This window comes from Staurois parvus, unplaced genomic scaffold (assembly GCF_062004578.1).
Source record: "Staurois parvus isolate SC_StPar_1 unplaced genomic scaffold, SC_StPar_1.0 ptg000191l, whole genome shotgun sequence".
Classification (NCBI taxonomy): domain Eukaryota; kingdom Metazoa; phylum Chordata; class Amphibia; order Anura; family Ranidae; genus Staurois; species Staurois parvus.
The window spans coordinates 1,813,755-1,935,650 of NW_028317987.1; the positions used below are offsets into that span (position 1 = coordinate 1,813,755).

General features: G+C 45.3%; 4 protein-coding genes across 4 annotated transcripts; 3 read left to right on the plus strand and 1 right to left on the minus strand.

Annotated features, from left to right (window-relative positions):
- Positions 1 to 29,918: 29,918 nt before the first annotated feature.
- LOC149461843 (uncharacterized) lies at positions 29,919 to 121,689 on the minus strand. Its single transcript, XM_089677718.1, has 6 exons — positions 120,728 to 121,689; positions 108,702 to 109,412; positions 90,017 to 90,780; positions 75,515 to 75,524; positions 32,831 to 32,998; positions 29,919 to 32,746 (listed from the first exon to the last, which is right to left on the minus strand). Exons 1-6 carry the CDS (start codon positions 121,687 to 121,689, stop codon positions 31,774 to 31,776), a joined length of 3,588 nt encoding a protein of 1,195 aa, XP_089533844.1. The 3' UTR covers positions 29,919 to 31,773.
- Positions 51,077 to 54,045, plus strand: LOC149461844 (uncharacterized). Its single transcript, XM_089677624.1, has one exon. It carries the CDS (start codon positions 51,390 to 51,392, stop codon positions 53,295 to 53,297), a length of 1,908 nt encoding a protein of 635 aa, XP_089533750.1. The 5' UTR covers positions 51,077 to 51,389; the 3' UTR covers positions 53,298 to 54,045.
- Positions 58,484 to 59,634, plus strand: LOC149461845 (uncharacterized). The gene has a single exon (XM_089677639.1). The coding sequence runs from the start codon at positions 58,569 to 58,571 to the stop codon at positions 59,631 to 59,633; it is 1,065 nt and encodes a 354-aa protein (XP_089533765.1). The 5' UTR covers positions 58,484 to 58,568; the 3' UTR covers position 59,634.
- LOC149461846 (uncharacterized) lies at positions 76,439 to 78,049 on the plus strand. The gene has a single exon (XM_089677696.1). It carries the CDS (start codon positions 76,439 to 76,441, stop codon positions 77,249 to 77,251), a length of 813 nt encoding a protein of 270 aa, XP_089533822.1. The 3' UTR covers positions 77,252 to 78,049.
- Positions 121,690 to 121,896: the final 207 nt, after the last annotated feature.

Genomic DNA, 121,896 nt, shown 5'->3' on the forward strand with positions numbered 1-121,896 from the left:
TAAAGATTATTAGAGGTCAGGGAACGGGACTGACCAGGAATTGTGAATTCAATCAGACTAGTGGTGAGATACAATCAGCAATCATATAATAATGTGAGATCTGAACTGTAGCTGATAGAAAATGAGACACATTCACTTGATCAGTAAATAGATAGTTAAAGAGTGGGGCGGTGATCCATAGATTTGCATATGGGACAGGTGATGATGGGGTGGGGGAGGGGGTCAAGTTGTATAAGGAGACATATTTAAAAGAGAAAAAAGTTACAATGAAATATACACGGCATGAAACTTGCACATTTCCTAATTGGCAGAAGAACAGTACATAGGTAACATTCATCCACTTTCTAGTCATTAGGCAAAATCATAATTGATTGATCAATATTCCTGCCACAACCCAGAAAATTGATCTCCGTTTTTTTGGGATGTTGCCAAGACTGGGATTAGAACCCATGACCCAAGTGCTGTAAGTTCTGAGCTCTAACCACTAAACCACTGTGGGAGACACAGTTTGAGTTATAATGTAGAATAGTTACATTGTTTAAAAATGATAAAGCGAGCGCTGGTCAAATGATATAGACTAGTAAAATGGTCTTACACAAGATAAATATAACCACGAACAGTAGTGCATGAACTCGTGAAAGGTCATCCACCCTTGTGACAGTGTACTACACTATTGAGCACCTTTCTGGCTCCTGTGGCTGAGCTAATTCCTCCCCAGGACCATTTGGGCACCCACCCTGATGGATGGATGGATGGAGCTGGATGACTAACCCATAGCTGCCAGCATACCGCTCCACCCCCAGATGTGTGATGTGTATAACCCATGCACATTAATACTTTTGTTCTGGTGAGTGTAGACCAGTCCCAAGGGTGGTTTACCTTTCACGAGTTCATGCACTACTGTCCGTCACGGAGAGACCACACGTGCCATTCATAGGCACTCTCTGAGTTGGTACTCTCACACCAAGGACATTCCATTATTCAGGAATGATTCTATGAACTTATTTTAGCACCATTTACAATATTACATCATTGTTGCAATTCTTTGCACTTTTTGGTTTTTACATGCATTCATTATTGATCACATGCATTTATAGCGCTGCACTATGACTTTAACATAGAATAGTTACGTGATTAAAGAGAATGAAGATATATAATTATATTAGGAAATTAGAAGTATATAAATTATTTGAGATATAAGTGTGAAAATGTTTAACATTTGAATACAGAATGTATGACATTCATTAGTAAATGCATTAGTTTCCTGATCATTTTGGAGACACAGCAAGAAAAGAAAGAAGAATATAGAAAATTCTAATACAGGTGTACTATTTATTAAATTCTAAGAATTCTCTTGCCATCATAAGAACGCCAATGTTAATAAAGCCCGCGCTTGTGCGCCATCTAGCGAACATATCCGGTATTGCACCTAAAAATGTGCCAGACGGGATACCACATTTAGTGATAGCAAAGTAGTCAGTAGACGCTCGTCAATGAGCTTGCTAGACGCTGGTCAGATGACTGATTGATTGACCAGAGTCTGCCTGAATGGTCAGTCTCTGCTAATACACTCACATCTTAGTGAATCAAGGCCACAGTGCGCTGGTTATGCAGCAAAGTTGAGGCCTTGCATGCTTTTCTGCAACACTGGAAGACAGTAGGGAGCCATTCTGAGCAGATATCATCTGAGGGATCATGTGAATCTGCTAAAGTTAAAGGCATCCTGAAAGACCTGAAACGGATGACGTTTGTGAAACTTTTGTATTTCCTGTTTGGTTTTTCTAGCAAGCTGAACCCTTTGTCAGAGAGTCTTCAGAACAAGGAACTTATGATCTGTCAGGTAAAAAACAAACTAGAACAAGCAGTTAAAACTCTTCAGGATCTTTCTGATGGGAAAGGAAAAAATGAACTTGAATTTCTTAGTAAGTTTACAGAAGATGGAAAACGACATGGACTGCAGCTGACCAACCTTCAGGCTGGTGACAGAATTTCAGTCTATACGCCAATCTGTATTGGCCAAAGCAGAAAGAGATTTCATTTTGAGGCTTTCCTCGTTCTCCTCAGATATTGTACAATCTGTCCATATATTGAACAGCGTGTCTTGGCCACACAAAGCTCACATCCCCAACTTTGGATGGACTGAGTTGCACAGAATTGCAAAACATGTTTTTGATAATCAGTTTGAAGACAAAATTGAGCTGTTAGAAGCAGAGTGGGCTGACCTCAAACTCTCCATTCAAAATGGACTCTTTTATTGAGACTCTGAAAAGACTGAATCAGCAGAAAGATTCAGCAACATACTCCCTCTGTTCAATTTCTGTGCCGTACTTCCCCAACAACCGCCTCATGTGAACGTGGCTATAGCTACCAAATCAGAATAAAGACGGTCTATCGTTCATCACTGACACGGGAGACTTTGGATGATCTTCTGATGATTGCTGTTAATGGACCACCACTAAAAGATTACAATCCACACACAGCCATTGGAGTGGTATTTTGTATCAGAAAGGGGACGTTACACAAGTCTTGGTCCTGCTGTACAATGAAAACCATAGCAAATCTTGATGTGAAACTGGCTTCCTACTGCTTTTTGGCATCCAAAAAATCATTTTTTGGTGTGTTTTTTCTTCATGAAATAGAATGCAATCCACACACAGCCATTGAAGTGGTATTTTGCATCAGAAAAAGGGTATTACACAAGTCTTGGTCCTGCTGTACAACACAAACCATGGCTGCTCTATGTTACAATGGTTACTATTGTTATGCCATGTTTTTTGGCATCTAAATAAGCTCTTCTTTGTTTATTCTTAATGCACTACTTCTCTAAGCTCTCTTTTAATAAGATGCTGGAGATATAAAATGCAAAATGTTTACTATTGTTATTTATGTTTTTTGGCCATCAAAAGAGGCACTTTTTTCTTTTTTCTTAATGCCGCACTTCTCTAAGGTCTCTGCTGGAGATAACAAATACAACATGTTTACAGTAATTATTATTCCATGTTTTTTGGCATCAAAATAAGCACTTTTTCTTATGCTATACTTCTGTAAACTAAACTTACATCCTTTAAAAGAGACTTTACTGCAGTTACTAAAGATGCAGGAGATAAACAAAAGAAATACAAAATGTTCACTCCAGGTTTAAAGCTGTAAAACTTGATATTTTGATTGCACCCAATTGCTATTAAACTATTGCTGTGATGTTTAAATTGACATAATAAAGTTATAATTGCAGTTTTTTTATATTTTGGACTCTTTATTCTAAAGAAAAATGTAATTTCATAAGCTTTAAGGGGGTGTGATTGGGGGCAGGGCTAGGGACAGGGTTGGGGGATGGGCTGGGGGTGGGGTTGGAGGTGGACCTGGGCAAGGTTGGGTGGGGCAACTGGTGGAGAGTAAGGATTGTGCCTGGCTAGTAGGTCTAGACTCAAAATGGTTTATCCGGATATATACAGTATATATATGACAAGGTAGACTACTTCATGTAACATTACATCTTCATCTCAGATTGTAAGCGGATTGGATTGGCCTGTGTATGGGATTCCAGATCAAGTCATGACAAGGTACACGTTGAGCGTTGAATATCTGGGTGTAGAGAGATCACGGGGGGATTTGTATATCTGTTGTCACATGTTGCTGAGTTACTGATTTCTTACACGACATTTCCAGACAGTTGGATGTAATTCATTAATATTTGGAAGTAATTGCTGGCTTGTATTTCTCCCCATTATTGTGGATTAGATCATTGTACTGTTATCTTGTATTGTTTATTATTTATCATCACCTATTAGATTTCATCCCCATTTTGTACTGATTTATATTATTAATAAATATATATTTTTGCACATTATTGCGTTTTATTTTGTCTTCCAATTATCACAAATACAGAACTGGGATGTCGGTTACTTTGTGAGAATTAGTAGGGAATCTCCTTCATTCCAGATCCCGCCTGTTTCCATGAATTCTATACGGATTATTTCCTCACAGATAAAGTTCTGACAATTTGTACCGTTCTGGTGTTTTTGGTCCTCAGAAATGAGATCTGCCGTCATCAGACATGATGGATTTTCAGACATCTATCCCATAGTTTGTAGACTCTATAACTCTCCTACACACTGAATCATAGACACTGATTGGGGTTATTGTACCCAAGAAATGGCGCAGAATACACCTTTGTCTACATTTATAAGGAAAGATGATTTATTTGTAAAAACAAGAAACAAGCAGAAATGGTAAAAAGTGGTGTTTAAATACCACCAAAATAAATATCTATTTGTGTGAAAAAAAATTACAAAATTATAATTTGGGTACAATGTTGCATGACTGTGTAATTGTCATTCAAAGTGTGAGAGCGCTGATAGTTACCAGTCGGCCTGGGCAGGAAGGGGGGGGGGGGGGGAGTGTCCGGTATACAGGAGGTAGAAATATTTATTTAAACAGACCTCCAAGTGTTTGTAAAATCTCCCACCACAAAATGTACTCAGCCAATCACAGGGCAGGACTCCATTTTTACTCTTCTCCTGCCATCAAAGGCCAACCCAGTCCCACACTTCATCCATGTCTTTGGGGACCTCTGATCTCCTTATCAACTGTTCCTTCCATGATGAAGATCAGCCATGGAGTATATCTGAGGTGTATATCAGGGTGTGCTTCTTCCCCACATGACAGCTGGGATGTCCAGCAACATTCATCTAGAAGACATTTCCCGCACTCAAGGCACTAATACACCTCCAGGGTTGTGTGGGACCCCTGATGTACAGGAAGACAGGACTTCAGTGAGGAACATTTCCCTCACTCAGGACAGGAAAGTGGCTTCTCCCTGTGTGAGATCGCTGATGTCTGGAAAGATGCGAATTCCGTGAAAAACATTTCCCACACTCAGGACATGAATATGGCTTCTCCCCTGTGTGAGTTCTTTGATGTCTGTAAAGTCTGGCCTTCTCTGAAAAACATTTCCCACACTCAGGACAGGAATATGGCTTCTCCCCCGTGTGAGATCTCTGATGTCTGTAAAGGCTGGACTTCTGTGAAAAACATTTCCCGCACTCAGAACAGGTATATGGCTTCTCTCCTTTGTGAGATCTCTGATGTGTGTAAAGATGGAACTTCCGTGAAAAACATTTCCCACACTCAGGACAGGAATATGGCTTCTCTCCTGTGTGAGATCTCTGATGTATGGAAAGATTGGACTTATCAGAAAAAGATTTCCCGCACTCAAGACAGGAATACGGCTTCTCCCCCGTGTGAGATCTCTGATGTATGGAAAGATGAGACTTGCATGAAAAACATTTCTCGCACTCAGGACAGGAAAACAGCTTCTTCCCTGTGTGAGATATTTTATGTACATTAAGATGGGATTTGTAACAGAAACATTTCCCGCACTCAGTACAGGAGAAGCTCTTCCCTATTGGAAGGCCGGCCCGGTCCCGCACAGTCTGAGGTTCTGATGGTCCATCTACACTGGGTGGTGTCGGATGGACATTGGATGGAGCCGGGTTTTCTCCTGGACTATACTGTGTGATGTCCTCATCTTCTACTTTCCAGTCTGGAGACAAAGTGAGACAATCCTCGGAGGTTTTCCTCATCTCCCGGCCATGGACTAAAATACAAAGACAAAGAGGATTACTAGACAGGAGCTGGTTGGTTCCCCCAAACCAGGACTCCGCCCACATCAGGCAGCTTGGTCTCTGAGGAGCTTACAATTCCACCCTCAAGGGAACTAGGAAATGGCTCCTCTGATCTCCTACCAGGTCATTTCTTTATTCATGGACCTTAGTCAGAGAGTGAGGAAACAACCAGAACTGTCTTTTATAGGAGGGACAGTGATGAGGGGATTATAGGACGAGGGTCCCCACCCCCTCTATCACTCATCGCCATCTTCCCAACACAAGAAGTACTGCACTTCCTGATTTAGTCCATGATTTAGTCATGAAGAACAGCGGGGCTGAGCCCCACCAGAGGTCAGAGAGTGAGGATGGGGGGAGAACAACCAAGATGAAGACTGGACTGATCCTGAAGACCACCATCATTGGGGTATTGACTCCTCCCTCATTTTCACTTTCTGTTTAAGGGTCCAAAGTTGGAGGATGTTATCACATTATTATCACCATGTAAAAGTCTGTGCTCCAATCACATCTTTCGATATGTCCAGCTGGGAGGAAATGAGGGGGAACAGAAGTAAGGCCGATGTTATGTACAACTTATATAGGATGCCTAAGGTTTGAACTATATAATATCAGAATGATGCAACATACAAGAGTATATAGTGCAGGGGACAGGAGGATGTAATGTACAACATAGAGTATATAGTGCAGGGGTCAGGACTATGTAATGTACAACATAGAGTATATAGTGCAGGGGTCAGGACTATGTAAAGTACAACATAGAGTATATAGTGCAGGGGTCAGGACTATGTAAAGTACAACATAGAGTATATAGTGCAGGGGTCAGGAGTATGTAATGTACAACATAGAGTATATAGTGCAGGGGTCAGGACTATGTAATGTACAACATAGAGTATATAGTGCAGGGGTCAGGAGTATGTAATGTACAACATAGAGTATATAATGCAGGGGACAGGAGTATGTAATGTACAACATAGAGTATATAGTGCAGGGGTCAGGAGTATGTAATGTACAACATAGAGTATATAGTGCAGGGGTCAGGAGTATGTAATGTACAATATAAATTATATAGTGTAAGAGTCAAAAAGTTAGGAGTGTATTATCCTGTGCCTCTAATTAATGAATAGTGCAGACATATACCATACAATGTGATAAGTTATATACTATTAAAACTAGTTAAAATATGTAAATATTAAACATTATTTGTGGCGTCTATGGAAGTCACAATTAGACACCGCTATATACAGAGACAGACAATCTAACTGGGTGGGGTAAGTGGTACAAAAGGTAATAAGTCTGGGGGATGAGCTGATGGAAGAATTAAAAGTTTAGTTGTTAGTTGGAGGTGTGATAGACTTCCCTGAAGAGATGAGTCTACCTATGATATATTACAGACTAAATCCACCTGGAGACCTGATACAAGGTACATACGTAGTCTTAGGGGTCACTGAGGAAGTCCATGTGTGGACATTTCTACCTATGATACACTATATTGCCCCAAGTATTGGGCGGCCTGCCATTCCACACACATGACCTTTAATGGCCCCCCAGTCTTAGTCCGTAGGGTTCAATATTGAGAGTTGGCCCCGCCCTTTCCACGCACATGACCTTTAATGTCCTCCCAGTCTTAGTCCGTAGGGTTCAATATTGAGAGTTGGCCCCGCCCTTTCCACGCACATGACCTTTAATGTCCTCCCAGTCTTAGTCCGTAGGGTTCAATATTGAGTTGGCCCCGCCCTTTGCAGCTATAACAGCTTCTACTCTTCTGAGAAGGCCGTCCACAAGGTTTAGGAGGGTGTCTATGGGAAGGTTGGACCATTCTTCCAGAAGCACATTTGTCAGGTCAGGCACTGATGTCGGGGGAGGAGGCCTGGCTCACAGTCTCCACTCTAATTCATCCCAAAGATGTTCTATGGGGTTGAGGTCAGGACTCTGTCGAGGCCAGTCAAGTTCCTCCACCCCAAACCGGCTCCTCCATGTCTTTATGGACCTTGCTTCATGCACTGGTGTGCAGTCATGTTTGAACAGGAAGGAGCCATCCCCAAACTCTTCTCACAAAGTTGGGGGCATGAAATTGTCCAAAATGTTGCCTTAAAAGTTCCCTTCACTGGCACTAGGGGGCCAAGCCCAACCCCTAAAAAACAACTCCACACCATAATCCCCCTCCAACAAATTTTACACTTGGCCCAATGCAGTCAGGCAAGTACCCTTCTCGTGGCAACCACCAAACCCAGACACATCCATTGGTTTGCCAGACACAGAAGCGTGGTTGGTCCCTCCAGAGAACACATCTCCACTGCTCTAGAGTCCAGTGGCGGCATGCTTTACACCACGGAATCTGATACTTTCCATTGCACTTGGTGATGGAAGGTTTGGATGCAGCTGCTCAGCCATGGAAACCCATTCCATGAAGCTCTCTACACACTGTTGTTGGGCTCATGTGAAGGCCACACCAAGTTTGGAGGTCTTTAGCTATTGACTCTGCAGACAGTCGGAGACTTCTGCGCACTGTGTGCTTAAGACCATGCTCTGTCATGTGACGTGGCCTACCACTTGGTGGCTGAATTGCTGTTCCCAGTTGCTTCCACTTTGTTATAACAGTTGAGAGTGGAATATTAAGTAGCCAGGCAATGTCACGGATGGACTTATTGCACAGGTGACCACCTATCACGGGACCACGCTTGGAGTCACTGAGCTCCTGAGAGCGACCCATTCTTTCACCAATGTTTGTAGAAGCAGTCTGCATGCCTAGGGGCTTGATTGTATACACCTGTGACCATGGAGGGGATTGGAACACCTGAATCACATGATTGGGAGGGGATTGGAACACCTGAATCACATGATTGGGAGGGCGGGGAAAATACTTTTGGCAATATACTGTAGTATATTTGCATGAAATTTGCACTTTTAGTACTTATTGATAAAGATGTAGGTGCAGCATTTTTTCTTTAGTATATTTATAGTGTAAGGGTCAGGACTCATAATATTGTATTCAGTAATCAGTGGAAGATTAAATGTTTACTGTAGACAAGTTGCAGAGATCCCACACCGCTGCCTCCCATCTCCTGAGACTGCACTCAGTGACTTGGGTCTGAGACACTACAGACATATCCCTCCACCCGGCACAGCCAGGAAATAAAAGAGTAAGAAACCCTGGGAGAATTGCTCTGGCAGAGATCCTGTCAGCCCCAGGATAAGGGGTAGAAGACCCAATACACATGTCTCAGGTCAATCAACACCTATTGTGAACACCAACATTTTGCCTCCAGCTGATCCCCAGAACCTCCATAAATCCAGTCTAGATACATAAATTGTGTCTGCAGCACAGAGAAGGAAGATTATCCGAGAGAAATCCAGGAATACAGGACGGGGAACACAGCTCAGGAAAGTGACCAGGGGATTACAGGCTGATATCACCCAGTCCCCGCCCTACTCTGGACCAATCAGTGAGCAGTATGGGTGGAGGAATGGATTTAGTGTTCATGACCCACCTGTGCTGATCTCTGTAGGAGTGTCCTCCTCTATAAATGTCCCCGTTATTCCATCCTCCTCCATAGACTGCTGATCATCCCTCACATACGCCTCTTCTTCTTCTGCTTTCACCTCAAATTCTATATCGATTGGATCTCCACTCTAAATCAAGGAAATGAGAGAAAATATCATCTGTAAAATATAAGGTCACATATAATATCCACACATGACCTCTATGAGTTGGTAACAATGCAGATAATGTACAAATCCTAATGATACTATCAGTGATTGTTCCTCATCTACCTGATGATGGTGAGGGATGGTGTGACCTTCCTGTGTGGAATCCTGGGAATACAGAGGACAGGGACATCTCTCTGGTGGGTTCCCATGACTGGATCCATCTGTAGGAAACACACACACTGACTGAATCCATTGTTTGTGTATAAAGGTAAAAATATGCGAGTGTACTAGAGAGAAGGGGAGCAGCTATGCACAACGGTAACCAAGATAAAACAGTTCAGTAGTGGTGCAGCGCTAGATAATAAGAAGAATATACTCATAAAAACCAACTAGTCAAAAGGCATCCCCTCTGAAGTTGAAAAGCCTAAGAAGGAGCTAGGTACGCCGTGACGTCATGCCACCGGAGCCTCGTGGCGCTCCGGTGGCCATCTTTGATTGTGAACGGTTAGTCCTGACATCTCATCTCATTTTATGATATTTCTAATGCATCGGTTTTTACTTTCATCCCTTAATGAATAAATTAATCTATACTTACCATACTACACTATCCCAGTACACAGAGAGGGAATCTCCTGCATATCCAGGAAGCAGCACCCACTCAACGCTTAATGGGATCATCACTAAAGCCCCAGGATCTTTTGACACACTACTTACCCTTCAGAGGTTAGTTACCCCCTCACCTGGCCTATCCTGAGGACATCTGGATATATGTTTACATGCACATTTAAATTGCGCATCTGATGAGTGCGCAATTTTTCCACAACTATTTGCACAAGCACCGCCTTACCAGGGAAGCAGGCACTCTAAGAGCGCTGCAGTCACCTTTGAACTTTTTATCATTTATTGTTCATTTATGAACTTTACCTAGTACCCTCTTGACTAGTTGGTTTTTTATGAGTATATTGTTTCTGTGTGTTTATCAGATGATGGGGGATCTAGGTGGATCCTCCGTACTGCTCTCTCCTTTACAATAAAGTCTCCTCTTACCCGGTGATGTGAGGGGCGGCTGATTGTCCATCATGACGTCCTTGTAGAGATCCTTGTGTCCTTCTAAATACTCCCACTCCTCCATGGAGAAATAGACAGTGACACCCTGACACCTTATAGGAACCTGACACACACAATGATACAGTCACCATCCAGACACATCCCTTGTCTGTTACTGGAGAATGTCCCAGAATTCCCGGCACCGCTCACCTCTCCTGTCAGCAGCTCCATCATCTTCTTGGTGACTTCTAGAATCTTCTGCATGTTGTGTCTCTCAGGGTTTAGGGAGTCACATGGAGGCACTGTGATGGTCATATGATCACCTGACTTCAGAAGAGGAAATCTCTGTATTGAGGAACCAATAGGAATATCATGTTAGACTCCCAGAATCCTCCTCACCTCTCCGGTCAGGTCTGTGTTTTATTAATAGAGATAAGAGTGATGTCATGTGACCTCCCAGAATCCTCCTCACCTCTCCGGTCAGGTCTGTGTTTTATTAATAGAGATAAGAGTGATGTCATGTGACCTCCCAGAATCCTCCTCACCTCTCTGGTCAGGTCTGTGTTTTATTAATAGAGATAAGAGTGATGTCATGTGACCTCCCAGAATCCTCCTCACCTCTCCGGTCAGGTCTGTGTTTTATTAATAGAGATAAGAGTGATGTCATGTGACCTCCCAGAATCCTCCTCACCTCTCCGGTCAGCAGGTAGATGATCTCCAGGGTGAGGTTTAGTATCTTCTCAGTCATGTGACTTCGGTCCTCCTCCATCCTCATTGGTGGGGTCATGTGGTTTTCTCTGTAGATGGATAGCGGTGAATTATCTGGACTGTATTGGTTGTATAATATCAGGATGGGGATATAAGGGGGTAATAGACGGGCTGCTCTCAGTGGGAGATGGAACATGTAGATCGGCTTACTTCGTGTTTGTTGTGTTTCCTGCAAGCCTGTAGAAGCCCCCATAATATTTTTTAAACCACTTGCCTACCGGGCACTTTCACCCCCCTTCCTGCCCAGGCCAGTTTTCAGTACTGTCGCACTTTGAATGACAATTGCGCGGTCATGCAACACTGTACCCATATAAAATTTGTCATTTTTTGAGACAGATAGAGCTTTCTTTTGGTGGTATTTAATCACCTCTTTTTTTTTTTTATTTTTTGCTAAACAAATCAAAAACAACTGAAAATGTTGAAAAAATAAGTTTTTTTCTCAGCTTCTGCTATAAAATTTTGTAAATAAGTAATTTTTCTCCTTCACTGATGTGCGCTAATGAGGCTGCAATGATGGGCACTGATAGGTGGCACTGTTGGGCATTGACAGGCATCACTGGTGCGCACTGAAAGGCAGCATTAATATATGTCACTGATAGGCGGCACTGACTTGGACTGTTAGGTGGCATTGATGGGCACTGATAGGTGGCACTGACAGGCGGCACTAATAGTTGGCACTGAAAGGCAGCTCAGATTGGCACTGATATGTGGCATTGATGGGCACTGGTAGGTACTGATATGTGGCAGTGATGGCCACTGACAGGTGGCATTGGTGGGGCTACACTGATCATCAGTGCCCTGATGATCAGTGTAGATGTCCCCTCTGAGGATTGCCGATTACCAACTCTCCTCTCCTCACAAGCAGTCTATGTGACCAGCATTTCCTTATTTACATGCAATCATCTGTGATTGGACACAGCTGATCACATGACAGAGTCATCGGCTCTTTCCACTGATCGATGATTCACTGTGTCCCAGCACTGCGGTTAGAGTGGAAGGACATCATATGACATCCTCCCAGAATGAGAGAACCTCCACCTGTCCGTCATTTCCTGATATGGAGGGCGGGAGGTAGTTAATAGAAGAGAAAAGGCTCATCTCTTGTCATTTGACTGGAGACAGATATGTTTGTATGAAGCTCCAACAGGATAAATACAGAGTCAGAAGCTGCAGACATCACAGGGGTCCCTATACCCGGTGGGGGGTCTGAGAGCAGCCATGATGTCAGCACATTGGAGCTGGTGATAGTGAAAGGTATTGAGGAGCCAAATGTACCCGGTTCAGTCTAGTCTGTAAATAGAGCGATCTGGGATTCTTTTATCCATACTGGACCCTTGTCCAAGGTGAGGAAAAAAAAAAAAACAAGATTGTGTGGGGTCGTCCCTAAAATCCATAGCAGACCCTTATCCTGGATGGGAGTCTGGTATAGATATAAATGGGGAAAGCCCACACAATAAGGAAGGCTGGGGGTCCTCCCCAGATCATGCACCCCCTCCCCTAAACCATTCCAGCCATGTGCCCTCAACATGGGGAGTATATCTTGCAAATGACCTCTTCCCCACAACCCTGACCCAGGGGGGTCTCTTGGTGGTGTACTTATTGGAATCTGGAATCCCCCTTCAAATTAGAGGGCTCTCAGCTACCTCCCCCACATGAACGCGCAAGGGTACGTATACACGTATACCCCGGGTTACTCATTCAGAAAGAAATATTGTAAATAGTAAAAAAAAAAAAAAAAAAAGAAGGACGTTATCCACACCACATGACCTTTATTAATAAAAAAAAAAAAAGATTTCCCCAATGTAAAATGTCACGGATAAGGCATGCCCATGGTGACTAACCAAAGCGTGGTCCATGACTGGGGTAAAGAGGGAGTGAGGGGGACTTACTTTGAGCATATAAGACTGATGGTGATACACTTTCACAGCCCGCACTGCCTCTGGCCACCACTAGAGGGAGTATCCTCTCCAAACTAGCTGGCTGATCACACACAGACAGATATGAATCTTACATACAATCTGGTGCACTCTAAGGGTGGGGGAGCAGTCTAACAATTAGCACACTCCTCTAGGATTCCTCCAGCTATCCTACAAGATAGAACCCCGGTGTTAATCACTGTTCCTACTGTATACACACCCCCACACCAGACAACTGTCAGGGCTCCGGGAATGACCAGAGGTGTGTGGACCAACACAGGGGAACACAGACTTCAGGTATAGCGTGTAAACAAGATAATTTATTAAGGACAACACAAACATAAACGCAGTGCAACAAACCAAACCCAAAACTAACACAAATACATACAACAAGGTGAAACAAACCCAAACCTAAACTGATATATATATGTATATATATATATGAAGAACGTAGTCAGGCGGGCCGGGTCGGTAGCTAACGGGCAAACAGGGTACCAGGAGCGAGCGGAAGAGTGGTCAGGAATAGCCGAGGTCAGGACAGGCGGAGTTCGTTCAGAGTCAGGTTCAGAGTCAGGATCAAAGCAGGATCAGGCAGGAAGCAGACAGGATGCAGGTACAGGGGCTCATGGGAAACATACACCATGGCACTGATCACAGGCCTGGTCCTGCTTAAATACACCTCCTGCAATCAGCCTCAGGTGATGGCCTGATTGCAGGAGTGAGATTCTGGCTGCTGGGAGCACCCGCTGGCCAGCCTTGGTACTGCAGCCCACAAGGCAGGTGAGTCCCATCACCATTGGCGAGTCCATTCCTGACAACAACACACAGTAGCTTGCCATGACCCAACAGTTTGTCCACAGACTGGTCTGCTGGGCCACCACACACACACACACATACACACACACACAGATCTCTGTCTGGCAGATCTGCTACTTTACAATCTGCATTCAATCTGCCAACACACACAGTACAATTGCATACAGATTGGCAATGAACTTAGACCAAGCACATAGACACTACAATACAGATATGAGCCCAAGCTTAGTACACAGAAGTCACTTATTAACTGTATGACTTAATATCCTGAAAATGGGCAGGGCATAAAATATGTACAAAGAAAAAAAGAGTTACCAAGAATACAAAAATACACACAATTGGCTATTCACTATAAACTAAAAGAGAATAAAAACAGAAATAAAACTTTTGCCAAGATTTATCCTGAGACTGGAGCAAGTCAATGAAAGTCCGCGATTCGCCAGCCAAATAGAACCGGCTCCGTACGAATCACACTGTCTGTATCTCAGGGTACTCAATTTATTGAAAAAACGGATGGTGGGTGGGACTTTAACCCTTGCCCAATCAACCCTCAGGAGTGTTCCTGTACCAGCCCACAGGACGTTCTGTGTTTTGAAGTGCCCAATCTTGAATGGACCAGGAACAGTTCGGATCACTGAGTCAGGGATAGAATTTCCAACACCAGCGCATCAGTCCAATTGCGACAGTACCAATCACTGTTCAGCTCAATCAGGCACCATATAACCATTTTTTTGTGTTTCTCTGGGATTCTACAGAGGCTACAAATACAGGTTTACATGTAGATGGAGCCTACAGTGTGTCCAATCAGAAGGAAGTATTTCCATTTCTGTGCGACTAATATTTTAGCTTTTATGAGAGATGAAACAGATTCCTCTTATCTGTGGATGTAAATCAAAGCTGGCAGACATTTCAGAACCGTCTCCTGGTCCACTGCTGTTTCTAGCCAAAATGGCTAGAGCTCTTCTTTTAGAATTCAAGGTGAGAACTGCTTGTCTACTTAGATAGCAAAGCTCCATTGGCATCCAGGTGACACCGCTAGCCTAGAAGCTACTCTGTCCTTCCAGATGCTGATTGGTGAATATATAGTTATGTTCAAAATAATAGCCGTGTGTTGAAAAAAGTGGATAAAGCTGAAAATCCTTCTAATAGCTTTTATTTCCATCCACACAAATGCATTGGGAACACGACACATTCTATTCCAAATCACAACATGAAGAAAAATACATCAAATTTGTGTTGTTCCTCTAAAAAAAATTAAGAAAAGTGAATATTAGACGGTTCAAAAAAAAAAAAAAAAAAAAAAAAAAAAATTGCAGTGTTTGTATTCTTCTTTCCAAACTCCAACATTCACTATATAAACTGAGAAATGTTTGAAGATTTTGCTTTCCTTTGAATGACTTCATGAATATTTGGTTGTAGTCGCACTGTTTCTGAGAACTGCTGTACATCTGTGTTGCATGGAGTCCCCCAACTTCTGGCCCCTGTGATCAGGTATTCCAGCCCAGGATGATTGGACCACATTCCACAGTTCTTCTCTATTTCTTGGTTTTGCCTCAGAAACGGCATTTTTGATGTCACCCCACAAGTTTTCTATTGGATGAAGATCCGGGGATTGGGCTGGCCACTCCATAACGTCCATCTTGTTGGTCTGGAACCAAGATGTTGCACGTTTACTGGTGTGTTTGGGGTCGTTGTCTTGTTGGAACACCCATTTCAAGGGCATTTCCTCTTCAGCATAAGGCAGCATGTTGCTACAATAAAGTGCTATAAGTTTTATGACACATCCCTGGTCTGTTTATGAGGTCTGTGGGAAGTGGCTGGAAAGGCTGAAGGAATACCAAAAAGGTGGAAGGAAATACTTAGACCCTTGATACCACTCTGAGGGTAACTATGAACTTCCTTTGGTGGTATGCAGTGGATTGACTCCTGAGGCTGAGGGATATTTTCTCTTTCACGGTTATGGTGGCACATTTATGTCTATGTGCATGATACACGTGTGGCACGGTTGTTTAGATACCCCTTCTCTTTGAGGATATCACACATGTTGAGCTCTTTTTTCTTGAGGTATATGAAGATCTGGTTTTGAAGTATATCACAAAGAATTTTGGAAGATATGAAGAATTAAGATATCACAGATAAAGATTTTGGAATAATTTGGGACTTTATTTGGACTTTTTTTGTTGTTTGTTTGAGTTTTATTTATAGATTTTTTTGGGATAGGTTTTGTTCTTGTTTTTGTTTTGTATTTCTTTGGGGTTTGGAATTTTATTTACACACTACACTATATCTGATTAGAGGGTAATCAAGTTTACTATATTTTTGTTGTTATTTGTACTTCAGGGGAAGGATTGTGTCAGTAACTTGGTGGGGATTCTATTCTGGGAAAGGATAGTGCTATCTCTTTGAATACATAAGGCAGCATGACCTCTTCCAGTATTCTGATGTATTCAAACTGATCCATGATCCCTGGTATGCGATAAATAGGCCCAACACCGTAGTATGAGAAACATCCCCATATCATGATGCTTGCACCACCATGCTTCACGGTCTTCACAGTGTACTGTGGCTTGAATTCAGTGTTTGGGGTCGTCTGACAAACTGTCTCTGGTCACTAGACCCAAAAAGAACAATCTTACTTTCATCAGTCCACAAAATGTTGCGCCATTTCTCTTTAGGCCAGTCAATGTGCTCTTTGGCAGATTGTAACCTCTTCAGCACACGTCTTTTTCCCAACAGTGGGACTTTGCGGGGACTTCTTGCAGATAGCTTGGCTTCACATTGGCGTCTTCTAATTGTAACAGTCCTCACAGGGAACGTCACACCTTCTTTCATCTTCCTGGAGCTGATTGTTGGCTGAGTCCTCACAGGGAACGTCACACCTTCTTTCATCTTCCTGGAGCTGATTGTTGGCTGAGTCCGCCCCTTTTTGGCTCTTCTTCTATCCATTCCAATGGTAGTTTTTCGCTTTCTTCCACGTCTTTCAGGTTTTGGTTGCCATTTTAAAGCATTTGCGATCATTTTAGCTGAGCAGCTGATCATTTTCTGCACTTCTTTATATGTTTTCCCCTCTCCAATCAACTTTTTAATCAAGGTACGCTGTTCTTCTGAACAATGTCTGGAACCACCCATTTTCCTCAGAATTTCAGAGAGAAATGCACTGTAACCAGCATGTCCAACATTTGCTGCCTTCCTTCCTTAAATAAGGGCAATAATTGCCACCTGTTTATCAAAGAATGAATGACCTCACTAATAGAACTCCACACTGTGATTATTTTGAACACGCCCCTTTCAATGAGTGATTCAATGACACAGAATCAGCAGCATGCATGTCATGACTGTCGGGTCTGTTGGATTTCTATTACTCTACTACACCTGCTAGGAAATTATTTGCCATGTAGAAATATCATTTCCACCAAAAACAGGGATTGATCCGGTTAGTGATGTCTGACTGCTATTATTTTGAACATAACTGTATATCTGTGACTGAATACTGAACACTGATCTGTAATAACATGGAATGAGACAAGATTGACAATTACATATTTCTACTGATCACCTCACCTACTGTTACAATGATTCTGCTCTTACATTTACGTTACAGTAAATCCCTCGTCAATCATCCAACAATGCAGATATACATTATTAACCAGTTGCCTTCCGGCCAATAGCACAAAGGCAGCCTGGTGAGCAGCTCATCCCTCTGGGTGGACGCCATATGGCATCCTTTCAGACATGCGCAGTTTGCCTGGCCACAAAGCCGTGCAGCGTGATCTGTCATCAGCCATGTACCTCAGACATGGCTGATGACAGATCTGTGTACCGGACCCGTTGCCAGTACCATGTGACCTGCTGTGACCAATCACAGCAGGTCACATGACAGTTTTATACAATGGATGGCTTCCTTTCATACCATCCATTGTAAACAAGTGTGTCTAGCTGTGAATGGTCACAGCGATCACATGCACAAACTGGGCCAATCACAGCCCAACTGTGTCATGTGATTAGCTGTGGCCAAATCACAGTTAAGCATAAAAAAAACCTGAATGAATCAATTTTATTGAGGTAAATGCTTGCGTATAGCAAAAGAAGTTCTTTGCTATAAGAAAATTGTGTAAAAAAAAAAAAATATTGACCACTTCCCCAAAGTAGTACAATATTACTATGGTAACATTATACTAGTTTGCTCATAGTGAAATATGAAAAAAACATCTTAAAAATCTTAAAAATAGAGAAAAAAATTTAATAAAAATTTTTTTCATACGGTTACCAGTCAGTATCCCTGATCACCGCCATGCCAGTTATATGATGACACTGTACTGCACTGGTGACAATATGTAAAAAAAATATAGTGAAAATCATTTTTTTATTCCTTCATTTCCGAAAATTATGACAAAAAAATTACAACTTCAAAAAACTTGCCATGCCACTTATGAAATACGTTGGGACTGTCTACTTTGAAAAAAGGGGTAATTTGGGGGATGTCTGTACCGTCCAGACATTTGGGGGGATGTCTGTACCGTCCAGACATTTGGGGGGATGTCTGTACCGTCCAGACATTTGGGGGGATGTCTGTACCGTCCAGACATTTGGGGGGATGTCTGTACCGTCCAGACATTTGGGGGGATATCTGTACCGTCCAGACATTTGGGGGATATCTGTACCGTCCAGACATTTGGGGGATATCTGTACCGTCCTGACATTTGGGGGGATATCTGTACCGTCCTGACATTTGGGGGGATATCTGTACCGTCCTGACATTTGGGGGGATATCTGTACCGTCCTGACATTTGGGGGGATATCTGTACCGTCCTGACATTTGGGGGGATATCTGTCCCGTCCTGACATTTGGGGGGATATCTGTCCCGTCCTGACATTTGGGGGGATATCTGTCCCGTCCTGACATTTGGGGGGATATCTGTCCCGTCCTGACATTTGGGGGGATATCTGTACCGTCCTGACATTTGGGGGGATATCTGTACCGTCCTGACATTTGGGGGGATATCTGTCCCGTCCTGACATTTGGGGGGATATCTGTCCCGTCCTGACATTTGGGGGGATATCTGTCCCGTCCTGACATTTGGGGGGATATCTGTCCCGTCCTGACATTTGGGGGATATCTGTACCGTCCTGACATTTGGGGGATATCTGTACTGTTCTCACATTCTTGGATCTCAAGAAATTAGATTGGCTGTCAGTACTTCATGATTGATCAATATTCATATATATACCATAGTTTGTGAACTCTCTAACTTCATTACAGACTAAATAATACATCCTAATTTGGGTTATTTTCACCAAAGACATGGAGCAGAATACATCTCGGCCTAAATTTATGAAGAACAATTATTTATTTGCAAAACTTTTATAACAGAAACAAAGAAAAACGTGTTTTTTTTCAAAATGTTTGGTCTTTTGTTAATTTAGCAAAAAATAAAAACCCCAGCAGTGATTAAATACCACCAAAAGAAAGCTCTAGCTGTGTGAAGAAAACGATAAAATTTTAGATTGTGTACAATGTTGTATGACCGCGCAATTGTCATTCAAAGTGTGAGAGCGCTGAAACCCAAAAAATTGGCCTGGGCAGGAAGGGGGTAAAAGTGCCCAGTATGGAAGCGGATAATAATGAACAATGCCCAATGAAAAAACACATGCTGACCACCAACATGATCCATTTCCAGTGACTACTCACCATGATTGATAACTCACAGTGACTAAGGATGGACATGACAGGGGTTACTGGGTGTAAATAGAAAATAACATCTTATCACCTCCTCTGCTGCCACTTCCACCAATGCCTTCTCTCTACTTCCTACCACATGGAACTTCCTCTCTATATCTGTCTGTACCTGACATCACTTCCTGTCTTCCATAGAGACTTCCATTTTGGGTATAAGTGAGATCACCACCTTGTGGAGCTCAGAGGAAATGCAATGTGAGCGATCCCTGCTGAACCAGCTGAATTTCCATGGATCTATGGTCACCTTCAATGACTTCCTCCCCTCCCCCTCATCTCCTTCATGATGGAAGTCATGCTGAGATCATCTCCATTGGCTGAGCAATATTCTCATTTGTCTCTCAGCTCCTTCTTGCTATTCCTCGTCCTGCCTGTTGTTTCCTTGGATTGATTTTCTGTGTAGTGACCCCGGCTTGGTCTCTTGGATGCGCTCGTCTGTTGCTTGCCCTGACCTTTCTCCTGATTCCTGGATCTCCTCCTCATCTTTCCTCCATATCCTCGTACACAGCTTTTCTCCACACCTGCAGTGACCCTGGGGGGAGGAGACTTGGCACCAGCATGACGCCAAGTCCTGGTTTGGGGGAACCAATCAGCTCCTGTCTAGTAATCCTCTTTGTCTTTGTATTTTAGTCCATGGCCGGGAGATGAGGAAAACCTCCGAGGATTGTCTCACTTTGTCTCCAGACTGGAAAGTAGAAGTTGAGGACATCACACAGTATAGTCCAGGAGAAAACCCAGCTCACTCTAATGTTCATCCGGCACCACCCAGTGTAGATGGACCATCGGATTCCTCGTATCCTGAGGAACCTCAGACTGTGCGGGACCGGGCTGTCTTTTCAACAGGGAAGAGCTTCTCCTGTACTGAATGCGTAAAATGTTTCCATTCTAAATCCCTTCTTAATAGGCATAAAAGATGTCACATGGGTAGAAGCCATATTCCTGTCCTGAGTGTGGGAAATGTTTTACACAACAATCAGTTCTTGTCACACATCAATGATCTCACACAGGGGAGAAGCCACATTCCTGTCCTGAGTGTGGGAAATGTTTTTCAGTGAAATTCAATTTTTACATACATCAGAGATCTCACACGGGGAGAAGCCGTATTCTTGTTCTGAGTGCGGGAAATGTTTTTTACAGATGTCCAATCTTTACACACATCAGAGATCTCACATGGGAGAGAAGCCATATTCTTGTCCTGAGTGCGGGAAATGTTTTTCAGTGAAGTCCCGTCTTCACTCACATCAGAGATCTCATACAGGGGAGAAGCTGTATTCATGTCCTGAGTGCAAGAAATGTTTTTCAGTGAAGTCCCAACTTAACCCACATCAGAGATTGCACACGGGGGAAAAGCCATATTCCTGTCCTGAGTGAGGGAATTGTTCCTCTCTGAAGTCCTGTCTTCCTGTACATCAGGGGTCCCACACAACCCTGGAGGTGTATTAGTGCCTTGAGTGCGGGAAATGTCTTCTAGATGAATGTTGCTGGACATCCCAGCTCTCATGTGGGGAAGAAGCCCCCCTGATATACACCTCAGATATACTCCATGGCTGATCTTCATCATGGAAGAAACAGTTCATAAGGAGATCAGAGGTCCCCAAAGACATGGATGAAGTGTGGGGCTGGGTCTGCCATTGATAGCAGAAGAATAAAAATGGAGTCCTGCCCTAGATCACTGGGCTGACTTCTCATTGGGGTGCAGCCTATATGTTAGAGATGGTTTGCACCTAAATGGAAAGGGGTCTGCTGTGCTAGGGGAGGGGTTTATGGGAAGGCTGGAGGTGTATATAAACTAGGATGGAGGGGGGAGGGAGAATTCAATTATAATGGGGTAGACAGATCAGACAGGGGTCAGTACTTATTGGGGGGTGGAATGGGGAAAGATTGGGGGAGGGCTATGACAGATGATAAGAAGTTTCCTATGTTAAAAACAACCAGTGAAATTGGTACCATTTGTATGAAAATAAAAAATACACAAAATTTGTGTGAACAAGGTGTCAGTGAATGAACAAGGTGTCAGTGAATGGACATGGTGTCAGTGAATGGACATGGTGTCAGTGAATGAACAAGGTGTCAGTGAATGAAAGTGTTTGTTCCCCAATGCCAGAAGTGTGCCCAGCACAATAGGTGAGTTGGAAGGTTTGGTGCATGAAGAGAACTAGGATTGAATTGGTATTGCTGAATCTTGGCTTCATTCCTCACATGACTGGGCCATTCATATTCCTGGCTAGGTTCTCTTTCAGAGAGACGGGGGAATAGGAAAGGGGGTGGTGTCTGTCTCTATGTGAGAAGTGATCTCAGAGCGAGTGTGAAAGAGGACCTAGATGATGGAGAGTGTGATGAGACTGAAGTATTATGGGTGGAACTGCACATGGGGGGGCGGTACTACAAAGGTAATCATTGGAGTTTGTTATAGGCCTCCCAGTGTTAATGAGGAGGTGGAGACTCAGCTCCTCCCACAGATGGAAAGGGCTGGGACAGTGATAATGGGGATGGTAACTACCTGGAAATTGACTGGAGTAATGGTACTGCAGGGACTATAAAGGGCAAAAATATTTAAATCTACTACAGGACAATTTTATGGTGCAGTTCATAGAGGCCCCAACTAGGAATAATGCTCTGCTGGACCTGGTCATCTCCAACCATGCAGATCTTATTACGAATGTCCATATAAAAGAACATCTGGGTAGCAGTGACCATAACATGATTTCATTTATTGTTAGTTGTAAACAGCGAGCATATACAGGAAAAATAAAATCGCTCAACTTTAAGAGAGTTAATTTTCCAAGGCTGAGAGGTGCTCTCCAAGACTTAGACTGGGAGGGAATATTGGCATCAATGAACACAACACAGAAATGGGAGTTCTTCAAAAAGACTGTATGTGACCACACTGCAAAATATATTCCCATGGGCAACAAATTATAAAAGGCTAAAAATCCAACCTATGTGGCTTACGGCCAAAGTTACAAAAGCGATAGATAACACTGTTCAACAAATTTTTATTTTTTGCCAGTTTTGGAAACAAAAGGATCCATTTCTTAATGAATTTCAAATTCTGAGTTCAAATATAACAATGAAATTTGTCAATTGGCTCTAGTTTTTCTGTAAACGGAAAGTTTTCTACTATAGGCGTAATGACTACATAATGCACAATAATTATATAGATAGATGTCTTTCCACAAATATAAAGCAAGTGATATTGACTACATAACAAAGCCTAAATGGCATAATATATTGCATAGGATTACCAAGAAAAATTATAGCCATAAGCTAAGTTGAATCATTTTAATACTTAGGATTCTCACTAGTTTTGTCTTCAGTTTGTGTCGGTTTTGCTTCTCTTGGCTTTTCTCTTGTATTTGAGGAAAGGGCTATCTCTTACAACTGTCCAGCAATAGTCAGCAAGCATTGATGGGCTCCATTTACCTTGATATCTTCTTTCCATAGCTGCAATGTCTTGATGGAAGCGCTCTCCGTGTTCATCACTCACTGCTCCACAGTTTGGTGGGAAAAAATCCAGATGCGAATGTAGAAAATGAATTTTTAGAGACATGTTGCAACCCAGATTTCTGTAAGTCTGGATGAGTTTTTCTACCACTTTCTTGTAGTCTGGTGTTTTATTGTTTCCAAGAAAATTTGATGTCATGGATACAAATGCTGTCCAGGCAGCCTTTTCCTTTCCACGCAACATAGAAAGAAACTCATCATCATGAATAAGTTTACGAATCTGTGGCCCAACAAAGACTCCTTCATTTATTTTTGCAGCACTAAGTGCTGGAAATTTGCTAATCAGGTACTTGAAACCTGCTTTATTCTTGTCCATTGCCTTAACAAAGTTATTCATTAATCCCAACTTGATGTGTAATGGAGGTAATAAGATCTTATTGCTGTCTACAAGTGCTGGATAGTTAACATTTTTTCTCCAGGCTGCAATGACTGGCGTAATGGCCAGTCTCTTTTGGCATAGTGCATTTCTCTCGCACGACTGTCCCACTCACAGAGGAAGCAGCAGTACTTAGTATATCCACCTTGAAGTCCAAGTAGGATAGCAATCACCTTCAGGTCACCACAAATCGACCATTGATGTTCATTATAGTTGATGCACCTTAAAAGCTCTTTCAAGTTTCACCGCAGATATAGCAGAAATTATCTGCTTTATTCACACAAGTTCGAGGCATTACTGAGTAGCCTATATAAGCATAAAACAAAATGTAAAGACGAACTACAATCAGCTACAGATACTGCAGCTTTTATGCAGTGAAGTGATGCAATTAAAGGCTAATATTGCATCATCTCAGTATACATGACATTTTCTATTGGTCACCAGTATCAATTGCGCAATATGCAGCTGAAGTTGCATCATAATTTTGAATGGCTTACGTCATTAGATGGGTGAATATATCATGGAAACTAGAGCCAATCAACATTTTTTAGGGTCATTTTCGTTTTCAGCACCCCAAAATTATGTAAGATTAGCTAATTTTATGCCCAAAACGTTTTACCTGTTGAACAGTGTAATAAACAATACAAGATAACAGTACAATGATCTAATCCACAATAATGGGGAGAAATACAAGCCAGCAATTACTGCCAAATATTAATGAATTACATCCAACTGTCTGGAAATGTCGTGTAAGAAATCAGTAACTCAGCAACATGTGACAACAGATATACAAATCCCCCCGTGATCTCTCTACACCCAGATATTCAACGCTCAACGTGTACCTTGCCATGACTTGATCTGGAATCCCATACACAGGCCAATCCAATCCGCTTACAATCTGAGATGAAGATGTAATGTTACATGAAGTAGTCTACCTTGTCATATATATACTGTATACATCCGGATAAACCATTGACTAGAAGCCAGAATCAGCCTACAGGGCACTTCTACCCCCTTCCTGCCCAGGCCAATTTCTAGCTTTCAGCGCTGTCACACTTTGACAATTGAGCGGTCATACAACACTGTACCCATATGAAATTTTTTATCATTTTTTCTGATAGATAGAGCTTTATTTTGGTGGTATTTAATCACCTCGGGGTTTTTTATTTTTTCCTAAACAAACCAAAAACCACTGAACATTTTGAAAAAAAAAATTGTTTTCTTAGTTTTTGTTATAAAATTTTGTAAGTAAGTGAATTTTCTCCTTCACTGATGTGTGCTAATGAGGCTGCAGTGATGGGCGCAGATGAGAAGGCACTGGTAGGTGGCACTGATGGGCACTGAAAGGCAGCACTCATATACAGCACTGATAGGCAGCACTGACTGGCATTGATAGGCGGCACTGATTGGATTGATAGGTGGCACTGACTGGCACTGATTGGTGACACTGAAAGGCAGCTCAAATGGGCACTGAAATGTGGCATTGATGTGCACTGGTAGGCAAATATGTGGCATTGATGGGCACTGGAATGTGTCACTGTTCAGCACTGACAGCTGGCACTGATGGACACTGGCAGGTGGCACTTCTGGGGCCACACTGATCATCAGGGGACACTGATCATCAGGGGACACTGATCATCAGTGCCCAGATGATCAGTGTACATGTCCCCTCTGCAGAATGACGATTACTGGCTCTCCTCTGCTCTGTCAGCGTGACAGCTCGTGAGGAGAGAAATGCCAATAACCGGCATTTCCCTGTTTACATGTGATCATCTGTGATTGAACACAGCTGATCACATGACCAAGCCGACATCTTCAGCTCTTTCCAAGGGACACAGCGCACCGCCGATCGCCGTGCTGCACGCTCCCAGAGCCACACATGCGTGGTGAGAATGGGAGGACATCATATGACATCCTCCCAGAATGAGAGAACCACTTTGCGCCCATCATTGGACTATATGGCGGGCGGGAGGTGGTTAAAATAAATCTTCCCCAGAGGAGTAAACCGAAAATAATTTATACTGCAGGTAAAATGACTTCACATTGTAGCAATCGTGCACACCGAGATGGACACGGTCATCCATCTTCTTAAGAATCTTCCAAGCTGTATCATCTCTACTCCCAAATCAGCTTTCCTCATCCCCCCTCCCTCTCTGTTGAGTGACATGTGGTCTGTTTGATGCAGATCACAGGGAGCAAACTCCATGAGAGGGCATCATGGCTATAAATCCCACAACTGAGCTGGGGCCTAGATGTCTGTTAACTTTGCAATCTGGGCTCGTAAAGCCATAAACCAAGTCCTTCACTGAGTTCAAAAGACATTCCAAGGGGTCGTAAAAACAGACTTACATTTAAAAACTCACTTTTCATATAAGTTTATATCTTCAAATAGGACATAATTACCTAAATATGGAGCCCATATTCGGACAGCTTAATTTAAGACCATTCTGGTATATTACACCCCCCTAGCTGGCATATACAGGAGAGCTGAAAATTACATCTTCTTAACCATTCCAGTGGATATTTCATATTTCATATCTATCCGTTCAGCCAAAGATTCTGCGTAATAATCTACTCGTGGATATGTATCCAGAATAAGTTATGAACCATAATATAATTTTTGCAGGCTTTGGTCATAGCCTAAGGTCTCCACCTACAACTCCCTCCCCAAATGAGGCGATTGGTTTACTGCTCCAGTCAGACACCCTGTGGAGTTGCTAGAAAAAGCTAAGCTAGGCTGAGTTGAGGTGGGTGAGCGTTGAAGATTCTCCCTTTAACATTGGAACCAACTTTGGGAAAAACGCCCTTTTGCTCAGAAAAGCTGCTTAACCCAAGGCTTTTGGCAAGTACTTTATCCCTCTAAACTCCTTTCCGTTATCTCTTTGCTGTGTTATTGTTCTCTGTATATTTATATATATATTGGCTACATCTTTTTCTGTAAATATTTTTATTGCACCCTTTTGACCTTTTAGTAATAAATCTTACTTTCTGAAAGTGTTGAACTGTTTCTAAAGCTCTTTAATGCAAACTATGTATTCCTGCCTCTGAAGAGCGCTACTGTGTGTGTTTAACCCTCTGTATAACCTGCCTGCGGTGACAGTGGTGTACAGACAATTATTCAACCATCCTAGTGTTATTGCTGATATTGCCGAGTTTTCTCTTTCTCTGTACAAAAAGGAGGTGGTGGCAGTGTGAAGGGTTAATTGTGTAATTAACCTGACCCAGTAACAATCGCTCAGGCTTCCGGTACATCGATTGTGGTCCAGTGAGCTGGAAAATCATTGTGCAGGGTGCAGCTGTGCATGACATTGTTACGCACATGACAGCGCTGTTTTAGATTGGCTAGTCCTTTGGTCATGAGTTTGGTGAGAAGGTCAGGGGTCTGACGCCGCGCCAGTCACATATTGGATGGCAGCGTATGTGGGATAGTTGCATTAAGAGCTTCGGTGAAGTGTTAGGAATTAGCTCTGCACTGAAGGATTGTAATCTTTGTGGAAACAGTCCTTAGAGACAAGCGGTGCATATGTTTCATATACAGTTGTGTTCAAAATAATAGCAGTGTGTTGAAAAAAGTGAATAAAGCTGAAAATCCTTCTAATCCTTTTATTTCCATCCACACAAATGCATTGGGAACACGACACATTCTATTCCAAATCACAACATGAAGAAAAATACATCAAATTTGTGTTGTTCCTCTAAAAAATTTAAAGAAAAGTGAATATTAGACGGTTCAAAAAAATGGCCGTGTTTGTATTCTTCTTTACAAACTCAAACATTCACTATATAAACTGAGAAATGTTTAAAGATTTTGCTTTCCTTTGAATGACTTCATGAATATTTGGTTGTAGTCGCACTGTTTCTGAGAACTGCTGTACATCTGTGTTGCATGGAGTCCCCCAACTTCTGGCCCCTGTGATCAGGTATTCCAGCCCAGGATGATTGGACCACATTCCACAGTTCTTCTCTATTTCTTGGTTTTGCCTCAGAAACGGCATTTTTGATGTCACCCCACAAGTTTTCTATTGGATGAAGATCCGGGGATTGGGCTGGCCACTCCATAACGTCCATCTTGTTGGTCTGGAACCAAGATGTTGCACGTTTACTGGTGTGTTTGGGGTCGTTGTCTTGTTGGAACACCCATTTCAAGGGCATTTCCTCTTCAGCATAAGGCAGCATGACCTCTTCAAGTATTCTGATGGATTCAAACTGATCCATGATCCCTGGTATGCGATAAATAGGCCCAACACCGTAGTATGAGAAACATCCCCATATCATGATGCTTGCACCACCATGCTTCACAGTCTTCACAGTGTACTGTGGCTTGAATTCAGGGTTTGGGGGTCGTCTGACAAACTGTCTCCGCCCACTAGACCCAAAAAGAACAATCTTACTTTCATCAGTCCACAAAATGTTGCGTCATTTCTCTTTAGGCCAGTCAATGTGCTCTTTGGCAGATTGTAACCTCTTCAGCACACGTCTTTTTCCCAACAGTGGGACTTTGCGGGGACTTCTTGCAGATAGCTTGGCTTCACATAGGCGTCTTCTGATTGTAACAGTCCTCACAGGGAACGTCACACCTTCTTTCATCTTCCTGGAGCTGATTGTTGGCTGAGTCCGCCCCATTTTGGCTATTCTTCTATCCATTCCAATGGTAGTTTTTCGCTTTCTTCCATGTCTTTCAGGTTTTGGTTGCCATTTTAAAGCATTTGCCATCATTTTAGCTGAGCAGCCGATCATTTTCTGCACTTCTTTATATGTTTTCCCCTCTCCAATCAACTTTTTAATCGAGGTACGCTGTTCTTCTGAACAATGTCTGGAACGACCCTTTTTCCTCAGAATTTCAGAGAGAAATGCACTGTAACCAGCATGTCCAACATTTGCTGCCTTCCTTCCTTAAATAAGGGCAATAATTGCCACCTGTTTTTCAAAGAATGAATGACCTCACTAATAGAACTCCACACTGCTATTATTTTGAACACAACTGTATATAGAGAGAAAGACATATAGCAACAGCTCCTTCCTTTTTCTGCTTCCTATTCTATCTTTGCTTGCAATTATGCCCGGTGACGCAGAATGCAAGAAAATGAGCAAAAGTAATTTGAGTGCTGAATGTGCCTCATGAGGAATGGACATCGGTTGCAAAACTCGTAAAGATTTGATTTGGCACCTACAGGAGCATGATAGCCGAGCAGACCAGAACTCGAGGGAACCTGACCATGATGGGGTTCCCGCCTCCTCAGATCCCAGGGGCTCAGAGATAGCCTCGCAGGATGGGCATACAGAGACTGACACTGGAGTATCATCAAATATTATCTTCACACCACCACCTGAGTGGGCCAGCTCCGGAGTGCCTGTAACCAGTAGAGATTCTCCTCAGATGCAGGAAGCCCTGAAATGCATCATGGAGACAGTTCCTGGGGCATACCTAAAGTTCCTTGACTGCCAGGCAGAGAGGAAGGCCTTGGTATATGACATACTCCTGACCACTGCACTCTATACACAGGGCTGTATATGACATACTCCTGACCACTGCACTCTATACACAGGGCTGTATAGGACATATTCCTGACCACTGCACTCTATACACAGGGCTGTATATGATATACTCCTGACCACTGCACTCTATACACAGGGCTGTATAGGACATACTCCTGACGACTGCACTCTGTACACAGGGCTGTATAGGACATACTCCTGACCACTGCATTCTATACACAGGGCTGTATAGGACATACTCCTGACCACTGCACTCTATACACAGGGCTGTATATGATATACTCCTGACCACTGCACTCTATACACAGGGCTGTATATGACATACTCCTGACCACTGCACTCTATACACAGGGCTGTATATGACATACTCCTGACCACTGCATTCTATACACAGGGCTGTATATGACATACTCCTGACCACTGCACTCTATACACAGGGCTGTACATGACATGTTCCTGACCACTGCACTCTATACACAGGGCTGTATATGGCATACTCCTGACCACTGCACTCTATACACAGGGCTGTATATGACATACTCCTGACCACTGCACTCTATACACAGGGCTGTATATGACATGTTCCTGACCACTGCACTCTATACACAGGGCTGTATATGACATACTCCTGACCACTGCACTCTATACACAGGGCTGTATATGACATACTCCTGACCACTGCACTCTATACACAGGGCTGTATATGACATACTCCTGACCACTGCACTCTATACACAGGGCTGTATATGACATACTCCTGACCACTGCACTCTATACACAGGGCTGTATATGACATGTTCCTGACCACTGCACTCTATACACAGGGCTGTATAGGACATATTCCTGACCACTGCACTCTATACACAGGGCTGTATATGACATACTCCTGACCACTGCACTCTAGGCTGATGACCTGGGAAGGCTCTCAATGTGTCATCTATGAACAATTTATGATGAAGACGTTTGTCACTCACAACACAATTTTGTTTTTTCATTCAATAAACTTTTTATTGTAATTATATTTTTAACAAGATTGTAATCATAGAATCGGGAAATAACAAAGGAAGAAATCTGATTGGTCAAGAAGATCCCTTGTCTGGAATGTGGGGGCGGAGTCATTATTATTGGTGTACAATACAATACACAACGTGTTCCATTATTATAACAAAGTATTGTAGAAAAGATCCCAACATAGAAAATGGGGGAAAGGAGGAAATAAAGGCGGATATGAAGGGGAATCTGTGTACGGGGAACACCTTAACAATCACCACCATTTTATTCTCCAGGGCCTCTGATGTCACAGAATAGATGTTTGGGGGTTTATCTCATCTTCAGGACCAAAATCTGCATTTTCCCATGTGTGCAAAATCATGCAGAAACAGCTCTGGCAGTGAGAGGGTTAATGTGGGCTAGATGGGATCCCTCTGCTGGGGTGACATTAGAGCTCCCCCTAGCTGCAGCCTGGTAATAACATTGCTGGGAGGTCTCTTCATTTCTCTGCTCCATACTTCCCGTCTTTATAGAAACGTCTCCTGACATTTGGGGGTCTATTCATAGAATGTTTGTATAGCAATTCCCTCAGTGAGAGTTCATGTCCATTCCTCCTGTGTGAATGGGGGAACCAATGTTATTAGGATCACATCTGAGCTGCTGGAATGTCTTCCATTCATGGAAAATACATTGAAAACTTCTCCTGCCATCAATGGCCGACCCGGTCCCACACTTCATCCATGTCTTTGGGGACCTCTGATCTCCTTATGGACTGTTTCTTCCATGATGAAGATCAGCCATGGAGTATATCTGAGGTGTATATCAGGGTGTGCTTCTTCCCCACATGAGAGCTGGGATGTCCAGCAACATTCATCTAGAAGACATTTCCCACACTTATTATTATTATTATACAGTATTTATAAAGCGCCAATAGTTGGCTCAGCGCTGTACATTACAAAGGGAGACAGAACATGTGACAGAACAATACCAATACAATGCAAAACATGAGGGGATTGAGGGCCCTGCTCTTTCGAGCTTACAATGTAGGAGGGAGGGGATGGTGGCACAGGAGGAGATAGCTGTGGGGGATGGAGTGGTAGGAAGAGTGGAGGAGGTCGGCAAGTTAGCAGGGGGTGGGGTAGGCTTCCCTGAAGAGATGGGTTTTCAGGGTGCGCCTAAAGGAGAGGAGAGTAGGTGATAATCTGATGGGTTGGGGCAGGGAGTTCAGGAGGATGGGTGACACCCTGGAGAAGTCCTGGAGGCAGGCATGGGAGGAGACCAGGGAACTAGAGAGAAGGAGGTCTTGTGAGGAGCGGAGTGTGCGTGTTGGGCGGTACTTGGATATTAGGTCAGTGATGTAGTTCGGGGCAGTATGGTGGACGGCTTTGTACGTCAGTGTTAGGATTTTGAATTTGATCCGTTGCGCAATCGGAAGCCAGTGGAGGGATTGGCAGAGGGGGGTGGCGGAGACGGAGCGGTTGGAAAGGTGGATGAGTCTGGCAGCTGTATTCAGGATGGACTGAAGTGGGGATAGCCTGTGGTGAGGCAGGCCAGTGAGGGGGGAGTTGCAGTGGTCGAGTCGTGATATGATGAGGGAGTGGATGAGCTGTTTAGTGGTTTCTGGAGTTAGGAACGTGCGGATTTTGGCGATGTTGCAGAGGTGGAGTCTGCATGAGAGAAGGTGACCCACACAAATGCATGTTTAGAAACTCTGACCTATTAAAATGGATACATGCTTTATTAATAACATTAAAAAAATGTTGGCCTATAGAACTTAAAGCACTAATACACCTCCAGGGTTGTGTGGGACCCCTGATGTACAGGAAGACAGGACTTCAGAGAGGAACATTTCCCTCACTCAGGACAGCAGAGTGGCTTCTCCCTCGTGTGAGATCTCTGATGTCTGTAAAGATTGGAGTTCTGTGAAAAACATTTCCCACACTCAGAACAAGAATATGGCTTCTCCCCTGTGTGACATCTCTTATGTTTGTAAAGATATCTGTTCTGTGAAAAACATTTTCCGCACACAGGACAGGAATATGGCTTCTCCCCCGTGTGAGATCTCTGATGTGTGTGAAGACGGGACTTCATTGAAAAACATTGCCCGCACTCAGGACAAGAATAGAGCTTCTCCCCCTTGTGAGATCTCTCATGTTTATGAAGAAGGAACTGCCGCACAAAACATTTCCCACACTCAGGACAGGAATATGGCTTCTCCACTGTGTGTGATCTCTGATGTGTGTGAAGATTGGATATCTGTGAAAAACATTTCCTGCACTCAGGACAGGAATACGGCTTCTCCCCCGTGTGAGATCTCTGATGATTATGGAGTTTGTACTTCTCTAAAAAACATTTCCCACACTCAGAACAGAAAAATAACTTCTCCCCCGTGTGAGATCTCTGATGTCTGCAAAGACTGGACTTCACTGAAAAACATTTCCCACACTCAGGACAAGAATACGGCTTCTCCCCCGTGTGAGATCTTTCATGCACCTTAAGCTCTGATTTATGCCAGAAACCCTTCCCACACTCAGAACAGGAATGTGGCTTCTCCCCCGTGTGAGATCGTTGATGTGTGTAAAGATTGGACTTCACTGAAAAACATTTCCCGCACTCAGGACAGGAATAGGGCTTCTCCCCTGTGTGAGATCTTTCATGCACATTAAGCTCTGATTTATGCCAAAAACCCTTCCCACACTCAGGACAGGAATACGGCTTCTCCCCCGTGTGGGATCTTTGATGTGTGTAAAGATTGAACTTCACTGAAAAACATTTCCCACACACAGGACAGGAATACGGCTTCTCCCCCGTATGAGATCTCTGATGACTATGAAGTTTGGACTTCACTGAAAAACATTTCCCGCACTCAGAACAGGAATACGGCTTCTCCCCCCTGTGAGATCTTTCATGCACATTAAGCTCTGATTTATGCCGGAAACCCTTCCCACACTCAGAACAGAAAAATAGCTTCTCCCCCGTGTGAGATCTCTGATGTGTGTAAAGATTGGACTTCAATGAAAAACATTTCCCACACTCAGGACAGGAATACGGCTTCTCCCCTGTGTGAGATCTCTGATGTCTGTAAAGATTGGACTTCAGTGAAAAACATTTCCCGCACTCAGGGCAGGAATATGGCTTCTCCCCTGTGTGAGTTATTTTATGCCTATTAAGACCAGATTTATAAAGGAACCTCTTCCCACACTCAGTACAGGAGAAGCTCTTCCCTGTTGGAAAGCCGGCCTGGTCCCGCACAGTCTGAGGTTCCTCAGGATACGAGGAATCCGATGGTCCATCTACACTGGGTGGTGCCGGATGGACATTGGAGGGAGCCGGGTTTTCTCCTGGACTATACTGTGTGATGTCCTCATCTTCTACTTTCCAGTCTGGAGACAAAGTGAGACAATCCTCGGAGGTTTTCCTCATCTCCCGGCCATGGACTAAAATACAAAGACAAAGAGGATTACTAGACAGGAGCCGATTGGTTCCCCCAAACCAGGACTCCGCCCACATCAGGCAGCTTGGTCTCTGAGGAGCTTACAATTCCACCCTCAAGGGAACTAGGAAATGGCTCCTCTAATCTCCTACCAGGTCATTTCTTTATTCATGGACCTTAGTCAGAGAGTGAGGAATCAACCAGAACTGTCTTTTATAGGAGGGAGTGATAAGGGGATTATAGGACGAGGGTCCCCACCCCCTCTATCACTCATCGCCATCTTCCCAACACCAGAAGTACTGCACTTCCTTATTTAGTCCATGATTTAGTCATGAAGAACAGCGGGGCTGAGCCCCACCAGAGGTCAGAGAGTGAGGATGGGGGGAGAACAACCAAGATGAAGACTGGACTGATCCTGAAGACCACCATCATTGGGGTATTGACTCCTCCCTCATTATCACTTTCTGTTTAAGGGTCCAAAGTTGGAGGATGTTATCACATTATTATCACCATGTAAAAGTCTGTGCTCCAATCACATCATCCGATATAAAATGTCCAGCTGGGAGGAAATGGGGGGAACATTAATATAATACATAAGGGGGGATATGATCTCCATGTATAATACATAAGAGGGATATGATCTCCATGTATAATACATAAGGGGGGGATATGATCTCCATGTATAATACATAAGGGGGGGATATGATCTCCATGTATAATACATAAGGGGGGATATGATCTCCGTGTATAATACATAAGGGGGGATATGATCTCCGTGTATAATACATAAGGGGGGATATGATCTCCATGTATAATACATAAGGGGGATATGATCTCCATGTATAGTATATAAGGGGGGGAATATGATCTCCATGTATACTACATAAGGGGGAATATGATCTCCATGTATAATACATAAGGGGGGGGATATGATCTCCATGTATAATACATAAGGGGGGGATATGATCTCCATGTATAATACATAAAGGGGATATGACCTCCATGTATAATACATAAGGGGGGATATGATCTCCATGTATAATACATAAGGGGGGATATGATCTCCATGTATAATACATAAGAGGGATATGATCTCCATGTATAGTATATAAGGGGGGGGGAATATGATCTCCATGTATACTACATAAGGGGGGATATGATCTCCATGTATAATACATAAGGGGGGATATGATCTCCATGTATAATACATAAGGGGGGGATATGATCTCCATGTATAATACATAAGGGGGGATATGATCTCCATGTATAATACATAAGGGGGGATAAGATCTCCATGTATAATACATAAGGGGGGGATATGATCTCCATGTATAATACATAAGGGGGGATATGATCTCCATGTATAATACATAAGGGGGGATAAGATCTCCATGTATAATACATAAGGGGGGATATGATCTCCATGTATAATACATAAGGGGGATATGATCTCCATGTATAATACATAAGGGGGATATGATCTCCATGTATAATACATAAGGGGGATATGATCTCCATGTATAATACATAAGGGGGGATATGATCACCATGTATAATACATAAGGGGGATATGATCTCCATGTATAATACATAAGGGGGGATATGATCTCCATGTAGAATACATAAGGGGGGATATGATCTCCATGTATAATACATAAGGGGGGGATATGATCTCCATGTATAATACATAAGGGGGGATATGATCTCCATGTATAATACATAAGGGGGGATTGCTGTAGGAAAGTCCTGGATTCTTTCTTGGATACACAGAATATAACTGGATATAACATTTATAGGGAACGTTGATCCAGGGAATATCCGATTGCCTCTCGGGGGGTCAGGAAGGATTGTTTCCCCTGCAGGAGGAGATCGGATCGCGCTTTTCTGGGTTTTTGCTTTCTGGTGGATCAGCTGTGGGTGTCGGATTATAACTTTTATTTTTATTGGTACAACTAGATGGAATGTCTGTTTTCAGCCAGACTAACTATGTAACTATGTAGGTCCCACACCGCTGCCTCCCATCTCCTGAGACTGCACTCAGTGACTTGGGTCTGAGACACTACAGACATATCCCTCCACCCGGCACAGCCAGCAGATAACAGAGAAGGTCCCCTGGAGGAGTCAGGCACAAGGCAGGAGACCCCAGTCACATGTCCTGGGTGCCTACATTATGCAATGCTTATAGGAAAAATCAACATTTTGCTGCCAGCTGAACCCCAGAACCTCCATAAATCCAGTCTAGATACATAAATTGTGTCTGCAGCACAGAGAAGGAAGATTATCCGAGAGAAATCCAGGAATACAGGACGGGGAACACAGCTCAGGAAAGTGACCAGGGGATTACAGGCTGATATCACCCAGTCCCCGCCCTACTCTGGACCAATCAGTGAGCAGTATGGGTGGAGGAATGGATTTAGTGTTCATGACCCACCTGTGCTGATCTCTGTAGGAGTGTCCTCCTCTATAAATGTCCCCGTTATTCCATCCTCCTCCATAGACTGCTGATCATCCCTCACATACGCCTCTTCTTCTTCTGCTTTCACCTCAAATTCTATATCGATTGGATCTCCACTCTAAATCAAGGAAATGAGAGAAAATATCATCTGTAAAATTTAAGGTCACATACACTTCCACATATCATCTCCACAAGTCCATGTTCTAGATGCTCCATCCCACCAACCTTGCAATGGTGAGGGATGGTGTGACCTTCCTGTGTGGAATCCCGGGAATACAGAGGACGGGGACATCTCTCTGGTGGGTTCCCATGACTGGATCCATCTGTAGGAAACACACACACTGACTGAATCCATTGTTTCTATGTGTTTATCAGATGATGGGGGATCTAGGTGGATCCTCCGTACTGCTCTCTCCTTTACAATAAAGTCTCCTCTTACCCGGTGATGTGAGGGGCGGCTGATTGTCCATCATGACGTCCTTGTAGAGATCCTTGTGTCCTTCTAAATACTCCCACTCCTCCATGGAGAAATAGACAGTGACACCCTGACACCTTATAGGAACCTGACACACACAATGATACAGTCACCATCCAGACACATCCCTTGTCTGTTACTGGAGAATGTCCCAGAATTCCCGGCACCGCTCACCTCTCCTGTCAGCTGATGGACCATCATGGTGGTCAGTTCCAGAATCTTCTGCTCTTTCTCCCTCTCAGGTATCAGAGAATGAGATGGAAGCACCATGGTGAGGCTCCGGGTTCTGCTCCATCGTCCTGAGATTGGCTCCCCACTAGACTTCTTCTTTACAACATAATCCTACAGATCAGGAGACAAATAAAACAATATCAACCACCTGACATCATCTAAATGTGTGCAAAAATAAAATGGTCTATTGACCAGAATAGACAAGAGTGATGTCATGTGACCTCCCAGAATCCTCCTCACCTCTCTGGTCAGGTCTGTGTTTTATTAATAGAGATAAGAGTGATGTCATGTGACCTCCCAGAATCCTCCTCACCTCTCCGGTCAGGTCTGTTTTTTTTAATACAGATCAAAGTGATGTCATGTGACCTCCCAGAATCCTCATCTCTCCTGTCAGGTCTGTGTTTTATTAATAGAGATAGAAGTGATATCATTTGACCTCCCAGAATCCTCCTCACCTCTCCGGTCAGGTCTGTGTTTTATTAATAAAGATAAGAGTGATGTCATGTGACCTCCCAGAATCCTCCTCACCTCTCCGGTCAGCAGGTAGATGGTCTCCAGGGTGAGGTTTAGTATCTTCTCAGTCATGTGACTCCGGTCCTCCTCCATCCTCATTGGTGCCATCATGTGATCTATACAGGTCTCCTTGTAGACGGATAACTTTGGGAAATGAAAGTAAGAATGATTTGGATGGTATTGGTCACACAATAATAGGATGTGGATGTGAGGGGGGAATAGGAGGGTTGCTGGACATTGAAGAACTACTCCCCCCATGGGAAGACATTTTGTTTGGACTGTTTAGTGTTTACTACAATTTTGGGGTCCGGGGCCCCTTTTCTCTGTTGGGTTTGTTTGGTCTCTGAACTGGTTTTGATGAGTTTTAGATCTGCAGACAAGGAATGATAAATCTGATCCTTCCTTTGACTAGTTTGCTCTGAGGCAGTGCTGTGAGGTCAATGTCGGCTCATCATGCAGGGATGGTCACTTTACATCACCCGACGCCCGGGACATGTAGTTCTGGGGGCCGGGCAAGTATTGTATTTAATCTTTATCCCTGCTGAGGGCAAGCCGCAGGGCTCTCCTTTCAGGTGCCAGCCTCTGCCACCCCGTGTGTGTGATCCTCTCCTGTACCTACTATGCTTCCCCGGCTCTGCTTGCCCATCTGTGGGCCCGGGTCAGCGGGTGTCGGAGGGTAGAGGGGATGGAGGAGAGCGGACATGTTCACTCCCTTCTTGTCCTGACCCAGAAGTGACTTTATGACAGATTTCCCGACCATCGAGGCCAGCAAAGAATGTAATGCGGTGCGATGTGCACTACATTACATCCAATGGAGTACAGGGGAGACATTGGGGGTCTTTTAGACCTTGGATGTCTCAATAAAGAGAACCTGTCATCAAAAGTCATCTCATAGAGGATTTTGTCCCCTTAAGCAAAAATGCTTTTTTTTAATTGTAAAGAATTAAAGTTACACCCAAGTACATAACTCCTCCCCTTAAAAAATTTTGAGGCCCCCCCCCACCCCCACATATATGCACGCCCAAATGTAAGAGCACACGCTGGAGCGCCTACACGTGATAACATTGATTGTGATACACGTTACATATCGCCGGTCACACCAGAATGAGAGGATAATTCTAGGAGCAGACCTCCTCCGTACTCTATACTGATGACCTAGAAGGGGCTATAAATGTGTCCCCTATAGATAATAACGGGGACTAAAGGTTGTCACCATTTCAGCACACACAACTTAAGGTTTGACATGTTGGATATCTATTTACTCGCTGCAACCTCGGCTTTTATATTTTTACACATAAATGGGTCATTTATTGCTTTTTTGTGCCCTGAAATCAGCTTAAGTGTATTTTTTAATGAAATTTTGCATTTCCTAGACTTTGTGATAATATTTTGTGACATAAAATATTGGAACTGCCGCTATTTTATTCTCTAAAGTCTCTACTTTCAGAAAATCGATATTTTGGGGGTTTTGCGTCATCTTTAGGCCCAAAATTATTTTTTAAACGTGTGCAAAAAAATGCAAAAACGGCTCTGGGAGTGAAAGGATAAGCAGGACACTCCCCTTTCCTGAGGAGCAGCCAATCGGTTCTCATTACACTGCAAGGTCTCTCCCCTCCCTGCTAGTCCCCGGGTGCGGTGCTGGAGACAGGCGGGGGAGGGGAGGAGGAGATAAACAGAACAATGTTACACATATTACACATTTAAGTTGCTATAAAGCCCCTTTCATTTTTTAAAGCCCCAACATTCCTAAAAGAGCCTCAGATTTATATACATTTGTTGTAAATAGGAAATAACATCTTATTACCTCCTCTGCTGCCACTTCCACCAACGTCTCCTCTATACCTCCTCCTGCCTCACCTCTCATCTGAAACTTCCTGTCTGTGCCTGACATCACTTCCTGTTTGTACCTGACATCACTTCCTGTCTGCAACTGACATCACTTCCTGTCTGCATTCCATAGAGACTTCCTGTGTGAGTATAGGTGAGATCAGCACCTTGTGGAGCTCAGAGGAACTGCAGCCCCGAGATCCATCCCATAATCCCCCTTCCTGTATAATATGTACCTTACAGGGATACTACGGGAGATGAAACATTACTGAATAAAGGAAGAAGAAATAAATGTAACTCTTATGTAACCAACTGTTCAACAAACATCTCTTATTACATATAGAAAAGTCTTACAAACACAGAACACAAAATACAAATGTATAGCTAATGAGAGCGATCCCGCCAAACCTGATCCTTCTGGGGGGGACAATGCAAAAATATATATCAATCCACTCATAATGACATCATCTTCTGGGAGTGTCTGCACATCCATCCATTTCATACACATTTCACTGTCTCAGCAGATCCCCTGCAGCCTATTATCACCCATTTCCCTCTCTATGTCTCAGCAGATCTCCTGCAGCCTATTAGCACCCATTTCCCTCTCTATGTCTCAGCAGATCTCCTGCAGCCTATTGGCACCCATTTTCCTTTCTATGTCTCAGCAGATCTCCTGCAGACTATTAGTGCCCATTTCTCTTTCTATGTCTCAGCGGATCTCCTGCAGCCTTTTAGTGCCCATTTCCCTCTCTATGTCTCAGTGGATCTCCTGCAGCCTATTAGCACCCATTTCCCTTTCTACGTCTCAACAAAATGGTGCAATTAAAATATTTACAGAAAAAGATGTAACAAAGATATAAAGAACAATAAAACAGCAGAGAAATAAAAGAAAGGAGTCCTGAAGGCAGAATACTTGCAATATCCTTGGTTTAGCAGAGTCCAATTGTCCGAACAAAAGGATTGCCTTGGCTCTCAAGTCTCTGAGATGGTTCCTGATTGATGTTACACGAGAGCTGTCTTCTCCAGGCTGTCAGTCTTTTTCTATCATATCAAAGGGGTGTCTCCTGAGAACAAATGACCAATCATCCAGTTTGGGGAGGGGTGTTAGGCGGTAACCAAGGTTATGACCAAATCCCTTCCAATTTCATACTAAGGTCAATAACCTCCAATAGGTACAGGCAGCATCCTAGCAACTGGCAGATTAATATTCAGAATTATATTCCAAACACAAAGATACCAAACATAGCGCACCCTTGTCACCCAGGAGGGAAGAGACGGCTTCTTCTCTCTTGTAGGCACTAACATAGTAATGTAAGGTCTTGTGTGACTCACATTAAAGTGATCTATCTGTATATATACTTCATATTAATGTGCCCAGTTCCTGCTGAAGTGTATGAATTGTATGAAAAATTACTGTTGTGGAATGTACGTTTTATGGCACGCTCTGCCCTAATGGCCTAACAGGTCATGACTGACTGAGTTATTGTTTTATGATCCAGCAGAGGAAAGTGATTTTCCAGCAGACCCCCTGGAACCAGACTAATTCGAGGTTTACAGCCCTGGAGATGATCTATCTGTGTTTTATTTAGGATAAGAGATCCTGTTGACCTCCGTTCAGCTTGTAGCAATGCATTCCATGGACAAAGGAGGGGGGAGGACAGAAGGGAACATGGCTGAGACCTAACAAGATGGCTGTCATGTACAGCGTCCATGCCTCTATGGCGCACATTCGTCACAGAAGGAGGTCCTGATTCCTCTATATAGATCTTTATATCACTAGAGGGGTCACCGGCAGGAGGAAGGGGGGTCCCGATTCCTCTATATAGATCTTTATATCACTAGAAGGGTCAGCGGCGGGAGGAAGGAGGTCCCGATTCCTCTATATAGATCTTTCTATCACTAGAGGGGTCACCAGCAACCTCATGTAGAATACTGTGTCCAGTTCTGGAGACCTCACTTACATAAAGGTATTGATAAGATAGAACGAGTCCAGAGACGGGGAATACAAATAGTGATATCAGGAGAGACTTCAGGAACGTAACATGTCCAGTCTGGAGGAGAGAAGGGAAAGGGGAGACATGACTGAAACCTTTACATACAACAAGGGAGTGAAGAAGGTTCAGGAGGGCAGGATTTTCAATATGAAACCAAAATGAAGAACACGAGGACATGACCTCCAACTAACTGGAAGAAAGTTCACAACTAATCTCAGAAAATATTATTTTACTGAAAGAGTAGTTGATGCTTGGAATAAATTTCCAGTAGAGGTAGTGAGCCAGTGACAAATCACACAGACCATCACAATTGTACACAATGGATGGCTATGAATGAAAGCCATTCATTGTGTACAACTGTCATGTGATCACTGTGATTGGTCATAGCAATCACATGGTACTGGGCTGGCCTGGTACAATGATCTGTCATCTGGTGGACACAGCAGGTGACATATCAAGATACAGCAGAGCCACTAGACTTGGAGGACTTCATATGATGTCCACCCAGGATGGGAGAGATCCCGCTCAGCTGTCATTCTGCTATAGGCCTGGTGGGAAGCAGTTCATTACAGGGGACACTGTACAGGTTCTATATGTAGTCTCGGGGTCCCTGTGGAAGTCCATGTGTGGACATGTCTACCTATGATAAATGACAGGCTAAACCCACCTGGAGACTTTCTCCACACCTGGAGTGTGCTGAGTTCTTGGAGAACGTCTACACAGTGTTTCCAGATTAGCTTTATCACCCCAACGAGCTCGCTCCAGTTCATGGATGTCATCATTATGTTTGGAGGATCTCACCAGTCAGGAGCCTTTCCTGTCATCCTACATGTTCCCTTCTGAGGATTGTTCTATCCTTCCAAACAAATGTATGAAATCATGGATGAGTCCTCCTTCTATGTGATCTAGAAGATCTTCAATCACAATGTCTTTATGGATGAAGTGGATGGCCCAGTTTATATATTATTTATTGCTTTACAGCTTTATTCCCTCCAGGATTCATTCTTTATTTATAGAACCATTCAAGGAAGTGTTCTTACTGTGAGAGATCTCCACCACCATTCCTCTGTGACCATTACATCCTTGTCATTTATGTCTGACATCTTCATTATGAGTGGATTGATATTTATTTTTATGCTTTTGGATGTATTTTTGCATATTTTTTTACCCAAAAACATCTGTTTTGGAGGTCTCTGTTTTATTATGTATACCTTTGTTTTTATCTTGTGTTCTGTGTCTTTAAGTCTTTTCTATCTGTAGTAAAATATCTTTTTTAAACAGTTGGTTGCATAAGAGTTAGGTTTATTGTTTCTTACTGTTTTTTAGTTCTTTTTGATCTTCCCTGGTATCTCTGTAAGGTAGATACAATGCAGGAATGGTTAGTAGGGGACATTTCTCGGGCTGCAGTTCCTCTGAACTCCACAAGATGGTGATCTCATTTCTCCCCAGACAGGACTTCTCTATGGAATACAGACAGGAAGTGATGTCAGGTACAGACAGGAAATGATGTCAGGTACAGACAGGCCATTCCGAGAGGTGAGTTGGGAGGAAGCAGAGCAGAGACATTTTGCGGCACTTGGCAGCAGAGGAGGTAACAAGATGTTATTTCCTATTTACACCCACTAACCCCCGTCACATCCGTCCTCTTCCTCCATCATCATGTCCGTCCTCTTTCTCCATAGTCACGTCCGTCCTCTTCCTCCATAGTCACATCCATCCTCTTCCTCCATCATCACGTCCGTCCTCTTCCTCCATAGTCACGTCCGTCCTCTTCCTCCATAGTCATGTCCGTCCTCTTCCTCCATAGTCACGTCCGTCCTCTTCCTCCATAGTCACGTCCGTCCTCTTCCTCCATAGTCATGTCCGTCCTCTTCCTCCATAGTCATGTCTGTCCTCTTCCTCCATAGTCACTGTGACGTCTTTTATCTCCGGCAGATGATGATACACACATATATAGTGTGGGAACCCAGATGAACCCCTTCAGGGGCAGAACATTCCCCCACTTCCGGGGCCGGAACATTCTCCTCATTGTGGAGATAAATTCTAGTAATATGGTCCTCTAAACAAACAGCACTGACAATAAATAGACAAGACAAGGACCATCCTGACCATACATGGCCTACAAAGGGCAATGATGACACTACACAGGCAGCCAATGGGCAATCATTACACTATGCAGCCAACACAATGATGGAGTGCCGGGGTCAGGAGTATGGAGCATAGAGCCCCTTACATTGCTGCTCAGGAGGAAGGAAACATTCCTTTTTAACAGAAAATGTATATAAATCTGAGGCTCTTTTAGGAATATCTGGGGGTTTAAAAAATAAATGGGGCTTTATAGCGACTAAAACATTTAATATGTGTAACATTGCACTGTTTATCTCCTCCTCCCCTCCCCCGCCTGTCTCCAGCACCGCACCCGGGGACTAGCAGGGAGGGGAGAGACCTTGCAGTGTAATGAGAACTGATTGGCTGCTCCTCAGGAAAGGGGAGTGTCCTTCTTACCCTTTCTCCCTTTCACTCCCAGAGCCCTTTTTGCAAACATTTAAAAAATCATTTTAGCCCTAAAGATGACATAAAACCCCCAAAATATTTTGTGAAAATAGAGACTTTAGAGAATAAAATAGCGGCAGTTCTAATTTTTTATGTCACAAAATATTATCACAAAGTCTAGGAAATTCCAAATTTCAGTAAAAAATACACTTAAGCTGATTTCAGGGCACAAAAAAGCAATAAATGACCCATTTATGTGTAAAAATATAAAAGCCGAGGTTGCAGCGAGTAAATAGATATCCAACATGTCAAACCTTAAGTTGTGTGTGCTGAAATGGTGACAACCTTTAGTCCCCGGTATTATCTATAGGGGACACATTTATAGCCCCTTCTAGGTCATCAGTATGGAGTACGGAGGAGGTCTGCTCCTAGAATTTAATGGTGTGAACCTCCTGCACTCCTAACTCAATACTGATGACATAAAACTCCTAATAAGAGGAAGCTGCTGCCATCTATCATATACCTTATGACAGGGAAATAACCAAAAACATAATAAATTGATGCAGCGCTACCTAATATATAAATAATAAGTGAATAGAAATACTGAATATACAAACATATACTAATGAGTGATCATCATAGAATTATATACAGTGAAACCAATACATGTGTATAAGAGTGATGGGATCCTCTAGGGATCCAATGAAAGTGAATACAGATCCACTAGGGGATCTAATGTGATATCAATAGCATGAAGTGTATTCACACATACAGAAATAATAATGATGTGTACGTGAAGTGATCCACTTCATGGATCTAACAGTGATAATCAGATAAGAGATCATTTCAACCAATAGGTGAGAACATAAAACCTGTCCAAATGGGACTCTATAATGAGCACTGTCACTAACAGACTGAGGACTGGAGGAACCACACAGATGTCAAGGAAAAACATCCTTAATTGGATGTGAGCAGTCACTCCCCCACAAATAAAAAAACAAACGCACATAAAAAAACTAGTGACATAAAAAAACAGTGGAAAAAAATATATACCACGTGACAGAAAAAACAAAAAATGTGAGTGAGAATTTGTGAATCGGGATCTGTTTTTTACTCAATTAAAGAGGTATTACTCTATGGGAGATTGTGTTTATGTCTTTTAATGGGTAATTGCCCATACTCACCCTTGTCTCTATTAATGAAACAGACCTGACCGGAGAGGTGAGGAGGATTCTGGGAGGTCACATGACATCACTCTTATCTCTATTAATAAAACGCAGACCTGACCGGAGAGGTGAGGAGGATTCTGGGAGGTCACATGACACCACTCTTGTCTCTATTAATAAAACACAGACCTGACCAGAGAGGTGAGCAGGATTCTGGGAGGTCACATGACACCACTCTTGTCTCTATTAATAAAACACAGACCTGACCAGAGAGGTGAGGAGGATTCTGGGAGTTCACATGACATCACTCGTATCCCTTAATAAAACACAGACCTGACTGGAGAGGTGGGGAGGATTCTGGGAGGTCACATGACATCACTCATCTCTATTAATAAAACACAGACCTGACCGGAGAGGTGAGGAGGATTCTGGGAGGTCACATGACATTACTCTCATCTCTATTAATAAAACACAGACCTGACCGGAGAGGTGAGGAGGATTCTGGGAGGTCACATGACATCACTCTCATCTCTATTAATAAAACACAGACCTGACCGGAGAGGTGAGGAGGATTCTGGGAGGTCACATGACATCACTCTTATCTCTATTAATAAAACACAGACCTGACCGGAGAGGTGAGGAGGATTCTGGGAGTCTAACATGATATTCCTATTAGTTCCGCAATACAGAGATTTCCTCTTCTGAAGTCAGGTGATCATATGACCATCACAGTGCCTCCATGTGACTCCCTAAACCCTGAGAGACACAACATGCAGAAGATTCTAGAAGTCACCAAGAAGATGATGGAGCTGCTGACAGGAGAGGTGAGCGGTGCCGGGAATTCTGGGAAATTCTCCAATCACTGATAGTATCATTAGGATCTGTACATTATCTGCATTGTTACCATTGATGGCATTTTTATTATATATTCAGAGTGGAAACCTGAGAGATCCTAAAGTTGAGGTTAAAGAAGAGATAAAAGAGGAGGAGGATGAGGATGGGGGGATGGAGGAGTCAGAGCTTCTAAAAGAACACAAAGATCTGTACCAGGATACCATGGTGGAGTCATCCAGCTACAGGAACCCACCAGAGAGATGTCCCCGTCCTCTGTATTCCCGGGATTCCACACAGGAAGGTCACACCATCCCTCACTATTACAAGGTTGGTGGGATGGAGCATCTAGAACATGGACTTGTAGAGACAATGTGTGGATTGTTTATGTGACCTTACATTTTACAGATGATATTTTCTCTCATTTCCTTGATTTAGAGTGGAGATCCAATCGATATAGAATTTGAGGTGAAAGCAGAAGAAGAAGAGGCGTATGTGAGGGATGATCAGCAGTCTATGGAGGAGGATGGAATAACGGGGACATTTATAGAGGAGGACACTCCTACAGAGATCAGCACAGGTGGGTCATGAACACTAAATCCATTCCTCCACCCATACTGCTCACTGATTGGTCCAGAGTAGGGCGGGGACTGGGTGATATCAGCCTGTAATCCCCTGGTCACTTTCCTGAGCTGTGTTCCCAATCCTGCACATTAGATATTTTTCTTTCTGAGACTGTATTTATGTACATTATGTAGATTCAAGTTGCTAGCAAAATGTTGATTTTCATCATAAGTGAAATATATCATTTATATTTCATTTTACATTCCCCTGACCCCTGCACTACACACTTTATGCTGTGCATTACATAATTCTGATACTATATAGACCTAACTGTTATTCTCTTTTGTTACCCCCATTTCCTCCCAGCTGGACATTTTATATCGGATGATGTGATTGGAGCACAGACTTTTACATGGTGATAATAATGTGATAACATCCTCCAACTTTGGACCCTTAAACAGAAAGTGATAATGAGGGAGGAGTCAATACCCCAATGATGATGAAAAAAAACTCCTGCGCTCAATGGAACACCTATTAATAAGCAGCACACACTCACCTCAACCACAAGGAAAGAACATAAAAATACAAAAAAATACAAAAAATAGTGCAGCGCTAACAACCTATACTAAAATACAAATGAGATAAATGGAAATATCACATATAGAATGCACAATAAATATTCAGTGTTAGGTGCTCATAAAATGAATACTATGTTCAGCAGTCCATCAATGCCAATAATGGTGAAAAATCACAGCAAAACTCCGTGAGGTGATCACAGTGCCACTCAGTGTGCGGTCAATCCACAGATGGCCAAGATGGCCCCTCACCTCCTTGATGCGACCCACTGGGCCAAACAGCTATGTAGGTGACCTTATACACCCAATAAGGTATCATCAAAGGATGGAACGTATGGACAGATCCCTCCAATATCTTCTCCTATCTCCTAGGTACTCGATTCCAGTAAGTCACTTACTCTGAGGAAGTCACGTGGATCGTGACGTAAACGCGTTAAGGTACGCACTTTCTTAGCATGAGAACCATGGAAACACACCCATGATATGGGAAAAAGCTGATCTTTGTCATTTTACATGTGAGTGGGCATTTTATTTATATTCATGTTATTATTAAAACTGGATTACACTATGGAGAATCTTCTTTGTTTTTAATGGTATCTTAAACGGTTTTGTGGAATCAAGTACCTAGGAGATAGGAGAAGATATTGGAGGGATCTGTCCATACGTTCCATCCTTTGATGATACCTTATTGGGTGTATAAGGTCACCTACATAGTTGTTTGGCCCAGTGGGTCGCATCAAGGAGGTGAGGGGCCATCTTGGCCATCTGTGGATTGACCGCACACTGAGTGGCACTGTGATCACCTCACTGAGTTTTGCTGTGATTTTTCACCATCATTGGCATTGATGGACTGCTGAACATAGTATTCATTTTATGAGCACCTAACACTGAATATTTATTGTGCATTCTATATGTGATATTTCCATTTATCTCATTTGTATTTTAGTATAGGTTGTTAGCGCTGCACTATTTTTTAATAGCCCAATGATGGTGGTCTTCAGGATCAGTCCAGTCTTCATCTTGGTTGTTCTCCCCCCATCCTCACTCTCTGACCTCTGGTGGGGCTCAGCCCCGCTGTTCTTCATGACTAAATCATGGACTAAATAAGGAAGTGCAGTACTTCTTGTGTTGGGAAGATGACGATGAGTGATAGAGGGGGTGGGGACCCTCGTCCTATATTATTATTATTATACAGTATTTATAAAGCGCCAATAGTTTGCTCAGCGCTGTACATTACAAAGGGGGACAGAACATGTGACAGAACAATACCAATACAATGCAAAACATGAGGGGATTGAGGGCCCTGCTCTTTCAAGCTTACAATCTAGGAGGGAGGGGATGGTGGCACAGGAGGAGATAGCTGTGGGGGATGGAGTGGTAGGAGAGTGGAGGAGGTCAGCAAGTTAGCAGAGGGTGGGGTAGGCTTCCCTGAAGAGATGGGTTTTCAGGGTGCGCCGAAAGGAGAGGAGAGTAGGTGATAATCTGATGGGTTGGGGCAGGGAGTTCCAGAGGATGGGTGACACCCTGGAGAAGTCCTGGAGGTGGGCATGGGAGGAGGAGACCAGGGAACTAGAGAGAAGGAGGTCTTGTGAGGAGCGGAGTGTGCGTGTTGGGTGGTACTTGGATATTAGGTCAGTGATGTAGTTCAGGGCAGTATGGTGGACAGCTTTGTACGTCAGCGTTAGGATTTTGAATTTGATACGTTGCGCAATCGGAAGCCAGTGGAGGGATTGGCAGAGGGGGGTGGCGGAGACAGAGCGGTTGGAAAGGTGAATGAGTCTGGCAGCCGTATTCAGGATGGACTGAAGCGGGGATAGCCAGCGGCGAGGCAGGCCAGTGAGGAGGGAGTTACAGTAGTCGAGTCGTGATATGATGAGGGAGTGGATGAGCTGTTTAGTGGTTTCTGGGGTTAGGAACGTGCGGATTTTGGCGATGTTGCGGAGGTGGAGTCTGCACGAGTTTGTTAAAGATTGGACTTGGGGTTAAAAGGATAGGTTGGAGTCCAGAATGACACCAAGTACTCTGGCCTGCGGGGCGGGTTTGATGGTAGCGTTGTTGGATGTGACGGAGAAATCAATGGGGGGTGGTGTCCGGGCTGGGGGGAAGACAAGAAACTCGGTTTTGGAGAGGGTTCAGTTTAAGGAAGTGGAACGACATCCAGTCAGATATGTCGCTCAGTAGGTGTGTGATTCGGGCAGAGACCAAGGGGGTGAGGTGGGGGGTTGAGAGATAGATTTGTGTGTCATCGGCATAGAGGTGGTAGTTGAAGCCGTGAGAGTGTATGAGTTGGCCAAGGGAGGAGGTGTAGATGGAGAAGAGAAGGGGCCCAAGGACGGAGCCTTGAGGGACCCCAACAGAGAGGGGGAGTGAGGGGGAGGTGGTAGCATTATAGGTAACGCTGAAGGAGCGTTGTGACAGGTAGGATGAGAGCCAGGAGAGAGCAGAATCTCTGAGGCCGAGGGAGTGTAGTTTTTTAAGGAGGAGGGGGTGGTCGACTGTGTCGAAGGCCGCAGAGAGATCAAGGAGTAGGAGCACTGAATAGTGGCCATTAGCTTTGGCGGTTAGCAGGTCGTTGGAGAGTTTGAGTAAGGCAGTTTCGGTGGAGTGTAGGGGACGGAAGCCGGACTGTAGGGGATCGAGGAGGTTGTTGTCGTTGAGGTGAGAGCATAGGCGGGTGTAGACTAGGCGCTCGAGGAGTTTAGATGTAAATGGGAGCAGGGAGATGGGTCTGAGGTTGATCGGGTCATTGGAGTCCAGGGAGGGCTTTTTAAGTATGGGGGTGATGTGTGCATGTTTCAGAGGGGAGGGGAAAGTGCCTGAGGAGAGGGAGAGATTGAAGATGTGGGTGAGGGAGCGTAGGATGGAGGGGGAGGGAGGTCGTAGGAGTTGTGAGGGGATAGGGTCGAGGGGGCAGGTGGTGAGGTGGGCATCAGAGAGGATCTTGGAGACTTCCTCGATGGTAGTAAGGTCAAAGGTGCGGAGTGTGGGGGGAGCTTCAGTATGAGGAATGTAGGGTGGGGTGGAAGAGGAGGTCAGAGCAGTGGTGGGGCCGTGGGAGAGGGGTGATGAGGGGGTAGCTGAGTGAGGGTGAAGGGGGTTGGAGGGAGTTTGAGCAGCGACGAAGTCCCTGCGGGTTATGTCGAGGGGGAGGGGGGATAAGGGGGTAGCTGTGTGAGAGGGGATGGGTTGAGAGGGTGTGTGAGTTGCGGCAATGTCCTTGCGAATTGTGTCAATCTTGTTTTTGAAGTGATTGGCAATCTCAAGGGCAGTGAGTGAGGTGCTGGGTGGAGGGGGGGGTGGAGAGAGTAGAGAGTTGAAGGCAGAGAAGAGTCGGCGGGGATTGGAGGAGAGGGCCTTGATGAGGGTCAAGAAGTAGGCCTGTTTGGCTGCGTGGAGGGAGGAGGTGTAGGTGCGGAAGGCAGATTTGTAGTGGGTGAAGGCTTGTTGGGATTTGGTTTTGCGCCATAGTCGCTCCAGGGCACGACTGTGTCGTTTGAGGGTTTTGGTGTGATCAGTCTGCCAGGGCTGGAGCGGTCGGGGTCTGATGTTGCGTGTGGTTAAAGGCGCTAGTGAGTCAAGGGCTGTTGAGAGCGCATTGTTGTAGGCGGTCAAAGCCAAGTCGGGGCAGGACAGGGGGAGGATGCGGTCGTAGAGTTGATCAGCTGCAGAGTGGAGGGGGGCAGGGTTAAGGTTGCGGAGGTTACGGCTGGTAGTAGTGTGACATTTGGAGGGGTAGGCGTTGGAGGACGAGGAGATAGAGAAGGTGATCAGGTTGTGGTCAGAGAGAGGGAAGGGGGTGTTAGTGAGGTTGTGGGGAGCGCAGCGGTTGGAGAAGACAAGATCAAGGATATTACTGTCAGAGTGGGTGGTGGATTGTATGCACTGTGCAAGTGCAAAGGAGGAGGTTAAGTGGAGGAGACGGGCTGTGTCCGGGTTGTCGAGGTTGACAGGGATGTTGAAATCCCCAAGGATGATGGTGGGTAGCTCAGAGGAGAGGAAGAAGGGTAGCCAGGAGGAGAAGTCATCCAGGAAGCGGGGTATGGATCCAGGAGGCCGGTATATCACAGCAATCTTCAGGGGGGTTGGGGAGAATAATCGGACACAGTGGGCCTCGAAGGAGGAGAAGGATAGGGAGGGGGGGTTTGGGAGGACTCGGAAGGTGCTCTGCGGTGACAGGAGCAGGCCAACCCCCCCACCTTTATGACCGTCAGGTCTGGGTGAGTGGGTCCAGGTGAGACCTCCATAGGAGAGTGCAGCAGGGGAGGTAGAGTCAGTGGCCTGGATCCAGGTTTCCGTAATCGCTAGGAGGTTGAGGGAGCGGGAAACAAAGAGGTTGTGGATGGCGGTAAGCTTGTTGCACACCGATCGGGCGTTCAGGAGTGCACATGAAAATGGGGGGGAGATTTTAGGGAGCAGGGGGACAGATACTAAGTTGCGGGGGTTGCAGTAGGACGTGGAGGCGGGAGGGTGTTGTGCGGGTGAGGGAGGTGGTGGAGAGCCAGGATTCGGGGAGATGTCCCCCGCGGCTAGGAGGAGGAGAAGGGTGAGAAAGGTGGCATGGGAGCGGGATGTGCAGGAGTGTGAGAAACCACTAGTGGAGGTGTTCGGGTCAGTGGGAGAGTGGAGTAATAGGAGGAGGTGGTGGGTGCCATAGAGGGGCGAAGGAAGCAGTGAGGACACAATATACAATTGTTTGGGAGGAGCAGAGGGATATAGTGAATGGATTTTGGGAACGGAGGAGAGGAAAATGATCCCCTCATCACTTTCCCTCCTATAAAAGACAGTTCTGGTTGTTTCTTCACTCTCTGACTAAAGTCCATGAATAAAGAAATGACCTGGTAGGAGATCAGAGGAGCCATTTCCTAGTTCCCTTGAGGGTGGAATTGTAAGCTCCTCAGAGACCAAGCTGCCTGATGTGGGCGGAGTCCTGGTTTGGGGGAACCAATCAGCTCCTGTCTAGTAATCCTCTTTGTCTTTGTATTTTAGTCCATGGCCGGGAGATGAGGAAAACCTCCGAGGATTGTCTCACTTTTTCTCCAGACTGGAAAGTAGAAGATGAGGACATCACACAGTATAGTCCAGGAGAAAACCCGGCTCCCTCCAATGTCCATCCGGCACCACCCAGTGTAGATGGACCATCAGATTCCTCGTATCCTGAGGAACCTCAGACCGTGCGGGACTGGGCCGGCCTTCCAACAGGGAAGAGGTTCTCCTGTACTGAGTGCGGGAAGGGTTTTCCTTCTAAATCCCATCTTAATGTGCATAAAAGATCTCACACGGGAGAGAAGCCGTATTCCTGTCATGAGTGCGGGAAATGTTTTTCACAGAAGTCCCATCTTTACATACATCAGAGATCTCACACGGGGGAGAAGCCGTATTCCTGTACTGAGTGTGGGAAATGTTTTTCACAGAAGTCTCATCTTTACACACATCAGATATCTCACACAGGAGAAAAGCCGTATTCCTGTCTGATGTGTGGGAAATGTTTTTCACAGAAGACCAGATTTTACTCACATCAGAGATCTCACACAGGGGAGAAGCCGTATTTCTGTCCTGAGTGTGGAAAATGTTTTTCATGGAAGTCCAGTCTTTCCAAACATCAGAGATGTCACACAGGAGAGAAGCCGTATTCTTGTCCTGTGTGTGGGAAATGTTTTTCAGACAAGTTCAGTCTTCACACACATCAGAGATCTCACACAGGGGAGAAGCCGTATTCCTGTCCTGAGTGCGGGAAATGTTTTTTAGATAAGTCTGGTCTTTACAAACATCAGAGATCTCACACAGGAGAGAAGCCATATTTTTGTTCAGAGTGTGGGAAATGTTTTTCAGACAAGTTCAGTCTTCAGAAACATCAGAGATCTCACACAGGGGAGAAGCCATATTCCTGTCTTGAGTGCGGAAAATGTTTTTCAGACAAGTCCTGTCTTAACAAACATCAGAGATCTCACACAGGGGAGAAGCTGTATTCCTGTCCAGAGTGCGGGAAATGTTTTTCACAGAATTCCAGTCTTTGCAAACATCAGAGATCTCACACAGGAGAGAAGCCATATTCCTGTCTAGAGTGTGGGAAATGTTTTTCAGACAAGTCCAGTCTTCACACGCATCAGAGATCTCACACAGGGGAGAAGCCATATTTCTGTCTTGAGTGTGGAAAATGTTTTTTACGGAATTCCAATCTTTCCAAGCATCAGAGATGTCACACAGGTGTGAAGCCGTATTCCTGTCCTGAGTGTGGGAAATGTTTTTCAGACAAGTCCAGTCTTCACAGACATCAGAAATCTCACACAGGGGAGAAGCCGTATTCCTGTCCTGAGTGCGGGAAATGTTTTTCAGACAAGTCCAATCTTCACAAACATCAGATATATCACACAGGGGAGAAGCCGTATTCCTGTCCAGAGTGCGGTAAATGTTTTTTACAGAATTCCAGTCTTTGCAAACATCAGAGATCTCACACAGGAGAGAAGCTGTATTCCTGTCCAGAGTGTGGGAAATGTTTTTCAGACAAGTCCAATCTTCACACACATCAGAGATCTCACACAGGGGAGAAGCCGTATTCCTGTCCTGAGTGCGGGAAATCTTTTTCACAGAATTCCAGTCTTTGCAGACATCAGAGATCTCACACAGGAGAGAAACCGTATTCCTGTCCAGAGTGTGGGAAATGTTTTTCAGACAAGTCCAGTCTTCACACACATCAGAGATCTCACACAGGGGAGAAGCCATATTTCTGTCCTGAGTGCGGGAAATGTTTTTCACAGAAGTCCCATCTTTCAAAACATCAGAGATCTCATGCAGGGGAGAAGCCACTTTCCTGTCCTGAGTGAGGGAAATGTTCCTCACTGAAGTCCTGTCTTCCTGTACATCAGGGGTCCCACACAACCCTGGAGGTGTATTAGTACCTTGAGTGCGGGAAATGTCTTCTAGATGAATGTTGCTGGACATCCCAGCTCTCGTCTGGGGAAGAAGCACACCCTGATATACACCTCAGATATACTCCATGGCTGATCTTCATCATGGAAGAAACAGTTCATAAGGAGATCAGAGGTCACCAAAGACATGGATGAAGTGTGGGACCAGGTTGGTCATTGATGGCAGGAGAAGAATAAAAATGGAGTCCTGCCCTGTCATTGGCTGAGTACATTTTGTGGTGGGAGATTTCACAAACACTTGGAGGTCTTGTCACACGTCTCTCTAACACAGGTGGTCGGACGCTATATCTGGCTTCTGTGGTCCTTACCTATAGCAGCCCCTTTCCCATAAGGTAGGCAGGCCTACTGGTACTCGGTGCCCCCAGGACTGATACACAATGCTATAGTGCCTGGCTACCACACCAGGGCAGGTGCAAACTGAGCACAGCAACAGGTACTTGTGATTGGCAGACAGGCAGAATGGTTCAATGACAGTCCAGGTACAAGGTGAGTTCATCTCCCGAAATGCATCAGTTTCCCAACCAGGCAGTATTTGGGACAGGACCCCATTGTCCGGGACTGAAGATCTGGCTCTATGTCTGTTTTTATGGTCGGCTTGTGAGATTCTATTTGTGATCTTTTAATAAATTTGGTATTACGGTAATGCACCCTCTTGTGTGTTGTCATTGACAGTTCCCAGATTCCCCCATCTGTGGAGGGCTGAACCCCATCAAGTGACAGACACCATGTGGAATTGTGAAGCACCAAGATTTGAGCGCTGTTGTGTTTGGCAACATTTGATTGACAAGGCAGACAATATTCAGAGTAATCAGGGTCCAATCCCTGGTCAAAAGACAGGCAGAGTTCAGAGAGTAGTTGATATCTGATCCAAGGTCATAAACAGAGGAATACAAACAGCAGAGCAGGACAGACAGACAGGGAGCTTAAACACGTATTACGCACACTATCACCCACGGACCCTTAAATGCATGCTGGGCATCCGGCACAGGACCATCAGGCTGGGCATAGGACAAAGGACCATCAAGCTGGGCTTCCGGCAAAGGAGTATCATGCTGGGCAATGGTCAGGGGATCAGCAAAGTCAGGTTGGTTAGCAGGCATAGAGTTTATGGAGCCAAACTGGACAGCAGAGAACCTGTAACATCAGGTTAGATAGCAGGTGACATGGTACTGAATGCAGGCTGGATGCAGTGTGGCCTGAAGAAAAAGTTGCGGGCCCCAAATGGCTGAATGAGGCGGTTTATCCAAAGGCTGGATGGAAATTCTTAGACAGGTTTAAGTAGATGCAGTTGCAGTAGGGTGAGGCCCGGTTACTGAAAGCCCCAAAAATGCGGTTCGGTGTCACGTACCCGATGGGAGACTGAAATGACGAGGTCGACCTCACTTGTGTCACTAGTCCTGACCCCGCTGGAGTAGGAACAGAGGGTGTCTAGGACCCAGGGGAACAAGAGTGCCAGTAGTTGTTTGCAGCTCTTGCTGAAGAATATCTTGAAAGGCTGATGATCCTCTGATTTTGGCACAGTAGTAGTAGGCAGAGCGGGTCCTGTAGATTGCCAGGCGTGCACCTGAGCAAGGCAGGTAGTGAGGACAAGAGATAGGAGCAATGTCATGGAATAGCCAAGGTCGTCAACAGTCGGGCAGCGCGGTACAGAATCAGAAGGAAAAGCCAAGGTCAGGAGCAGAGCCGAAGTCAGGAAACAGTATCAGGAGAGCAATCAGAGTCAGGTGAGGAACAAGCTGGGTCAGCAACAAAGGAATCATACAGGAACAAGCAGGACACAGGGGGGAGCTGAAGACCAGTCAGCACTCAACATGAGCAGAGACAGTCCTTAAATAGGCTGTCTGGTGCCAATCTTCACCATGTGTGTGCGCGATCGCGCATTTCCAGTCACAATTCGTCTTGCTGGAAATCCCTTACATTGCCCCCCCTTAGGGGCAGCCTCCGGCTGCCCACTAGGGCTTCTTTTTCAGGGTGACGACAGAGATAGGCTTGAACTATCCGTGGGGCATGGACATTAGTAGACGGTTCCCAGGAGTTATCCTCTGGTCCATAACCTTTCCATTTGATGAGGAACTGGGTCTGTCTGTCCCTCTTTCTACAATTCAAGATTGCCTCCACCTCGTACTCTTCATTTCCCTCAACCAGCAGTGGAGCGGGCGCCTCCGAATTCCGGTTGGGAAACCCACTTGGGATATATGGTTTTAACAGGGAGCAATGGAATACCGGGTGAATCTTCATGTTAGCAGGTAGTTCCAATTCAAAGGCCACAGGGTTCACCTTTCTCTTGATAGAGTAATGCCCGTAGCGAAAAAAGGAAAGGAAAATTAGCGCAGGGCAGGCATGACTAGGCCTAGAGTGGGAAGGAGAATAAGAAAGGGTTAATGATGTGCCAGGGGGGTGTGGAAAAGGATAGATGGGTGTGCTGGTTGGTGGAGAGAGAGCGTGGGTGGGCTCTGCCGCACCTTAGGGTGGGGTGTCCCAGGGGGGGGAGGCATCATTTCGGACCTGGACGTTGGTGAGTGAGATTCATTCCCTCCCAACGCCAGCATTTGTTAGGGCCTTTTTCCCTGGGGGTCTCGTTGCGGTCTTTGGGGGGCTGTCATGGATGGCTTGGTGGCCCAGCTGCGTGAGGCGGCAGCCTCTCATGGGATGGACTGGCTGCAGAGCCGGGTTTCTGCCTTCCTGCAGGACCCGGGCGTGTCCCTTGACCCGGGCTTATCGCTGGGCCCGGGCTCATCACCAGAGGGAGAGGGGCGGGTGCGCCCACGTGCTCGGGGGTCTCGGCCTCCGGAGCGCTGTAGTCCGGGCTCTCCCTCCCCCAGAGCTCAGCGCCGGGTGTCTGCCTTCATGCAGGACCCGGGCTTGTCCCAGGACCCGGGTCTTTCACAGGACCCGGCCTCTTTACCAGCGGGAGAGGGGCGGGTGCGCCCACGTGCTCGGAGGTCTCGGCCTCCGGAGCGCTTTAGTCCGGGCTCCCCCTCCCCCAGAGTTCAGCGCCACACAGGGAGCCCCGTTCGGGACCCTCCGGCCCCGCTGGCAGGGCGCTCCAATGCCTCTGCTCGCGGGGAGGCCGGGAGGAATCCCCGGCAACGGCGGAGCTCGGCGGGCGGGGTCTCGCGGGGAGGAAGCCCCTCCCCCCCGCCCGCGCGGCTGAGGAAGCAGGATGTCGCCGGCTCCTCCACTGACCAGGTGCCTGTCAGGGAGGGAGCCCAACGAGGGAGACGCAGCGCTGCGGCTGCCGGGCTGTCCCCTGCTGCAGCCGGCGGGCCCCATGGTAAACGTGGAGCGCCGGCTCCGAAGAGCCACAGGCTGGATGGACGTGCTGCCGGGGGCGTGTCTGGTCGGACCCCAGGGACGTCGATGGGCGTGGCTGGTGCCGGGAGGCGGAGCCAGCAGAGGCACAGCGCTCGAGGATCCGTGGCTCCTGGGACTGGGAGGCCATCCAGCCGTCGAGGGGAGGACGTGAGATCGGAGGGCGAGCTGTCGGAACCCGATGCGGGGGCGACAGCTGGCCGCTCGGCATCGCTGGACGTGGGTCGCGCGGCTGATGGGACGTCTCCTGGGCAGCCTGGTGAGTTACCTTTTTCTTTTTCTTCTGCGCTAGGGGACCTGTTGGGGGGCGGGGCCTCGGCGGTGCGGGAGGTCGGCGTTCCCGATTCGGGTCGCGGGGGGGGGGCTCTGCGATTTGATTTCAGGTTTGCGTACCTTGTTGCAGCGCCTTGAGCGGGGCGGTAGTGGGGTCCCTGGGCCTGCTGCGGCGTGGCTCCCGCCGGCTGGTGGGGACGGTTTACAAGTCCGAGTGCAGGACGGGGGGGCCGTGCGGAGATCGGGGGTTTCTCCTCCCTCTGGTTCTGGGCCTGCGGTGGTTGCGGCGGAATCTGATGCTTTGGGTTCCACGGCTTTGGATGGGGGTGCGGGGGTGTCCGGAGCGGTCGGCTTGGCGGACTCGGCCAAGTGCGAGGTATACGTGTGCTTCGAGGGCTCTTTAGGTGCGCACTTGCCGTTGGAGGTTCGGGAGCGGATTTGGAGCGGGGAGTATGTGGAGATCTTCACGCTCTTGCCGTTGGAGCGTTTTCCTTTGGAGGGGTTGCGGGTTGACGAGGGCAGGCGGGAGGAAGCGGAGAAGCGGCGTTTTCGCTTTATCCCGCGTACTTTTGCAAATTGGATGCAGGCGTTTGCGATCATGGCCAGTGTTATTGGGGAGAAGGCTCCTGAGCATTGCTCGGCGCTTTTTTGTTACCTTGACGCCATTAGCGAGGCTCACAGGGTTTACGGTGGGACTGCGTGGCTTCGGTATGATGAGCAGTTTCGGCAGCGGCGGGCTGTTCGCCCTTCATTGCGTTGGGACCATAAGGACATTGGTCTTTGGATGCGCCTCATGACTCCAGCGAGGCCTCCTGGTCCGTTTTTTCAGGGGGGGGCCGGTGGTTCATTCTCCCCCGGACAATCGGCCTCAAAGCGTAGGGGCTTTTGTTGGCAGTTCCAGGAAAGCGCTTGTCGTTTCGGAGGGTCCTGCCGTTTTAAGCACGAGTGTTCCGGTTGCGGCGGCTCCCATCCGTTGTCGCGCTGTTTCAAGCGGGGCAGAGGCCCTTCCGGCGATCATGCGGGTAAGAGGGACAACACCGGTGAGGGTGGAAAGGATGCAGCCTTTCCTAGATAGATATCCTGATCGGGCAGCCGCTGTGCTGCTGGCGGCAGGTTTTTCGGAGGGTTTCCACATCCCGTGCACTTTGACTTCCGTTCCCCCCTTGGCTCAGAACTTGCGGTCGGCCTTGCGGCATGCGGAGGTTGTTTCGGTTAAGTTGCAAAAAGAAGTGGGGTTAGGTCGTATGGGCGGCCCATTTTCTTGCGCCCCGTTTTCGGATCTGGTGGTTTCCCCCTTGGGGGTGGTGCCCAAGAAGGAGCCAAATTCGTTTCGGTTAATTCATCACCTGTCTTTTCCTAAAGGGGGGTCGGTGAATGACGCTATCGATCCGCAGTCCTGTTCAGTGTCTTACACGTCGTTTGATGCGGCGGTTTTTCTGGGTTCGTCGTTATGGGCGTGGTTCGCTTATGGCGAAATCGGATGTTGAGTCCGCGTTTCGATTGTTGCCGGTACATCCGGACAGTTTTCGTTTCTTGGGTTGTCATTGGGAGGGCTCGTTTTACGTTGATAGGTGCCTTCCCATGGGGTGCTCCATATCTTGCGCTTTGTTTGAGCAGTTCAGTTCGTTCGTGGAGTGGGTGGTGCGGGATGTTTCCGGGGTCAATTCTGTCATTCACTATTTGGATGATTTTCTTTGCGTGGGTCCGCCAGCTTCCAGAGTGTGCGCCGTTTTGCTGGCCACTTTGCAGCACGTTGCTGAACGTTTTGGGATTCCGCTGGCTTTGGACAAGACGGAGGGCCCGGCTTCGGTCATTACTTTCCTGGGTATCGTTTTGGACTCTGATGCTATTGAGTGCCGGCTGCCTGAGGACAAGCTTTTGGCCCTGCAAGGGGAAATTGGTGGGGTGCTCGGCAAGCGAAAAATTCAACTGCGGGCCTTACAGTCGTTGTTGGGTAAACTGAACTTCGCTTGTCGCATCCTGCCAATGGGTCGGGTGTTTTGCCGCCGGTTGGCGGCGGCGACGGCTGGGATTACTTCCCCTTTACATTTTATTCGTTTGACTAGGGAGCATCGGGAGGATTTGCGGATTTGGCACACTTTTTTGACTTCGTTTAACGGACGGGCTTTGTGGATGTCTGGCCCGGTCAGCAATTTTGACTTGGACTTGTTCACGGATGCGGCGGCTTCCGGGGGTTATGGGGCCTTTTTTCAGGGACGGTGGAGTGCGGCTCCGTGGCCTCCTTCCTGGGTGGCGGCGGGTTTCCTTCGTAACCTGGTTCTGTTGGAATTTTTTCCGGTGGTCTTGGCGGTTGAGGTTTGGGGTGCAGATTTTCGGAATCGGAAGGTTCGTTTTCATTGCGACAATTTGGGGGTGGTTCAGGTCATCAACCGGGTGTCGGCTGCCTCGCGGCCGGTGGTTGGCCTGCTTCGCCATTTAGTGTTGCGTTGCCTGCAGCTGAATGTTTTTATCCATGCGGTGCATCTCCCTGGGGTGAACAACACTTTGGCTGACGCTTTGTCTCGTTTTCAGTGGGACAAATTCCGGGAGTTGGCGCCGGCTGCGGAGCACCGTGGGGTTCCTTGTCCCGACTGGCTGTGGGAGATTGCCTTGGGGTCGTATCCGGCTGGATCCGGCGGTCGGTGAGTGAGGCGACATGGTCTGCGTACTCGTCGGTTTGGCGGGAGTGGCTGGATCTGTTACAACAGGTCGATATTGATCCCTGGGGGCCGGAGGTGCGTGTGGCATTGCTGTACTATTTGGCGAGGAATTTGGAGCGGGGGGTGTCTGCTGCGGCGGTGGATCGCCGGTTGGCTGGTTTGGCCTTCTTTTTTAAGTTACAAGGGTGTCGGGATTTTACCAAAGATTTCTGGGTGCGTCAGGCTATTCGGGGTTACCGTAGGGCTCATCGCAGTAGGGATTCTCGTCGCCCGGTGTCCTTCGAGTTGTTAGGATCTTTATTTACACATTTGCGGTTTGTTTGTTCTTCGGACTTTGAAGTGGGCTTGTTTAGGGCGGCTTTTGCGGTGGCCTTCTTTGGGGCATTGCGTATTGGGGAGCTTGTTAGTCCATCCAAATCGGTACTTGGGGGGTTGTTGGTGGATGATGTTGTGTGCTCGGGCGACTGGGTGGAGGTGTTCATCCGTCGGTCTAAGACGGACCGCTGGGGTCGTGGTGCGCGGGTTCGGTTTCTTGCCCTTCCAGGATCACTGGTGTGCCCGGTGCATGCGGTTCGAGAATTTTTGTCCCGGCGTCCGGTGGGGCAGGGGTCCTTTTTGATGCATGCTGATGGGTCCCCGTTAACTCGTTTTCAATTTGTGTCGGTTTTTCGGAAATGTTTACGGGATGTTGGTTTGGATGCGTCTTTGTATGCTTTGCACTCGTTTCGGATTGGGGCTGCTACTGAGGCCGCCCGGTGGGGTTTGTCAGATGAGGCGGTACAACGGATTGGTAGGTGGGATTCGCAGAGATTTCGCCTGTACGTTCACCCGCATCTGCTGGGGGACTAAGGGTGGTTTCTGGGTTCTTTTGGTTGATGGGGCTGGGGGAGTTTTGTCCTGTCGCTGTGATGTTGTTGGTTCTTGTGGTAGTTTTGTTCTTTTCTTTCAGATGGAGCAGTTTGCCTGGTCTGGATCCTGGGGCACTCCTACGTTTTTTGGGGGGCTCGGCGGGCGGATGTGCGGCCTAATGGCCGGCAGCTGGGATTGGCTCGGCAAGCGGCTTGTGTCCGATGGATAGGTGTGCCGGGGATGTTGTGGGGTCGTGTGGTACCTGAGGTGCGGCGTTTTGCATGCCTGGATAGACCGCCGGATGTTTTGGTGCTTCATGCGGGTGGTAACGATCTGGGGGTTCGGTCCATGCGGGAGCTGGTGTGGGATGTTAAGCTGGTTTTTCTTCAATTGCGTCGGGATTATCCCGACATGGTGTTGGTGTGGTCGGACATGGTAGCCCGCACCTCTTGGCGTTTGGCGCGGTCGGTGGAGCGGCTCAATAAGGCTCGGATCAAGGTCAACAAGGAGGTGGGGCGCTTCTTTGTTCGGAATGGGGGGTTGGTGGTCCGGCACTTTGAGTTGGAGGTTGATACTTGGCGGTATCTGCGGAGTGATGGGGTGCATCTCAATGCCGTTGGCACGGATTTATAGGCTTTGGGTTTGCAGGACGGAGTTCAGAGAGCTGTTCGTTTGTGGTGGGGCACGCATGGGTAAGGGCTTACCCAGCGTGCTGTGGCGGTTGTTGGTCTTGGAGGCGGTTCTTATCTTGGAGGTACAGATAATGGTGTGGGACCCATCGGTGGTATGGTGTGCCCGGGGACATTCCAGTTAACCAAGGTTTAACTGGAAGGTGGTGGTGCTGCACTGCGGACGGTATGGTTGTCTCCGAGCTGGTTGGTTGCGGCTGGAGGCCTTTGTGTAATATGGTTGTCCGCAGGTGCATTTCAGATCATTTTTGTGGGGTGCCTTCGAAGACCAACAACAACAATTCTGTATGTTTCTGTTATAAGGAATGGTTGGTGTTAAAAAAAATGTTTGTTAATAAAAGGCCATGTTGGCCATTTACTCCAAAATTGGTGTCATGGTTTTATTTAAGTATAGTAAGGGGGGAATTTGGATGACCTATCTCTGGTGCTCTAGTCAAGTAATGCCCGTAGCGAAAAAAGGAAAGGAAAATTAGCGCAGGGCAGGCATGACTAGGCCTAGAGTGGGAAGGAGAATAAGAAAGGGTTAATGATGTGCCAGGGGGGTGTGGAAAAGGATAGATGGGTGTGCTGGTTGGTGGAGAGAGAGCGTGGGTGGGCTCTGCCGCACCTTAGGGTGGGGTGTCCCAGGGGGGGGAGGCATCATTTCGGACCTGGACGTTGGTGAGTGAGATTCCCTCCCGCCCTCCCCTGTTATAGGGAGTTTTTGTGTTCCTCTCGGGGGACAGGGGGTTGTTTCGGTCTTGGGCGGTTGTTGGTCTTGGAGGCGGTTCTTATCTTGGAGGTACAGATAATGGTGTGGGACCCATCGGTGGTATGGTGTGCCCGGGGACATTCCAGTTAACCAAGGTTTAACTGGAAGGTGGTGGTGCTGCACTGCGGACGGTATGGTTGTCTCCGAGCTGGTTGGTTGCGGCTGGAGGCCTTTGTGTAATATGGTTGTCCGCAGGTGCATTTCAGATCATTTTTGTGGGGTGCCTTCGAAGACCAACAACAACAATTCTGTATGTTTCTGTTATAAGGAATGGTTGGTGTTAAAAAAAATGTTTGTTAATAAAAGGCCATGTTGGCCATTTACTCCAAAATTGGTGTCATGGTTTTATTTAAGTATAGTAAGGGGGGAATTTGGATGACCTATCTCTGGTGCTCTAGTCATGAATGGTCCCAGGTATCTTGGACCAACTTTCTTTGATGGACAACTTAATTTCAGATTAGCCGTGGATAACCAGACTTTATCCCCTTGTTTCAGTTTCAAGTTGCCCCTTTTCTTTCTGTCAAAACATTTTTTGTTACTCGCCTTTAGAAATCATCTTCTGTAATACTTCACCATTCCTCCTGAGGAACTCCATCCTTTCTTGTACTGCTGGAACAGCGGCCTCCACTGGTATTTCTGGAAGAAAGGAGGGATGGTATCCGTAGTTAAGAGTAAAAGGGAGATTGCTTGGTGGTGGAATGAATGGAATTATTGTATGCAAATTCCGCTAATGGAAGGAGCGATGCCCAGTCATCCTGTGAATATGAGGAGAAGCATCGGAGGTATTGCTCCAGAGTTTGGTTTGTCCATTCGTTTGTGGGTGATAATCAGAGGAGAAGCGTAACTCGATCTCTAATGCCTCACACAGAGCCTTCCAGAATTTGGATGTGAACTGCACTCCTCGATCAGACACAATATTCAGGGGAATGCCATGTAGTCTTACGATCTCCTTGATGAAAGTGGAGGCAGTTTCTGTGGCAGAAGGAGTCCCTTTCAAGGAATGAAGTGGGCCATCTTGGACAGGCGATCAATTACTACAAAAATAGTGGTGAATCCCTCTGATGGGGAAAGTTCAACAATAAAGTCCATGGAGATCATACTCCAAAGTTTTTCCAATACGGGCAAGGATTCCAACAGGCCCCAAGTCTTGGATTTATCAGACTTGTTCCTCAGACAGACTGTGCAAGATTTCACATAGTCCTGGAAATCCTTTATTGCGTTTGGCCTTCAGAAAGAGTGAGAGACCAAATCTAAAGTCTTGTGAATCCCAAAGTAACCTGCTAAGGGATGGTCGTGACATCTCTGGAGAATAACAGTCCAAAGTTTTTCGGGCATAAATATCTGTTCCTTGTGGAAGTACAGACCGTCCTTTAATTGCAGGTATATGGGAGGTGGATGATTATCCACGGCTTCTTTTATATCCGTTACAAGGTCTGTCTGGGGAAGTAAGAAGTTCTTGGCTGGCAAAATCGTTTCGGGTTCAGACTGCACAATTGGGTCAGGAAACATACGGGAGAGTGCGTCAGGTTTACCGTTTTTTGATCCAGGACGGTACGTCAGATAGAAGACGAAGAGAGAGGAAAAATAATGCTCATCTTGCTTGTCGTGGCCTGAGGCATTTTGCGGTCTTTGGTACTCTAGGTTTTTATGATCCGTGAAGATGAGAATAGGGTGGGATGCTCCCTCCAGTAAGTAGCGCCATTCTTCCAATGCTACCTTGATGGCTAGTAATTCTCTGTCTCCCACATCATAATTCCTTTCCGAAACACTTAATTTCCGGGAGAAGAAAGCGACAGGGTGTAGAAGGGATTTGAGTCCCTGTCTTTATGACAATATGGCTCTTACCGCATTTTCCGAAGCGTCCACTTCAAGGACAAAGGCTAGGATGCTTCAGGATGGGTGCGGACATGAACATGGTTTTCAATTGCTCAAAGGCTGTTTTGGCCTCAGGAGTCCACTTGAAGGGAATATTCTGCCTGGTGAGCTGTCTCACTGGTGTGATGATTCCAGAGAAGTTTTTGATAAATTTCCTATAGAAATTTGCGAACCTTATAAAGCGCTACACTGCTTTCCTGTCTCCTGGAATGGGCCATTCTAAGATGGCGGACACCTTTTGGAGGTCCATAGAGATGCCCTCAGAAGTGATCACAAGCCCAAGGAACTGGATGGATTGCCTCTCGAATTCACATTTCTTGGCCTTGGCGTAGAGATGATGCTGGCGTAGTCTATCCAGAGTTTTCTTTACGTGAACCCGATGACTTTCTATGGAACTGGAGAAAACCAGGATGTCGTCCAGATAAACGATTAGAAATAGATCCAGATAATCCCGAAATATATCGTTTACCAGGTGTTGGAAGGTTGCTGGGGCATTACAGAGACCAAAAGGCATTACCAGATATTCAAAATGCCCAAATTGGGTTCGAAAGGCCATTTTCCATTTGTCACCTTCCCGGATTCTCACTAGTTTGTAAGCGCCCCTCAGGTCCAATTTTGAGAAACAACATGCTCCTCGCAGCCTTTGAAATAATTTGGGGATCAATGGAAGGGGATAACGATTCTTGACCGTTATCTTGTTTAGGTCACGGTAGTCTACACAAGGTCTCAGGGTGTGATCCTTTTTCTCAACAAAGAAGATGCCGGCTCCTGCTGGTGATGTAGAAGACCAAATAAACCCTTTTTCCAAACTTTCGTCTATATACCCCCGGAGGACCTCTAATTCGACTTCGGATAAGGGGTAAATTCTACCAAAAGGAATTTTGGCGCCAGGCAGGAGCTCATTCGGACAGTCATAGGAGCAATGAGGAGGGAGAGTGTTGGCACTCTTTTTCCAGATACTCGTGATATACCATAGGAACGAGTTTCATGGTCTCAGGATCAGAGTGAATACTGAGAAGAGGAGTTGTCACACTTGTCTCTTGAGGAGTACAGTGAGTCAGACAATATTCTGAAGGGAAAGAGATTTCTCCAGACAACCAATTGATGGTTGGATTGCGTGCTCTTAGCCAAGGCATGCCGTGAATAACTGGAAAAATCGGGGAGGTGATAATATCCAGACATAGTAATTCCTGGTGTTCTGAAGGAGAGTAGCAGAATATTGGCATGGTTTCCTGTGTTACAGGGCCAGAACTGATACCAGACCCATCTGCCAGATGCACTGCAAGTCTTTGTGCTTTGGTACGGAGTGGAATCTGATTCTGAGTACCGAAGTGAGCATCCATAAAACAACTACAAGCCCCTGAGTCTATGATGGCTGGGACCGTGATTGTCCTTTTGGCCAGTTGTTGCAGATGAAAAGATAGGTGTGTCCGGCTTGTTCCTTGAGGGTTCATCATGTAAAAACAGGGGAGGGCTTATGAGGTCTTATTGGGCAGGTAGCCATGACATGACGCACATCACCACAGTAGAGGCAGAGCTTGGACTTCTGCCATCAAAGGCGTTCTGCTATGGATAATTGTGGTCTCCAAAAGCTCCTCCTAGCTGGATTGGTGGGTGATTTTCATGAACCAACATTCGTAGAGGGCCCAATTTCAGAGCATATCAGAATCTTCCTGTTAGTCCTCTCATCCTGTCTTTCCCGAATCCAACGGTCAATATGGATCATCAGGTCTATCAGACTCTCCAATCTGGTAGGTACCTCCAGTCGGGCCAGCTCATCCTTCAGGGTATCAGAAAGACCAAGACTAAACTGATAGTGGAGAGCAGACTCGTTCCACTGAGTATCCGAACTCCAGATGCTGAAATCAGTAACATATTCTTCCACAGGCCTCTGGCCTTGCTGTAGCCTACTGAGCATAGCTTCCGCGGTTTGGCGCCGGAAGGGATCAGCATAGATTTGTGCCATTGCGGTAAAAAATGAGTCCATTGAGGTTAGGGCTGGATCATGTTGTTCACGGAGATGGTAGGCCCAGGACTGAGGTTCATTTCTAAGAAGTTTGATGATAAATCCCACCTTGGTATTTGATGAAGAGAAGGTCCTGGGGAGCAGGGAGAAATATAACTCACAGGAGTTTTGAAAAGTCCTGATCATCCGGCGGTCTCCTGTAAAGACCTCAGGCGTAGGCAACCGGGGCTTTGGTAGGGCAGAGGTTTCAAGGATCATACTGGTCTCTGTCTGAGTGGCTGAATTGAAGGCTGCCGTGAGATTTGTGTCTGTGAGGGCATTAGATTCGGTTAGCAGTTTACTCTCCAGATGTTCAAAGTTTCTCTGCAGGTCGTGTATCACGTTATACAAGGTAGTTACTGCTTGGCAAATGTCCTCCATTGCGTGTGCATGTGCACGTGTGTGCATTCCTGCGTGCATGTGCACAACCGGCAATTCTCCTGCAGGAATTCCTGTGTGTATGCATGTTCCCGATCGTGTTTCTCCTTGCCGGAAAATCCTTACAACAACTCTACACAAGGGAGCTTTTCTGGTGAAGCTTTGAGATGTCAGATCCATGAAGCCTCACACTCCATGAATTTTGGAGAGACCATTTTGACATCGTGAGCTGTCTACAGATTATCACCATTGCCTGGGCCGGGGTCAGCCCGAGAAACCTAAATTATGCTTGGCGCAACTTGTGGCCAGATTGTGTTGTGACACCTGACTCCGATGCTTCTGCACCTGCACCAGAGTCAACAGTGTTGGAGGAGATTGTTTCCTTGGGGAGGACCATGGGGCTGCAGGTGACTGAGGAGGATGTCTGTGAGCTGGTGGAGGGACACGACCGTGAGCTAACCACAGAGAACCTGGTGGAACTGCAGAAGGAGGCAATGGTGGAGTGGATCTCATTTCAGGAGGAGGAAACGAGTGAGAAACAGCTCTCTTCCAGGGAACTGAAGGAGGCATGACAAATGTGGGTAAACCTACAGACTTTAGTACAGCAGCACCACCCAGATAAGGCTCTAGCCCAGAGACTTGTGAACAGTTTTGACACCGACGTCATGTCCACTTTCTAAGGGATGCTTAAAAGGCACCAGAGGCAGCAGACAATGGAAAGGTTCTTACCAAAACGGCCTAGACATGAAAAAGAACCTGCTTGTGTTAGTGCTGCCCAGTTGCCCTGATCCTCCTACTCTTCCAAAAAGTACTGAAATTGTTTTGAAAAGGTTTTTAAATGTTGAACAGTTGAAGTTTGCCATGTTTTCCCTGTTGAAGTGTGATTTATGTAGAGTTGACGTGTACTGTGCCATGTTTGAAATGTTTGCCGTGTTTTAAATCATGTCCATGTACAGGATTTATGCCTTTAAAGTGTATTTTATAAAGAGTTTTGAACAGATAAAAGACTGTTTTTGACTTTTTTCTGACCTCGGGAACGGATTAATTGGTTTTTAATGCATTCCTATGGGAAACCGCGTTTCAGTTTACAAATTTTTCACAATATGAAAAACATTCTGTAGAATGCGTTAAATTTGTAAACCGAGGAACCACTGTATATTCAAAAAGACATTTTGGTAAAAGAATTATCAGCTTTTTTACATACGCATTATTTGTATAAAATACATAAATTCTAAAGGAAACATCACTCTGACAGTGTTCTTACATAAAGACTCTTTGCACAAGGTCAAAGGCCACACAGGAAACAAATTTACCCCAACGTGTTTCGATCATTCTGCATTATAGATCTTCAGGGGGCATAAAGACAAGGAAACTTTCTAGTAAACATGTAAACAGTAATAGGTAAATATACCAGAAAATAAACAAATGGTCAACAGAATTTTTATCTCATATCCCAAAATAATACAACAACATATGTCAGAGCAATATGTAAAATAGATGACATCCAAGATGAGAGACATGATTCCAGGTCCCGGAGGAATGTACCATCCAAGAAAGCAAGAGTGGTCAGATGTAAATCACCGGGAACCAAGAGCAACTAGGGAGCACCAAAACAACCCCCAATGGGACTGTAAGTAGTATAGAGAACAAAGTAAATTAGATTTCAAAAAATCAAACCAATTGAATAGACCTGATAAAAAATACATTCAAAATGGTCCATAAAGAATATACCAAAAAGTGGAACTGACCAAATTAATATGCCATACAAAAAGCAAACAGTGAAAATGACTATCAATCCGAGCACCAGATGTTATCAATTAGCGTGTGTCAAGTGCTGGGTGTTATCAATTAGCGTGTATCAAGTATCTGGTGTTCTCAATTAGTGTGTTGAGTATCGGGTGTTGTCAATGAGCCTGTGTCGAGTACCAGGTGTTATCAATTAGCGTGTTGAGTATCGGGCATTGTCAATTAGCGTGTGTCGAATAACGGGCATTGTCAGTTAGCCTGTGTGGAGTACCGGGTGTTATCAATTAGCATGTTGAGTACCGAGTGTTTCAATTAGCATGTATCAAGTACCTGGTGTTCTCAATTAGCGTGTTGAGTACCAGGCGTTGTCAATTAGCATGTGTCGAGTACCGGGTGTTCTCAATTAGCATGAGGAGAACTGGGTGTTATCAATTAGCGTGTGTCAAGTACTGGGTGTTGTCAGTTAGCATGTGTTCAGTACCTGGTGTTGTCAGTGTGTGCTGAGTACCGGGTGTTATCAATTAGCATGTCGAGTACCGGGTGTTATCAATTAGCATGTCGAGTACCGGGTGTTATCAATTAGTGTGTGTTGAGTACTAGGTGTTGTCAGTTAGAGTGTGTTGAGTACTAGGTGTTGTCAGTTAGTGTGTGTCGAGTACCGGGTGTTCTCAATTAGCGTGTGCAGACTACCCGGTGTTGTCAATTAGCGTGTGTAAGAGAGGTGACCTGTTGTCCTAACTGGAGCCTAATTAGTGTTGTATTTCAGAGGGACAACAGCTCTGTAGAGTTGACTCCGTAGGCTTTGCTTGTCGGAAGTGCAGGAGTGCAGCAGGACAGAAGTGCCGAGTGTGATCAGCAGGAGATGAAAACTGTAGGAGTTTGGAAACAGCCGGCTATCTTTGGTTAGTATTTGTGTTTCAGTTTGAGAAAAATCTTCTTTAAAATGTCTGGTTTAGTTCAGTGCAGTACTTGTTTGGCATTTGTTTTTCGTGGTGCTTTTTGGAAGCTGGGATGTTGTCCCATTTGTATGCAGATTTCTAGCCTACGTGATGACATTGCTTGTCTATATTCATTGGTTGGTGCCCTGCAGTCTGAGATCAGGAGGCCATCTTAGCCAATTTGTTCTGTTGAACTGCCCTGCAAAAAGCCGCCTCTTCCTCAAAGACTGCTCAGGAGAAGGGCGGTGTGGACAACTGTTGGGTCAGGTTCTCTGAGCTAGAAGCAGATCCAAAGGTTGCAAACGTAGCAGATTGTGAGATAGGAAGTAGGACCCTGAGAACAAAACTGCTTTGCCAAAAGAAACTGTTTTGTCTGAGGTTCCATTCCAGGCAAGGGTTGTGGAAAAGACTCCTAAAAGGAGAAGCCATCATCTTGTTGGTGATTCAGTTGTAAGAGGTGTTTCTTTAGGAAATCATGCTGAAGTGTCAAAGGAAGTTAGATGTCTACCTGGTGCTACTGTTAGAAGAGATAAAAGGAGTATTTTAAAAATTGTCAAAAAAGCTAGTGAAGAGTGCAACGTTGGTGGTGTCATGTACCTTGGCACAAATGATTTGTCCCAGAATGATGTGTGTTCTGTACAGGAATTTCAGTATTTGGGACAGGATCTTCAACAATTAGGGTGTACGGTTATATTTTCAGAGGTCTTACCTGTCCATAATGGACAACAAGAGGAAGTACTTGGCATAGCAGAGTCCAATGTTTAGTGAAAGGATTGGTGCAAAGCTGAAGGTTTTGGTTCTGTTAGTCATGATGCCATCAGGTGGTCTGACATTGAGCTGTACAATAGAGATGGTCTGCATCCCTCACACAAGGGCGCTCAGCTCCTTACTATGGAATTTAGGAGGTTTTTGGACATGCATTTAAACTGAGAAATGGGGGCAGAGATGTCATTGTTGAGGATCATTTCTGTCCCCAGCAGGCTGAAACAAATGTGAGGTTCATGTTGCTCAGGACATAGCATAAGGAGAACATTAATTCAAACAACAAATGAAATACTGGAAACCCTCTGGGTCTGCCTTCCAACCAGAGAGGGATCTTCCCTTAGAATTGGTGTCATATACAGACCCCCAGGACAGACTGAAGATTAGAATGACTTCTTGATTGATGAGATAACTCAAATGGCAATGAAGGGGGAGGTTTTCATTATGGGTGACGTCACCACGCCTGACATTAACTGGAAATCTCAAACTGCTATTACAAGCAGGAGCAGGATGTAATGGAAGAACTGAATGGGGCTCTCTAAAACAGTAAAAAGTCCAACCCAAGGTGATCATATTCTAGACCTAGTACTGACAAATGGGGATCGACTGTCTAATATATAACTCATGCCGGAATGTAGTAACTGAGCGGGATCTCACCACATACTCAGATGCTGGAAGATGCCGCTCAGTATATTGTTCACGTTAAAAGTTTGTGGTTGAACACTCTGTAGGTTTGGATGTTCGATTGTGAACCAAACAGGGGGGTGTTCAGTCTATCTCTATTCAATATCCTTTCCATGAATTTCCTTCCATAGGGCAACATAATCTCAAATCTCTCTGCTCCTTTCTGGAGAGCTGGGACCAAGCTTTAACCAGTCCATCACAATGATCATCTTGTCTATTGTTTCTAGAATGTAATGCTTTCAGTGCCAACGTAGAGGCAAATAAATACAAATCTTTAACTGCTTCAAAGCACTCTGGAAAGGTCAATGATTTTAAAATCGCTTTCCTATATTGTTTATCCACCCTGTGCATATCTTGTTATATCTCCGGACTCTTGTGCCTGGGGCCTCCCTGCCCACTCTGTGCTGTGTGGTTACACCTCAAGTGAATACCCCCAATTGTGGAGAACCCCCCTCCCCCTTACTTCTTATACCTACTCCTTGACTAAGGTCTTTCCTCTTTCTCCTTCTTCTATTCCTCCCCCCTCCCCTCCCCCATGCTCCCATTTATTGCAAGTGATCCACCACTATCAACTTGGTGCTTATGTGCAAAAAATGAACAATATGACTGGATTGAAGTTCCTTCAGTCTGAAGTTCCATGATAGTGAGTGGGCTTTTATATCTTGTTGTGGTCATGTGCTTTATGGACTCCTAGTAATATGGGAGACATCCAAGCCATGCATAGATGGCATTGATGGTCCCTGTAAATCCATATATATGGACATTTGTGCATTATTAATTACAGGATAAATCCACTTGGAGACCTGGGGACACTGTATACGTTCTATATGTAGTCTGGGGGTCCCTGTGGAAGTCCATGTGTGGACATTTCTACCTATGATAAATGACAGGCTAAACCCACCTGGAGACCTGGGGACACTGTACAGGTTCTATATGTAGTCTCGGGGGCCCCTGTGGAAGTCCATGTGTGGACATTTCTACCTATGATAAATGACAGGCTAAACCCACCTGGAGACTTTCTCCACACCTGGAGTGTGCTGAGTTCTTGGAGAACGTCTACACAGTGTTTCCAGATTGGCTTTATCACCCCAACGAGCTCGCTCCAGTTCATGGATGTCATCATTATGTTTGGAGGATCTCACCAGTCAGGAGCCTTTCCTGTCATCCTACATGTTCCCTTCTGAGGATTGTTCTATCCTTCCAAACAAATGTATGAAATCATGGATGAGTCCTCCTTCTATGTGATCTAGAAGATCTTCAATCACAATGTCTTTATGGATGAAGTGGATGGCCCAGTTTATATATTATTTATTGCTTTACAGCTTTATTCCCTCCAGGATTCATTCTTTATTTATAGAACCATTCAAGGAAGTGTTCTTACTTTGAGAGATCTCCACCACCATTCCTCTGTGACCATTACATCCTTGTCATTTATGTAGATAATATACAGGAATGGCTATTATGAGACATTTTGAGGGCTGCAATTCCTCTGAACTCCACAAGGTGGGGATCTCATGTAAACCCAGACAGGAAGTCTCTATGGAATACAGACAGGAAGTGATGTCAGGTACAGACAGGAAGTGATGTCAGGTACAGACAGGAAGTGATCTGAACAAAGACAGGACATTTCATGTGGCTCAAAGAAGAGTAGACATTGGTGGAAGTGGCAGCAGAGGAGGTAATAAGATTTCCTATTTCCACCCAGTAACCCCCATCATGTCCGTCCTCTTCCTCCATAGTCCTGTCCGTCCTCTTCCTCCATAGTCACGTCCGTCCTCTTCCTCCATAGTCACGTCCGTCCTCTTCCTCCATAGTCACATCCGTCCTCTTCCTCCATAGTCACGTCCGTCCTCTTCCTCCATAGTCCTGTCCATCCTCTTCTTCCATAGTCACGTCCATCCTCTTCCTCCATAGTCACGTCCGTCCTCTTCCTCCATAGTCACGCCCGTCCTCTTCCTCCATAGTCACGCCCGTCCTCTTCCTCCATAGTCATGTCCGTCCTCTTCCTCCATAGTCACTGTGACGTCTTTTATCTCCGGCAGATGATGATACACACATATATAGTGTGGGAACCCAGATGAACCCCTTCAGGGGCAGAACATTCCCCCACTTCCGGGGCCGGAACATTCTCCTCATTGTGGAGATAAATTCTAGTAATATGGTCCTCTAAACAAACAGCACTGACAATAAATAGACAAGGACCATCCTGACCATACATGGCCTACAAAGGGCAATGATGACACTACACAGGCAGCCAATGGGCAATCATTACACTATGCAGCCAACACAATGATGGAGTGCCGGGGTCAGGAGTATGGAGCATAGAGCCCCTTACATTGCTGCTCAGGGGGAAGGAAACATTCCAAATGAATGAAGAGTAATCACCACTGAATTGCTATGTTCCCTCTTTTATACATTGTGGAGGGTCTGGTTTGAATATGTCCAAATAAAGGTGATTTATATTTTTGGATGTGCAGCCAAACAGATTTTTCTTCTCTACCCGGAACAAAACATTCCCCAGCCGGCCATGAAGAATATGTTCCATCATTGGTGTCAGAGGGAGGAAACAAATGAGGGGTGTGAGGGATGAAGGGGAGCTGAGAGGACTCTCAGGAGGTACAAAGGATGAGAGACTTTGGGACCCCTGAGGGGGTAGAGTAGATGGTGAAATCTGGGTTGATAGGGTTGGCAGGTAGCATGTCTCTGAGGGAAGAGAAGGTTGTAGGGCTCATGGGGACTCTGAGGTAGGGAGGGGGGCTCTTGGTCTCTGGTTGTCCTCCCACCTGCACTTATTTTCCAGACCTTCTTACAGAACTCCAGCCAGGAAAGGAAAGAAACCTTCACCTTCTTATCATCTAACCGGTCAAATAACATTTTCCAAGATACCAAGTGGATTGAAGAAGGGAAGTCTTTGCCCCTTGGTGGGCACTCGTTCTTAGAGGAGGTCTGTTGGTGAATTATCAACTAAAAGGTAGTCAGGGGTCAGTGCTGAACATCTTCAGGAGACACTCCAACACCTTCCCATGACACAGGCTCTGGCAGTGCCCGGTGCTGGAATTCAGAGCCCCAGGAACCCCCCACCACTCTGTACAATGTCCTGTGTACTACAGTATACTTGCCAATGATGAAAACAAGACCCTACCCCCTGCCATTCTCCTCCTACCCATACTGGGCTACCATTGGAGGAAGGAGACCAGACCCCTCCCTCACAGCTCTCTACTCCACCAGCACCATCCTTCTATTCTATCCAATCCCTTCTCATACTGCAGAGAGTGACAGTGACATCACTCCTGTCAGAAAGCTGTCAGAGATTGGAGCCTTGCAGCCGGAGTTCTGGCAATTATCCTGATTATCCAGCAACTTCAGCCAATAGTCATCAAGTTCCCCTTCCTGGACCTCATGATGACCCAACATTGACCTCACAGCACTGCCTCAGAGCAAACAAGTCATAGGAAGGATCGTATTTATCATTCCTTGTCTGCAGATCTAATACTCATCAAAACCAGTTCAGAGACCAAACAAACCCAACAGAGAAAAGGGGATTTCTGATGCAGCAGGACAAGAGGGTCCCGAGACCTCCAAAGTGTAGCAAATACTAAACAGTCCTGACTAAATATCTTCCCATGGGGGGAGTAGTCCTTAAATGTCCAGCAACCCTCCTATTCCCCCCTCACATCCACATCCTATTATTGTGTGACCAATACCATCCAAATCATTCTTACTTTCATTTCCCAAAGTTATCCGTCTACAAGGAGACCTGTATAGATCACATGATGGCACCAATGAGGATGGAGGAGGACCGGAGTCACATGACTGAGAAGATACTAAACCTCACCCTGGAGATCATCTACCTGCTGACCGGAGAGGTGAGGAGGATTCTGGGAGGTCACATGACATCACTCTTATCTCTATTAATAAAACACAGACCTAACCGGAGAGGTGAGGAGGATTCTGGGAGTCTAACCTGATATTCCTATTGGTTTTTTTTAATATAGAGATTTCCTCTTCTGAAGTCAGGTGATCATATGACCATCACAGTGCCTCCATGTGACTCCCTAAACCCTGAGAGACACAACATGCAGAAAATTCTAGAAGTCACCAGAGAGATCACTGAGCTGCTGACAGGAGAGGTGAGCGGTGCCGGGAATTCTGGGACATTCTCCAGTAACAGACAAGGGATGTGTCTGGATGGTGACTGTATCATTGTGTGTGTCAGGTTCCTATAAGGTGTCAGGGTGTCACTGTCTATTTCTCCATGGAGGAGTGGGAGTATTTAGAAGGACACAAGGATCTCTACAAGGACGTCATGATGGACAATCAGCCGCCCCTCACATCACCGGGTAAGAGGAGACTTTATTGTAAAGGAGAGAGCAGTACGGAGGATCCACCTAGATCCCCCATCATCTGATAAACACATAGAAACAATGGATTCAGTCAGTGTGTGTGTTTCCTACAGATGGATCCAGTCATGGGAACCCACCAGAGAGATGTCCCCGTCCTCTGTATTCCCGGGATTCCACACAGGAAGCTCACACCATCTCTCACAATTTTAAGGTTGGTGGGACGGAGCATCTAGAACATGGACTTGTAAAGATGATGTGTGGATTTTCATTTGAGTTTATATTTTACAGATGATATTTTCTCTCATTTCCTTGATTTAGAGTGGAGATCCAATCGATATAGAATTTGAGGGTAAAGCAGAAGAAGAAGAGGCGTATGTGAGGGATGATCAGCAGTCTATGGAGGAGGATGGAATAACGGGGACATTTATAGAGGAGGACACTCCTACAGAGATCAGCACAGGTGGGTCATGAACACTAAATCCATTCCTCCACCCATACTGCTCACTGATTGGTCAAGAGTAGGGCGGGGACTGGGTGATATCAGCCTGTAATCCCCTGGTCACTTTCCTGAGCTGTGTTCCCCGTCCTGTATTCCTGGATTTCTCTCGGATAATCTTCCTTCTCTGTGCTGCAGACACAATTTATGTATCTAGACTGGATTTATGGAGGTTCTGGGGTTCAGCTGCCAGAAAAATGTTCATTTTTACTATAGACGTTACTAGACCTAGGCACCTGGGGCGTGTGATTTTGATCTTATTCCTCATGGTGGTGACATAGCAATTCTCCCAGTATTTGTCACCTGTGCCGGGTGGAGGGATATGTCTGTATAGTCTCAGACCCAAGTCACTGAGTGCAGTCTCAGGAGATGGGAGGCAGCGGTGTGGGATCTCTGCAACTTGTCTACAGGAAACATTTAAGCTTCCACTGATTGCCAATATTATGAGTCCTGACCCTTACACTGTATAATTTATATTGTACATTCCATACTCCTGACCCCTGCACTATATACTCTATGTTGTACATTACATACTCCTGACCCCTGCACTATATGCTCTATGTTGTACATTACATACTCCTGACCCCTGCACTATATACTCTATGTTGTACATTACATAGTCCTGACTTCTGCTCTCCCCCCTCCCCCCACTGCTATATATACACATAATATGGATTCTCTTTGGTTACACCCATTTCCTCCCAGCTGGACATTTTATATCGGATGATGTGATTGGAGCACAGACTTTTACATGGTGATAATAATGTGATAACATCCTCCAACTTTGGACCCTTAAACAGAAAGTGATAATGAGGGAGGAGTCAATACCCCAATGATGGTGGTCTTCAGGATCAGTCCAGTCTTCATCTTGGTTGTTCTCCCCCATCCTCACTCTCTGACCTCTGGTGGGGCTCAGCCCCACTCTTCTTCATGACTAAATCATGGACTAAATAAGGAAGTGCAGTACTTCTTGTGTTGGGAAGATGGCGATGAGTGATAGAGGGGGTGGGGACCCTCGTCCTATAATCCCCTCATCACTGTCCCTCCTATAAAAGACAGTTCTGGTTGTTTCCTCACTCTCTGACTAAGGTCCATGAATAAAGAAATGACCTGGTAGGAGATCAGAGGAGCCATTTCCTAGTTCCCTTGAGGGTGGAATTGTAAGCTCCTCAGAGACCAAGCTGCCTGATGTGGGCGGAGTCCTGGTTTGGGGGAACCAATCAGCTCCTGTCTAGTAATCCTCTTTGTCTTTGTATTTTAGTCCATGGCCGGGAGATGAGGAAAACCTCCGAGGATTGTCTCACTTTGTCTCCAGACTGGAAAGTAGAAGATGAGGACATCACACAGTATAGTCCAGGAGAAAACCCGGCTCCCTCCAATGTCCATCCGGCACCACCCAGTGTAGATGGACCATCGGATTCCTTGTATCCTGAGGAACCTCAGACTGTGCGGGACCGGGCCGGCCTTCCAACAGGGAAGAGATTCTCCTGTACTGAGTGCGGGAAAGGTTTCCACTATAAATCCAAACTTAATGTGCATATAAAATCTCACACGGGGGAGAAGCCACATTCCTGTCCTGAGTGCGGGAAAGGTTTTTCAGCTAGGGCCAGTCTGTACAAACATCTGAGATCTCACACGGGGGAGAAGCCATATTTCTGTTCTGAATGTGGGAAATGTTTTTCACAAAAATACAGTCTTTATAAACATCAGAGATCTCACACAGGGGAAAAGCCATATTCCTGTTCTCAGTGCTGGAAACGTTTTTCACAGAAGTCCGATCTTTCCAGACATCAGAGATCTCACACTGGTGAAAAGCCGTATTCCTGTACTGTGTGCGGGAAATGTTTTACACAGAAGTCTAATCTTTACATACATCAGAGAACTCATACGGGGGAGAAACCGTATGCCTGTCCTGAGTGTGGGAAATGTTTTTCAGACAGGTCCAGTCTTTGTAAACATAAAAGATCTCACACGGGGGAGAAGCCACTTTCCTGTCCTGAGTGCGGGAAATGTTTTTCAGTGAAGTCCAGTCTACACAAACATCAGAGATCTCACACGGGGGAGAAGCCATATTCCTGTCCTGAGTGAAGGAAATGTTTCTCACTGAAGTCCTGTCTTCCTGTACATCAGGGCTCCCACACAACCCTGGAGGTGTATTAGTGCTTTAAGTGTGGGAAATGTCTTCTAGATGAATGTTGCTGGACATCCCAGCTCTCATGTGGGGAAGAAGCACACCCTGATATACACCTCAGATATACTCCATGGCTGATCTTCATCATGGAAGGAACAGTCCATAAGGAGATCAGAGGTCCCCAAAGACATGGATGAAGTGTGGGACCGGGTCGGCCATTGATGGCAGGAGAAGAAGTTTTCAATGTATTTTCCATCAATGGAAGACATTCCAGCAGCTCAGATGTGATCCTAATAACATTGGTTCCCCCATTCACACAGGAGGAATGGACATGAACTCTCACTGAGGGAATTGCTATACAAACATTCTATGAATAGACCCCCAAATGTCAGGAGACGTTTCTATAAAGACGGGAAGTATGGAGCAGAGAAATGAAGAGACCTCCCAGCAATGTTATTACCAGGCTGCAGCTAGGGGGAGCTCTAATGTCACCCCAGCAGAGGGATCCCATCTAGCCCACATTAACCCTCTCACTGCCAGAGCTGTTTCTGCATGATTTTGCACACATGGGAAAATGCAGATTTTGGTCCTGAAGATGAGATAAACCCCCAAACATCTATTCTGTGACATCAGAGGCCCTGGAGAATAAAATGGTGGTAGTTCCAGTTTTGTATTTCACATGATTAAGCTCAATGATTTATCAAGATTAAATTTCAGTAAATAAATACAATAAATGTAATATTAGAGAACACAAATGTAAGATTTTACTTTTTTTGTGGGGTAAAATGTTAAATATGAGGTTGTGCCGCGTAAATAGACACCCAACATGTCCATCCTTGGAATGGTGTGTGCTGATGAAATGATGGAAAATGTTGGTGCCCTAAAACCCCCCCGAGGTGATCATTAACCCTTGTGCTGCCATGGATGGGTGTTGTACTGACCTATAGAACTGCTTCCAGCTGGCCAGGTCAGTACGACGTATGTCCATGGCTTTCCCCTTCTGCTATAACCTCATGGTCTCCTGAGCTTCCCTCCACTCCACAGACCCTCTGCCTGTCCTCTAGGATGGCTCCCTGCACCTCTAACATCCCCCTACAGCACCGATCCCCCCACGCAGCACCCATTGCTCGCCCACAGCACAGATCTACCTTTAGCTTCCCTGCTGCTGGCCTCTTTCCCTCTCCCCTCCCACCAGCTTCAGCTGCTGCAGGGGAGCTACGGGGAATCAAAATGTCTAAATATTTCCCCTTGCCGCTCAGACTCCCCCCTTGTCCTTAGACCTCTTACTGATCCCCTGAAGCACCTTCCCTGCAGTGCTGCTGGACGGCTTCCCCTCTACCCCCGCCCATGGCTGTAGCTGCTGCTGGAGTGGGAGATCAGTGTCATGTTCAGGATGGAGAGTGGAGGGTTGGCATGTTATGTTTACCAGCCCCTTCCTGAATGAACACAATGAGTGATCAGTACCGATCACTCCTGTGTTCATTCATCACTGAAGCATAGTAAAGAGTGTTTTCTGTGCTATAGTTTCATGAATGAATAGAAGCTTCTGTACAGTAGACTCCTATTTATTCATCTACAGTGCAGCTGAGGTTGCATTGAGGACTCTGAGGGTTTCTTTAGTCCTCTGATATCTAACCACCCCCCTCCCCCACAAAAAAATAAATACAATAAAATTATAAAAACAATTAAAATAATAAAAAAGTGGTGCCTCATCCTTACAGAGCACATTACAGCATAGGCCCATGTCAGGCCTTGTTCACCCACATGTGTATACAGCAGTGCTCTGTGTATCCCTGCACAAGCAGTCCCATTGATGCCAATTGGCACGCAGCGGCTGCACACACACAGCTGCTGATCTCAATCTGACATCCATGTGGATGCATGTCCCAGAAGTCACACTGTCTGCATTCAGGGCTGTGCACCCTCATGGATGTCAGGATGGGGGCAGCAGCTGTGTCCTCCATGCAGTCTCTGAATCCCCAATGACACCAATGGGACCGCACAGCACGTGTCCATCACCGTGTGGGGAACCGAGGCCTGGCAGGGCGTACACTATAGGATTTCCTGTGTGAACGAGGCCTTAGTAGGACTATAGCAGGAATGTTGTACGTTGTGTTGTGTTTATGTCTCTAATAATGATTTTAGTGTATTTTTAGTGAAAATAGAGATTGGATAAATGTTTTCCCAACTATTGCGGGTCTAATATATCTGTAGCACTTTTTATTATTCCACTGGTTCTATGCTTCCAGAAAATGTCTGGTTTGGGGGTCGTTTACAAATTCTGGAAATATTAAGTGAAAAATTATAACCTTCAGATTTTTAGACTAAATTGCACATTTACAGTTTTGCAAATATTTGATTTTCACCATTTCCCAAAAAGGCGCAATCTAAAATGTACAAATATTTCTTATTGATTACCGCAGTCCAGTTTTAGATTTAGTGGGAAGTTAGCGGGAATTTTGTGAGTTTTGTTGTTTGTCTCGGCTAACAATGACTTTTATGTATTTTTTTAGTGAAAATATATATATATTTTTATTAACATTTGCACAAATATCACGGGACCTGAAAAATCACTAGCACCTTCTTTTATTCTACTGGTCCTAAGCCAGTGATGGCGAACCTATGGCACGCAGAGCCATCTCAGTGGGCACGCCAGGAGGAAGAGGAAGAGAACGCGCTCTCCTGCGCACCTCCGGGGGCGCGCACCGGGCGATCTCCGTGATCGCTGTGTCCTGCGGACACAGCTGATCACATGACATGGTAAAAGGCCAATCACAGCGGCCTTTTACCACGTGATCAGCCGTGTCCAATGACACGCTGATCACCGGGAAATGCAAATGCCGGTTCTCGGCTGCACTTTTCTCACGCTGTCAGATCGTGAGGAAAGTACTGCCGAAAACCGGCAGTTGTCAGAACAGGGATCGGCACCGATCATCAGGGTCACTGATCATCAGTGCCCTGATGATCGGTGCCCACCTGTGCCACACACAAGTTCCGCCCACTTGTGCCCAGCAATGCGCCCACCTGTGCCCAGCAGTGCGCCCACCTGTGCCCAGCAATGCGCCCACCTATGCCCAGCAGTGCGCCCACCTGTGCCCAGCAATGCACCCACGTGTGCCCAGCAGTGCGCCCACCTGTGCCCAGCAATGCACCCACCTGTGCCCAACAGTGCGCCCACCTGTGCCCAGCAATGCACCCACCAGTGCCCACCTGTGCCGCCCACCTGTGCCCACCAGTGCCACCCACCAGTGCCCATCAGTGCAGCCCAGCAGTGCTGCCAGTCAGTGCCACCAGTCAGTGCCCAGCGGTTGTGCCAGTCAGTGCCCAGCAGTGATGTCAGTCAATGCCACCTATCAGTGCTGTCTATCAGTACCCATTATCAGTGTCGCCTATCTGTGACACCTCATTAGTGCTGCCCATCAGTGCCACCCATCAATGATGCCCAGCAGTGCCGCCGGTCAGTGCCGTCTGTCAGTGCCTCCAGTTGGTGCTGTCAGTGCCTCTTATCAGTGCCCATCATTTCCTGCATATCAGTGCATCATCAGAGCCTCCTCATCAATGCTCACCAGTGCCGCCTCATCAGTGCTACCTTTCTGTGCCGCCTCATCAATGCCCATCAGTGCTGCCTATCAGTGCAGCCTCACCAACGCACATCAAAGAAGAAATATTACCTGTTTGCAAAATTTTAGAATAGAAGCAAAGGAAACCTTTTATGTTTTTAATTTTTTGCTCTTTTTTCATTTATAGTGCAAAAAATAAAACACCCAGTGGTGATTAAATACCACCAAAAAAAGCTCTATTTGTGTGAAAAAATGATAAAAATTGCATATGGTTACAGTGTTGCATGACCGCACAATTGTCTTTGTTAAGTGCAACAGCACTGAAAGCTGAAAATTGTCCTGGGCAGGAAGGGGGTAGAAGTGCCCGGTAGGCAAGTGATTAATTCCAGTGTTGGCACTTTGAAATAAAAAAGTTGGTTTTGTGTTGCAGTTTGGGCATTCGGGCTCAAAAAGGTTCGCCATCACTGTCCTAAGCCTTCATAAAATGTACCCAGTTAGGGACCCCCCCTTCTTTTTATTCTACCTGCCTTATGCTTTCAGAAAATGTATGATTTAGGGGGGGTCACCTATTTATTCTCCCGCTTCTATGCTTTCAGAAAATTTACGATTTAGGGGGGGTCACGTTTTTATTCTCCCGCTTCTATGCTTTCAGAAAATGTACAGTTTGGGGGGAGGTCACTTTCTTTTTATTCTGCCGGTACTATGCTTTCATAAAATGTAGTTTGTGGGGGGGGGCAAATTCTCTTCATTCTACCAATCCTATGCTTTCAGAAAATGTGTGATTTGGGGGGGGGTCTCCTTCTCTTCATTCTACCCGTCCTATGCTTTCATAAAATGTACGGTTTTATACATTTTGGAAACTGTAAGTGAAAAATTATAATTTTTAGACAAAATTGCTCTTTGACAGTTTTGTGTAGATTTGATTTTCTCAATTTTCAAGGCTGTTTGTAAAAAATAAAAAAATGGAAACATTTCAAAAATGGTCTGACCACCTGAGTTTAACCACCTCCTGCCCACCGTGTAGGGAAATGAGGGATGGGGGGGAGCTCTCTTGTTCTGGGAGGACATATGACATCCTCCCACTCTATCTGCGCATGCACACCCCCGGGGACACAGTGGATCACTGATCATGGTAAAGAGCCAATGATGTAGGCTCTACCATGTGATCAGCTGTGTCCAATCACACCTGATCACATGTAAACAGGAAATGCTGCTATCGGCAGTCCTCTCCTCTACACTTTTAATTAGGGCAATGATCATCAGTGCAGCTCCATCAGTGCTGCCTTTCAGTGCCCACCTTTGCCTCCAATCAGTGTACATCAATGCCAAATATCAGTGCCCATCAGAGCAGCCTTTCAGTGTCCACTAGTGATGCCTGTCAATGTCCATCAGTGCCTCCTCATCAGTGCAGTCTATCAGTACCGATCAGTGCTGCCTATCAGTGCCCATCAGTGCTGCCTTTCAGTGCCCATCACTGATACCTGTCAATGCCCATCAATGCCTCCTCATATGTGCAATCTATCAGTACCCATCAGTGCTGCCTATCAGTGCCAGTTGGTGCTGCCTATCACTGCCAGTCAGTGTCACCTATCAGTGCCCATCAGTGCTACCTTTCAGTGCCCATCAGTGCTACCTTTCAGTGCCCATCAATGATGCCTGTCAGTACCCATCAGTGTCACCTATCAGTACCATCTATCAGTGCAGCCTCATAAGCACACATCAGTGAAGGAGAGAAATTACTTTTTTACATTTTATAACAGAAACTTTTTTCAAAATTGTAATTTTTTAGTTTGTTTAGCAAAAAAAAAAAGCCCCACGTTGGTGATTAAATACCACCAAAAGAAAAGAAAAGAAAGCTCTATCTGTCTCAAAAATGATGAAAAGTTGGTGTCATTCAAAGTGTGAGAGCGCTGAAAGCTGAAAACTGGCCTGGGCAGGAAGGGGGTGACAGTGCACGGTAGGCAAGGGGTTAAAAGGGGATCTCAGGGCCCAGCAGAGAAAGGGTTAATGCACAGGTTGGATCTGATCTGCGCAGCCAGCGGTTCTGGTACTAGAATGAATGGGGGAGGGGGGTGACATCCCTGACATGTTCCATAACAAATCAGAAAGCAGGAAGACTGGACTCCATGGCATTGACTCATCACAGATGGGGGTTGTATAGAGCCATGACCCATTTCAGGAAGACATCACCTAGACCCCAGTGAGTTAGGGTGGAGGGTAGATAGGACCATGATGGTGTCTCATCTGCTTTGTACATATCCAAAGAAAGCAGCATCTGTTCTGATCTCTGATGGACTCGATGGTTGAGGAGGATTGTGTGTCAGACATTGTCGGCTGCTTGTCTATAGGGAACAAAGCCCACTTAGACTTTATAAATGAGGAGATTTGGGGATAAATTCAGCCATTTAGATAGAAATTGGATGAGGATTTAGACATCGACATTTAGGAAAGAGATGGGATGGAGATGAGTCCAGGACGGGGTGTCCTTATCAGGTTTGATCATCTTTACTCCCCCCAGGATGAAGGGATTGGGGTTCATGGGCAGTTTTTTGGGGATCAGTTTGGGGCCAACAGGGAGGTCTGTTCTGTTTCCTCCAACTCTGCGCTGATGTTATCTCTTTTATAGATTTTATATTTTAGATGAAAACAGAGCCTCAGTCATTCCATAACAAACCTTCTAGTAGCAACAGATCCATGAGGCCAACAATTTCCTGAGAAGAATATGCAGCAACATTGCCACTGGAAGGTGGAAGGAATGAACAGAATCCACACGTTCCTACTAGACTCAAGCTGAGATGATACAAAGAGATCTTCACGTGTGACATTGATAAAGAAGAGCAGTCAGAAAAATGGGATTATAAAGAGCTGACCTCAGACATTCAAATCATACATAGGAATAGATATTGCTGAAAAAAATGAAAGGAAGACTTTTTAATGAGAGTCTACCACCAAGCCAATGAACCTCCTGGGATATTGATCTGGTCAGGTAAGTAGCAGAGGGGGTTGTTCATCAGATTCAGCTGCTTTGGTGTTAATAAAATTAACAACAGGTACACTAGATGGGCAAAAATGAGACGACCCCCAAAACAGACATGGTTTTACAGGTGGAGGCTGTCACAATCATGCACACAGAGATGGGCGCGGTCATCCATTCTGCTCCAAATAACTATATTTTGGTATTTCTCTTAAACTCCCAAATCAGTCTCTCTCCTCCGATTTCCCCCCTCCCTCAGGAACACGTTCAGCGTACCTTGCTAAGGGGCTGTCTATACAATCCTCTTGCCAAATAAGGCTTGGCTTGTCCATCGTGGGAAGAGGTTTTGTGTAGGAAAAAGACGCAGTTAGTTCTTGTGAGGAGTCAGACAAGTGAGGACCGTTCAATATAACATCTATCGGACAGAAAGCAAAGGAGAATCTCACGGCAACAACGAAACCCAATGCAAGACCAGAAATCCCTTTTTTAGCTCATCAGACTTGAAACTGCTAACCCCAGACATTTATTTGGCAAGTACTTACTTACCTAAACTTCTTTCTGTTATCTGCTATGCTGTATTGCTCTGTGTATATATATATATGATACATCTTCTTCCTAAACTTCTTTCTGTTATCTGTTTGCTGTGCTGTATTGCTCTGTATATTTATATATATATATATGTTACATCTTCTTCCTGTAAATATTTCTACTGCACCCTTTTGACCTTTTAGTAATAAATCTTACTTTCTGAAAGTGTTGAATTGTTTCTATAGCTCTTAATTGCAATTTACGAGTCCCTGCTGTGGGCAGCACAGTGGCTTAGTGGTTAGCACGTCTGCCTTGCAGTAAATGGGTCATGGGTTCGATTCCTGACCATGGCACCTCCTGCATGGAGTTTGCATGTTCTCCCTGTGCTTGCGTGGGTTTACTCCGGTTTCCTCCCACACTCCAAAGGCATGCTGGTAGGTTAATTGGATCCTGTCTAAATTGGCCGTATTATGTGTATGTATGAATGTAAGTTAGGGACCTTAGATTGTACACCCCTTGAGGGTTAGGGACTGATGTGAATGTTCAATATAGGTATATATGTTGAAAGCATTGTGTAAATTGACAGCGCTATATAAGTACCTGAAATAAATAAATGAGTGTTTAACCCCCTGTATAACCGGTCTGTAGAGATAGCAGTATACTGTCAATTAACCAATCATCCTAGTGTATTGCTGAGTTTCCTCTTTCTCTGTATAAAAAGGAGGTGGTGGCAGTGTGAAGGGTTAATTGCGTAATTAACCTGACCCAGTAACAATCGCATTCAGGCTGCCGGTACGTTGATCTGTGGTCCATTAGTTTGAAAATCGTTGTGCTGGGTGTGGCATTGTTACGCACGTGACAGCATGGTTTTAGATTGGCTAGTCCTTCGGTCACGAGTTTGGTGAGAGGGGTTGGGGTCTGACGCCATGCTCATCACAGAGGCCACTGACATTTTTTCCCTAATCATCTTTTCTGACTGTTCTTCACTAGTTTTGCATTTGGCTAGGGTCTGTGTCACTACTGGTATCATGAGGCCATACCTGGACCCTACAGAGGTTGCACAGGCAGTCCACCTCCTCCAGGATGGCACATCAATACGTGTCATTGCCAGAAGGTTTGCTGTGTCTCCCAGCACAGTCTCAAGAGCATGGAGGAGATTCCAGGAGACCATCAGTTTCTGTTGGAGAGCTGGACAGGGCCATAGAAGGTCCTTAACCCATCAGCAGGACCGGTATCTGCTCATTTGTGCAAGGAGAAACAGCACTGCCAGAGCCCTATAAAATGACCTCCAGCAGGCCACTGATGGGAATGTCTTTGACCAAACAATCAGAAACAGACTTCATGAGGGTGGACTGAGGGCCCGACATCCTCTAGTGGGTCCTATGCTCCCTGCTCTGCACCATAGAGCAGGATTGGCATTTGCCATTGAACACTAGAATTGGCAGGTCCACCACTGGCACCCTGTGCTTTTCACAGATGAGAGCAGGCTCACCATAAGCACATGTGACAGACATGAAAGGGTCTGGAGAAGCCGTGGAGAATGTTATGCTGCCTGTAACATTGTTCAGCATGACTGTTTTGGTGGTGGGTCAGTGATGGTCTGGGGAGGCATATCCATGGAGGAACATACAGACCTCTACAGGCTAGACAATGGCACCCTGAATGCTATTAGGCCATTGTCAGACCCTATTTTCCACCTGGTGCAGTGGGTCCTGTTTTCCTCCTGGTGCATCACAATGCCTGGCCTCATGTGGGGAGAGTATGCAGGCAGTTCCTGGAGGATGAAGGAATTGACACCATTGAATGGCCACCAAACCTAAATCCAATAGAACACCTCTGGGATGTCATGTTTTGGTCCGTCCAACTCTGCCAGGTTGCACCTCAGACTGTCCAGGAGCTCAGTGGTTCCCTGGTCCAGATCTCAGAGGAAATCCCCCAGGACACCATCGGTCGTCTCATTAGGAGCCTCCCCCGACATTGTCACTCAGGCATGCATACAAGTACATGGGGGCCATACAAACTACTGAGTATCATTCTGAGTTGCTGCAATTAAATTTCAGCACAATGGACTCGCCTGCTGCATCACTTTTTCACTTTGATTTTCATGGTGTCTGAATTCAGTCCTCTGTAGATCAATCATTTTCATTTCCTTCAAACAATGGGGCGTCCTTACATTGCCCTGTCCATATCAGTATACATATTCAGCAAGAGACTTTTCCCCATTGAGATCTGATGGGTTTTCAAAGTGTTCCTCTCATTTTTTGATCAGTATATATATATATATAAAACGTTTTCCATCATCTCAGTGGCACGCCCCATTGTAGGGCTGGACATGTTGGGTATCTATTGACTTGGCACAACCTCATCTTTTATATTTTACTAACAAATTGGTAAAATAATGTATTTGTGATCTCAAAAATTCAAAACTATCACCATTGTATTCTCCAGGCCTCTGATTTCATGATATATAAGTTTGGGGGTTTAACTAATCTTCAGGCCCAAAGTCTGCGGTTTAATATGTACGCAAAAGAAAAATGCAGAAACAGCTCTGGCAGTGAGAGGGTTAATGTGGGCTAGATGGGATCACTCTTCTGGGGTCACACTGTACACATTAGAGCGCCCCCTAGCTGCAGCCTGGTAATAACATTGCTGGGAGGTCTTTTCACTGCTACATACTTCCCACCTTTATAGAAACATATTCTGCAGCACAGTGGCTCAGTGGTTTGCACTTCCTCCTAGCAGCACTAATGTCATTGATGCTGCTATCCCAACCACTTCCCTACCTGCCTGGAGTTTGCATGTTCTCCTTGTGCCTGCGTGGGTTTCCTCTGGGTACTCCGGTTTCCTCCCACACTCCAAAGACATGCTGGAAGGTAATTGGCTCCTGTCTATATTGGCCCCAGTATGTATATGTATGAATTTTAGGGACCTTAGGCTGTAGGCTCCTCGGGGGCGGGGACTGATGGGTAATATGTAAATTGATGTCCCTATATAAGTAGCTGTAATCATCTAGGAGTCTGTTCATAAAACAATTGCACAGCAATACATCCGGTGAATGTGCCTGTCATTCCCTCTGTGTGAATGGGATGGGGGGAGTAGAGGGAGTAGGCTCTGTGCTGGGCGGGGTGAATGGTTTCCATGGATATGAAATGGAGAATACCACATTTGGCAATAAGATGGTTCTAGTTTCTATGATACTTAGCGCCATCTAAAGGCCAAAAAAGTATGTCATTTATTTATTGACTTTGTAAAATCATCCTTGCCCCTAGGTGGGTGCTGCACCCATCCCCCGCCGGATCCAAGTGTGAGGACTCAGCGATCATGTGATTGCTGACCATGAGTTCTCACAGCCGTTCTGAGCAGAGAGTGGTGACTGTCAGTCACCGCTCTCTGCCCTGCCCCCCCCCCCCCCCACACTCACTGGGCTGTGGAGGGGGAGGGTGCGGCTGGTCCAGACTCTGATGTCGGGATCTTTCCCCAGCCTGGACCGGCTGAGTGACGTCAGCTGACAGCGGGCTTCACCTGAAAATGGGTCACAGGAGTTCAGAATGAACTGCACTCCTCTGATCCACAGGAGAAGTACAGACAAAAGAGCTTTGCCTGAACTTCTCCTTCAAAGAATATGTTCCTCCAACATGTCCTTTTCCTGATCTGTGCCGGCTGTCCCATGTCCTGGTATGAAGACATCTCCTCTTCTCTCTGTATTACTTCCTTTGTGTGAGATCCCCGGAGATCCTGCCAGTCCCTCTGATTTCCTATTAAAAACTGACCACACTAGGCATGAGAGCTCAGCATGGTCAGTGCTGTAGCTGTGCTGGGAGCTCAGTCTGCTCTCCTCCAATCATCAGACTTGTCTTGACATCTTCCCTCCCTGCACAGGCATTCACTGGGAAGACCAGTGAACTGAAGACAAGTGATCACATGAATAGTAGTAAGGAGAATGTCACTTCCTGATATCATTGCTTACTACTAGTGAAATCTGTGACTGATCACCGAGGTCACATGTTACAGGGCTATTCCCAACAGACTTTTACCATGTGACAAGCTGTGACCAATCACAGCTCTCACATTATTTTTCAATGGCTGCAGGAATGCAGCCGGAGAGAAGGAGAAATTATTGATTTTACAGCCTTTATGGGTGTAAAAAAACATAAATAATAATATAAAAAAATAAAAATTTAATTTTTTTTTTTAAAAATTATAATTTTTGGTTATCCACTAATTTGTTTTTTTTTTTACTAAAAAGATATCTGAATACATTTTGGCCAATATTTATGAAGAAAGATTATTTATTTGCAACATTTTATAAGAGAAACACTTTTTTACAAAGTTTTTGGACATTTTCATTTATATAGCAAAAAAAAAAAAAAATTCCAGCAGTGAATAAATACCACCAAAATAAAGATTTATAGGTCTCAGAGTGCAGAAGTATGACCTCAGAGTGCGGGAGTGTGACCTCAGGGTGCGGGAGTGTGACCTCAGAGTGCCGGAGTGTGACATCAGGGTGCAGGAGTGTGACATCAGGGTGCGGGAGTGTGACCTCAGAGTGAGGGAGTGTGACATCAGGGTGCAGGAGTGTGACATCAGGGTGCAGGAGTGTGACCTGAGTGCGGGAGTGTGACCTCAGAGTGAGGGAGTGTGACATCAGGGTGCGGGAGTGTGACCTCAGGGTGCGGGAGTGTGACCTCAGGGTGCGGGAGTGTGACCTCAGGGTGCGGGAGTGTGACCTCAGGGTGATGGAGTGTGACCTCAGAGTGCGGGAGTGTGACCTCAGAGTGCGGGAGTGTGACCTCAGGGTGCGGGAGTGTGACCTCACGGTGCGGGAGTGTGACCTCAGGGTGCGGGAGTGTGACATCAGAGTGTGGGAGTGTGACCTCAGAGTGCGGGAGTGTGACCTCAGAGTGTGGGAGTGTGACCTCAGGGTGCGGGAGTGTGACCTCACAGTGCGGGAGTGTGACCTCAGAGTGCGGGAGTGTGACCTCAGGGTGCAGGAGTGTGACCTCAGGGTGCGGGAGTGTGACCTCAGGGTGCAGGAGTTTGACCTCAAGTAACACAGAGATTTCCTATGATCGCCGGCTCCATCTAGTGGCCACAATGAGATGATTTTTCTGAAATATCTCCATCAGTAAAACTAGCCTAATATGATATTATGACCACTAGATGGAGCCAATGATCATAAGAAATAAAATACGGCCAAAACTCCTCCCAGCTGGAGAATGCCGGTCACATCCGTTCAACATTGTTCTCCATAGACCTCCAAGTGTTTGTGAAATCTCCCACCACAAAATATACTCAGCCAATCACAGGGCAGGACTCCATTTTTATTCTTCTCCTGCTATCAATGGTCAACCCGGTCCCACGCTTCATCCATGTCTTTGGGGGCCTCTGATCTCCTTATGAACTGTTTCTTCCATGATGAAGATCAGCCATGGAGTATATCTGAGGTGTATATCAGGGTGTGCTTCTTCTCCACATGAGAGCTGGGATGTCCAGCAACATTCATCTAGAAGACATTTCCCGCACTCAAGGCACTAATACACCTCCAGGGTTGTGTGGGACCCGATGTACAGGAAGACAGGACTTCAGTGAGGAACATTTCCTTCAATCAGGACAGAAAAATGGCTTGTCCCCCGTGTGAGATCTCTGATGTTTGTGCAGACTGGACTTCTCTGAAAAACATTTCCCACACTCAGGACAGGAAAACGGCTTCTCCCCCGTGTGAGATCTTTGATGTCTGACAAGTTTTGATTTTTCTATAAAACATTTCCCACACTCAGAACAGGAATACAGCTTCTCCCCAGTGTGAGATCTCTGATGTGTGTAAAGATATGATGACTTTGAAAAACATTTCCCACACTCAGGACAGGAATACGGTTTCTCCCCTGTGTGAAATCTTTGATGTTTGTGTAGAATGGACTTCTCTGAAAAACATTTCCCACACTCAGGACAGGAATATGGCTTCTCCCCTGTGTGAGTTCTCTGATGTTTGTACAAACTGGAATGCTCTGAAAAACATTTCCCGCACTCAGGACAGGAATATGGCTTCTCCCCTGTGTGAGATCTCTTATGTTTGTGCAGACTGGAATTCTGTGAAAAACATTTCCCACACTCAGGACAAGAATATGGCTTCTCCCCTGTGTGAGATCTCTGATGTGTGTAAAGACTGTACTTCTCTGAAAAACATTTCCCGCACTCAGGGCAGGAATATGGCTTCTCTCCCGTGTGAGATCTCTGATGTCTGAAAAGATGGAACTTTGATAAATAACATTTCCCACACTCAGGGCAGGAAAACGGCTTCTCCCCCGTGTGAGATCTCTGATGTGCGTGAAGACTAGCTTTGTCTAAAAAACATTTTCCACACTCAGGACAGGAATACGGCTTCTCAGCTGTGTGACATCTTCGATGTGTGTAAAGATTTGACTTACTAGAAAAAGATTTCCCGCACTCAGGACAGGAATACGGCTTTTCCCCCGTATGAGATCTCTGATGTCTGTAAAGATTGGACATCACTGAAAAACATTTCCCGCACTCAGGACAGGAATGTGGCTTCTCTCCTGTGTGAGATCTTTTATGCACATTAAGATAGGATTTAGAACGGAATCCTTTCCCGCACTCAGTACAGGAGAAGTTCTTCCCTGTTGGAAGGCCGGCCCGGTCCCGCACAGTCTGAGGTTCCTCAGGATACGAGGAATCCGATGGTCCATCTACACTGGGTGGTGCCGGATGGACATTGGAGGGAGCCGGGTTTTCTCCTGGACTATACTGTGTGATGTCCTCATCTTCTACTTTCCAGTCTGGAGACAAAGTGAGACAATCCTCGGAGGTTTTCCTCATCTCCCGGCCATGGACTAAAATACAAAGACAAAGAGGATTACTAGACAGGAGCTGATTGGTTCCCCCAAACCAGGACTCCGCCCACATCAGGCAGCTTGGTCTCCAAGGAGCTTACAATTCCACCCTCAAGGGAACTAGGAAATGGCTCCTCTGATCTCCTACCAGGTCATTTCTTTATTCATGGACCTTAGTCAGAGAGTGAGGAAACAACCAGAACTGTCTTTTATAGGAGGGTCAGTGATGAGGGGATTATAGGACGAGGGTCCCCTTCCCCTCTATCACTCATCGCCATCTTCCCAACACAAGAAGTACTGCACTTCCTTATTTAGTCCATGATTTGGTCATGAAGAACAGCGGGGCTGAGCCCCACCAGAGGTCAGAGAGTGAGGAAGGGGGTAGAACAACCAAGATGAAGACTGGACTGATCCTGAAGACCACCATCATTGGGGTATTGACTCCTCCCTCATTATCACTTTCTGTTTAAGGGTCCAAAGTTGGAGGATGTTATCACATTATTATCACCATGTAAAAGTCTGTGCTCCAATCACATCATCCGATATAAAATGTCCAGCTGGGAGGAAATGGGGGAACAAAAGAGAATCCATATTATGTGTATATATAGCAGTGGGGGGAGGGGGGGAGCAGAAGTCAGGAGTATGTAATGTACAACATAGAGTATATAGTGCAAGGGTCAGGAGTATGTAATGTACAACATAGAGTATATAGTGCAGGGGTCAGGAGTATGTAATGTACAACATAGAGTATATAGTGCAGGGGTCAGGAGTATGTAATGTACAACATAAAGTATATAGTGCAGGGGTCAGGAGTATGTAATGTACAACATGGAGTATATAGTGCAGGGGTCAGGAGTATGTAATGTACAACAGAGTATATAGTGCAGGGGTCAGGAGTATGTAATGTACAACATAGAGTATATAGTGCAGGGGTCAGGAGTATGTAATGTACAACATAGAGTATATAGTGCAGGGGTCAGGAGTATGTAATGTACAACATAGAGTATATAGTGCAGGGGTCAGGAGTATGTAATGTACAACATAAAGTATATAGTGCAGGGGTCAGGAGTATGTAATGTACAACATGGAGTATATAGTGCAGGGGTCAGGAGTATGTAATGTACAACAGAGTATATAGTGCAGGGGTCAGGAGTATGTAATGTACAACATAGAGTATATAGTGCAGGGGTCAGGAGTATGTAATGTACAACATAGAGTATATAGTGCAGGGGTCAGGAGTATGTAATGTACAACATAGAGTATATAGTGCAGGGGTCAGGAGGATGTAATGTACAATATAAATTATACAGTATAAGGGTCAGGACTCATAATATTGATATTCAGCAATCAGTGGAAGATTAAATGTTTACTGTAGACAAGTTGCAGAGATCCCACACTGCTGCCTCCCATCTCCTGAGACTGCACTCAGTGACTTGGGTCTGAGACTATACAGACATATCCCTCCACCCGGAACAGGTGACAAATACTTGGAGAATTGCTATTTCACCTCCATGAGGCCGAAGATCAAAAGAACATGTCCAGGTGCCTAGGTCTAGTAACACTTATGATGTAATGAACATTTTTCTGCCAGCTGAACCCCAGAACCTCCATAAATCCAGTCTAGAGACATAAATTGTGTCTGCAGCACAGAGAAGGAAGATTATCGGAGAGAAATCCAGGAATACAGGACGGGGAACACAGCTCAGGAAAGTGACCAGGGGATTACAGGCTGATATCACCCAGTCCCCGCCCTACTCTGGACCAATCAGTGAGCAGTATGGGTGGAGGAATGGATTTAGTGTTCATGACCCACCTGTGCTGATCTCTGTAGGAGTGTCCTCCTCTATAAATGTCCCCGTTATTCCATCCTCCTCCATAGACTGCTGATCATCCCTCACATACGCCTCTTCTTCTTCTGCTTTCACCTCAAATTCTATATCGATTGGATCTCCACTCTAAATCAAGGAAATGAGAGAAAATATCATCTGTAAATGTAAGATTTATGATTGTGACATCACACACAAAATCCACACATTGTCTCCCTTCACAGAAGCAGATCACATGTGATATGTCGGTACATTTCCCCTAAATACCGCATGCCATCCTGAAACTGTCCATTTCCTATCCCGTGTTGCGGTATTGACCACAAACACTGAACACGCTCAGTAAATACCGCATGAACAGGCGTTACATTCACAGAAGGAAATAAAGAATGAAATGCATGCGGTCATTAATTAGTGGTGGAGACATGCGGCATTCAGGAAATGTGTACTGCTTGGTAAAGAGTGGGCGGCCGCTGGCATCCTTAACAACCAGTAAACAACATGGTTGTTAGGGAGCGAGCGGCCGCCGCATCCAAACCAACCGATAAATCTGAAAAAAGAATTACTGGAAAGGAAAAATTAAGAAAATGTTGTGGGGTCCCCCCTTTGGGGGGTCTAGTATGGATTTTGAGGGGGACCCCTTGCCAAAATGAAAGAAATACATACCAGACCCCTATCTGAGCATGCAGCTCGGCAGGTCAGTAAACAGGGGGATGAGAAAGACACCCCCCCTCCTGAAACATACCAGGCCACGTGCCCTTAACATGGAGTGGATGCTCTGGGGCAGGGGGGCTTTGCTCCCCCAGAGCACCTTGTCCATGTTGATGGGGACAAGGGACTCTTCCCTACAACTCAGGCTAGTGGCTGTGGGGGTTTGCAGGCAGAGGACTTACAAAATGTAACAAGGGGGCCCTCAGATCCCTCACCCCATGTGAATGAGTATGGGGTACATGGTACCCCTAATTAGTCACCACAAAAAAGTATTCTGTTATATAGACAGCAGGCAGTATTTGACAAGTCCTTTATTAAAAAAGCAAAACTAAATCAAAATGTTCCCCCGGTGTAGATCCATCATCAATCACGATGCTCGCTGTCACCGCTGACTCGGAAAGAAAAGCTCCGCTCCCAATGAAGACTCCCCTCTGTCTGACAGCTCTGCTGCCTCCTGCCACTAAATATACTAAGGGACGGTGCCACTTGGTGATGTCACTGACCGGGGCATGTTGTATTGGTGATGTCACTGACCGGGGCATGTTGTATTGGTGATGTCACAAGAGGGCAAGGCCACCCAGTGATGTCACAGGGTGGTAGCGCTCCTTGGTTTATTTAGAAGTGGGAGGTGGCGGAGCTGTCAGACGGCAGGAGGGGAGCTTTGTTTTTTCTTCGAGTCAATAATGACAGCGAGTATTGTGATTGGATCATTGATGGATCTACATCAGGGGGATATTGTTCTTTATTTGTGTTTTGCCAAAAATGACTTCGAGTTTTTTTACACTACACTTTTTTTGGGGAATGAATAGGGGTGCTATGTACAGGTGTAACTCGAAAAATGAGAATATGGTGCAAAAGTTCATTTATTTCAGTGCAGCAACTTAAAAGGTGAAACTAATATATGAGACTCATTCCATGCAAAGCAAGATAGTTCAAGCCGTGATTTGTCATCATTGTGATGATTATGGCTTACAGCTCATGAAAACCCCAAATCCACAATCTCAGAAAATGAGAATATTCCATGCAATCAATAAAACACGGATTGTACATAGAACAATATCGCACCTCTGAAAAGTAGAAGCTGCATATGTACTCAGTTCTTGGTTTGGGCCCCTTTTGCAGCAATTACTGCCTCAATGCGGCGTGGCATGGAAGCTATCAGCCTGTGGCACTGCTGAGGTGTTATGGAAGACCAGGATGCTTCAATAGCGGCCTTCAGCTCTTCTGCATTGTTCGGTCTCATGTCTCTCATCTTTGTCTTGGCAATGCCTCATAGATTCTCTATGGGGTTAAGGTCAGGCGAGTTTGCTGGCGAATCAAGCACAGTAATCAGGTTTTGGTGCTTTTGGCAGTGTGGGCGGTGCTAAGTCCTGCTGGAAAATGAAGTCAGCATCCCCATAAAGCTCGTCTGCGGAAGGAAGCATGAAGTGCTCCAAAATCTCCTGGTAGACGGCTGCGTTGACCCTGGACTTAATGAAGCACAGTGGGCCAACATCAGCAGATGACATGGCTCCCCAAATCAACACAGACTGTGGAAACTTCACACTGGACTTCAAGCATCTTGCAGTGTGTGCCTCTCCATTCTTGCTCCATACTCGGGGTCCTTGTGCCTCTCCATTCTTCCTCCATACTCGGGGTCCTTGGGCCTCTCCATTCTTCCTCCATACTCAGGGTCCTTGGGCCTCTCCATTCTTCCTCCATAATCGGGGTCCTTGGGCCTCTCCATTCTTCCTCCATAATCGGGGTCCTTGGGCCTCTCCATTCTTCCTCCATACTCGGGGTCCTTGGGCCTGTCCATTCTTCCTCCATACTCAGGGTCCTTGGGCCTCTCCATTCTTCCTCCATACTCGGGGCCCTTGGGCCTCTCCATTCTTCCTCCATAATCGGGGTCCTTGGGCCTCTCCATTCTTCCTCCATACTCGGGGTCCTTGGGCCTCTCCATTCTTCCTCCATACTCGGGGTCCTTGGGCCTCTCTATTCTTCCTCTATACTCGGGGTCCTTGGGCCTCTCCATTCTTCCTCCATACTCTGGGTCCTTGTGCCTCTCCATTCTTCCTCCATACTCGGCGTCCTTGGTTTCCAAATGAGATGCAGAAGTTGCTCTCATCAGAAAAGAGGACTTTGGACCACTGAGCAGCAGACCAGGCCTGTTTTTCTTTAGCCCAGATAAGACGCTTCTGACGTTGTTTGTTGTTCAGGAGCAGCTTGACAAGAGGAATACGACATTTGAAGCCCATGTCCAGGATCCGTCTGTGTGTGGTGGCTCTTGATACACTGACTCCAGCTTCAGTCCACTCCTTGTGAAAGTCCCCAACACTTTTGAATGGCCTTTTCCTGACAATCCTCTCCAGGCTGCGGTCATCCCTGCTGCTTGTGCACCTTTTTCTTCCACACTTTTCCCTTCCACATAACTTTCTATTAATGTACTTTGATACAGCACTTTGGGAACATCCAACTTCTTCTGCAATTCCCTTTTGAGGCTTTCCCTCCTTATGGAGGGTGTCAATGATGATGTCAGGTCAGCAGTCTTTCCCATGATTGTGATTCCTACTGAACCAGACTGAGAGACCATTTAAAGGCTCAGGAACCCTTTGCAGGTGTTATGGCTGAATGAGCTGATTAGAGTGGGACACTTTGAGCCGAGAATATTCCACCTTTTCACAATATTCTCATTTTCTGAGATTGTGGATTTGGGGTTTTCATGAGCTGTAAGCCATAATCATCACAATGATGACAAATCACGGCTTGAACTATCTTGCTTTGCATGGAATGAGTCTCATATATTAGTTTCACCTTTTAAGTTGCTGCACTGAAATAAATGAACTTTTGCACCAGATTCTCATTTTTGTCAGAAAGAGATGCTTAGTGAGCGCTATCCCAAAAAGGGTTAATTATACAAGCTGCTGAAACACCAAGAACAAAGGTAACCAAAAAACCTCCAGAAATGTATGAGTCAGGAATATGCAGGTGCAGCGCTCAGAAATAATAAACACTTATAATATACACATCCTCTCATTATATTAACAAGTGCAAGAAAGTGATATCACCGTATGGTGATTAATAGTGGTTAAATAGTCCCAAAATGAATAAAATAAAATAAGATACAATAAAAATAAGATAAAATCGTGCGGATCTTAAACGATCACGATGACAAGTGCGTGGATATCCTTACAGTAAGCCCTTGTACCCTATGACTACGTGCTTTGCACGAAACGCGTCAGGGGGGCTACAGCAACCGGACATCTGACCACCGCTGGTGGCCATCCTGAACATATGGTCAGTACTTTTATCTTATTACTTTTGTAACATTACTGATTGGAATAAAGGTACTTTACGCAGTATCACGCTATGTGGTCTCTTATTGGGCTCTCCGTGTGAGTGCCTTCATCCGCAGTGCCCATTCTGACAAGAGATGACCCATGATGGTGATACACAGTAATGGATCGTGGTATCTCTATACCAAGATGACCAGAGGGTTATCCGATGTGTGACCTGACCTGGGAACAGATGATCTACATACCTGTCTGGAGACACATGATTACTCATTGCGTATTTTAAACGCACTTCTGGTGAGTGCGCATTTCATTCATTTGAAGTACACCATCTGTCACTCCCAGATCAGGATATCCACGCACTTGTCATCGTGATCGTTTAAGATCCGCACGATTTTATCTTATTAATATTGGGAATATTGAACCACTATTAATCACCATACGGTGATATCACTTTCTTGCACTTGTTAATATAATAAGAGGATATTTATATTATAAGTGTTTATTACTAATGAGCGCTGCACCTGCATATTCCTGACTCATATTCTAATTTTTGTGAGTTTCACCTGTACTCTATACTCATTCACATTGTTGGGGGGGGCGGGATCTGGGGGCCTCCTTGTTAAAGGTGGCTTCCAGATTCCAATAAGCCCCCCACCCACAGCCCCCCACAACCACTGCCCAGGGTTGTGGGAAAGGGACCCTTGTCCCCATCGACACGGGGATAAGGTGCTTTTGAGGTGGCAGAGCGCCCCTGCCCTGAAGCACCCACCCCATGTTGAGGATATGTGGCCTGGTATGGTTCAGGAGGAAGGTGGGCACTCACTAAGGGTCTGGTATTGATTTTGAAGGGTAACCCATGCCTTTTTTTTTTATTATTTTGGCATCGGGGTTCTCATCAAAATCCATACCAGACCTGTCACAGCTGTCAGCGGGGAACTTGGTGGCCGTCCGCTCCTTGTTTACTGGTTGTTGGGGACACTGGCGGCTGCCCTCTCCTTAACAACAAGCTATTTACAAGTGTTGCTATGGACACCAGTGGTAAATTACCCGCAGGATTCACTACTAAAAAACAGAATGCAGCATCTTACTACATACTGGGATACGGGAAGATACCGCTTTGTGATTGGAGCCCATAGTCTCTACAAGTCCATGTTCTAGATTCTCCATCCAACCAACCTTGTAACAGTGAGGGATGGTGTGACCTTCCTGTGTGGAATCCCGGGAATACAGAGGACGGGGACATCTCTCTGGTGGGTTCCTGGTATTAGGTGGCTCCATCATATCCTTGTGTCCTTCTGAAAACTCCTCCATCACTCCATACTCCTCATCCTCCTCTTTATACTCTTCTTTAACATCAATATTATCATCCCCGAGGATTCCACTCTGAAAGATATAATAAAACATTCATTGTAACAAACATGCTGTGTATAAATCACAACTACCAATAATTGTCATCATCTACCTGATGATGGTGAGGGATGGTGTGACCTTCCTGTGTGGAATCCCGGGAATACAGAGGACGGGGACATCTCTCTGGTGGGTTCCCATGACTGGATCCATCTGTAGGAAACACACACACTGACTGAATCCATTGTTTCTATGTGTTTATCAGATGATGGGGGATCTAGGTGGATCCTCCGTACTGCTCTCTCCTTTACAATAAAGTCTCCTCTTACCCGGTGATGTGAGGGGCGGCTGATTGTCCATCATGACGTCCTTGTAGAGATCCTTGTGTCCTTCTAAATACTCCCACTCCTCCATGGAGAAATAGACAGTGACACCCTGACACCTTATAGGAACCTGACACACACAATGATACAGTCACCATCCAGACACATCCCTTGTCTGTTACTGGAGAATGTCCCAGAATTCCCGGCACCGCTCACCTCTCCTGTCAGCAGCTCCATCATCTTCTTGGTGACTTCTAGAATCTTCTGCATGTTGTGTCTCTCAGGGTTTAGGGAGTCACATGGAGGCACTGTGATGGTCATATGATCACCTGACTTCAGAAGAGGAAATCTCTGTATTGAGGGACCAATAGGAATATCATGTTAGAATCCCAGAATCCTCCTCACCTCTCCGGTCAGGTTTGTGTTTTATTAATAGAGATGAGTGATGTCATGTGACCTCCCAGAATCCTCCTCACCTCTCCGGTCAGGTCTGTGTTTTAATAATAGAGATGAGAGTGATGTCATGTGACCTCCCAGAATCCTCCTCACCTCTCCGGTCAGGTCTGTGTTTTATTAATAGAGATAAGAGTGACGTCATGTGACCTCCCAGAATCCTCCTCACCTCTTTGGTCAGGTCCGTGTATTATTAATAGAGATGGGTGATGTCATGTGACCTCCCAGAATCCTCCTCACCTCTCCGGTCAGCAGGTAGATGATCTCCAGGGTGAGGTTTAGTATCTTCTCAGTCATGTGACTCCGGTCCTCCTCCATCCTCATTGGTGCCATCATGTGATCTATACAGGTCTCCTTGTAGACGGATAACTTTGGGAAATGAAAGTAAGAATGATTTGGATGGTATTGGTCACACAATAATAGGATGTGGATGTGAGGGGGGAATAGGAGGGTTGCTGGACATTTAAGGACTACTACCCCCATGGGAAGATATTTAATCTGGACTGTTTAGGGTTTACAAAATTTTCAAGGTCCCGGGACCCTCTTGACCTGCTGCATCAGAAATCCCCTTTTCTCTGTTGGGTTTGTTTGGTCTCTGAACTGGTTTTGATGAGTATTAGATCTGCAGACAAGGAATGATAAATATGATCCTTCCTATGACTTGTTTGCTCTGAGGCAGTGCTGTGAGGTCAATGTCGGCTCATCATGAGGTCCAGGAAGGGGAACTTTCTGGCTGGAATTGCTGGATAATCAGGATAATTGGCAGAACTCCAGCTGCAAGGCTCTAATCTCCAGCAGCCTGCTTACTGACAGGAGTGATGTCACTGTCACTCTCTGCAATAAGAGAAGAGATTGGATTGGGTAGCAGGAGGATGGTGCTAGTGGAGTAGAGAGCTGTGGGGGAGGAGTCTGTTCTCATCTCTTCTATGTGTGGGTAGGAGGAGGACAGCAGGGGGAAGGGTTTGATCTCTTAGTTGTCAAGTATTATGAAATTTCCAGGACATTGTACAGAGGGGCAGTGGCTTTCTCTGGCTCTGAATTCCAGTACCGGGCACTGCCAGATTCTGTGGTATGGGAAGGTATTGGACTGTCCGCCCATTAAGCATTAATACTATGCAAACAGACCTCCCCAAGGACCAAGTGTCCTTCTTTGTTCTATTTTGTGTCTTGCAATATATTTCTTGACCAGTGAGATGGAGAGGTGAAGACTTCCTACACGTGCTGGCAGGAGTTCTTTAAGGAGGTCAGAAAAGTAAGTGAAGGTGGGGTGGGAGGACCATCAGAGACCAAGAGTTCCTATGAGCCCTAAAGCCCCCTCTTACCTCAGAGCCTTGCAGCCTGAATACCCCCTCAGAGGCCCCCACAGCCCTTCAGCCCCACTAACCTCTCAGAGTTGTTCAGCCCCAATACTTCCTAACAGGCTCCCAAAGTTCTTCAGTTACTCCTCCACCTCAGAGGTCCCAGAGTCCTTCAGATGCAGGAAACTCTCAGAGGTCCCAGAGTCCTTCAGATGCAGCAACCTTCACAGGATCCAGAGTTGTTTAGTCCCACTACCTCCTCAGAGACCCCTCAGCTCCTCTACTTCCCTCAGACCCCTCAGTATTTCCCTCCCTCTGACACCAATGATGGAACATATTCTTCATGGCCGGCTGGGGAATGTTTCCTTCCTCCTGAGCAGCAATGTAAGGGGCTCTATGCTCCATACTCCTGACCCCGGCACTCCATCATTGTGTTGGCTGCATAGTGTAATGATTGCCCATTGGCTGCCTGTGTAGTGTCATCATTGCCCTTTGTAGGCCATGTATGGTCAGGATGGTCCTTGTCTTGTCTATTTATTGTCAGTGCTGTTTGTTTAGAGGACCATATTACTAGAATTTATCTCCACAATGAGGAGAATGTTCCGGCCCCGGAAGTGGGGGAATGTTCTGCCCCTGAAGGGGTTCATCTGGGTTCCCACACTATATATGTGTGTATCATCATCTGCTGGAGATAAAAGACGTCACAGTGACTATGGAGGAAGAGGACAGACATGACTATGGAGGAAGAGGACGGACGTGACTATGGAGGAAGAGGACGGACGTGACTATGGAGGAAGAGGACGTAGATGACTATGGAGGAAGAGGACGGACGTGACTATGGAGGAAGAGGATGGACATGACGGGGGGGTTACTGGGTGTAAATAGGAAATAACATCTTATTACCTCCTCTGCTGCTACTTCTGGTAACGTCTATTTTATACTTCAAAACCACCTGGAACATCCTGACATCACTTCCTGTCTGTACCTGACATCACTTCCTGTCTGTCTTCCATAGAGAAGTCCTGCCTGGGAAGAAGTGAGATCACCACCTTCTGGAACTCAGAGGAACTGCAGCCCCGAGAAACATCTGTAAGGCTCTGTTCACAGCTTTGTAGTTTGCTTTTTGCAGTGCTTTTGGCAGTTCATTTTGCATTTTTGCTATGTTTGTAAGGGAGAATGTCACCAGCACACCGAGGATCACCAATACGGGGCCAAAAGTTTTAATGAACGATCACATAGTTACAGCAAGGCAATGTATCGGAGTCTCGCAGGACCCCTTCATCAGGCATGTGACGGAGGAGTCATGCGAGTCTCTGAAACATTGCCTTGCTGTAACTATGTGATCGTTCAGTAAAACGTTTGGCCCCATATTGGTGATCCTCGGTGTGCTGGTGACATTCTCCCTCGCTGATTCTGTTTGGTTCCAGCCGACGGTCGCTGCAGCACCCACTTATACACACAGCCATTTGTAACATAGGAACGTGTGCGTTTGGATTGTACACTTGCATGTTGATACGTTTGTGATGCGTTTTTACTGTGTTTTGCGTTTTGTTCAGCTTTTTTTTTTCTTTTTCAAAGTGGAATTTTGTTTTTGCTGGGCAGAATAAAAATGCAAAAACACACTACCATACATTTCAGCAGATTCTCCATTGAACTCTATTATAGCAAAATGCTGCTTTTTGCTTTTAAAAAAGTCCTGGGCCCTTTCCAAAAACACAACTCAAAAAAGCCTAAATGTGAACGTGTCCCATAGGAAGCCATGTTAAGTTGTTGTGTGTTTCTGAAAATAAAAAGTACTAACATACACGCTGGTGAGAATGGAGCCTGAATAATCATTCCTGTAAAATATCTGCCTTACACGGCTACCAGGGAAATTCATATATAACACAAGATAAGGAAGAACAAATCATTCTAGCTCTTATGGAACCAACACTTTAACAAAGATATTTTATTACATATAGAAGACAAATTAAAACAGATTCCCTCTGAAATCAAATTTTTGGTGAAGAAAATGTAAAAATACTCTTTAATGCATAAAAATATCTATCAATCCACTCATAATGAAGATGTTAGACATAAATGACAAGGATGTAATGGTCACAGAGGAATGGTGGTGGAGATCTCTCAAAGTAAGAACACTTCCTTGAATGGTTCTATAAATAAAGAATGAATCCTGGAGGGAATAAAGCTGTAAAGCAATAAATAATATATAAACTGGGCCATCCACTTCATCCATAAAGACATTGTGATTGAAGATCTTCTAGATCACATAGAAGGAGGACTCATCCATGATTTCATACATTTGTTTGGAAGGATAGAACAATCCTCAGAAGGGAACATGTAGGATGACAGGAAAGGCTCCTGACTGGTGAGATCCTCCAAACATAATGATGACATCCATGAACTGGAGCGAGCTCGTTGGGGTGATAAAGCCAATCTGGAAACACTGTGTAGACGTTCTCCAAGAACTCAGCACACTCCAGGTGTGGAGAAAGTCTCCAGGTGGGTTTAGCCTGTCATTTATCATAGATACAAACACACTGTAACCGGGATGGATCACTCTGCCATTTGCTTTCTTTTTTAGTCTGCTGGCATAGCTGTGTCCAAATTCGATAGATCTGTACCTATGATCCGCTGTGCTTTATTTCTCCTCCCGAGACCGACACTTCCTATCCTCCATCCTACAGCCATCATACTACACTGCAGTGTGGATGGGAAGAATACTCTCCATGGTGCAATGATAGAAACTGACCAGAATTCCTGGACACCAAAACACCAATCATATGAATGTGGAACTCTTTGGCGTAATCCTCTCTGGACATACTGCAAAAAGTTCTGCAATGTCTTCTCTTCTCACCTTGGAACTCCTATCTGAAGATATCCACCTGTAAACTTGTACACAAAGGGCATTTACTCTGTCAAAGATCTGCTGAACAACACTTACATAAGAACGTTTCAGGATCCCAGCCTCACTTATTTTCTGGACCAGAAAGACTTCTACAAATTCCTCAGAATTAGACATATGCTACCTCACCTGCACTGGTGTGAGAACACTCAGCCCATGGGCCTCATAACACTCTTCAACAGCTCTACACCTTCCAGCTCCCATCTCTCTACCTTCTACCACCTACTCCAAAAACAAACTCATACAACCAAACTCCCAACGATGGGATTCTGGATATCGGAACGCTAATTCTCTATCTTTTGAAAAAAAAAACTATATTTTCTCATTTCTGTTATAAAAAATATCCAATAAACTCAAATTTTGTCATAAATTTAGGCCAACATGTATTTTGCTATATGTCTTTGCTAAAAAAAAAATCTCAGTAACTGCATAATAATTGGTTTGTATGAAAGTTATATCATCTACAAACTATGGGATAGATACTGGAATTTACACAGCTTATACTTTCTGACTGCCTTCACATTTCTTGAGGTGCTAAAATACCAGGACAGTACAAACACCCTCAAATGACCCCTTTTTGGAAAGAAGACACCCTAAGCTATCTGCTGAGAGGCATGTTGAGTCCATGAAAGATTTATTTTTTTTCCACAAGTTTATTTTTTGTACACAAAATTGTCACTTAAATGACATATTGCTCACACAAGCCATGGGTATATGTGGAATTACACCCCAAATACATTCTGCTACATCAACCAAGTATGGGGGTACCACATGTGAGACACTTTTTGGGAGCCTAGCTACGTACAGGGGTGTGAAATCCAATGACCACTTTGAAAGGTGCATAACTTCCTCATTTCACTTCCTCACTACCTATCACAGTTTCGGATGCCCTGAAGTACCAGGATAGCACCAACCCCCCCCCCCCTCCCCAAATCACAGGTCTGATATACAGGTCTGACCCCATATCTGGCCAGCTTATTGGGGAGAAATAGTTTGAATGCAAGGTGGCCTAAAAAATTAATGAGGGACTCAACAACACAGATTTTTTTGGTGGGGAGTATAGACATCTGCAGATTTTTGGTTAAGGTGATTTACAAGGGGCTGAATTTTGTGGAGCCGGTCAAATTCAGAGTCACCCCGAGGATGACAGATTGTATTGTCATTGAAATGCATAAAACACATTATACTCTCATATCTACGCCTGGCCATGGCAGCAGAGAACACGGCATATGATGAATCGGGTCTGTGGACCAATACAACTGCAATTCATTTTCCTTAGTAATGCCCATGTGGAGGGTTAGGCCCAAAAAAACCTTAAATTCAGAAACTATAATAGGTTTCCATGCGAACAGTCTGGCAATGTTTGAATTCGAGTTGGTGGTGATAAACTGTCGTGCATATAAAATGCTTTTATCCACAATCAATTCATACAGATCTTCCGTGAAAAACAGCTCCAAAAAATCAAGGGGAGGAGCTAAATTTGCTGTGTCTTCTGAATTCTGGGTTGGGCAGTGAATGGTGGAAGTACGGGATCTGCAGAATTTGTGGGCTGCCAATCAGCAAGCATACCCAGGACACTAGGTGCTCTATGGGCCTGTGTGTGAAGTTTTGGTGGCAGCGGGACACTACTTGTACTCACCACTGCACCAGCTTGTACTGCACTTATGGGACTCACCACATCACCAAGTCATACTGCAGTGCTGGTATATGAAAGACCAGGATGTACTAGGCCGCTGGTACTCGCCAGTTCAGCAAAAGGTAGCATGGCACTAGTACTGGCACTCTGCTTCATATGAGAGTCATCATGAGATTGTAACACCTCAGCAACCTGGGAATGGGGTTGGGTACGCCTGACCTTAGCAGGGACCTCTTCTCCATCATCTGAGCAATCTGTCGGGGTACCACTGTTGTCTACAGGTTCATATTCTGAGGCTGATTGTGTCAGTGAGTCTTCCCATTCACTCTCATCTGATATGCTCAGAATCCTGTAGGCCTCTTCACTGGAGTACCTTTCGCTGGACACTAAATTTATAGGTACCTAGTGCAATTCATAGGAAAAAGAGTGCCTGGCTGTCAGGGACTGCTTGAACAGCTCAAAAAAATTTACTTGCAAGTGCTAGCAGAGATCAGACCTGATTCTGCGAACACTGCGATTTTGTGTGCAATGTATCCTGTGACAGTGACCTACAGACACTGCACTTGCTGGGGGAGAAGGGGGAGGGGGAGTTGTTAAGCGTAGGGGCTAAACACAGGTGCTGGCAGGTGCCGGGGCTGATCCCGCTAACGCTGCATTTTTGGGGACAGTATACTAATGTGAACGCTGGCATATTTCTGATCTGATCAAAGATTTTGATCCGCTCAGACGCTATACTAGCAATGGAGGTTTATTGTGTATGTGAGCGTGTTCCTGACAATCAAGGGGTTAAATGTGATGACTGATGTAGTGACGGGCAATCTGACGCTATCTGGGAGGGATACTAACTGACGCTAATGCTATCTGAAGTCGCCGGCGACACTAATACAGTAATCAGCAAAAAATCTGTACACTGTACTAATGACACTGGTGACTGGGCAGCGAAGGGGTTAACTGGGGGGTGATCAAGGGGTTAAATGTGTCTTAAATGTGATATTACTGTGTGTGTGTAGTGCTTTTACTCACATGGATCTGCTTTCTTTTCTCTCTGGGATGGAATGTGCTCAGAGAGAGAAGATTTCATCATTTCCTGTACCTGTGTAATGTAAACACAGGTACAGGAAGATCTCTGATAGGGCAGGGATCGATCATCAGATCCGAACATCACTGGCCTGAATCTGATGATTGATCGGTTAGGAACTGAATCACGGCAATGGCAGGTTGGCGTGTGCACATGTGCCCCCCGGCAACTGCGGGAGCACGAATCACATACATATATATATACACACACATGATTTTGCACAGGGACTCCTCCCTGTAGAAGTATTTCTATTATAGGGGGGACTTAAAGTGATTAAGGAAAGCATGGCGCTGTATATCTATTTATTGACATTTTTGCACATTTATACGAGTATGTTTAGGTGTGGGCAGCATTGTTTTAGTTGAATTCACTGATAAGTTGGTTTATTGATTATTGATCACCTTTTTTAGCTGCTTGTGGGAATACTTTGTATTATTTGTGCTCCTCTTCACTAGTGTACCTTTCCAGTTCCTGTGTTTATGAATATGGACACAGGAAGATCTCTGATTCTGTCCAGGTGATCAGCAGGTCCAGGTGATCAGCAGGTCCAGGCCAGAAATCATTGGCCTGGACCTGATAATCGGCTTGTGGTGTACTGAATGACAGCACAGTCAGGGTGGTGGGCTCACACGTGTACATGTACTGTATGTGATCTGGAACAGAGGGGCTGCCCTGCCGCAGTATAAGTGTGGAGGTCGGTCCTGAACTGGGTAAAGTCAGATTGTTTGCTGATGATCTTTTACTTACTTTCTCCAACCCAACACCTCCCTGCCAGTCCTATTCTCTGTACTCCATACATTTCCCTTTCCTCTGTAAAACAGAATGATAGATTCCTTGGCCCACCTCCTACCTGGATTATTTGGGCATTCATCTCCCTCGCTCGTACAACACACTCCATGAGGCCAACTACATCCCCACTTTCAAATACTTGAGAGTCCTACTTCTGTCCTGGACTCATCTTCCCCTCTCCTGGATAGGGAGGATCAGTGATGGAAAAGTGGCAATTTTACCAAAACTCCTTTACTTGTCCTGTACTCTTCCCCATCCCCACCCCCACCGATCCCCATCTCCTCCTATACTCTGAAATCTTTTTAAATCAGGTCTTGTGATTCCACTGAGCAGCCAAAGGGCCACGAATCCCAAGACATGCTATGTTTATACATAAGGAACAAGGAGGTTTGGGTGTTCCAAATGTTACTAAATATTTCTTGGTGCCCAGATTACCCCACTAACCCCCCTTTACACCTCAATACATGGCTCCTTATGGGTGACTTAGAAGCATTTCTCTGTTCTCAAACTTCTCACCATTCACTCCCATGGAGTCCTCCTAAATCCAGACCTACGTCTATCAGCCTCTTGATGGGTCACACACTCTGCACCAGGAACTCTGATAAATATTCCAGCAGCTTCATATCCCCTCACTTGCCTCTCTGTCCTCTTTTGGGTGATCCTAAAACGGTTACAAACGTTCCTAATCTGCGCTCTCCCCGGAACCCTTGGTACATCTTAATGCCTTTGCAGCCCCCAGGCCTCACAAGTTCCCAATATAAATGGTCACACATTCCATACCCTGGACTTTGTCTGCCCTTGTACTACATACCTGGTGGGAGATCTAGAGGAGATTGTCCAATCAGATTGTATAGGAAGGTATTATAATGAGGGAGGTGTGGTCCAGAGCGGTGAACACGCCCTGTCACACCCCCTTCTGTGATGCAACAAGGAAGTGAAGGCTTCTGGGAAGTGGCCTACAGGAAGTGAATGCTGAGATATCATGGACAGGAAATGATGCAATCTGAAAATCCGTTCCAACGATCCAATAAACTGACAGACAAGTGATGGTCCTGTGGATGAGGGGAGAGGAAAGCCCATCGGGACGGCCGGGCCAGAGACGGCATCAGAGAACGCTTCTGTGTATTATGGGAGGGAAATTCTGCCCAAAAAGGGGAACTTCTCCTTTAAGTATGGACCAAACTGGTCACGTCTGGGTGAATGCCGGTCCATTCATTCAACAATTTATAGACTCAGCCAATCACAGGGCAGGACTCCATTGTTATTCTTCTCCTGCCATCAATAGCCAACCCGGTCCCACACTTCATCCATGTCTTTGGGGGCCTCTGATCTCCTTATCAACTGTTCCTTCCATGATGAAGATCAGCCATGGAGTATATCTGAGGTGTATATCAGGGTGTGCTTCTTCCCCACATGAGAGCTGGGATGTCCAGCAACATTCATCTAGAAGACATTTCCCGCACTCAAGGCACTAATATACCTCCAGGGTTGTGTGGGACCCCTGATGTACAGGAAGACAGGACTTCAGTGAGGAACATTTCCCTCACTCAGGACAGGAAAGTGGCTTCTCCCCCGTGTGAGATTTCTTATGCCTGGAAAGATTGAAGCTCCTTGAAAAACATTTCCCAAACTCAGGATAGGAATACGGCTTCTCCCCCGTGTGAGATCTCTGATGTGTAACAAGTGCTGATTTATGTATGAAACATTTACTGCACACAGGACAGGAATACAGCTTTTCCCCCATGTGAGATCTCTGATGTGTGTACAGATCAGACTTCTGTGAAAAACATTTCCCACACTGAGAACAGGAAAGTGGCTTCTCCCCCATGTGAGATCTCTGATGTTTGGAAAGATTGGACTTCTCTGAAAAACATTTCCCGCACTCAGGACAGGAATATGGCTTCTCCCCCGTGTGAAATTTCTGATGGCTGTAAAGATGAGACTTCACTAAAAAACATTTCCCGCACTCAGGACAGGAATACGGCTTATCCCCCATGTGAGATCTCTGATGTTTGTAAAGACTAGACTTGTCTGAAAAACATTTCCCACACTCAGGACAGGAATACGGCTTCTCCCCTGTGTGAGATCTCTGATGTACATAAAGATTAGACTTCTGTGTAAAACATTTCCCGCACTCAGGACAGGAAAATGGCTTTTCACCCGTGTGAGATCTCTGATGTCTGGAAAGAATGGACTTCTCTGAAAAGCATTTCCAGCACTGAGGACAGGAATACGGCTTCTCCCCCGTGTGAGATCTCTGATGTCTGTAAAGACTGGATTTTTGTGAAAAACATTTCCCACACTCAGGACAGGAATATGGCTTTTCCCCCGTGTGAGATCTCTGATGTGTGTAAAGATTGGGCTTCTGTGAAAAACATTTCCCGCACTCATGACAGGAATATATTTTTTCTCCTGTGTGCAGCCTTTGATGTGTGACAAGATGTGATTTTAATACAAAACATTTCCCGCACTCAGCACAGGAATATGGCTTCTCACCTGTGTGACATCTTTTATGCCTATTAAGATTGGATTTATAACGGAAACATTTCCCACACTCAGTACAGGAGAACCTCTTCCCTGTTGGAAGGCCGGCCCGGTCCCGCACAGTCTGAGGTTCCTTAGGATACGAGGAATCCGATGGTCCATCTACACTGGGTGGTGCCGGATGGACATTGGAGGGAGCCGGGTTTTCTCCTGGACTATACTGTGTGATGTCCTCATCTTCTACTTTCCAGTCTGGAGACAAAGTGAGACAATCCTCGGAGGTTTTCCTCATCTCCCGGCCATGGACTAAAATACAAAGACAAAGAGGATTACTACACAGGAGCGGATTGGTTCCCCCAAACCAGGACTCCGCCCACATCAGGCGGCTTGGGCTCTGAGGAGCTTACAATTCCACCCTCAAGGAACTAGGAAATGGCTCCTCTGATCTCCTACCAGGTCATTTCTTTATTCATGGACCTTAGTCAGAGAGTGAGGAAACAACCAGAACTGTCTTTTATAGGAGGGACAGTGATGAGGGGATTATAGGACGAGGGGCCCCACCCCCTCTATCACTCATCGCCATCTTCCCAACACAAGAAGTACTGCACTTCCTTATTTAGTCCATGATTTAGTCATGAAGAACAGCGGGGCTGAGCCCCACCAGAGGTCAGAGAGTGAGGATGGGGGGAGAACAACCAAGATGAAGACTGGACTGATCCTGAAGACCACCATCATTGGGGTATTGACTCCTCCCTCATTATCACTTTCTGTTTAAGGGTCCAAAGTTGGAGGATGTTATCACATTATTATCACCATGTAAAAGTCTGTGCTCCAATCACATCATCCGATATAAAATGTCCAGCTGGGAGGAAATGGGGGGAACAAAAGAGAATCCATATTATGTGTATATATAGCAGTGGGGGGAGGGGGGTGAGCAGAAGTCAGGACTATGGAATTTACAACATAGAGTATATAATGCAGGGGTCAGGAGTATGTAATGTACAACATAGAGTATATAGTGCAGGGGTCAGGAGTATGCAATGTACAACATAGAGTATATAGTGCAGGGGTCAGGAGTATGTAATGTACAACATAGAGTATATAGTGCAGGGGTCAGGAGTATGTAATGTACAACATAGAGTATATAGTGCAGAAGTCAGGACTATGGAATGTACAACATAGAGTATATAGTGCTGGGGTCAGGAGTATGTAATGTACAACATAGAGTATATAGTGCTGGAGTCAGGAGTATGTAATGTACAACATAGAGTATATAGTGCAGAGGTCAGGAGTATGTAATGTACAACATAGAGTATATAGTGCAGGGGTCAGGAGTATGTAATGTACAACATAGAGTATATAGTGCAGGGGTCAGGAGTATGTAATGTACAACAGAGTATATAGTGCAGGGGTCAGGAGTATGTAATGTACAACATAGAGTATATAGTGCAGGGGTCAGGAGTATGTAATGTACAACATAGAGTATATAGTGCAGGGGTCAGGAGTATGTAATGTACAATATAGAGTATATAGTGCAGGGGTCAGGAGTATGTAATGTACAACATAGAGTATATAGTGCAGGGGTCAGGAGTATGTAATGTATAACACAGAGTATAAAGTGTAAGGGTCATGATTGTCCATTTGAAGGCCAGGCCTTTTTGAAGTAAAAATCAGTATTTTTTGCTGTGAAATTACTTAGAAGCATAAAACATATCAAAGACGCTGCTTTAAAAGCCTTTCCAGGTTACCAGTTTGGAGTTACAGAGGAGGACAGGTGATGGAATTATTTCTCTCCCTCTGATGATTGCGGCAATACCTCAAGTGTGGGACAATCTCTGTATACGTACCAATGCAGGACTGATGCCTGGGTTTGCCTTTGCACACAAGAACGGTGGGACGGGCACTTTACATTTTGTTTCCTAATTTTTAACCTATTTCTTTAATTTTGAATCACTTTATTGCTGACACTAGGAATGTAAACATCCTTTGTGACAGCAATAGACAGTGACAGGTACTCTTTATGGAGAGATCTGGGGTCTATTAGACCCTGGATGTTTCCTCTGCCCTGGCAAGCATTGGTGTGGTCAGATACTTTTCAAATTTCAAAATGGCGCCATTTACAAGTGAGATAATGTAAGAGTGAGGACTACATAATGTACAATAAAATCATATAATAAAGGGTCAGGACTCATAATATTGTATTCAGTAATCAGTGGAAGATGAAATGTTTACTGTAGACAAGTTGCAGAGATCCCACACCGCTGCCTCCCATCTCCTGAGACTGCACTCAGTGACTTGGGTCTGAGACACTACAGACATATCCCTCCACCCGGCACAGCCAGCAGACCACAGAGCAAGGTACCCTGGGAGAATTGTTTTTTTTTTAATTTAAATATTTATTTATTCTCCATATATAATACATATTTCATAATTATTCTCATACAAAAACCATTTCCATATCATTAATAACATTTCTTACTATCTTTATTCCCATTTACCTCCCCCCTCTATCTAATTTCCCCTCCTCCCTAAATAAAACCCCCCTCCCCCCATATAAACCCACCCACTCTGCATTGTTCTATTCCCTCTTTTCCCAACGAGGATATAGAATATATAATTACTTCCACCTCTCTCACACTACTACTTCATATATTTCACCATAAATTCTTCCCATTTTCTCCACCTCTTAGAGAACAACCCCATCCTGTCTTCTTGCATATAATACAATCTCTCCATCCTACATATCTGATTTGTTCTCTCCACCCAATCCTCTATCTTCGGCACCTCTGGTCTATGCCAGAACTTAGGTACCAGACCCTTTGCCGCATTCAGGTAGCACCATATACCCGAGTCCTTGTATTTATTTACTGATAGCTCTGTACTATGTAGTAGACACTTCTGGGTCCAGTCCTATCTTTATCCCAGAGATATTCTCAATTAGTTGGACAATTATCTCCCAGAAACCTTGGATCTTTGGGCACTCCCACCATATATGATATGACGTGCCTATCTTTCCACATCCCCTCCAGCACTGTACTGTATTTTCCCCACATATCTTATACTCAACCTTCGGTGTAATGTGCTATCTCGTTAAACACTTATAATTTACCTCCACCTCTCTCATACTTATATTCTCGTGTATTAATCTATATATTTTCCTTTGTTTATCTTCATCTATCTCTATTCCCAAATCTCTTTCCCATTTTTCTATATACATTGGGTTTGTGCAAGTGTCTAACTCAGTGAGAATCTTATAAATTTTTGCCGTACCCCGCCTCCCGTCACCTCGTGTTTCCAACAACCTCTCAAACAGATTCCAATCCTTTCTCAATCTCATCGGTTTGGAAGGTTTCTGACAAAGTGTTTTAATTGGTGATATCTCCACTCATCTATTTTAATGAAGAGTTCCCTTTTATCTTTTTTCAAATCCTTAAGTGTTCTCAATTCCTGTCCTTCCATAATATCTCTCAATTGGATATCTTCTTTTTTAAACCATTTTCCTGTGCTCTCCTCCTTACCTGGAGGGAAATAATCCGTGTTCCTCAGTGATATTAATTGTGAATTAAAATCCCATTTCATAAGTTTGTGCAATTTATCCCAAACCTTTAAAACATTTAATGTAAAAACACTCGTGGTATCTTTTAACCCTCTATATTGTGCTGGTGCCCATATAACTCTACTCAAGGTACCTCCACTTAGTTCATTCTCAATCTGAACCCACCTTTTCCCCTCTTGGTTATGTGTCCAATCATACATTCTTGCTAGGACTGCTGCTCTATAATACCTCTTAATATCTGGCACTCCCAAACCTCCCTTTTCCTTTTTTCTACTTAACAAGTCATATGATATTCTAGGTTTTTTATTTTTCCATATGTATTTTGTTAACATCCTTTTTATTACGAATCTAATCAGGATTTTGGGGAGGGGGGTGGAGCCCGATCATGGCGGCAATGGAGAGTGTAGAGTGAACACTCTCCGTTAACCTCCCTCGACTATCTCCTCCTCAAGTGTCCCTGTTTGTGGACTGGCTGCCCCGGAGATATGTGGACCCACCTGCCTGGTTGAGGAAGCTTTTTGGAGACTGTGGGGAGCCGAGCCTGGACTGTGACAGTAAGCGTCCGCTTCCCCGGGGATCATCTCGCGGTAGTGGCGAGAGAAGGAGAGCGGTTGCCGGGAGACAGCAGTCACGTGTGCTGCCGCGGAGGATCACTGGGAGACAGAGTTGCCGGCCGGCTGGCGTTTCGGGAAGCCGAAGGCCGGAACAAAGCCGGCTGTCGATCGGAAGGCCCCGCGGTGGTCTGGGTAAGTGCATCCCTAGCACCCCATACCAGTTTCCCTTGGACTCAGTGAATCCCCAGGCTTCCCATAGAGGCTTTGGAAAAGGCTCCTGCTCCCCTGGGGTTATTGGCGGTGACGGAGCGACGAGGAGTGCGGCTGTCAGGAGACGGCTAGGACGGTGCAGCCACACGAGAGAGACGCCGTTCACCTGGCTTATACCCTGGGAGACAGACACATTAAGAGTGGAGAAGCCCAGTTAGCCCAGTGAGGAGAGAAACCCGTGATCGGGTACCCCGAGGGTGGAACACAGATATACTGCCTCAGTACTGCCACTGTTTCCGTGAGATTATATATATCATCGAACTATAATATTATACTCCTTACCTCCCTCCTCCATACCTCCATATTACCTCATATAATTATTCCACCCTGTTAACAAATTATACTATCTTTATGCAACTATAGATACATCTCTAGCCTTTATTTCCACACCATTGGGAAATCGCATATTGTTCCTAGAAGAAGAAGTTAACATCACAAAGAGTAACCCCCCAGGAGAAGATCGCCACAGAAGAGACTCGCACCCTGAAGTACATTACAACTTGGAGGGTGAGTGATAACAGTAGTTCCACTGCAGAGTGTTAGTTTTTTTTTTTTTTTTTTTTCCTCTCTCCCTTGCTCTGCATCTGCTGTTTAAGGAATTTGGACTTTGAATTCGGAGAGTTCTAGGGTGGGTTCAAAGATCCGACAGATTATAAGGAAAGGAGGAGGGATAAAACTTCAAAATAATTATGAAAGGTAAAAACACCAAAGGGGTTGGGTCTAGGAACCCCCAATCTGGCACGATTAAAAAATTTACGACACAGGGAAATCTCACGCCAGATAGATCCCAGGGAATCAGTGAAAAGAGTGAACTGGAAATAAGCCTGGATAACAGCCCGAGACTTTCCCTGGGTCCGGTGTATAACAGCCAACAATCAATGGAAGGCATTGAGACGAGAGAACTTGAAAGGGATCTTCAAATACCAAATAAAAAGGAAATGGCGGAGATGTTTAAAGGTCTGGAAATATCAATAAAGCAGGAGATGGGCATAATTCGGGAAGATCTGGAGCAATTGTTAACTAGGGTGGAGGAAACGGAGGAGAAAGTTCAAAAGCATGCCCAAATTATCCCAAACTTGAAAAAAGGGATAATAGATAATAGAAAGGACCTAAAAAGACTGCTTTATATGATGGAACAACAAGAAAACAGAGCAAGGATGAACAATCTAAGAGTGAGAGGTGTCCCAGAGCTGTCCATGGGGGAAGATTTAAAAGAGTTAATTGGCAAAATTTTGACCTTCATAATGGATAATCAGGACATGGCGATATGTAAATTGGATGAAGTATATAGGATAGGAAGGTCTCAACGAGAAAAAGGAGTAGAGAAACCAAGAGACATAATTGTTAAATTTCATAGTCACGGTGATAAAGAAGAGATATGGAAAAAGGTGAAAGGAAGAACAAGTATTGTATATGAAGGGAAAAACATCCAAATTTTTGCGGACTTAACAGCAGAGACTTTGCGGAAAAAGAGATTATTGAAACCCCTATTGGAAGTATTGAAAAAGCATAATGTGAACTATAGATGGGGTCGTACAGCGGGTTTAATTGGATGGAGGGAAGGAATTACAGCGGTCCTGAGGTTCCCAGAAGATGTGGGGGATTTCTGTGATAAATTTGACATACAGAAACTAGAGATCCCGGGTTGGGAAGGGGAGGAGGGAGAGGTATATAATCTGGAGGAAGAAAATTGGCAGCCGGTTAGAAAAAGAAATAGAGAAGCAATGGATAAAGGGACACGGGGGAGGAGGGGGGGGGTGTGCGGTCATGGGAGGAGTTGAACCCCTGAGGTAGGGATCTAAGGTGGATAAAGATCCATAGGCAGAGGAGGCCTGGAGGAGGGGGGGAGGGGGGGGGTGGGATGTGGGGGGGAGGAGGGCGGGGGAGATGGGGAGTGGGGGGAGATGGATGGGTAATACTCTGCATAGGAGGGGTAAGGGCAAGAGAACGGGTAGAGGAAAGAGAGAGAAAAGAAAGAGGAGGCCAACATGGAAGAAGTTCAGTTTGTAACCTTTAATGTAAAGGGACTAAGCTGCCCCGGAAAGAGATTTAGATTATTGAAGGAGTTACAACACAGGACAGCCTCAGTGGTTTTTTTGCAGGAGACACATTTGGATTTGGAATCTAAGATTGGGCTGCGCTCAAGATATTTTCCGACATGGTATTATGCGGACTCACCAATTAGAAGAGCAAAAGGGGTAGCTATAGGGTTTGCAAAAAATATTAGGTTTGATGTGGAGAAGAGAATAACAGACCCAGAGGGTAGGTTTTTGTTCCTAAGGGGTAAGTTGCAGGATATTGATTGTACAGTGGCTAGTATATATTGCCCAAATAAGAAACCAGAGATATTCCTAAGGGAAGTATTGCAGAGGCTGATGGATTTTAAAAGAGGTCGATTGATAGTAGCGGGGGATTTTAACCTTTGTATGGATCCACGGCTGGATTCTACCTCCCAAGTGAGGAAAGAGGAATAGAGGTCCCTGAGATTATTAAAGAAATCATTAAATGAGTGTCAGCTGGTGGATATATGGAGAATTAGGCATATGAAGGATAGAGATTACACATTTTACTCACATGTTCACGAGACTTACTCCAGATTGGATTATGTATTGGTAGAACATCAATTTATAGACTCTGTGGCAGAGGTTATGATTGGAGGGAGTTCTATTTCAGACCACTCTCCGGTTGCAATGAAGTTAAGATGGGGTAGTGAAGACAAAGGTGGTTTTATGTGGCGGATGAATGAAGCACTTTTATTGGACGAGGAGGTCAACCAAAAGATTAAAACAGAAATTGAAAGATATTTTGAAGAGAATGACACTGAGGAAGTTTCGGTTGCAACATTGTGGGAAGCTCATAAAGCCTATATCAGAGGACTACTTATCGCAATAGGGGCAAAAAAGAAAAGAGAAAGGAGAGAAAAGATCAATAGACTTTTAAATGAAATAGCTGATCTGGAACAGGCCCACAAAAGGAACATCTTGAAAGAAATAAGGCAGAAGATAACAAAAAAGAAAGATGAATTAGAGAGGATAATGGAGGAAGAAAAAAGAAGAGTCTTTAATAAATTAACAAGCGAAAGGTATAGATGGGGAGATAGACCGGGAAAACACCTAATGAGGGCATTGAGAGAAAAGAAAAATAGGAATTATATAGAAAAAATAAGAAACTCCAAGGGCGAAATGGTCCACTCAACTAAAAGAATCGCTAGAGTATTTAAAGATTATTATAGTGAATTATACAACATAATACCCCAGGACACCCCCAATAACATTGATACAGTAAATAAAGAAAAAAGAAGTATATTTCTAAAAAATGCAGGTCTACCAAAATTAAGCAAAATTCAACTGAATTCTTTGGATTCAGAAATCACGTCAGAAGAAATAGAAATAGCATTGAAGGATACAGTGGTGGGGAAAAGTCCGGGCCCAGATGGGTTTACTGTAAAATATTATAAAAAATATAAAGAGTTATTAATACCTAGATTGAAGACCTATATGAACGCCCTTGGAGATAAGTTGGAAATTAGGGGAGAGTCCTTACAGGCCAACATAGTCTTAATCCACAAGGAAGATAAAGACCCTTCTCAGTGTGCAAGCTATAGACCCATTGCGCTGCTGAATGTAGACACAAAACTGTTTGCGAAAGTTCTGGCAAACAGGCTTAAGGTCTTGTTGCCAGAATGGATACACGGGGATCAGGTGGGATTTGTCCCGGGAAGGGAGGGTAGAGACAACGGATTAAGATCATTATTGCTTATACAAGAGGGGAAAAAAGAGAAGACCCCAGTAATATTATTGTCAATTGATGCAGAAAAAGCATTTGATAGAGTGAATTGGAGCTTTATGATGGACACCTTGGTGGAGTTGGGGCTGGGGGACAGAATTAGGAAGTGGATTGGTAATCTATATAAAAGCCCCACAGCCACTGTCTTGGTAAATGGAGGAAGATCGGAGCTCTTTAGGATGTCAAATGGAACTAGACAGGGATGCCCCCTATCTCCACTATTGTTCGTTTTGTCCCTGGAGCCATTGTTGTCAATGATAAGAAAGAACATCAATATAAAAGGAATAAAGATAGGTGATAGAGAACATAAGGTAGCGGCCTATGCGGACGACTTATTGTTTTTCGTTGGAAACCCTCGTATTTCTCTACCAAACTTAATGAAAACACTGAAAGAGTATGGGGAAATATCAAACTTAAAAATTAATCCAACAAAATCAGAAATTTTAAATATAAATCTTAAAAATAGTGAAAAAGAAAAAATACAAGAAGAATTCCCCTTTGTGTGGAGAGAGAAAGAACTAAAGTACCTAGGGGTAAAATTGTCTGCCTCAACTAATAATATGTATAAGATTAATTACATCTCACTTTTAAATGAGTTAAAAGAGGAATTGAAGAGGTTGGGAACTGGAAATCCATCTTGGATGGGCCGTATAAACCTGATAAAAATGATAATTTTGCCCAAAGTCCTATACAAGTTTCAAATGATCCCAATTAAACTTCCAGAGGTCTTTTTTAGGACACTAAGGAAAATACTCTTGGGATATATATGGAGGAAAAAAAAACCGAGGATATGTTATGAAACGCTGACTAGAATTAAAGAGAGAGGAGGTTTGGGGTTCCCAGATTTTAAGAGATATTATAAAGCGACCTTGATCGCGAGAATCTTTGACTGGACTCATAACCCGGGGAAAAGTTGGGTCAAAATTGAAAATATACTGAGCGGGTCCAATCTGAATAGAATTATATGGTTACCTACACCTTACCGTGGACTAGATGTTAACACAAGTACATACACTTCTATTGTTTTAAAAGTTTGGCAGATGTTACACAGACAAAGGGGTTGGGTTTTTAACTCACAGTTAATGCCACTTAAAAATACAGATTACTTTGCACCGGGGAAGGAAGATATCACGGGGAATTGGATTATTAAACAGGATGCGCAATTGAGAGATATAATGGTGGGGGAGGAATTAAGATCTTATAGAGAGATGGTGAAATTAAAGGGAGAGGTTTTTAGTAGAATGGACGAGGTTCGATACCACCAATTAAGACATTTTTTTGAGAGCCTCCCAAAACCGGTGAGAACAAAAAAGGGTTGGAATCTATTTGAAAGTCTGTTAGACACACGGGGAGATGGGAGACATGGGGTTGCTAAAATATATAGAATCTTAACGGCACTAGACACTGACACAAAATTAATTTATATAGAGAAATGGGGAAAAGATATGGGGAGGGAGATCAGTGAGGAGCAACAGAGGAATATGCTTAGATTAATCCACGAAAATATTAGTATGAGAGAAGTGGAACTAAATTATAAGTGTTTAGTTAGATGGCACATTGCACCGAGTGTGGAGCACAAGATGAGTAGGGAGAACTCCCCATTATGTTGGAGAGGCTGTGGTGAAGTAGGTACACTATATCACATATGGTGGGAATGTTCAAAGATACAGGTGTTTTGGGGGAAAATCGTCCATTTAATGAGAAAAATTACTAAGATCGATGTTGGATTGGACCCAGAGTTATGCCTCCTTCATATATCTGAGCTCACAGTAAGATCATATAAGGACTCAGGGATTTGGCACTTTCTGAATGCAGCTAAAAGCTTGATTCCTAAGTTCTGGAAAAAAAGGGAGGTCCTGACGGAAGAAGATTGGTTGATCAGAATGAATCAGTTATGTGAGATGGAAAGACTTTATTATACACACATAGATGGGATGGAGATATATCATAAAAAGTGGGGAAAATGGGAAGTATTTAGACAAGAACTCTTGATGAATAATGATTTTTAGAAATGAGACTTAGAAAAAAAAAAAAAAGGGATTGCGCTATATGTATATCTATTTTTTTTTTTTTTCTCTCTCTTTTGGATTTGAAAAGAAACGGCAGAGTGGGATGGAGGGGGGAGGGGGGACACTGGGATAGGTGTGGGCGGGGAGGGGCCTTGGGAGGGATTTGGGTTGTGGGAATTAAATAAATTAAGAGGAATATAATGATTATTTTATGAAGAAATGCTTGTTAATTATATCTGATTGAAACCTAATAAATATTTATAAATATAAAAAAAAAAGACCAACATGTGACATGGCTGAATGAATGCTGGTCATATTACTTCATCTATTCTCTAAGTGGGGTGGTATCTATTGGGCCAATCCCTTTTACAAACCACACATAATATCCCCCTTCAAAGTGAAAACAGAAACGATTTGCACAAAATCAAAGAGTAGAAATATTTTCCGGTGGATCCCCTCTACCCAGACCCCATATGTAGACATAGAACAACAAGCTGTGTTCCCTCTCATGCCGCACTCCTCCAACCACCCAAACCCACACAGAAGCCAAGGGAAATAATGAGAGGAAAGTTCCCCCCTAGTTTGGGGCGGAGTTCTCCTTCCCTCCTGTTGAGGGATGAGAGAAGGATGGACTGAAGACAGAGAGACACTTCGGGGTCAACACTGTTCTGTAGAGCCTTGAAATGAAGGACATCAACTTCAGAAGTTCTTGTTGTCTGTGTAAAGTTCCCCGATAACGAGATCTGGGCTCTCCCGGCTTCTAGCTCTGTAACCCGCTATATCATTATCAGGAAACGCAACTCCGACACCCAAGAAGGGCTGAAGTTGTGTCCTTCATTTCCAGGATCTACTGACCACTCTGCACCCCGACATTTACTGCACTTCATCCATGTCTTTGGGGGCCTCTCATCTCCTTATCAACTGTTTCTTCCATGATGAAGATCAGCCATGGAGTATATCTGAGGTGTATATCAGGGGGTGCTTCTTCCCCACATGAGACCTGGGATGTCCAGCAACATTCATCTAGAAGACATTTCCCGCACTCAAGGCACTAATACACCTCCAGGGTTGTGTGGGACCCCTGGTGTATGGGAAGACAGGACTTCAGTGAGGAACACTTCCCTCACTCAGGACAGGAAAGTGGCTTCTTCCCTGTGTGAGATCGCTGATGTCTGTAAAGATTGGACTTCGTTGAAAAACATTTCCCGCACTCAGGACAGGAATGCGGCTTCTCCCCCGTGTGGCATCTCTGATGTGCAATAAGATGGGATTTCTGTGAAAAACATTTCCCGCACTCAGGACAGGAATATGGCTTCTCCCGTGTGTGAGATCTCTGGTGTGTGTAAAGATTGGACTTCCGTGAAAAACATTTCCGGCACTCGGGACAGGAATACGGTTTCTCCCCCGTGTGAGATCTCTGATGTGTGTAAAGAACGGACTTCTGTGAAAAACATTTCCCGCACTCAGGACAGGAATACGGCTTCTCCCCCGTGTGAGATCTCTGATGTGTGTAAAGATTGCACTTCCGTGAAAAACATTTCCCACACTCAGGACAGGAATACGGCTTTTCCCCCGTGTGAGATGTCTGATGTATGTAAAGATCGGACTTCCGTGAAAAACATTTCCCACACTCAGGACAAGAATAGAGCTTCTCCCCCGTGTGAGATGTCTGATGTGTGTAAAGATTAGACTTCTGTGAAAAATATTTCCCGCACTCAGGACAGGAATACGGCTTCTCCCCAGTGTGACATCTCTGATGTCTGTAAAGATTGGACTTTTGAGGAAAACATTTCCCACAGTCAGGACAGGAAAATGTCTTCTCCCCCATGTGACATCTTTGATGTGTGTAAAGATATGACTTATTAGAAAAAGATTTCCCGCACTCAGGACAGGAAAACAGCTTCTCCCCCGTGTGAGATCTTTTATGCACATTAAGATGGTATTTATAATGGAAACCCTTCCCGCACTCATTACAGGAGAAGCTCTTCCCTGTTGGAAGGCCGGCCCAGTCCTGCACAGTCTGAGGTTCCTCAGGATACGAAGAATCCGATGGTCCATCTACACTGGGTGGTGCCGGATGGACATTGGAGGGAGCCGGGTTTTCTCCTGGACTATACTGTGTGATGTCCTCATCTTCTACTTTCCAGTCTGGAGACAAAGTGAGACAATCCTCGGAGGTTTTCCTCATCTCCCGGCCATGGACTAAAATACAAAGACAAAGAGGATTACTAGACAGGAGCTGATTGGTTCCCCCAAACCAGGACTCCGCCCACAACAGGCAGGATGGGAAACACAGCTCAGGAAAGTGACCAGGGTATTACAGGCTGATATCACCCAGTCCCCGCCCTACTCTGGACCAATCAGTGAGCAGTATGGGTGGAGGAATGGATTTAGT

What these genes read in the sequence shown, in the direction of transcription:
- LOC149461844 (XM_089677624.1), top strand. Translation starts at nt 51,390, where the DNA reads ATGTGGGCGGAGTCCTGGTTTGGGGGAACCAATCAGCTCCTGTCTAGT.
- LOC149461845 (XM_089677639.1), top strand. Translation starts at nt 58,569, where the DNA reads ATGGGGTGCTCCATATCTTGCGCTTTGTTTGAGCAGTTCAGTTCGTTC.
- LOC149461846 (XM_089677696.1), top strand. Translation starts at nt 76,439, where the DNA reads ATGAGGAAAACCTCCGAGGATTGTCTCACTTTGTCTCCAGACTGGAAA.
- LOC149461843 (XM_089677718.1), bottom strand. Translation starts at nt 121,689, where the DNA reads ATGAGGAAAACCTCCGAGGATTGTCTCACTTTGTCTCCAGACTGGAAA. An exon ending in TGCCACACGGGGGAGAAGCC is followed by an intron (nt 109,413 to 120,727) that starts GCATTCCTGTCC and finishes AACAGGGAAGAG; the next exon opens with GTTCTCCTGTACTGAGTGTG. An exon ending in GGGAAATGTTTTTCAGAGAA is followed by an intron (nt 90,781 to 108,701) that starts GTCCAATCTTTC and finishes ATCTTTTTCTAG; the next exon opens with TAAGTCAAATCTTTACACAC.